The sequence below is a fragment of the Schistocerca gregaria genome, chromosome 5 (genome assembly GCF_023897955.1).
Source record: "Schistocerca gregaria isolate iqSchGreg1 chromosome 5, iqSchGreg1.2, whole genome shotgun sequence".
In the NCBI taxonomy this organism is placed as follows: Eukaryota; Metazoa; Arthropoda; class Insecta; order Orthoptera; family Acrididae; genus Schistocerca; species Schistocerca gregaria.
The window spans coordinates 330,471,219-330,615,397 of NC_064924.1; the positions used below are offsets into that span (position 1 = coordinate 330,471,219).

The 144,179-nt window shown below is 39.2% G+C and overlaps 2 protein-coding genes across 6 annotated transcripts in view; one reads left to right on the forward strand and one right to left on the reverse strand.

The window, feature by feature from the left end:
- The first annotated feature begins 63,913 nt into the window (after window positions 1–63,913).
- Window positions 63,914–101,024, forward strand: LOC126272014 (coiled-coil domain-containing protein 124). Of its 2 annotated transcripts, none has more exons than XM_049974504.1 (5): window positions 63,914–64,499; window positions 64,612–64,789; window positions 87,893–88,027; window positions 99,874–100,019; window positions 100,739–101,024. In XM_049974504.1, exons 2-5 carry the CDS (start codon window positions 64,631–64,633, stop codon window positions 100,929–100,931), a joined length of 633 nt encoding a protein of 210 aa, XP_049830461.1. In that variant the 5' UTR covers window positions 63,914–64,499; window positions 64,612–64,630; the 3' UTR covers window positions 100,932–101,024. The 2 variants fall into 2 exon arrangements, with proteins under 2 accessions (XP_049830461.1, XP_049830460.1); XM_049974503.1 differs by having other exon boundaries at window positions 64,033–64,295.
- A 17,413-nt stretch (window positions 101,025–118,437) lies between these two features.
- Window positions 118,438–144,179, reverse strand: part of LOC126272015 (uncharacterized) — a 103,323-nt gene continuing 77,581 nt past the window's right edge. For 2 of the 4 annotated variants that reach the window (XM_049974507.1, XM_049974505.1), the window contains exons 5-6: window positions 129,451–129,664; window positions 118,438–129,146 (exon numbers count right to left, since the gene is read on the reverse strand). In XM_049974507.1, coding sequence (XP_049830464.1) covers window positions 129,030–129,146; window positions 129,451–129,664 — 331 coding nt within the window. In that variant the 3' untranslated portion in view covers window positions 118,438–129,029. The remainder of the gene's footprint in view (window positions 129,147–129,450; window positions 129,665–144,179) is intronic. The other 2 variants (XM_049974508.1, XM_049974509.1) reach the window with 1 other exon arrangement.

The following is a 144,179-nucleotide window of genomic DNA, read 5'->3' on the forward strand; positions in this document are numbered from 1 at the left end:
CCCGGCTGGCTACAAAGAACATGTAGCTACCACAGTATAATAACGACATATTTGTTGCCCTTACCCTGTCATACCAGCAACTCATGGCCTCAACAAACAACTGTCGTGACGACGAGAATTGGAGTGAACGTGTGGTCCTGGTCCCACCAACCAATCACTTCTAAATGATGTCCGATTATGTCTGCTCCCAGCTCTACAAAACACCTGCACTGGCACCAACTCGAGACACACAACAAAGCACCGATGTTAGTACACCACTTTCTGCCTCACCAACTGGCTACCACGCCACTGGTGTTATCAGGCACATCCCTCCGTCTGTATGGCACACCATTGCAAAGTCTCTTCCACATGTCTTACTTCCATGCCATTTGATTGCACCCTGCTGTGGATCTTTAAAAAACAACATTGACACTACCAAGTACATTCACCTAGCTTCATGTTCGAATATCATACATCTACTACAGATTGACAATACTCTACAAGGCCACATTCAGGACACATTGGAGAAACCGAATGTAACACAATAATGGCTTTTCGATCATTTTCAATCACACAAATCACCTTCAACCGCCACTGGCAACTTCAGCTCCTCTACCCAAGACAAGTTCATCACAAAAATGCCAGACTCTGTTGATGGCATCTCTGTTTACATTAGTTTCCACTTTGATTCAAAACAGGTTGGTACCAAGTGTTGCTGCCCAGCCACAGCCTACATTCCACCACGGACAGCCCCTATGCTGACCACACCCATCGATGTTCAACCAGGCAAATAAATTACCAGCTCATTATCAACTGCATTCCTCCATTAACACTTGCTGACACTTTGATCAGTTCAAAATCTCTCTGGCATCTAGTGGCCTCCTAAAGCCAACATCCTCATCGTCAACACCCTTGTCTCTTGGTCATACCATCACCATACCATGTGGACACAAAAGACACTTTCTGCATCAGCTACAGCCATATCACCCATTCAGTACTCTTACCACACCCAACGCCAGTCATGGCACGACTTATCACGTGCATCTGCTCAGCAGCAGTTCAAGAAAATTCAGTTTTGTCTCTTGAATGTGCCAGCTACGGCATGACCATTAATTCACAGTAGTACCCACTGCTGTAGCAGTCACTGAGCCCACTCTCATCTTCCCTTCAACGCTATGCATTATGGTGGGAGCTCTGTGGGGTTATCCACTACAATGTACATAGCTGACATACAGTAAGTGGAATATCTGTGACTTGACTACAGACTTAAGTGCATTCTTGAATTCCAAGGAGAATAGACGTGTACCTTATACTGTGTAAATAGTCATGCAATAAAGCATTATTATCGTTCCATACCATATTGTACCTCAATTATATCATACACCGCATAATCGCTGTAGTGGTAAGCACTTTATACAAATGGCCACTTGGGGTAGCCGTGCGGTCTGAGACGTTGTGTCACGGTTCGCACGGCTCCTCCCTGTCGGAGGTTCAGGTCCTCCCTCTGGCATGGGTGTGTGTTTTGACCTCAGCGTAAGTTAGTTTAAGTTAGATTAAGCAATGTGTAAGCGTACGGACCGATGACCTCCGCAGTTTGGTCCCATAGTCCTTACCGCAAATTTCCAATTTATACAAATGGTGGATGGGAACATTGCAACTGAAATGTGTTATTGTGATTTGACGTTTTATTGCAGCGAAAATTGATTCATTTTTATGTCTTGTTCTTTGTCTTTTTATGCTCCACACAATTTTTATTTTTAAATATCTTCCACATTTTTACTCTCTTATAAGAAATAAAAGAATATAGGGGACTCTCTTATAACTTCTGATCGCACTCTGCATCTATTTAAAGCATAACATTGACTTGTACTTCAAGGATATGACACACTTTCTGGGGCAAGTGAGCTGAGAGTAAGGAACTGCCTATCCTTTATGGTTGAAATTTATGCCATATGTTAGCATCAAAAGAAAATAAATTCTAAAAAAATATTTTTTAAATGTTTCTTAATAAAAATTTTAACTGTGATTTATTGGTCATAATATGGCTGCTATCGAATTCAGTAGTCATTAGACAAAATAAGAGTGTGACATACACTAAAACAAATAACTTTTCCATGCAAATTATTGTTGTTATTATTATGTAATATTTAAATATTTTACATATTACACTGGCATTAAACAATTCATTATCCTCATTATATCACATTTTATTGGTTTTTATTGTCAGTATTACTAAGTATTCTGATGTCTGTGGTCTATTAGAAATGGTTGGTGGAAAGTCATATTTTGGAGAGTGGAATTCATAGACCTGTAACAAACAGTGACCATTCCACAGTACCAAACCTTGGAGTCCTGTTTCGTTCCCTTATAAGGGAAATAGATTTATTAATGGAACTGCAACACTGCATCTTGCTATAATATACTCTAATTCACATATGAATTCGTTAAATAGGATAAGGTTCAAGAATGGGACTATTGTATTTTACTACTGTATTTTTTACATCTACATCATCGACATATGTACTCCGCTAGCTGCCAAGAGGTGTGTGGCGGAGGGCACAATTTGCGCCAAAGTCATATTTCCCCCCTTTTGTTCCACTTGCAGATAGCACAAGGGAAAAACGACTGCCTGAACGCCTCACCAGCTCATTATCAACTGCATTGCTGCATCAACACATGCTGTCACTTCGAACAGTTCAAAGACTCTCTGGCATCTATTGGCCTCCTCAAGCCAACATCCTCACCACCAACACATAACAAATTGTTTAAAAAACATGGTTTGCTTGTGGCAGCAAAAAATTGTTGCAATATACTACTTGCCGATTTCATTAATCATGTCATTTTCATGTGAAAAAACTTGTAACAGAATGTGAATACAAGTCAAACAGTATTACTTGGCTCCATAGTCTGCCAATTTCAGCCTGACAGATACTGGCCTTTGGGTGAATCGTTTAGCAAGTAAACTGTGTCGCAACAAATGGCTGTGGGAAATATGAAGAAATGTGGGTACCTTCAATGCTTACCCCTCCAGCTGTCAGTTTTTCTGCTCCATAGTACAAAACATTGTTTGTGCATGTCATGTAAGATCAGTTAGTAATAATACAATTAATTTATATTATATTAGCTAATCAGAGTGTTGACAAGTTCAATATTGTGAATGTAAGTATAAACAGAATGTCATGTGGTAATATAAAGAACAATATTTGATGAGTTATACTTATTTATTATGACACTCCAAAAATTCAGAGACTGGTTAGAAGCAGTAGTAAAGTAAGAACAGTTTTAGTTCAAAATGTCCTAGCAATTTAAAGCTTGAAACTAGGACTCTTGCCTGTCAAGGGCAAGCGCTCTCCATGCTCTCTACCACCCCATCTACAGACAGCTTCAGCAGAAGTATAGCAGATAGATGTGAGGGCAGATTGTGAGTGGTTCTTGGAAAGACCAATTGATTAAGCATTTGCCTGCAAATGCTAAAGGTCCCATGTTAAAGTACTTTTGGCATACACTTTTAATTTGCCAGAAAATTTAAAATCAATGTCTACTTCACTAGAGAGTGAAAATTCATTCTGGAAACTATCCGCTAGGTTGTAGCTAAGCCTACAAGATGGCGCTCTTAGATCAGAGCAGTGGCTCAGTAGTTTTAGCTAAAAAGCAGTTTTATAGCAATGGTTCGTGTCAATAACGCGAAAAAGAGAGATAAAATGCATCCTGAGGGTAAAGAGCAGCTTCTGGAGTGCAAACATGAATCTGAAATTCGTAAGTGATGGTATTAGTTGCTAATGTCGAGACTGTGTTCGTGACAAACTTGAACGTCTTCTGTACATGATAAATGGAAAAGACGATATCATCATGTTATCAAATAGCGACATCAAACCTCTCAGAAAATAAATAATAATCTTGAAGTATGAAAACATGTTTCTCTTAAAAGAAAAAAAAGTTTATGGGTTTGTGTAAACAATGGCGGAAAATAGCCAAGAGACATTAGAATTAAAAGTGTTAAAAGTTGTATGCAAACCAAAAAAGTGATAATGATGAGAGTAGGTATAGAAAGAAATTTGGAATATGTTTAACATATAAACAAATATAAGTGTATTGCAATAAAGTACAAAAACAAAAGGAAGGAAGTATCAAGAAAATGACAAACAGAGTACCAGAAATGTCTTCTTAATAACTGGCGATTCAATAAGTAAAAACTTTACAGAAGGAATATTGAAACAAACGTTAGGCTCAACTACATTCAGCGGTCTGTACAGTGATATTTGTAAGATCATACTTAATGAGGGAAACTAGCCTGTAGAAATGGTGGTGTAAAATTAATAACAGAGTTGAAACGCAAATACATTAAGAGCCGACTGCACCAACGCCGATTAAAAGTTAACCGCAGTCGAGTCAGCATTTAACACTGATTAACTCGATATTTGGCTGCACCAACCTCGATCAAAGTTAATCAAGGGATACGATAGCTATTAAAGTCAACCAGGCTCGAAGGCTCCATTATCTGGAATTTATTGCGGTTAACCTATTGTAAACAAGTAACATGGCAGCGCGTTTCGATGTTCTAGATGGTATAGAAGACGAAGAAATGCTATATCCTCAACATATAAATCGCCGCAACCATGTTGGTATACTTGTGGAAAGGGGAAATCCTTTCGAATATCAAGGTGACCAGAAATTTCAAGAGTGGTTTCGTCTTTGAAAAGGAACAGTGTGGTAGTTATTGGACCAAATTCGCGATAGGTTAGAATTTCCAACTTACTGAAATAATCTGGTCTTGCCCTTGAACAGACTTCTGATGACATTAAGGGCATACGTAACTGGACCATTTAATATAGTAATTGGTGACAGTGCTAATGTACATTCTACAATGGCACAAAGAGTTATAAGTGAAATGGTGGGAATCATAGCAACAATGTCTCGTCAATACATAAAGTTTCCTTCTCAAGCAGAAATACGCTCTGTGATGGATGGTTTCAACACACTGGCTGGATTTCCCAGAGTCTTTGGTAAAGTGGATTGCACTCACATAAGGATTCATTCACCTGGAGAACAGAATGCAGAACTTTTCTGCAATAGGTAATCATATTTCTCCTTTAATTGTAAACAATCAGCGACCACAATATAATTATACAGAATATTGTGGCTTGGTAACCTGGCACTGTGCAAGATAGTACAATATTTACTAATTGCTCCCGAAGGGCACATTTTGAATATGGTGAAATACCAGTCGGTCACTTACTAGGAGATATTGGCTGTGTGTGCACACCTTACTTATTGACATCCACTGAGTGCTGCTGAACACCGATATAATAGGTCTCACATTACAACAAGGAACACTGTGGAGAGACAATATGGTTTGTGGAGGAGGAGATTCTCCATTTTATCTATGGGAGTGAGGTGCAATCCACAAAAGACAATGGCAGTTACAGTGAGTACGCCTGTCTGGCAAAAATTGCAAGGAACACGAGCAAGGAAGAGACACAGAAGATACAGAAATTATGCAGGTACTGAGGCTATTACATAGTGAGAGGGGCCTGATATTGACGATAATGAGCCAATGCCTCCTGGCCAACAAATGTATCATGATGACACGTTACCAGGATGCGCAGTTCGTCGCACTATAATTGATCAACATTTTCACTGAGGTAAACTGTTATTTAATAGATGTGAAATATATAATTATTTTTATTTGAAATTATTATAGTGCACAAATAACAAAATTTTTTCTAAACATTTACATTACATTCAGTAGAATTCTTTTGCTTCCAATATTTTAATTTTTCTTTTAGTGCCAAATTTTTTACATGTTTTATTCTCATTTCTTTCATATGTTATCTCTCCATCATTTCCAGCTGATGCTGGAGTACTTCCACCCTCTTCTGCATCACACTGTCCAGTGCAGAGGAGGATGTTGGTTTAGGTCTCGGTGGCATCCTTCTCTGATTACATGTTTCTTATGTTCCTGCACTTGAATGTTTGGAGAAGGGTTGCTGAACATTCTCCATAACAACTTGTGCTGGAATCAGGCTTTCGCCAGCTTTAGCAGCAATTACAGTTCCTTTACCATCTGTGGCACTGCTGGCATCACCAACTGCTGAATCATCAACTACATCTACATTTAGATCCATTATTACACAGTACTGTGCATCCGAATCAAAGGTATTTTCCAGTGGCTTCAATGATGAGTCAACTATTTCCAGTAGTTTTGCCTCATGTGGACTCTTCTTAGGTACTGGTATTGCCTTCCCTCCTCGTGTTTTATATACTTGGACCTTCTCTTCAGCCAAATGCTTCTGCATCCTCCTCTTAAAATTCTCGTAACATGTTTTAAGCCTTTCAGGCCTTCTTTTTGTTACACTTGAAATGGATATATTTTCTATTAGCTGATATCATTTTTGTTGTGTATATCTTGAATTGTTATTCAATATTAGCCTAAGCACTATGAAAAATAGTGTTTTAATTTACATTAGTAACAGATATTTATTGATATATGATTCAAATAAAATTTACTCTTACCTGGAATTGAATTAAATTGTCTTACTATATTTTCCCATTCACCCAACCAGCCGTCGTGGCCAAGCGGTTCTATGTGCTGTAGTCTGGAACCGAGTGACTGTTACAGTCATGTTCGAATCATGCCTTGGGCATGGATGTGTGTGATATCCTTAGGTTAATTAGGTTTAGGTGGTTATAAGTTCTAGGGGACTGATGTCCTCAGATGTTAAGTCCTATAGTGCTCAGAGACATTTGAACTATTTTGACCCCACACATCCATTTTTTCCCTAACTCTGCGACCATCCGCTTTTTCACATTCTAATACACCTGAATTGGAGGCAACCAACTCCAAAAGTATGTCTACTTCGAATTTGGAAAAATTCGGCGTCTTTTTATTGTTCTCCATAGTGCAGTAACAACGCTCACGTTACAGCAACAACATGAAAAGCCCATAAGTGCCACAGAACAAGACGGTTACAACACCCTTGCCACAGAGAGACAGTGAATATCATTATCTTTGCGTGTATATGGGCGCTTTCCTTTGTAACACGCGGAGTTAACCGCAGTCAAACTTCTGGTTAGCTTACCACGTTTTGGGTAATTGGCGCTTAACATTGGTGCAGCACAGAGACGACTTAATTGCGATTAAGTTTTAACTGTGATCATGAGACCCTCGGTTATCTAGCTTTTTAATCGGCGCAGGTGCAGTTAGTCATAAGTATCTTCCAAAGTAGATGAACTAAGGATATTCAAAAAAGTAAAAATACTTTAGTAATGCATTTTAAGGTAAATGGATTAAGATCAAACTATGCTGACGACAGAGAATCAAAACTTAATGAATTGTAAATCATTTTGTCAGAGAGAGCAAATTCCAAAGTGGTTTGCACGGATTAACAAATTAACATTAGCTTACAAAGGTCAATATCAAAATCTTGAGCACAGAAACTTACAAGTTGCTTGTAGCTTTTGTAGGAGTAATGTAACATGAGGAGGACCCTGCATACTTGTGGAAAGGTCAATGGGATATAAAGGAAAATATGATTTTGATTCATTTCATAAAGAAAGTGTATCTGAACCCTACTGCATGGAGTTAGGCCAAAATATTGTAATTTTATCTGTGTGTGGGATTCCAGCAGCAGAAATAACGAAACTCTTTTTATCAAGATTGCCATGCCTATTGCAGAAACGTAAAAACAAACCAACAAAGATTCATTTTAGCTGCTAATTTTAACATAGAGTAAGCTAGTGAATCCAACAGCTCGACAAAATACCTTGAAATGGTTCAAAAATCGGGTTTCAGTGCTAATTTTATTGGTTTTGCTCGAATAAACGTCTAGTCACCAGCATGTGTAGATACTATTTTAACCAATTATAGTTATAATGAGGCAAATAAGTTTTATTTGGATTTATGACTTTCTTCCATTGTGTCCTGTTTAAGGAGCTGCCAAATACGATACAAGCTTGCTCCAAAAACACGAACACCAAATGACAATTAAGCACAGAAAATATGGACTTATTCCACCATAGATTACATAATGTGGTGTGGACTATAGAACATAGTACTTAATGTAGAGGAAATTTTTCTGACTTTTTGGGAAACTTACCACACAAAATCAAATGGCTCTGAGCACTATGAGACTTAACATCTGAGTTCATCAGTCCCCTAGAACTTAGAACTAGTTAAACCTAACTAACCTAAGGACATCACACACATGCCCGAGGCACACCGACCGTCACTTACCACACAGTTTAATGAAATGTATACTGTAAAATAATGGCAAATAAAGCAAAGTGCATTAATGAAGGAATAAAAGTATCTAGTGTAAGAAAAAGACAGCTACACTGTGAACCAAAATGGAAAAAGTCCTCATTTTATTAACTATGTAAAAAAAGACTTGTAAAGGCAGAGAAAGGACTGTCAAAAACAGATTCCTTTTAGATAGTGAAAAATAATCAAAGGTACTATGGTCAGTGTAGAAAGATGAAACAAGCACTGCAGCTAGAGACCATGATATTTCCGAAAACAAGATGGAGGAAAAATGTATTGTAAATATTGCTCAGATTTCAGAACTGTTTGATGAATTCTGTGTAAGTATAACTGAATGAAGCATGAATATACAAAATTACATAGATAAGGTAAATTTCATTGCAACTGAGGAATATGAATATGAACTTTTCAATACATTCAGCAGAACTACTGCCAAAGATATGGAAAATACTATATTATAAGTAAAAAGAAAAACATCAGGAGGATGGACTGGTGCTCCAACCAAAGTTTTGATGGTAGTCTCTAAAATAACTACACAGCCACTGCCCTCAATAGTTCATCAGTCCTTTGAAGGAGGCTGTTTTTTACATAGTCTGAAGTATGCTGTAGTTAAACATCAATTCAAAAATGGCGCAAAAGAACATATGGGGAACCATTGCCCAATCTCCCTTCTTCCATCACTATCAAAAACATTTGAGAAGGTTATGAGAACAGAGATTCAAACTTTCATACAAAAGTTTAATATAATTTCAGAGAATCAGTATGAGTTTCAGAACGACAAAGGCACATTACCTGTTGTCAACCAGATTGTAGACAGAATTCGCTCCTCTCTACTCAACTTCGTATATGTCACAGGATTTTTTGTGAGCTATCAAACGCCATAGAAAGTGTGAACGACTGCTCACTACTCTCTAAAGTGAAAAAAAACCATGGAATTATGTGCACTGTATTGGAATGATTTAGGTTCTACCTAGCCAGCCAAAGACAAAGAGTAACTATAACATCATGCATCAGAATTGAAAACGACGTCACATGAAGTAACTCAAGGTTGAGTTCTAGGTCCTATTCCATTTCTGTTTTACATAAATGACTTACTGCATAAGGTTGTCACTTAGTTTCATTTGCAGATGACATCTCTGTAATCATTGAAAGTAAAAGTATTGACCAAATTCTTCAAACTCTCATAAATAATTTACAAAAATTAGATACTTGGTTTAATTTAAAAGGATTAAAATTTAAAATGGAGAAAAATCAGTTAGTGTAGGTTAAAACACAGCACGTGAAGCCAAATGAAGTTCAGATACATCACTAAAACCATGACTTTCTGTCGAAATTCCTGGGAATGTAGTTAGATAAAAATGTATCATGGTGCTTACATATGCAGTATCTTGTAAGCAAATTAATTAACCTAGCATGGGCAAAGATTACATTATACAATGCTACCATTACAACCACAAGGAAAGTAATATGTCATAGCTACTTTGAATTAGTAATAAAGTACGGAATTATATTTTGGGATAGTACAAACCATATGTCTTGAATATTAAAGCTTCAAAAAAACTATCATTAGAAATATACACAACCTAAAATAAAGAAAACCATGTTGGCTACTGCTTAAAAATATAAGTATATTAAGTGTTCCCTCGTTGTTCATCAATGAACTGGTTGTCTTGGTCACATTAACCCACGATATTTTAGTGTATTAATTTCAAAATGATTAGAACACTAGGAATCAAAATAATTTTAATACTGCACACTTACCATTTAAAACTTTATGTTGAAACTCTGCAGTACATGTAAAACGAAAAGGATTGTTCATTATTCATTAATAATAGGGACTGAAAAAAATCTTATATGTCAAACTCATGATGGACGATCTGAAAATCTAATAGGAGAGAACACGTACTTATGATGTTATAGTTGGTAATTTTTAAAAAATAAATCACAAGTTGTGTGTCAATTATGTATTCAGTACAGTATGTTACAATTAATGATATTTTTAGAAATACTGTAAGCAAATTCTTGGGTTTCGACGAATCTCCTGTGGATTAAGTCAATGAATTGAAATAGTATATTATGAGACAACAGACTTCGATTCTGTCCTACTCTATTCTATTGTCACCACAATATCCTTTCTTCCAGGAGTACTAGCCTCTGCAAGGTAAGCAGACGAATGTCTGTGAAGTCTCGAAGATACAGTATGGAGCACTGCTGGAAATGAAGCTGTGATGACAGATCGTGAGTTATCCTTTGATGGCTCAGTTGGTAGAACACTGACAAAGATTCCAGAGTCAGTTCCCAGTCTGCCACACAGTTTTAATCGGTCAGAATGTTTCAGCTCACCACACTCTCCACTGTAGATGAAAATTAATTCTCTTTCAGTTCCCTTTACACATATTTAAGATCAGTATGTATTTTGTGTAAGAATAAAGTAGTTGTACTCTTCTTTCTTTTAGTGTTCAACCCTGTGTTGGTTTGCAGTAGAGCACCATTCCTCTCTCCTGTCTGCCTTCCTCTTCATTTCCACGTATATGTGTTACATCCAATGTCAACCATAATCTGTTGCATGTTGATATCCTTGGTCGCCCCCACCGATTCCTTCCCTCAATAGCTCAGTCTGCTACTGTTCCAGTGATGTTGTTATGTGCCTTACAAGTTTGTCTCTTCTTGTTGGGATGTGCCTCCACAGAGATCTGGTTTCCTGTACTCTTCTAAGTACCTCTTCATTTGTTACTTTGTCTCTCCAGCTGATCTTCATCATCCTTCTATAGCACCACATCTCTAGGGCCTCTAGCCATCTTCTCTCTTCTCTTCCAATTGCCTAAGTTTCATATCCATATAGGGCCACACTCCAAAAGAAACCTTTCATTATACTTTTCCTTGTTTTCAGACTGATGTTGTTACTGGTGAGTAAGTTCCTTCTCCAACTGCATTTATGCAATTTTGGCCTTTGTATTCCGCTCGCAATTTCTGTCCGTCTTCTAGTTGTATAATAATTCGAATATGATACACTAGTCGTTTTCATATGTTTGTACATACTATGTACATATGCAGAATAATTTTCCCAGGTACCACCGAAGGATTGTGCAGCATCTTAGAAATAAACTCAGTGTATTTTCAGTGTTTGTAAAAGAGCACTTGTCACATTTGTTAATATCAATTGAAAGTAGTCTAAACTGTAATGAAATTAATTACGACAAACTAATAAATTTATGTATTGGCAAACAGCTATTGAGAAAAGCAGCTTCAGGGCAGTGATGTGGCAATATTTTTTAGTGAACATATCGAGATTGAGAAACTTGTACTTATTTAGCGACATAGTGAATAAGTAACACTAGAAGTAGCGGTATTGCAGTTCATCTAAAAGAGCATGGAATCAATGCAGTAAAACAGTAAAAGGAATATATAGACCACCTTCCGGAGATGTAACCCATTTTCTCAACTGTTTCAGTTCCATAATCAGGCCCACCAGTCACAAATGATTTTGCAGTACTAGAAGACCTTAACAATGATGCGATCTTAGAAACATGGCTAACATGGAATTAAAAGATATATTAAGTTCATACAGTCTTTGAAATACAGTTTCCATGGACACTAGGGTCACAACTTCTAATTCTAAATGGACAGATTACACAATAATTTAATATTACTGAAGGCTCTGTTGAATATAGTAACACAGATTTTCATTATTCAAACTACCTTGCCCAACAGATAGAATACAGACACTCGTCTTCTAATAAAAACTTCTGAAAAGAAACTGGCCATAAACAAAACAATCTCCAAAAATAAATTAGCTAAGAAGAGATGGAATAACTCTACGCTTACATCTACAACGTACTCCGCAAGGCACTGAAAGGTGTGTGTTGGATGGACTTCTGGTACTGATCCTCCCTCTTGTTCCCCTCATGAAGCGGAATGAAGTGGAACGGAACATGTGGGGATTGTGGCAGATAAGGCGAATGTTCGACTTCGTTTTTTTTTTTTTTTGGAAGAGTTCTAGGAAAGTCTGCCCAGGGGACTGGGTTTTTGTGTTGTTCTCATCATTTCATCACCATCATTATCATTCGTGACAGTGGCTATATTGGATTGTGAAAAAACTTGGATTGTGTAAAAACTGGAACTTTGTATGGGCGCTGGCGACTGCACAGTTGAGTGCACCACAAATCCAACATCATCAGCAGTTCTAGGAAGTGTGGTTCATCTGCAAAGGAAATCACGTATAGGATGCTATTGGGTCCTGTTCTTGAGCACTGCTGAAGTGTTTGGGACCCACATCAAGTCACACTAAAGAAAGCATCGATGCAATTCGGAGGGCGGCTGGTAGATTTGTTACTGGTAGGTTCGAACAACCTGCAAGTGTTATGCAGATGCTTCAGGAAATCAAATGGGAATCACTGGATGGGATTTTTTGGAAGTATTCTAGGAAGGTCTGCCTGGGAACTGGGTTTTTGTGTTGTCCTCATGATTTCATCACAATCATCATCATTCATGACAGTGGTTTTCATGAAGCATGATTTGACTGTTTGCTGAATCGTTAGGTCCTCTAGACTCAACTGTTCTCAAATAAGATCTATTCCATGGGTCGTGATGGGAACTATTTTTGCCATGAACACGATATTGCCTTGATGTCGAAAATGGCTTCTGTGGCAGCTGCTCTTCGAGATTTTACTTGTTTGCACCAACAAGAATCAAGAAATCCGACACCTGCTGAACTCAATAGCAGTGCATGGATACCACCACAAAACAGGCAAGAACAAGAGTTTCCACGATCCCAGGATCAACTGAGATGTGAGTTGTGCGACCAACCCTGCAACCACTACAATGTGACCAGCTGTAAAAACGAGTGAAATCACTGGTAGCGTACTGTAAATAATAAACAAGGTGAACACTGAAATGTGACGAACAAGGTACGATATCACAAAACCTTGTAACTTATGTAACTTACAAACAACTTGTGTGTATTTATTCTAATAATAAGTACTGAATATAAGAAAAACGAGGCACCAGTTTTTTCCTTTGCTACGACAAATTTCATTCAGAATTACTAAAAGGAACATTGTGTTATGGGCTGCTATCACATTCCATGAAAAATTGGTTTGTTTAAGGCTAAATTCAGTTGCCAGTCCAGTGCAATTTTTTTTGCAGTAGTCATATCTCCCTCAATACCTTTTCCTACAAGTTTTATAGGTTCTCTTTAGACCTTTTATACGTCTTGTAACAGGAGAAAGGACTTATTTGTACTGGGGTACGCCAGTGAAACCACATAAATATTGAGCACTGATACTTGTCAAACTGTTTCACACAGAATCTAGTGAGCTACTTAAAAATAAATAACCCTGCTACAATCACTTATTTAAATAAAAATTCTAATACATTGTTTGATATATACTTTACAAAAGAGCTGTTTGTCACTATTGCAGTGTCTCAAAGTTTCAGTCCCATTTTTTTTGAAACTTTGCAAATGCCTGGCAACATACAACTAGATACCACTTACTGATGAATCTGGTTCTACCCTCAGTACTTCTTTCAGTTCAAGTTGCAGCCATTTTGCAATCCATTTCACTGTAAAATATTAAATACAGTACTGGTATGTATAAAAATCTACTATTTAAAGAGGTAGATCGCAAGTAATTTAGTAGTCTCATGCTGTACCATTCAGGCTGCTGCCTCACTGCTTCAATTAATGTTTCATAATTTATTAGGAATTCATAATTTTTAAGAAAAGAAGTAATGAAGTGTAATAATGTATGACAAACAAAAACGAACAGCAGCAGTGGTCTCATGCTAATAAGTTAACACTGAATTTAAACAAAACAAATTACATACAGTGCTGTAAAGCAAATAATTATGGAAAGTACAGTCTACAAAATTTTTGGACAACGACATTGATTATGAGTTGAGCAGGAAATAATATGTCATTCACATAACTGAAAAATTCAATTCTGCATGTTTTGCTTTAAGAGTAATTTCTATAGTTTGTAGCTCAGAATATGGAAGATTAGTGTATATTGCTTATTTCCATTCCATTGTATCTTAAGGAATAACGTTCTTGGGTGTAGTAAAATCTCTCTTGACAGACATTTTTAAATTACAGAAAAGAGCTATTAGGATTATTACACGCAAAGTTCTACAAATATACAGCAACCCTTTATTCATGCAGCTAAAAATACTTGCTGAACCGTCTCTGTACGTATTCCAAAAGTATATCATATACAGGAACATACCTGACTAATTTATATATAAAACTACAATACATATATCAGAAAGGTATCTGCATGTAGAACAGCTTGAAAAATGGGAACTGAAAAACATGTGAGCCATTGTGGAAAAAAGCTGTATAATGCTCTGCCAGTGTGCAAGTCAGAATTAAAAAATAACTGTGAAGTAAATATTTTTATAATGTAGATGAATATTTTGGGTTCCTGAATGACCAACAAACATGTGTATTTTCTTCATTGTCTTTCATCCATTCCATTGTCATTGTAAATTTTATACTCCTTCAACTGCAAATGATGTTATAAAGGAGTTTCTTAAAGTGTACTACATGTATGTCAAATCATCAGATAGCATGTATAAGTCCAAACATTAGTTAATTGGGAATATTTTAAATCCATTGCAAAATATCAATTTTATATTTATTGTATTAATATGTAAATTTATTCTGTGCATATACTGCATGGTATTATGACAATCTCTGTATCATGTAAGTGATGCAAAGGATGCTCACAAACCAAGCTAAACTAAACTGATATAAAAAAATGAGTACTCTATCAAAATGAAATATGGAGATGTGCACTTGGCTGTGTATCAGGAGGGAATGAGATTGGGGGTTGTGTGATCAAAAACAGATGAATGATGTTAATGCTCAGAACTTTATTCCTGAGAAATGTTTACAGTGCTATGACAGGACTTGAGGGCTAGTGTCCATGTCACCATTTGAAAAGAATTGCATAACATATTGTCAGAGTGGGATGTGAGGTAAGATGATGGCCAATGTGAATTAGCCTTAACATACTTCTGTTATGGTATACACTATCAAACAGTTGTCAGAATATCTGGAATATCATCAGGCAACATGAAACGTTGTTGTGGTTTCTGTGTGGCAGTAAAAATTTAATTATATCGAACAACCACAAATTTCTATTTTAATAATTTTCTGATCAACCTAATAGGCAGTTATACCACTATTTGTTAAAGTAATATTTTTTGACAGGTAGTAACACAAGCATTTTGTAAAGTAAATTTATTTGTGCATACAACTGAGTGGAGCAAACTGTTACAAAGTGAATCATACATAATTTCTCAGCTAATAATGTAACTGGTTGATTATTGTGGTATCCAGCAGAAACTGAAATACTTCATTCAGTATAGAAATCCACATGTCACTGGATGGATATATTTGTCTGCTGTTCTGTTCTGATCAGGGGTACACAAACAAGGCAGTTGGCTTTCTAACTTCCCCAGTCGTTGATAACCAGCACCAGTGTTGCCAACCATCTGATGTGGATCATACATGTATGATAATTTAAGATGATGCATGAACATATCATCCATCCTTCAGATTGCACATCTAGTGTACGATTTTTTGAAACGCTTACTGTTATTAAGACTTCATCTTTTTATTATTTTAACTTTTATTGTTTATTTAATTTTTGGCAGTTTATTACAAAAATAAGATTTTGAGCAGCCTACATGCCAGTCTGTACAGCGATGGGATTCCCCAATTTCATTAAAACTTCAGCTGCATAAGTCATTCTCAGAGTTGAATCCCATGGGGAATTCACCTTAGCGACCGTTTTGCATCCTGCACAGTGCTCATATATAGGTGGAAAAATTACAGTTCACTTGTTGGCTCAGAAGAGGACAGTGAGCGATTTGTAAGGTATTAAGTAGTGGAAATGTGTGTCAGTGGAAACGGCAGTCAGTGATAGTTCTTCTAGTACTCCTAAGAAATGTACAGATGGCGTGTTTAAATGTGAGAGGTGGAAACAAAAGTATAGAAAAGTGTGGGAAACTAACTCTGAATTTAAAGGCTGGTTGTCCACGATTGAATCAAACTCTGAAAGGTCTGGAAGTATAATCTGTAATGTATCTTTTGTGTCTGAATTGAGATGTGTTAAAAACATTCTGAAAGTGGAAATCACGTCAGAAAAGTGAAAATAGTATCAGCTGAATGCCACACAGTTTTGGGTACTTTTATGAAATCAGCTGCAAATGATGCATCTAGATGTGCTACAACACAATCTTCTTTTCAGTGTTGTAGATCACTGGGGGTCGTTGTTGCGAGGTGCTATCCTTCTTCTAAAATTGTCAATGCTATACATGTGCGTCGCAGTAAAGGTTTCGAGATCGTAAAAAAGGTGGTAGGTGAGAGCCATAACAACAAACTTGCAGAGATAGTGAGACATTCAGTGTTCTTACTGATGAGTCAACAGACAGAGAATCTATTGAAACATCATATGTCATGGTCAGATATTTTGATTAAGACAGAAATAAAATTGAAAGTAAATTTTGGAATCAGTGGAATTTGATAAGGGAAAACAAAGGTTCAATAAGTAAAAACCTTCGTTCTAATGTAATGCTTCCGTTTTCTGAGTATATGTTTTTTAAAACATATAGGATTTGCTTCTAATGGTTGTAAATCTGTAATGGGGTCAGGAAAATAGCCTGGACTAACTATTGTCAAATATATACAACACTCACTCACACCTGTGGCGGTGAAATTTGTAAATCTCTTACTGGACGTTGTGAAGACACAGCTAGGAATATTCATAGCCTTAGATATCAAAACTCGTCAATTGTTGCATCCAACACAGATAATATGCTTATCCTTGTGGGCTCCTGTTGCAAGAGCTTTAGAACAGTGAAATGATTACCATCTCTATTTCCATTCGAAAAAAGTAGTATATATATATGTGATTTCAAGCCCAAAAATTATATTTTTTAAATTCTCAGATTTAAAACCAAGATTTTTGTTTTGCAAATCCTCCATTTATAAATTTTCACATAACTTTGAACGAAATTATTAATTATTTAAATACTAAGTATCTAATTAATTTCTTTCTTTAGAAATTAGTTCACTAAGATTCTCTTCATCTACATCTGTGAACGAAACATTCATTTATTTCTAAATTAAAGATCTAAAAATATTTCTTTTTATAAAAAAACTGTGTCAAACCTCATCTGTCTATGTCATCGATTGAAGTTTTAATTAAAATACTCAGTACAATTCAATCTAAAAGATTTCATTTTAAAAAAAGTGAAATTATTTTGTATAAAAAATAAAATCGAAACAAAGGTACTGCAAAGGTGACCTATTTCAAAACTGAGAAATAACTGGAAAGAAAAAGATGATTCAAATGTAGCTAGACGTCATCTAGAGGAATATATTGATTATTTTAATACAAAGAAATGTATGAGAGAGAACTATTCAAAAACTTCTAGTAGATAATAATCGAAAATTAAAAAAAAAATATATCTGAAAAATGTTTCAAGCTTCTGCATTTAAATCGAGAATAATAACTGATGAAATTAATAATGTTGATAATATTGTAGAACCTCAATATATTTTAATGAAATTAAAGAAGCAGCAATAAATACATTTAAAAATATTTTAATAGAATGAATGATTAAAACTAACTTGAAATTGTATGGTAATTTTAAAAGATAAGATTAAATACAAGACTTTAAAGTTTAAAACAAGTAACAGAGTTTAATTAAGAACGTCTGATTTTGAGTCTTGCCATCAAAAACAACAAATAAAGTGTTATCTGAAATGCAAAGAAAATAATATGGACAGTCTTTATTTTATGTAAATAATTTAGAATAAATGCTAATAGACCCTTTCGTTTTTCTTATATCGATTTACCACAAGAATTTATAGATAAAAAGATTTAATTAACATAAATAACATAGATCAAATATTATTTCATTATTCAATGAAATCGGCTTTGTGTCCAGTAAATTGTAATAGAGTAAATTAATTTTAAAATGTTGGAAAAGAATTAGAAGAAATTACTGAAAAACAGAAAATTAATTTTCCTGTTCAATTAAGACATATTCCAAAATTTGAAATGAAGACAAGTAAATCAATTGATGTTTATGCTTGTGATGAAAAATAAATTGAATATCCTCTTTACTATACAAAAAAGTCTTAGTCTGCTTTTAACTCTTGATAAAAATAATTCATTTTAATGTTGGGTAAAAGATGTATTTAGATTAGTTAAATCCCACATAACTAATCAGGAATTGAAAATTTATCCTTTTAATAGATATTTAAGATACTTTTATTCACAAGAACAATTAGACAATAAAAAAGAACAGTTGCAAAGAACATAAAGAGGTAAAAAAATCATGTTACGTATACTGATATAGACGCAACAAAAAATTGCATGAAATGTTAAATCAACAGTCTCGAGATAGTAAAGAAATATATGATCAAAATATGCCAATGATAATGACAAATGAAGATATAACTAATTTTAAAAATTCAAAAAATTGTTGTATTTGGGGAAAAATATTTATAGCTGATGAAAAATATGAGAGATCATTGACATTTAACGGTCACATCGACGAAATGTCCACGAAAATTGTAATTTCATTTATCAAAATCCTAAATTTATTGCAGTTTACATACATAATTTAGCAAATTAAAATGTTCATTTATTAATAAAAGAATTAGCTACAGAAAAACAAGATATTAATGCTATTCCAAATAGTGAAGAAAAAATATTTTTGTCTATACATTAACAACAAATTTTTTAGATACATGTAAATTTATGGCTTTCAGTATTGATAAATTATCTTCTAATCTTACAAAAGACCAATCTAGAGAAAACGAAAAATATATTGGAGGGGGACCGTAAGATTTAATGATTAACAAAGAAGTTTTTACTTATGTTTATAAGAATTATGAAGAATAATTAAAACATAGATATTTATATAGATATTTTTATTTTAGGTGTGATAAAAAAAGATTTATCTTGAAGATCATACTCATACAAAACTAGTTTGGGCATAATCCAATATTAAAAATTTGGGAGACTATCTCAATTACATAATAAGTCAAATGTTTTAATTCTAAGAGTTATTTTTAAAAATTTTTTAAAATACTTTTATTGAAACGATCTTGGCATTGTAAAGCACCTAGTTTATCTTGGGATTCTTTGTTAAAATTGGCAAAAGATGAATTAGATTCATTAAACAAATTAGATATGATTTTATTTCTTGGAAAAGCAATTGAAGGTGTAATTTCACCAGGTATTAAAAGGAATGCTAAATCAATTAATAAACTTATGAAATTTCTACCCAGAGAAACAGTCAAATTGAGTGGCTTATTTAGATGCAGAAGATATATACAGTTGAGCAATGTCTCATTTTATGCTGTTTCAAATTTTCGATTGATTAGATTAAAAATGATCCCATTCTGAAAAAATAATTAGAAAGTCACATGATAATAAATATGATTATATTTTAGAAGTCGATTTAGAACATCGAAAAAATTACATGATTTACACAAAGATTTATCATTACTGCAAGAGGAGGAAATAAATGACTAACAAAATTCAATAATAAAGAAAACGATTTGCATTATAGATATCTTAAACAATACTTAAATCATAGGTTATCGAAAATTCACTGAATTTTATCATTTGTACAACCAGTATATTTAAAAAATATATTGATTTTGGTACACACATGAGAAAACATGCACCTAACGAATTTGATACATATTTCTACAAACATAATGAACAATACAAGTTATGAAAATCGATGGGAATATTAGAAATAGGCAGCAAATAAAAATAGTGACAGATCAAGAAAAGTATACGAAATGTACTTCCGAACCAAATAACGAACATACTACTATATTTCCAGTAAACCTAGTTTCCAAGCACATGGAAGAAAGAATAGTAAAATCCATCAAAGCATTTAAACTGGAATGAGTTTTCTTTATACCTCAAAATAAAATAGTATGATTTTTATGACAATGTAATTAATGGAAGATGTGGAGAAAATACTGATTTATGTTACATGGGTATAAAGTGTTCTAAGTACGATATAAGAAATGAAGGTTTTTGATCTAGATATGAAATTGATGATAAACGATTTTCATGTAAAAAGGTTAGTCAAAAGATAACATTTATGAAATTTCAAAAATAAATAAGAAACTTTTAGGTAAAATGACACATGAAAATCATGAAAGAAATATGCTACAGCATGTTAGTATAAGATCGAAATGCGGCTTATAAAGTATAACACAAAAAATAAATATTCAAAGAGATTAAATTCCTATTATAACCATGTAATTATTTTTGATGACTAAAAAACTGTTTAGATGACAATATAAAACAAATGAAATATGATTTTAATTTAATCATTCAAACACGAGGTGAATACAGTTGAATGTAAAATACTGAAAAAAGTAAATGTAATTTGTTGCAAGATGGAATTTATACATTACTATGTGTTCATTATATATTAAAATCAAATAAATTAATAGGTGATAACCATTATTTCTTACTTGAAATGACCTGTTCCATAGAAGAAAATCCGAAAGACAAATAATAAAATTTGATAGTTTTTATGGTATGTCAGTTTTTATCTGCTTTCAGATATACTTAACGGACGAATATCTCCACATAACATTAAACTTTTTGTAATATTTATATTTATGTTTCTGATTATAGTTACAACTATAAATATATGTAGGAGAGCTTTCAATTTCCTTTTTACAATTTTTACAAGTAATTGTTTTTTATTCCAGTTGTTAATAAAATCTAATATATGTTGGTATTTATTTTCTCTTAAATCTTTTTGTCCCTTTTGTATACGATCAATACAATCCACTTTTGAAGGTGTGTTTGTTATATATAGTTTTATGAATTTCTCTTTCTTGTTTCGAGAATGGACAAAACATTTTATTTTCACTTCCAGTGTATTTATAGCTATTAAATATATTTCATTATATATGAATGGTGTTGTTTTAGATATATAAAATAACATACTTAATTATAATTATCTATTGAGGAATATAATAATCCATGGCTTTATGTAAATTAGCTTCCTCAGACCTTAGTATATAAAAGTTCTCGAAATGCTGTCAAATAACGCATTAAAAGAAAAATATTATAAATCATGACTATTTAAATCGAGATAAAATGCCATATGCTTAAAATTTCAAGATCAGATTTATGAAGCATTTTACTAACAGTTCTAAGACATGATTATAAAATGTAGACGAATGTTAAATAGCTCTAAAATGCCCAAACAATCATTTCAAAGATAAAAATAAGATAAAAAATAGTTAATTGAAGAAACCAGACGAAATATATGATAGAACAACAGTAATTATTCATGAAAGAAATTCACAAATTAATATTTTATTATCACATGTTGTTCCTTGAAGAGTAAATGTTCACATGATAATAATTTGAATTAAGGACATTATGTTATTCGAAAACAATTTTAAAAACGTGAAAATCAAAACATTATTAGAAATAAACTTCCAAATGGTGAAGGATTGTTAAGAATCGGTTATGTTAATGAATTCATTAAATTTATTTCTAAAAATTCTACAAATGTTAATTATTATTTGTCGCTAATATTTTTACAATATTTTGAAAATTGCATGAGGATGTATTTATCTTATTAATTTTCCCTAGAAAATCTCCAGCTATTTTTTTCGTGATCAGATTTTACATAATACTCATAATAATATACATATAATTAAGAATACTTATTATAACCGGTTGATTACATTACTTCAGTTTTAAAATTCTAGACAAATCTGACATTATGTGATTTTTGTGGACCACTATATAAGTATCAAAAATTCTTTATTTTTTCAATAGGACAACGCGTATAATGAATTATATACTCGATACCAATATTTTAATATGTTTAATAACCAATTCCACTTATATATAAAACTTCTTTGTAACATTTTAAAAAAAATGCATTACTCTTATTTACTAAACTATTGTGTGAATTTTAAAAACCTAAGGATTCAATATGTATTTCATTACCTTATATGTTTATACCTTTTTCAACAACATAAACATCTATAAAATTCTTACTTACTCGACAGTATTTTGTTTAACGTTAGTGTGTAACTAATTTGTTACATAAACAATTTTCAATAAGATTTTTTTCATTTTCTTGTTTTACATTTAATTATAAATTTAGAAAATGTCACTTCCACGTTATTGTTGACTGGATAACATGAGGTGATTGTAAAGTTAATTAAATCTCTCTTCAAAAAGCTTCGAAATTGTTAAATCTGTTTATATTTTGCTCAAATCTGACTTTCTTAAGAGTAAAATCATAATCATTGAAATTGTGGGTTTCCATATTCCTTCAGTTATTAAAGTAAATTCAATTTTTTGTTTATCACATAAATTACCTATAAGATTACTACTTACCTCATTTAAATGTGGAAAAAATTTTGTTTTTGTCAAATAAAGTGAAAATGTCAAACTAGATTTATTTTGTTAAATTGATTAAAATCCGTTTCACTCACATAATTATTATTTTGCGTTAATAACGACTATATTCAACTTTTGCATAAAAATAGCTATTTCTGTTTCAAAATAATTTTTGTTAATTTTAACTTGAGCATTAATTGGATTATTTATGTTTACTGATTTTCTATTTTTAATACCAATACGACTTTTACTAAATAAAAAATGTGTAGAAAATTTTGCTTACAGTTGTTTGTTCAAATTACTTAAATGAATTTTTTTGATTTTTGATTCAAATACTTTTGTTTTTCATTTATTTTTTTGTGTTAATGGAATATGAATATCTCTGATTTTTCATTTAATATCTTCCATTTTGGAGTTAGATTTTTAGCAATAATTGAAAACCTTAAGTTTTTCCTAAATCGCTATTGAGTTTAACATAAAATTTAATTCCAATTGTTTCCATTTATGAACTTTAAAATATCATTATTCATACAAAATTGTTTTTAAACAAGTGAACATAAATTATCAAATATAAATAAGTCAAGAAATTGAATCTTTTCGTTGTTAAAGTATCATTATTCATACAAAATTGTTTCTAAACAAGTGAACACAAATTATCACATATAAATTAGTTAAAAAATTGAATCTTTTCGTTCTTAAAATATATAAATGATTTACTTGTTGATTCGGTATAGTACCTGCAACTGAATCATAAGCAATTTTTATATCTTTATTCTTTTAATAAAAAATCCAGTGTGTACCAATATATTCAATGTATCTAAATGTGTTATTCCACATACTACATACAATCATAAAAATCCCATGAAACATTTAATTTTTAATTGCTTAAATACTTCTTCTATGTCAACATTAGTTAACATAGTATTAAAGTTTTTGATTATTTCTTTAATTTCTTTTACTTTTTAAAATACCTTTTCCTTTATGTTCTCTAGCTGAAGTATGTCTTTTCTGTTATCCTAGTTCTTTATGAGCTTTCTTCTCTATCATAACTGCATTTGCAATAGATGCTGATACCGAAGCAGCGCCAAATGAAAATGGAAAACGTGACAATAGTTATTCTAACATTTCACCAATTTTTTTTGTTTCTTATTTTCTTTAAATATTCACTGATTTTTTCACAACATGAATAACAAATCTAAAAAGCAAATTCCATAATTTTGTATCTTTTTTCTTTTATCATTCAGCTATCAAAATATATCTCTTTTATTTAATAGCTCATTATTGAACTTAACTTCAATTGATTTTTGTTATATCACCATTTGGAAGCTTAGTATGATCACTGTTTAAGTTATTGATAATATAGATTCAGAATTAATTGAGAATTTTTTTAATCCTCATTTTCATCGACATTTAATCCAAATGTTTCGTTTTCTGTACATTATTTCTCTGACTGCAGTTGCATCTAATTTATCACTATTTGAAGTATTTGAAGCACGCGTTCTTACTTTAGCGGCTAACTGAGGTTTTCTATCATGTCTACACCCTACATCTAATTATTTATTATCTCTATATAAATTATCATGTTCTTTACATACTTCATCTAGTGGCTTAATTCCTTTATCTCCATATGCTAATCTTTCATTTACTTTAGTCCCAATGCCAGTAAATGCATTTGAAATGGTAATTTAATAATTTCCCCATTCTATAAGCTATTTCCATATTAACTTACCGCCAATGTATGTGGAAAATTATTCAAAATCCTAATAAAATATGGAATCCCTTTTGAATTATTAATTATAAAAATCAATAAATTTATTTGTTAACATGTTGTTATTGCCCCTTTTTCAATAAAACAATTTTCATTTTCAGCAAATCCTTCTCCATGGATTACGGTTAATCTATCAATTATTTGACTGACATCTTTCATGCAAATATATTCTACCCGTTTCTTTCTATCAAAAAAATTAAATAAGATAGGACATATTCTTAAAAATGATCAAATTAAAAACAAACTAAATGAACTACTGTACCGATTATTTTTTTGTGGGTTTTAAATAACTAATTTGGCAAGAAGAGTTAGCTGTAGTTTTTACTTGGAGTTCTACAAAAGATCAAGAAGCTTCTATTCTTCAATGGACAACTAATAATGTTTATAGTACACTAACAAAAGAAGGTAAAATTGTTGTAAAATATATGAAAATTGTCTTCCTGTTGTTAAATATAAAGCAGAATATTCACTTGAAGTAGAACAAGAAAGAGTGAAAAATCCAAAAATTCCAGTTTCTTTCTCTGAACTACAAACAACTGAATTTGCAAGATTGACTAGAAAAGAAATATTAAACTAGATACTTCTAACTACAGTAATTCTTCTGAATTTAATATGCCTTTCGTTGTTTTCCAAATTAAACGAAAAAATATACAGTTAAATGATTCTTCTTTATTTTATCATGTTAAATTACAAAATATTAATGTAAAAATGAAGTTCATCCTCAAGAGTTATGGAATCTTGGTGCCCATTAACGTTTTAAAAGCTCATGCTGCTCTTAGAGGTTTTAAAAGAATAGCACAATTCAGTAATGATGTAAACATAAAACTATTCTATTTTATTCAAAACAATCCTATCTGTCATATATATAACTAGATGGATGAATGTTTTAACCACTCAGAAATCAAGTATGAAATTATGTACATTTTTTAATGAAAATGTAAGCAATAGGGCAATTGGATGTATCAATATGTATGGTAAAAAGGAATTCAACTTATGATTCACAACACAGAATTTTAACTGAAATTTTTAAGTACCACAAATTGGGGCTACATTGCTCCTTTTGGGGTTGCTTTGCTCCAGAAGTGACGGAAGTTTCAAAGCCATCTTGAGGGGAAATCTTCAACTTAAACCAAAAGCTTTCAGCTGTAAATCACAGACAGCATCATAGTCTTTCTTTGAGTGCTTTTTTTATCTGCCATTTTGCGTTTAGTTGTTGAGTTGAAGCCATTGAGTTGAAGTGTTATTTATTAAAGTGAAATTAGCGTTTCGAAAGTTGTCTCTACAGAACAGTCTTTATTACTGAAATGGTAAGTATATAACCATTTATTGTAGAATTTAATACTGAATTAAAATTCACTTCACCTGATAATGTGGTTGCATTTGTTTTTTTCTTATTCAAAAATGAATAAGTGAGCTTACATTTTCAACAATTGTGGTTCTACCCCTTTTAAAATGGAACAAAGTAACAGTGCTCATTTCTACTAATTGTATTTTAGTTATATTTCTGTATTAATTCTAATCGATATGGTTTGTGAATATAAAAGAAAACCAGGATCACATAAATCGATTATTCACGCCAACAGTTGGAACAATACCTGAAAAGTATCAGGAAAGATACATTTTCCCACAGAAAGGCTGTAGATCATTTAAAAATCCCAAGACATATGATTTTAAACCACTGATAAGTGTCCACTTCTGACACCACTTGTAATAGGATGATTGGAGCGGGTGACATGGTGGTGGTTACAGGGCGTGGCTGATTAGAATAAGGTGGCTGTTTTTAGCAATGTTCCTCTTTATTGTTGGTTCTTTCAATACATTTTCCGGTAGCTCAGGCTCATCGGTTGTGTCAGGGTGGAGACGTGCTGATGCGCTCAGTCCGGGGAAACACGACGCTGTGCTCGGTCAGCGGCCGTGGAGGTGGTAGGAGGTTAGCAGCACGAGGCCTGGCCTAGCTCGCCTCCTACAGACGCTGCGGCTCGTGACGACGCCGGGAGTCGCTGGTGCAGCAGCGGACAACGCCCTCCGCCGACCGGTCCTCGGGGACAGCGTCACTGATGACGACGTAACAGCAACCGACGCCCACCTCTAATGCCTTTAAATAGTGCAGACCACTGCTGAATCCGCCGGTTACACAGCACCATGTTTATTTGAATGTTCTCGATGAGTTGGCTAACGCAACTGCGCCACAAGCGTCCTGCATCTGCATAATTCTGCTAATGCTGCGTTCTGTGTCTTGATGGCTGCCACGCACGTACACACATACCGACGCTGATTGCAAAACTGTGTCACCTGCATAACACCCCGGCCAGCATTCGTCCGCCGTCTGCCGTGAGGCTGGCGCATCATGCACTGAAACACACTAAATCACAATTTCGCACCATATTTCCTAAAAATAACCCCTTGTTCTCTACACTAGAAATGATCTGTAACTTTTCTAAATCTAGTTGCTCCATTACGATATGTGGCAGTGCAGCAGGAGAACTTTTGCCATCCTACAAGTCTGAGCAGCTGTGGAACACATAGATGGAGAGAGGTCCAAACTGATGCAGGTAAATCATTCTAGTTCAGGATAGTTTACTGCAGTGACCTATAGTGACTGGTTTGAGACCATACTGCGGCTCAAGCAGAAGAAACTGGAAGGAAAAAAGGTTGTGATTGCTGACAATCTCTCTACACAATTATATATCCAAATTTTCCAGAATTGTGGTAAAAAACACATTCATTTCATTTGTTTCCTCCAAACTCGACTCATCTCACTCAACCTTCAGACGTTGTCTTCTTTCATCCCATGAAAGTTGCTTGGTGGCAAGTGTGATTGGTAGCAAACACACTATAAGGAATAAAGTGTTCTGTTCTTGCTGAACACCAGTTCCCTGCACTGCTGAAAAGAACTTAAAGTGTAATGCCACGTGCAAGTGATTGCCATTTGTAATTTTTTTCTCTGGCACAGTCTCTGACTTATGTAACCTCATTTATTTTTATGCTGTTCTGTTGTTTAATTTTCTATTAACGGAGTCTTATGTGTTACGGTGTGTTTCTTATGTTGCAAATAAGTAAATACAACTAGTGCCGCAATATTGGTGATCCAAACGTGATGTTCGACGGTCACTAACGTGAAATTCGACGATCACTAAACGCTCCATATCGTGCGCGTCGCGTTAAATACGAACATTCGTGTCAGCCGCGTCGCGCATCTTCCTTTTTCCATTTCGATGTAACTCACGATGGCAGACACACCACTAACTGCAGAAGTGTTGACTGGCGAAGTAATTAATCGCGTGACAGTAAAACCGCCACCGTTTTGGCAACAGAATTCCATGCTCTGGTTTGCTCAAGTAGAAAGTCAATTTGTACTAGTGCACATAACCGCAGACGAAACGAAGTACACACATGGAGTTGCTGCACTCAATGCAAATATGGTCACAGAAGTACAAGATATTCTGGCGTCACCTCCGAGTACTGATCGTTACACAACATTCAAGAAGGCTCTGATTACCAGGATCTCACAGTCCGAGGCGAAGAGTTTGGAGAAACTACTCCGCACAGAGGAGTTAGGCGATTCCACGCCATCGCATCTACTACGCAGACTGCGTATATTAGCGAGCTATGCGGTCAGTGACGATATTTTGCGTAATATTTGGCTATTGCGCCTGCCACCCGACTCACAGAAAATATTGACAGTGTGTTCCGTCGATCTGAATGCACTCGCGCAAACCGCAGATCAAATAGCGGAAATGTATCCATCCGCATGCGTCGCGACAGTTTTCTCACAACCTCTGGCAGATAACACTCTCGCCGAGCTACAAGCACAGGTTGCCGAGCTCACCGCTCAAGTAGCTGCATTACGGACCCAGACTATCAGCCGCCAATCTCGTCGCCACCGCTCACCAGGTAAGCGCAGCCATTCACATTCTTCAAGAAGAATCTGTTGGTATCACCAACGGTATGGTTCAGAGGCGTGCAAGTGTAAACTGCTGTGTGAACAGGGAATATCAGCAGGAAGTCAGTGATGACGGCCATTGCCTCTCCAGACGGCAGTCGTCGACTGTTTGTGGTGGAACATAGCACAAAGTTACAGTATTTGGTAGACACGGGTGCTGACGTGTCAGTCTATCCATCTGCCTGTCTGCCACGTAGCAAATGTGATGACTGCCACCTTTTTGTGGCCAATGGTTCCACAATAAAAACTTATGGTTGTGACACATTAGTTCTGAACTTGGGCCTGCGGCGCAAATTTGAACGGCAATTTGTCGTAGCACAAGTGATGCACCCCAAACTTGGAGCGGATTTTTTTATCATTTTATGGACTCTTGCCTGACCTCCGTCACCGACGTCTTCTTGACAGTACTACCAACCTAGCACGCTAAGGTCGAGTGCGTTGTGTGGAAGACACAGCAGTACAAGTGGTTACTGGTGATTCTGCATTTATAGAGCTCCTCAGGCAGTTCCCAGAGATCACATGACAGACTCCCACACTAGCACCTGTTCGACACTCGACAGTGCACTATATTTTGACTACATCTGGGCCACCACTTCATGCTCGACCGCACCACTTGACACCCCAGAAACTGAAAATAGTTAAGCAGGAATTATCGTACATGCTAACACAAGAAATCTGCCGCCGATCGCGCAGTAATTGGTCATCTCACTACATGTGGTACCAGAGAAGAACAACGGATGTCGTCCATGTGGCAAATACAGACAGCTCAATGCCAGAACCATTACAGATCGTTATCCAGTCCCTCATATCGAAGTTTTACTTTAATATCCACAGTAAGCGAATCTTTTCTATGTTTGACTTAGTTCGTGCGTTTTATCAGATACCTGTGGCATCTGACAAAGTTGCTAAGAGTGCTGTCTGCACTCCGTTTGGACTCTTTGAATTTACGCGAATGCCTTTTGGACTTTTCAATGCTGCCCAAAAGTTTCGACGGTTCATGGATGAAGTGGCACGTGAATTAGACTTCTGTTATGTGATATTGACGACGTTTTGGTCATGTAAAATTCAGAGGCAGAACACCTATCACACTTACGACACATCCTCACTCGTTTACGTGCACATGGCTTGCTCATCAACCAACCGAAGTGCATTTGTGGAGGAGCTGAAGTACAGTTCCTAGGCTACACTATCAACACTCAAGGCATACGGCCACCACAGGAGAAAGTAGACACTATATTGAATTTTCCCCAGCTTACGATGGTTAAAGAATTACGTAGATTTCTTGGCACAAGCAATTTTTACCGTCGATTCGTTCGCAATCATGCTTTCCTAGCTGCACCACTGAATAAGTTCTTGCATGGTTCACCGAAGCCGAAAGACAAACTACAGTGGGACAGTGAGGCCGAGTTGGCATTTAACAAGCTGAAGACTGCCTTCGCAGAAGCTACATTGTTAGCGCACCCAGTTCCGCAGGCGCCTCTCGCCCTGAAAGTCGACGCATCTGCAACTGCAATCGGTGCTGCACTGCAACAGCAAATAGACCGGCACTAGCAGCCCGTAGCCTTTTTCAGTAAAAAGCTATCGCCATCTCAAGAGAATTGATCTATATATGACCGCGAACTGTATGCTGCACTTGCTGATTTCGTCACTTGTTGGAGGAACAGCAGTTCACTCTCATCACAGACCATAAGCCACTAACATATACTTTCTGTCAGCGTCCTGAGAAGGCAACGCTACATCAGTTGTGACACCTTGACTATTTCGGACAGTTCACAAGCCAGTATTGCCCACGTTGAAGAAGAAGTAAATGTGCCACGTGATGCACTCTCCAGGATTGAAGCAATCAGTGAAGCAGTTGATTTTGAAGCTCTCGCCTTAGCACAACAATCTGATAGTGAGCTCCAAGATTTGTTGGCGCAACCATCGGGCCTACAACGCCGTCGTATTACACTTCCATTGTCAACTGTACTGCTGTATTGTGATGTCGCCACCAACAAATTGAGACCTTTTGTGACTATTGACATTCGCCAACAGGCAGTCTCCTCTTTACAGAACTTGTCGCGCTTTGGAATACGAGCCACTACCAATATGGTGAAGCGAGCTTTTGTCTGGCCACACATGGACAAAGATTGCAAGCAACACGTGTGACAGTCTGTGGCCTGTCAACGGAATAAAGTTAGCCGGCACGTTAGGTCACCTCTTGGCACATTTCTTCCTCCAAATCAGAGATTTGATCATGTCCACCTAGACCTAGAAGGACCTCTCCCACCATCGGAAGGATACACCTACTGCCTTACAGCCATCGATCGTTTTACACGCTGGCCTGAAGTGTTCCCGATCACCGACATCACCGAGGAAACTGTCGTTACTGCTTTCCTCAGGGGATGGATCGCCCATTTCGGAGTGCCGTTACGAATCACAACAGACCAAGGAAGACAGTTTGAGTCGTGTTTGTTCAAAGCACTCTCTATCCTACTGGGTATAAGGTGCATTAGAACTACAGCTTACCACCCGTCTGCAAATGGTTTAATTGACAGCATGCTCTGCCAACTGAAAGCGTCGCTTCGATTTCACGACTCACAGCGGTGGACAGAGACGTTGCCCATTGTTCTCCTGGGTCTCCGTGCGTCGCTTGAAAGAAGACCTGAACGCCACGAGTGCAGAACTTGTTTATTGCCAGCCGATAAGACTGCTCATAAACTGGTCATGTGCCAGACAACGGCATTGACACTTCAGATTTTGTACAAAAGCTGGGTACACAAATCTGGCAACTAGGCCCTGTTGCTCCAAGGGATCGGCAGACCAGTCGCCCATTTGTGTTTGACGTGCTACAGGGATGCCAACATATCTTCTTACGACATGATGTAGTATGCAAGACACTGCAGCCACCCTACGAGGGACCTTATCGTGTCATCAGTAGGGAGGACAAGACAGTCAATGTCGATGTGATGGGTACACCAACAACGGTCTCTGTCGACAGGCTCAAAGCAGCTTTCCGCGCTCCCTACACTGATACGGACGCATCTACACACACTAAGGACATGACCAAAGCTCCATCCACTCCACTGCTCGTCACAGGTCAGCCTCAACGGACGTCTGTTATCTAATGCACTATCAGCAGCCTGTGCACGACCCATTGTAACCCGGTCTGGACAACATGGCCGTTTCAAGAGAAAGTACCATTGGCACTAAGGGGGGAGTGGTGAAGTGCAGTGTTACTTGCAGTGTAATGCTGTGTGCAAGTGATTGCCATTTGTAATTATTGTCTCTGATGGAGTCTCTGACTTCTGTTTCCTCTTTTGTTTTTATGCTGTTCTGTTGTTTAATTTTCTAGTAAAGGAGTGTGTTTTTATGTTGCAATTAAGTAAATGCAACTAGACCCGCAACAGACTCTTGGTGGGATAAAGCCAAATTTAAAAAGTAACCTTGAAAGTCGCTTTAGAAAGTGTGGGATATTTCTGTGTAATGTTGAACCATTGCTTGAACTCATCAAACACAGAGAGGTGCAACCAGATGATCTGAATAATTCATTTCTGCTCATTCTTCAAAGGAAAGACACTATCAACATTCTTGGGGATAAAGGCACACAAAAAAAGGAGGATTGCAGTCTCACCTGGAAAAACTGTCTCTCATGCAGCTAGTACCAGTAGCAGAATGGTGAAGAAGGGTGTGTTGCAGCAGAAACCCCTTCACAAAGAACTGGAGGCCAACCAGGTGAAAGTAAAAGAAATCAAATTTGGCATTCTAAGAGAAGTGATCACTATTCACAAGACTCTTCTAATGAAGAATCCTGGGAGTCTTACAGGAAGAAATGTTTTCTGGAGTGGAGCAAAAAGACGAAGAGGAAAACTTACAGAATTCTCAAGGACCACAAATTAAATCTGTGAAGAGAGAAGTCAGTGCTTTTGTGATCTTTCATTACGAGCATCATCTGCATCCAGGTGTTATTCACCACTTTAATGAGACTGTGACAACAATAAGTGCTATGACTAAGACAAAAAAATCATGGAAATGGCCATCAAAACCAGATGAAATCTACTATGAATGGAAAGGTATTGTAGGAGGCATAGATCCACCAAAGAAGGTGAATAACACGGGCTTTTTCCAAATTCCTGAACTGATTAGTGTTGAGTGACAACGTTAAATTCTGTGGTAATTAGTTTATGGTACCAAGATAAATACAAACATATTGTATTTTTGGCGAATATGGTGAATATAGTTAAATGTAGTATTTACTTTTTATGAGAATAATATTGCAATATTGGAAAATTTAATACTGTATTTTTATATGTGCACTTTTTCCTGTTTAATAAACGTTAAACTTGAATTTTACTATGTATATAATGCTCCTCCATACAATTTTCCATTAGAATTAAATTGATTTTGAAAGTGGAGGAAAGAAATCCGTCTGTATGGGAAACTATGCCCCACTTTTAAAAATTGAATAATTCATTATAAAATAAAAATCCAAAGACCTCTTCACTCAGACATTATTCATTTGTGCTTTAGTTAACAGTGTGGAAATTATCAAATTTATATTTTTTAGCATTAACTTATGTATTTTTAAGAATTGGTGCAAAGTATCTAAAGTGTGGAGCAAAGTGGCCCCACTTTACAGTATACAAATGTATAAAAAAACTTAAAAAGTTGTAAAGGTGTTATCTTCTTTTTGAATTATTTTCAGAAAGATAGGGAAGATAAAAACTGCAAAAATTAGGATTTTCAAAAATTGAAACGTTTATCAAACGTTTTAATGTTTGAAAATCAATTTTTTTCTATATAAATAAAAGCAAAACAAAATGAACATGAATGATAGTGCTGAAAATCTAGTAAAAGAACGTCTGAACTTAACAGGTATAGTAATGATTGGGCAGAAATGTTCACTGAATTAACAGATATAAAAAAGTAAACCTTATAATATTTCAAAAGCAGAAATTTTGGAAACTAAACATGTCGAAAATATTTTATTAATTTTAAATGATAAATTTAAAATTACTCTTCCAGGTCGCTGCACTAATTTTTTTTCATAAGGTGAAGATATATTACAGAAATGTGTTAGATTAAATTTTATTAATCCAGGTAGAAAACAAAACAATAATTGTTCAGTTTATGCTACTGAATTTGAATAAATTTTAAAATTTTTGTAGTTTTTTGATTCAGATTTTTTAATATCAAATTTTAATTAAATAAATTTATTTTCTTAATTAAATAAAAATTTCATTCACTTCATATGAATATAATAGAGGGAAACATTCCACGTGGAAAAAATATATCTAAAAATAAAGACGATGTGACTTACCAAAGGGAAGTGCTGGAAGGTTGATAGACACACAAACAAACACAAACACACACACAAAATTCAAGCTTTTGCAACCAACGGTTGCTTCATCAGGAAAGAGCGAAGGAAAGGGGAAAACGAAAGGATATGGGTTTTAAGGGAGAGGGAAAGGAGTCATTCCAATCCCGGGAGTGGAAAGACGTATCTGAGGGGGGGAAAAAGACATGTATACACTCGCACACACACACATATCCATCCGCACAAACACAGACACAAGCAGACATTTGTAAAGGCAAAGAATTTGGGCAGAGATGTCAGTCGAGGCGAAAGTACAGAGACAAAGATGTTGTTGAAAGACATGTGAGGTATGAGCGGCGGCAACTTGAAATTAGCCGAGGTTGAGGCCTAGTGGGTAACAAGAAGAGAGGATATACTGAAGGGCAAGTTCCCATCTCCATAGTTTTGACAGGTTGATGTTAGTGGGAAGTATCCAGATAACCTGGACGGTGTAACACTGGCAAGATGTGCTGGCCGTGCACCAAGGCATGTTTAGCCACAGAGTGATCCTCATTACCAACAAACACTGTCTGCCTGTGTCAATTCATGCGAATGGACAGTTTTTTGCTGGTCATTCCCACATAGAATGTGTCACAGTGTAGGCAGGTCAGTTGGTAAATCACGTGGGTGCTTTCACACGTGGCTCTGCCTTTGATCGTGTGCACCTTCCGGATTATAGGACTGGAGTAGATGGTGGTGGGAGGGTGCATGGGACAGGTTTTACACTGGGGGCAGTTACAAGCGTAGGAGCCAGAGGGTAGGGAAGGTGGCTTGGGGATTTCAGGGATGAACCAAGAGGTTACGAAGGCTAGGTGGACGGCGGAAAGATGCTCTTGGTGGAGGGGGGAGGATTTCATGAAGGATGGATCTCATTTCAGGGCAGGATTCGAGGAAGTTGTATCCCTGCTGGAGAGCCACATTCAGAGTCTGATCCAGTCCTGGAAAGTATCCTGTCACAAGTGGGGCACTCTTGGGGTTCTTCTGTGGGCGGTTCTGGGTTTGAGGGGATGAGGAAGTGGCTCTGGTTATTTGCTTCTGTACCAGGTTGGGAGGGTAATTGTGGGATGCGAAAGCTGTTTTCAGGTTGTTGGTGTAATGGTTCAGGGATCCAGGACTGGAGCAAATTCGTTTGCCACGAAGACCTAGGCTGTAGGGAAGGGATCGTTTGATATGGAATCGGTGGCAGCTGTTATAATGGAGGTACTGTTGCTTGTTGGTGGGTTTGATGTGGACGGATGTGTGAAGCTGGCCATTGGACAGATGGAGGTCAACGAAAGTGGCATGGGATTTGGAGTAGGACCAGGTGAATCTGATGGAACCAAAGGAGTTGAGGTTGGAGAGGAAATTCTGGAGTTGTTCTTCACTGTGAGTCCAGATCATGAAGATGTCATCAATGAATCTGTACCAAACTTTGTGTTGGCAGGCCTGGGTAACCAAGAAGGTTTCCTCAAAGCGACACATGAAAAGGTTGGCGTACGAGGGGGCCATCCTGGTACCCATGGCTGTTCCCTTTAATTGTTGGTATGTCTGGACTTTAAAAGTGAAGAAGTTGTGGGTCAGGATGAAGCTGGCTAAGGTAATGAGCAAAGAGGTTTTTGGTAGGGTGGCAGGTAATCGGCGTGAAAGGAAGTGTTCCATCGCAGCGAGGCCCTGGACTTGCGGAATATTTGTGTATAAGGAAGTGGCATCAATGGTTACAAGAATGGTTTCCGGGAGTAACAGATTGAGTAAGGATTCCACGAGTTCGAGAAAGTGGTTGCTGTCTTTGATGAAGGATGGGAGACTGCATGTAATGGGTTGAAGGTGTTGATCTACATAGGCAGAAATACGTCCTGTGGGGGCTTGATAACCAGCTACAATGGGGCGCCCAGGATGATTGGTTTTGTGAATTTTAAGAAGAAGGTAGAAGGTAGGGAGCGGGGTCTCGGTGGAGTCAGGAGGTTGATGGAGTCAGGTGAAAGGTTTTGTAGGGGGCCTAAGGTTCTGAGGATTCCTTGAAGCTCCGCCTGGACATCAGGAATGGGATTACCTTGGCAAACATTGTACGTGGTGTTGTCTGAAAGCTGACGCAGTCCCTCAGCCACATACTCCCGAAGATCAAGCACCACGGTCGTGGAACCCTTGTCCGCCGGAAGAATTAGGATGGATCGGTCAGCCTTCAGATCACGGATAGCTTGGGCTTCAGCAGTGGTGATGTTGGGAGTACGATTAAGGTTTTTAAGAAGGATTGAGAGGCAAGGCTGGAAGTCAGGAATTCCTGGAAGGTTTGGAGAGGGTGATTTTGAGAAAGAAGAGGTGGGTCCCGCTGTGATGGAGAACGGAACTGTACCAGGTGGGGTTCATTTTGGAAAGTGTCTTGGGGAGTTGGATCATTAGGAGTAGGATCATTTTTCTTCGTGGCAAAGTGATATTTCCAGCACAGAGTACGTGTTTAGGACAGTAAACCTTTGACGAGGGCTGTTTGGTTGAATCTGGGAGTAGGGCTGAAGGTGAGGCCTTTGGATAGGACAGAGTTTTCGGATTGGGAGAGAGGTTTGGAGGAAAGGTTAACTACTGAATTAGGGTGTTGTGTTTATAGATTGTGTTGATTGGAATTTTGTGCTTTTGAAGGGATTGGAGCTGGAAGTGGGTAATTGAGTAGATGGGAGAGACTGGGTTTGTGTGCAATGAGAGGAGGTTGAGGTTTGCTGGAAAGGTTGTGAAGGGTGAGTGAGTTGCCTTTCCGGAGGTGGGAAACCAGGAGATTGGATACAGTTTTTTGAGGTGGAGGGTGGCATGCTGTTCTAATTTGCGGTTGGTCTGTAGGAAGATGCTCTGAATAGCCGGTGTGGATGTGGGAGAGGAGATGACGGGTGTGTTCATTTGCTGAGTTGTTATCTAATGCAGCATCAGCAGCCTGTGCACGACTGGTATAGGGACTGATGGAAAGAAGGGTTACAGCCAGAGATGGTAACTTTAAGTGTGAGGCCTTTGGGGGTAATGCCGAATGTCAGACAAGAATGAGTAAATAAAATATGGGACCGTAATCTGACTAGGGCGAAGGCATGTTTGTGGAGAGTGTAACATTATGTGATTGCCTTATCATTTTAAATCATTCACTAATCGAGCAGTCGCTCGGCAACAGCTGCAGTTAGCAAATAATTTTGTGAGAATGTAAAAGGTGAACGACCTGTGACGTAACTTGTTTATTGTCGAAGCGCCGTCAGAGATGCAGTGAGTAATTGACTTTGAAAACCGCGGCGCGAAAAACGGACAGAAGAAGAACACTTTTACACATTTCTTTTTTTTATGTACGAGATATTTTCGATGAACAGTTACTCATTCTTCTCTTGTCTCTTGTAACTTGTGTCGGACGCGCATGTCTTGCCGCCGTATTATTATCGTTAAAAATATTATTATTTTAGTATAAAGTAAAAGTGCAATACTGCATAGCAGTAAATTTATTGTGCGACGTGTAGGTGAAAACGTCAAAGGAATTATTGTATTTACGAGAAGAGAAGTGCAAGTCAAAACGGCATCCATGTTAAAATTCTTCATTGTAGTGTAAGTTCATCTATTAATTACCATAAATTCAGATTTAAATTTAATTGGTGTATGGACTATTTATTTAGTGTAGAATCTATGTCTCACTCCTTCATGAAGTTATTTAATTTTCTTTATGTTTCTGCCAAATAGACAGTTCACAGTCACGAATTCTTTCGTCGAAATAGGATGGAAATTGTATGCGGCGAAATATTTTCTCCGTGCCACATTGTACTGGTAAATGCATGATAAACTACAGTCCCTTAGGAAATTCATGTTGAGCTATCCAAAAGTAATTATATTTTGAATAGGCATTTACTCTCCTCTGCAATGCAACTTCCGACTGATCAGATGATCCAACAAGAGGCAGCCGCACACGGTCGGCGTTTGCAAATATATTTCCACCGCTGATTATAGCTATATGTTGCAGCATAAAAGAAACATATTGTTATAATTAGCGACTACGAACGGGGACGTTTATAACATATTTTTATGTATACACATTACGTAAACATATTGTTATAAGAGAATATGAATAAAACTTAATGGGGTCGTTGTGGCGGTGTTGTGAGGGTGAAATGGTATTAGAAGGTGGAAAGTGTAACATAAGGCTGAAATTATATATATATATATATATATATATATATATATATATATATATATATATATATATATCTGTGTGTGTGTGTGTGTGTGTGTGTGTGTGTGTGTGTGTGTGTGTGTGGATGAAGACACCAATTACTTTCTCGAACGCCTGGAATCCTTACCCAACCTGTTACCCCTGGAAACCATCCTTGTAGCCATTGTTGCCACTTCCTTATACACAAATATTCCGCACGTCCAGGGCCTCGCTGAACAGAACGAAACGAGTGAATTGTCGCATCGCTTACGGTCCCGCAGGGTAATAAGTAGGGCTAAGACACCAATCGAAACAATTGTAGAAAGTGAAGTGGGAAATCTTACGGACTCTGGTGCCTCACGCCATAATCTTACCTGTACTGAACTAGGTAATGCCAGCATTGTTTCTGCCACTAGTACTCGTAGCCATATACCTGTTACAAGGGAGGCAGGTGAAAGCAATTCAGGGGTAGTGACAGACGATATATTCAAACAGCTACTGAGTCAAATAAGTCAAATGATGCAGGACGGAAATCTCCAAATGAAAGAGGAAAATAGATAAATGTTAGCCTCGCTTGAAGATAAACTTTCTACAGTAAGTGAAGAAATAAAAACTGTTAGAGAAAACATAGCATGCTGTTTCTCAAATGCGAAGTGGAATAATTTTCGAACTAAATGACACTTTAGCTACCATGCAAAGCGAGACAGCTGACATCCGAAACGCAACCAAGAATCTTGACTCCACTGTAACCACGGTTAATCACAGATTAGACAGAGTAATTACACAGGTAGAACAAGTAACTGAGGGAATGTCAAACTTGACTCTGGAAACTGAAACGAAAGTAAAGGAGAGGCTAGATAGTCATGAGAGAAAATTTAGAGAAAAGTATGAGAACTGGATTACTGGAAAGGACAAATTTGTCGAAGATAAAATTAACAAAGACCTAGTAGAGACTGTGAAAGCAACCACTCTTGGTATCTTGTCAGCTCCTGGAAGCTCCGGAGATACAGTAATGTCTGAACTCCGTAGCATTAGGAGTACCCTTCAGCAAGAATTACCAAATTGGAAGCAAGAGCTAACGGAACGGCTAAATAACCTGAAGGCACAAGTGAGTAGTAGTTCCCGAATACAGAGACCGAATTATCCTAACTCGTTAGCCTCAGAGGAAGAAGATGAATTATTTCGGCAATTCCGAGTACTTCAGAGTACTTCACCACCACATATTCAAGTTAGTCACCGAAACCAAGAATCTGATTCAGTAGTAAAAATGATGAAGGAAGAAAGCATGATAAAGCATCGAGTTCTTCAAATCTTTAACCCGGAAAAACGAAATATCCACCCAATTGTTTTTCTTCGTGGATTCTCTGGCATTTTTCCAAATTCGTGGACTGATAGACAGAGTATCAAATTTGTTACCGGATATATAGGGGGCGAATCGGCAATATGGGGAAACGAAATGGTTGATAAGTGTCAAACGTATGAGGAATTTGAGAACTGTTTCCTCAGCAAATTTTGGAGTGAAGGTGTTCAGAAGCGCCTTCGTAAAGAAGTCTATAATGCAGAACAATTTGACCCCAGGAATAGTAGCCTGAAAAAGCACTTCCAAAAATATCTTGGCAAAATCAGGTATTGGGATAACCCTATCAATAGTAAATATGTAATTATGATTATCAAGTCTAAATTACCCATTTCGATTCGTGAAAAGCTGATAGCCATACCAGATGATGATCCAGATACCTTTCTGTCGACATTAGATTCTCAAGACCAGATTTATGAGGACATGAGAGCTAACAAACCGCGGATTCCTCCGCACAGTTCTTGGCCACAACATTATGAGAGTAACGGCTGTGAAAAGCCAGGGAACGGTTACAAAAATAGTAACGATTGGCAAAACGGAAATAAAGGCAATGGGTATCCGCACAAAAGGAATAGACATAATCAACACAACCGATTGAATCCCTTGTATAACATGACTGGTAACCAGTACGGCAATCAACCGTACAAGCAGAAGTTTGGAAATGGTTTCAGTCAAAAAGGTTGGCAACAGCAGAGCGGATCGCAATGGAATGCACCGTACTCGCGCAGCCAACACTCAAATTACGAGCAGCAACAAACAGCTGATAACGCCCACTCATTCCAATACAACTCCGCGCCTGGTAAAATTCAAGAGCAGGGAATGTACAGAAACACACAGTTTAACGGCAAACCACAGTGTGGAGGTGGATTTCACAGTAACAATTCCGGAAATAATAATAGTAATAAAAATCATCAGACCCCGCGAAGGCATTACAATCCCCCTGCATTTTTCGCAAACGCTGAAGACAGTAACATGTATTGGACACCAGAACAAACGCAGCAACATTTTGACACAAGGTTTGTGCATAACAGTAATTTTGTTCTTCAGTGTTCTCATAATGTCAGATTGGTCGAACTTTGTAATGATGAAGGCCAATCAAAACCACACAAGCAGGAAAACTAAGTTCAGCATCTGAAAGCTCCCTAAGTGATGCTGTGAGACAGAATGGGGGCGACCACTTCGACGGAGAGACTAACCACAACGTACTTGTACTGAGATACAATGACGGGATTGACATGAGACAAGAATTATTACAAGAGGAAGAGACGACTGACGGTGATGAACCGATAGATGACCAAATGCAAGCTATGACAAAACTTCCTATAGCCGGAATTTTGACGACTGTAATCCTAGATACAGGTGCAAATATTAATGCTATATCCTTATGTTTCTATAAGCAAATTAGTACATTAATCAAAATTCCAACATTACCCGTCCAAGGATGTTCAATAACAGGAGCCATCGGCTCCCAGACACAAAAGGTCAGTATACAAGCTTGGGTACCACTGGAGATTCAATCAATACCCATAAAATGTATTTTCCTCGTTGTCAAGAATTTGGCAGTGCCATGTCTCTTGGGAATGGATTTTCTACGACGATATAGAGCCCGAATAGATCTTTATATAGGCATTTGCACACTGTTATACAGCAAACAGAAGTTGCACTGGAGTTAGTGAAAGAAAGAGTAAAAAACTTTGGCACTTGTAATAGCATTAGATTACAAAGGATAGGCAGAAAACCTCCTTGTCGTAATCATTTCAATTTGTTTTATGGTAACTGTGATACATTTAATGATACAATAACAGTCAATGACTTACCCTCTCAGCAGAAAATAACCAATAAGACTACTGAATCAACAGAGTTATCCGAACCTCAGCGACAGGAATTATTCAGTTTGTTGCCACACTATATCAACGTGTTTTCAAAACGACCCGGTATTATAAAAGACTATGAATATACTATGGAAGTGGTGCCGCACCAAACTTTCTGTCGCACGACATATCCCATACCGTATGCAAGAAGGGAAGCAGTTCGTAATGAAATTGTAAGTAGGCTGTTAAGGTTTTTTTTATTGGTAACGCTGCCGCCACGTAGCGCTCTGTATGAAAATCACTGGCTGTGCCGTGTGCAGTCTGTGGCTGATTTGCATTGTTGTCTGCCATTGTAGTGTTGAGCAACGGCAGCTGGATGCTAACAGCGCCTAGCGTTGCGCACCTGGAGGTGAGCCGCCAGCAGTGGTGGACGTGGGGAGAGAGAGGGCGGAGTTTTGAAATTTGTAAGAATTGGTGTCATGAACTGATATATATATTATGACTATTAAGGTAAATACATTGTTTGTTCTGTATTAAAATCTTTCATTTGCTAACTATGCCTATCAGTAGTTAGTGCCTTCAGTAGTTTGAATCTTTTATTTAGCTGGCAGTAGTGGCGCGCGCTGTATTGCAGTAGCTTGAGTAACGAAGATTTTTGTGAGGTAAGTGATTTGTGAAACGTATAGGTTAATGTTAGTCAGGGCCATTCTTTCGTAGGGATTTTTGGAAGTCAGATTGCGTTGCGCCAAAAATATTGTGTTTCAGTTTAAGCACAGTCTTGTATAATTTTTCAAAGGGGACGTTTCTTATGTCGACCCTTAGCCGAGGATACCTCAATGGAATCTTCTGATTTTTTTCTTGTAGTTTGTGTAATTAGTGTAGATTTTGTTTATTGCTAGCGCGTAATTGTAGAGAGAATTTCCTCTGTAGTTGTAGTTTTTCATTGTGGTACAGTAAAACAGTTGTGGCATGCATGTAGATTTGCACAAAGTATTTCGCAGCTACACTTGAAATTAACTAGATATTATTTTCAGTGCTACGTTAATGTGTTCTCTTATTTTGCTTTTCAAATTGTGGTTTTCTGTGTTGTCGTGTGAAATATTGTGACAATAATGGCGTGTGAAAAACGTAGCTCTAGGCTCCAAAGTAAACTGAGAAATAATAGTGATGACGAGCGTAGCTTACCAGCACCACTGTGTAATGAATTAACAGACATTGTAAGTAGTAATTTGGTAACTATGCATAGGGAAATGGAGCGGGCGTCAAATAATGGTGTAGACTGTGAAACAGGTAGTGAACCGGGAAGCATTATCGATCGATCGGTCAGCAACAGCTCGCCTCAGGAATCGGGAATACAAATACTGCAAATACTGCAGATTCAGGGTTTGGGTCCTCGCCGTTTTCTAAAATAAGTCAAGACACATTTTCTTCTTGTCAAAATGTGAATGTTGCCGGTGCAACTTCACTGCCGAAAAGCACTGAGGAACATGTTTCAGACACCAGTGCATTGTTATTACAATTAATGCAACAAATGGGACAAAAGCTTCAAAAGTTAGACACAATGGGACAAAATCTTCAAAATTTAGACACAATGGAACAAAATCTTCAAAAGTTAGACACAATGGGACAAAAGCTTCAAAAGTTAGACACCACGCATGAACAAACACGTGAAGATTTAACTAATGAGTCACATAACATTGAATCGAAATGTCAAAAAGTCTGTAATGACGTAAAAACACAAATTTGTGAGCATTTTCAACCTATTTTTTCGCGGCATGAAAATGCATTACAGAATCACGAAGCAGCCATAAAAGAACTGAAAACTATTGTTCATGAAAATCATGAGACCTTGCAAGCCAAAATTGACTCAGTTGCATCTACCGATTCGGTTACGCAACTTGCAAAAACTCAGGAAAACATAAAGGACACAGTAGATACGATTTCTACACAAATGGACACTCTAAAATTTGGTTCAGAAAAACACACTGAGCAAATAAATACACTATCGGAGAAAGTAGCCGAACTTTCGGATCAGTTCATTAACTTATCTGCAAAGGTAGATGATGATCTGAATGACACAGAAGAGTGCGAACAAATTAGGAAATTCAAACAAAATCAGAATCAAATTAATACGCAACACTAAAGAGAAATCCGGGAAGTACAAGATCAGCTGACACAGGTAATACAAGAATTACGTATTTCAGAGGACACTCGCGCTCCAATACGGAAAGAGGGACATTGAAATACGGAACAGCCACAAAATAATAACACAAGGCACTTCGAAAATTATGAAAGAAATTGGCAAGGTACACCGAATTTTGAGATGGAACCGCCGAAACGTTGTAACAATGACCGACATGCGACTCGCCGACATGATGATTTTGACTATAAGCTGTTCACTACTACACGTAAATTCAAAACATTTAAGAATTCTGGCAACGACATCCACAAGCGTGGCTCCATCAATTCTCTCATTGTTTTCCTCCCAACTGGTCACTAGAGCACAGATTAGAATTTATGTGTGGCTACTTGGAGAATGAACCAGCTGTAAGAATGCGATCGGTCATTCACGATTGTCACAGTGAAGGAGAATGTTATCGTGCCTTCCTCTCAGCATATTGGTCTCAAGCTACTGAAGACCGAGTAAAATATAGCTTCATAATGATGAAACATTTCCAAAAATCTGAATCTTCCAGTCTTGTGAAATATTTTGAAGACATGTTGCACAAGAATCAGTACCTGTCAAACCCATACAGCCCCTCAGAACTCATCCGTATTTGCTTAATCAAATTACCTGAACATTTACGACAGATTATTTTGCCAAGCCGTTGCAAAGACGACATTGAAGCTTTTCAGGGACTGTTACAAGAATTAGAAATTGACACTGACAATCGCGGAACGCGAAAACAGGAACACAACAATTACAGGTCACATCCGTCGCAATTCCGCGATGAAAGAAATAATAACTGGACACGACAAGGCTATTCTCACAACACAAATCGTGACGAAAACAGACACCACCCATATGACAACCATTGGCAGAGTAATAATAATTACAGGGAAAGATCACCTCTCCGCAGTAGTGACTATCACAGAGACAATCAGAGAAACAGACAATATGGGAACCAAAATAATTATTGTCAATGGAGACAGAATAACTTTAGACGCAATGGTCCAGCGCGCAGTTACGATTCAGGGAGAAATTCTCCACCACGTGACCGACAAGAAAGAAACTATGGAATCTACCGACATGACGACAGACGATATAATCGTAACGACAGACCTGAAATGCATCAGAACTGGCGAGCTTCAAACAGGGCAGGGCCCTCTCGACAAGATGAATTTGTAGAAGTTAGGTCTCCTTATACCAATAACGGCGCGCGCCAACAAAGAGACTCGCACCGCAGGCAGCCGCGTGCGCCGGCTGGCTCTGAGAAAAATAACATAGACGCTAACCTTGAGAAAAATTCCAGTATTCTTTACCGACGTGTACCACATGATAATTGCGTTCAAGTTAACTCTGAGCACTAGGAAGAGTAAAAGATTGCACCACATTTCACATGTAAAACCGTTTATTGAAATATAATCTGCTTTTTAACTTTGTCTTTGCCATAAAACATTTCACTTCACATTTCTAGTATGCTTTGTCACACTGAGAAGCTGTTAACATGCAACAATGTTTTGAAGTTAACTATCCAGTCTAGAACCAAGGGAACATTTTTAAACAGAAATTACAAATGCATTGTTATAGTGAACAGACGACACATTCTTGTTATTTGTACATTCTTGCTTGTTAGTTGCACGATTACGTAACGACTATAAGGCTTACATACTTAGAACATATACTGTTAATGAGATTTTAATGCAACATTTTGGTTTAGTTGAAAAGACATTCTGGATTTAAAGTACTTTCTGTGAGATACCAGATGACACAGTGGTTAGTAGATGTGACAGCTACATGATTATATCACGACGCTACTAATGAGTGACAATTTACAATGTTGCTTTCGCGGTGTATCTGTTTTACATCTGCACAGTTTTTCTGAATTCTTCTGGAAAGTAAAACATGTTTTAGTAGTAACTTTTGTGGTATAGCTACAATGAGACAGCCTTTTCCGTAGCACAACAATACGTTGCAGCACAGTACTTTCTTCATCACGGCAATAAGCGTAATAACTAAGATATCTATACGCAAACCATTTCACTTTTGTTTATCATGAGGTAAGTACACTGACTTTTGCAGAAATTACCTTTCGGAGGACGATAACAACGACACTTCCACAGAGATTATCTTACAACAAGACGCACAGTTTAGCTCTACAGTACACGTATTTGAGTGATTAATTTTGTACTTAAAACAATTATTTTTAAAGATATTTGAAGTACAATGATACAAAGGTTTTCTGTGATACATTTCATTCCATTGCTGTAATCTGTAAACACCTGAGGATATAATTACATTAATCCTCAGGGGGTACACCCCTACTTTGTGTACCATGTGTCTGGCAAGCACAAGGAGCCCTAGCTAATATGGTATTTGCTTATACAACTTTACACATCGGTACCATATTTCTCTAACACATAAATTACACAGCTATCTGATCATTTAACTGAGAGACAAACATTTTTTTTATTACATCAGTGACACATGTTTACGCAATTACACAGTTGGATAATTTCACACTTATGAAATTCTATTTTGTCTGTACTTTGTGAAATGTTCATATTTTTTCGGAACCATTGTGATACTATGAGAGGTTTGAATGATGTATTTGGTATGGGATCATGATTTTTAAAGTACGTTTGAGGTAGATGACACTTTTGACATCAACAGAGAATTTTTTTAGGTTTTGAAATTATTGGAAGAAGCTATGACGATTTTGAGATTTGGCTGAGTTTTTATGATGTTATGATGACGATGTGTATTACGCTGTTGCGGTATGTTTATCATCAATAAGCTGATGCTATATGACTTATTTGATTATGCTACGTATCTGTTGTGATGAAATATTGAAGATGTGTCGACAAATAAGGTAAGGAATAATGAGTAGTGGTTAGGGACTCTGGTTTGTGAAAAAGGTGGTTGGAAACCAAGAATCGTACTTTAAGAGTTATGAAATGTATGTAAATGTGTGAATGTATTACAATAGGATTTTTTTCTACAGATGTGTAACGCAAATTCTTGACCTGTGAAATTTTTTATATGAGACTGCCACTGTAGCGGAAACTGGTGTCGTAAATATTTTGGTAAGACAGTTAAGTGACCACTTGCACGTAATCCGTCGTGGTCACCCAGCTGCGTGACAACCACCTGACAAAAGAAAGCCATTAGTGTGTGCCTGTCAGAGGCACAGGTGGAGAGAAAAAAAAAGAGGCCATTATCCTCGCTATTGACATTCCTTTGTAGAAAGCATCGTAAATACGACGCCCTCAAACTTGAAAACATGATTACACTGTAGAGTTCTTAATTTATGATATTTACTGAAATGAAATGATGAGAAACATTTTATATCTATTGTCTTTCTAGCTGAGAGATTGCTCATTTTGTTTAATATCCAGTTTCTATCTGCACTGCAGCAATGGTTACAATAAAATTTAATAGATGTACTAATATCACTATTTTCTGTATACAGACCCAATAAAGAATCATTTTATGATGTACTTTCTTGGAAAAGAGAGCACAAATAGACATTTCCCTTCATAGGAATTGCAAAAATAATTTTTTTTAACGATTTGGTAACTTATCTGCTAGCGTATGTTCTCGTGATGCATCACTCTAGTGTTAAGATGTGACATAGGTATTAACCATTTTTACTGTAATAGTTTTTTCTGCATCAGCTTTGTCATGTTTAGATATATGTTATTACATTTATTGCTGCTTGCTTTGCTTACTTGCATTTTTTGTCATTGCTGTTTGTATTAATTGTTTTGTGCTGCTGCATTGCCTCGTCCCTTAGTTAAGCATCCGAGCTCAGTAGATTTAAGTTAGCTTAAGATGTGGTAGGCTGTACAAGAGAACGAGTTACGATGAATTGGAAGAAATGCATTGAGAAGCTATAAGAAAATGGTTTGGCCAAAAAAAGTATTTTGAAAGAGGATAAGAATAATAATAAGTAGGGTTTAGGGACGACAGTTTTAGGTAGGATTTTCTTGAAAATAAATGATGAGGTAAGATAATGGAAAATAAATAATGAGGTAAGAAATATGTGAACATATAAATGCAGAAAGCATGCTTGGAGAGAATTGTTTTGCTGGAAACAACTGTTGAAATATGACGAAAGATCTATGGAATGAAGTTTTGGGTTGGACTGCAGTACCAAATGTTACACTGAAAACAAACCCTGTCCTTTCCTCTTGTGTTATTCTTCTATGTGTTTATGTACCCTTCTGTATTTGTCTTTTTCCTGTCTATATGTGTTTAGTTAATAAGATTTATGTTTTAGAATTTTTCAAATACTATGTTATTTTCTTTGTAAATATGCTTAGACATTATTTATTCTGTTTTGTTTTAATGCTCATGTGTGAAGTTGATGTTTCAAAAGTTATTCTGATCTTTTATGTATTTACTTATGTCATAATTCCTGTAACAATGATGTATATGTTTATTTCTATTCTTTTGTAAAGCCCGTTTTACTACAAATGTTATCTGTATTTTTATGTTCTTAAATGATGTATTTTGTGCCTTTGTAATTGTATTTTTATGTTGTAAATTTATAATTGTATAGACACCAGTTCTTCAAATTAAGTATCATTCCACTGCACACGTTTCTGTTGGTCATAGTATATGGACAATATGTGAGAAGTAGGGACTGTTAGTGTTTGGACATGTGTTGATAATTCAGCAAGGTTAACAGCATTGCTGGTTCTAAGGACAATTCCAAAAACTTTGTGCGTGCACAAGTGGTGGTTGATGGACTTGCTATATTCTCCGCAAGACTCTTTGTGGGTGATTGTGCACCTGCACAGTCGCAACAGATGGCTGTTGGCCATGTCTACAAGGACTGAAGTGGGTCTGCACCTTCACACCAATACCATTATTTCTACATGGACTGCAGTGGGTACCTCTGGTGGCCCACCACTACCATAATCTCTACCAGGACTACAATGAGTCTGCTCTGTGATGACCAACCTACCAATATTCTGCAAAACTTCGACTGACTCTGCTGTGGGTTTGCTCTGTTGTGGCCCATTACGTGTCAGCATGTCAAGAGTCACCACTGTCTTTCCATTGGAAGGACAACACTACTTCTTCAAGACTGCTTAGAAATCCACTACTTCCAAGTGCAATTTCTTTTATTGCTCAGACTTTGAGAAATACACTGCAATTTTACTGTGATGAACGATCAGGACTGCCTTAATGGACTGTGAGAAAATTTTAGCTTTTGACCAACATTGTATCAATAAGTGTGTGCATTTGATATCTTTGTTATTGTAATTATGAAAAATTTTATCAAATCATTATTGGCCAGCACCCAAAACAATTTGTAAAATTTTTTGTGGGGAGCATGGGGGCTATGTAAGTGGCTGTTTAGGTTTTTTTATTGGTAACACTGCTGCCACATAGCGCTCTGTATGAAAATCACTGGCTGTGCCGTGTGCAGTCAGTGGCTGATTTGCATTGTTGTCTGCCATTGTAGTGTTGGGCAGCGGCAGCTGGATGCTAACAGTGCGTAGCGTTGCGCAGTTGGAGGTGAGCCGCCAGCAGTGGTGGACGTGGGGAAAGAGATGGCGGAGTTTTGAAATTTGTAAGAATTGGTGTCATGAACTGATATATATATTATGACTATTAAGGTAAATACATTGTTTGTTCTGTATTAAAATCTTTCATTTGCTAACTATGCCTATCAGTAGTTAGTGCCTTCAGTAGTTTGAATCTTTTATTTAGCTGGCAGTAGTGGCGCTCGCTGTATTTCAGTAGCTTGAGTAACGAAGATTTTTGTGAGGTAAGTGATTTGTGAAACGTATAGGTTAATGTTAGTCAGGGCCATTCTTTCGTAGGGATTTTTGGAAGTCAGATTGCGTTGCGCCAAAAATATTGTGTTTCAGTTTAAGCACAGTCTTGTATAATTTTTCAAAGGGGACGTTTCAAAATTAAGAAAATGCTGAACTGGAAAGTCATAGAGTATTCTAATTCGCCATCTAGTAGCCCCTTGTTGACGATTTTGAAACAGGATAACACCGTACGACTCGTACTTGACGCACGAAACATAAATAAAATTGTTGTGCCAGTCGAACGAGACCTGAAGCGATTGAGGAACACCTTCAGAGATTTTATGGAATTAAATATTTGAGTAGCATAGATTTGAAAATGTCATTTTGGCAAGTGAGACTAAATCCTAATTCACGAAAGCATACGGCATTTATCTTCGCCGGCAGATCCTATCAATTTCTGGTCATGCCTTTTGGATTGAATGTTAGTTCTGGAGTATTCATCTCTGCCTTAGATCATGTTCTTGGTCCAGATCTTATTGATGAAGTCACTCTCTACGTTTATGATTTTTTAATTGCCACTAAAACCTGGGAAGGCCACGTTGAACTAATACAGAAAGTGTTTCAGTAATTCCTGGAATACGGAGTCACTGCCAACTTGCAAAAATTCTTAGGACATGTCATTTCATCTGACGGAATCCGTCCTGATCCGGCTAAGCTAAGTGCAATTAAAAATTTTCCTATCCCATCTTCAAAACGACAACTTAAAGGTTATCTTGGACTCGCTTCATTCTTCAGAAGATTTTTACCAAAGCAAGTAATGAACAACCCTGATTTATTGAAATTGTTAAAGAAAAATACTCAGTGGAATTGGACTAACGACTGACAGAAGGCATTCCACGATATCAAGGAAGCTTTGTTAAATAGCAACATTCTTTATCATGCAGATAGGGAAAAGGAATTTTGTGTGTCATCTGACGCAAGTTTTCAGGGATTAGGTGCATGTCTCTTCCAGATCCATGAAACCAATGGAAAACCAGACATCAGAGTAATTAGTTTTGCTAGTAGGGTTCTTACAGAAACTGAACTATCCTATTCTGTTACTGAGTTGGAAGCTCTTGCAGTAGTTTGGGCTTTCAAGAGATTCAACTACTACATCAATGGCAAGAAAATCAAAGTCTATTCTGATCATCCGGCTCTTAGTTTTCTTTTGACGTGTAAACTCCTACATCCTCGCTTAACGAGGTGGTGTCTTTTCTTACAGGAATATGACTTCGAAATAATCAACATAAAAGGCAAAGATAACGTTATTGTGGATGCTCTATCTCGCATGCGTGAAGGCTCTTCGGACAGTACTGAACTTTTGGAACAAATGTCAAATTACATAATTCTTTTGATGAAGGATCCAATACATCGGAAATATTTTCTTGATCTTTGTAACCAGATCGTACAATTGCAGGAAACTGATCCAAAATGGAGAGGTGTGAAACAGATCCTTGAAACTAATCCTACTCATTGCATGTGCAAATATTACAAATTGCATAATCAAGTTCTTTTCCACCGAACATCACTGTCATCAGAAAATTGGCTAGTATGCATTCCGCAGGAATATAAAGAACGCTTACTCTAGTATACACATACTTCGTGGGGACACTTTGGTCCAGAAAAGTGTAAGCGTAAAATAGCAAAGTACTGTTAAATCCCTAACCTTCATAGCAGAATTCACAAACTCTTGAAACACTGTATCATTTGTCAAAAAGCAAAACCTTTTAATCTTTCGAATATACTGCCTTTGAATCCTATTATCACAGAGAAACCTAGACAAATAGTAGGCATAGATTTGGCAGGACCCCTCCCACGAGGTCGTGGAGGACTAAGGTACCTTGTAGCTTTCATTGATTTATTTACCAAACATTTGAGATTGTGCGCTATGAGATCTGCAAACACTCAACTAATCATCAGTCGTTTAGAACGTGACTACTTTCCTCGATTCGGAAAACCTGAATCAATCCTCTCAGACAATGGGTGTAACTTTGTCTGCAAAAGATGGAGACTTTTCCTTGCTAGTCATCAAATTAGGCAAATCCTTGTCTCCAAGTTTAGACCGCAGTCGAACCCGACGGAGCGGGTGTTCAAGGAGTTTAATCGTTTTATTCGTACTTATATACCAAATCAGCAGACTCGCTGCGTTGACTTTGTGTCACCTTTCGAGGAAATTGTGAATAATCTACCACACCTGTCTACTGGTTTCACCCCGAGTGAGTTGATGTCTTCTGACCAAGAGAAAAATGAATGGGTCAATTCAATTCCTAAATGTAACAACACAAGCGCTAGTTTAGACGCCAGAATAAGACAAGCTCTAACAACGTTGACCACCCAAGCCAATTTACGCAAGAAGGCGTATGACAAACATATTAATAAGGTGTTAACTTATAAAGTAGGCGAAAAGGTCTTGCTAAAAACACACTTTAAACCATCGTTGCTCTTACGCAAAAATCTAAAATGGCAAAGTCTTTTTGAGGGACCTTACGAGATCCTTCGTACACTGCACACAGGTTGTTATCTGATGATAAATTCTTCTTGGGTTGACAGCCGAGTCAATGCGTTGTTCTCCAGCAACATTTCAGCTTCGCCTGAAGATAGCAAGTCAGAAACTTGCTGAAACGTTGCTGGAGAACAACGCATTGACTCGGCTGTCAACCCGAGAAGAATTTATCATCAAGATTCGTCGAGAAAGCCTGCAGTCTCATATAGGTTGTTATCTGATTTCTGATCCCGCAAATGGAAAAATAAAAGGGTTATATCATCACTCTGATCTTAAAAAATATCATGCTACAGAATAAGTCAAAAGGAAAGCTTTATAATGGCAAGAGAAGGTTAGCCGCTAGTGACTAAGTGACAACTGATCTGACTTCGTAAAAAAAAATGCTTAGAATAAATTACATGACAGTGAGTTTATCTTGCTATACAGCAGAGAATTTAAAATATGTTATCTTGAGCCATAATTTAAGTACAGGCAAGCTGATAAATAATAAAAAAATTCTTGTTTAACAAAGAAAGTGATCAACTCTAAGAACTCTAGTTTTTAAGATTTAGTTTTAAGGAGATAATATTTAAGAGAGAGAAAAATGAAATATAAAGTGAAGGATGTGCCTAACAAGCCAGCTTCTGCGATATGAAATGCTAAAGAAGTGAAAATAAAATATAGTATGTAAGAAATTTTTTCAAGTTCAAGGAGCAATGATCGAGAAATGAAATTTGTTTTCGTCAAGGACAAGGGTCACTTGACAATCATTGGTTCCTGATCCCACTAAAAAGGAAAACAAGTAACTAGTTTCTAAGTCAGCTATGTCTAGATTAAGTTCTAATGTACATAGAAATCTGGAACAGGTTCATCTCTGCATTAAAATAACGTAATGTTTACGAAGCATGTGAGTTACTTGTAAGAACCAACATGACCACGAAAGCGCTATCCTTCAGCTAGATAAACAAAGTAGCATTAATTGTAATTGCAATACGCAGGTCAGATACATTCAAAGGCATAAGTGAAATAAATACCAAGTATAAGAGCATAAGTGACAAGGCCAAAGCAATGATGACTTAAGGTCATATATAGAGGTCAACGCAGTGTAGCGCAAGCAGGCGTCAACGCGAGAATAAGACCGCCGGCAAAACAAGGCAACTAGTTCTTAAATGCAGCGTGTATGCAGACGTACGGCGCAAAGGAAAATTAATTTCTAAGTCATAAGGAACAAGGAGTTGTTTCCTAGATTTCTTCTTCTATGTACTATTATACCTATGCCTTTCTTCTGAATTTGTGTAAATACCCTAACCCACCTAAACCCGTCCCATAGACTTGACGTCACAGATTAAGAAATGCGTGGAAGGCTGGTTTGGCATACGATTTTCAAAAGGAAACGCGTGAACGAAATCGGGAAAAGGTAGTTTTGAAACGTCTTTATTTTTCTTTGAAGACGCAAACCGAGATCGCGATAAGGAATTTTAATATTTTCTTGAATGGTGTTCTGTTCTTATGTGAGAGGGCGATCAACTGTGACTGATTGATCCTCACATCTAGTAAAAAGAGAATTTTTGTTGAAATGACAGTGATAACTTTAATAAATCTAATGAATAGAAAGAGCGATTCAAATGAATTAAAATAACAATAATAATAATTGCTAACAGATCGGAGAAACTAATGTAGTGTGACTGTGAACTAAGAGCATAATTAGTCTTAGAGAAAGATGATGAACAATGTAAAGCGAAATGTTATAGATAGTTAAAAACAAAGTAACAGAAATTGAAATGGACATGATAATCAAAGCTTTCAACTAGCAAGCTTCAAAGTGAGACAAACTATTTGATTATAAACTGTAAAAAAAATTGTGTACATACTAGTGTATAAGTGAAGGCTTAAATGCTGTGGAAGTCTGCCACAGAGACGAAGCAATGCATCGTTGTTATAAGTAAGTGATAATTTCATTCACGATGAAGATAAAAAGTGTTAAACGTGCAGATAGGCCGACGGACAATGACAGGCCGGTTGTGTAACCGAAGGCGGTTATGTGATTACGTGCAGTGCATCGGAAACCAAGTGTGTTAGCTGCTTTGCAAAGTGCGAGCGCTAGCCTACCTTAAAAGCTTCAAAATCGGCTGGAAAATGTGGAGGCAGGGATGGTTTCGATGGAGTCTCTCTCCCTGGTAATCCTCGTCCCTCCGCACCAGTTCAGCAAACCACAAAATACCACAACGTCATCGACACAACGTGTTCACTGAACCGTGCACGGAAAAGCTGAAATACCGCCAGGAGGCTAGTGAGCACCTCGAGTTGCGATTCAGCTCTAACAATCAGCCAGTGCCAAGGTCTATCCACTCAACAAAGGCGTTAAATTTAAAGTGATGTACTAGCACAACACTTCCGCTGCAGTTCTACGAAACGGACTTTCGATGAAAGCCGCTCCAGAAATAAAAGACTCTTATATGAGTTCACAACATATCACATACTATGCTAATGTTATATCCTGTGAATGAAATGTGAACAGCCAAACCACAAGCGAATAGTGACAAAGCCAAATTCCTATGAATCCCAAGTCCTAAAATTAGATTTAAGCTTAGTTCTTAGACTAATATGTATTTATATTTTTTGTTACATGTAACGTGTGTACGTAATGTGCGAGTGAGACTCGCCCGCCAGAGCTGATGAAAAGTTTTCTACTCGGAGAACGCAAAGTAGTTATCCAACTCCTCAAGGGATAAGCTTCACCTGGAGAAGAATCAAATTTTAACTTACCTGTCAAATACACAAACAGTGAAAGCATAAAAATCATGACAACTAGTGAGCAATGGTAAATGGACATGTGTGAGAAATTCCATGTGTGAGAATTATATATGTATAAAAATGGACACGTGTGAGAAATTCCATGTGTGAGAATGATATGTGTATAAAAATGGACATGTGTGAGAAATTCCATGTGTGAGAATTGTGTGTGTATTAAAAGATGAATCCTATGTGTTTTCTTTCAGGAACAAAGAGCCTATGAGCTCTGGACAATGACTTGAGGCCACAAAGATGGTCGTTATGAACTCTGTAAAAAAAAGACTGTAATGAGCATAACATATAAACTTCATTTTAAACTTTGTAGATTTACTGTCTTAGTTTTTAAACTTTTTTGTTTATCTTTACCTTAAGAATTGTCTTAGTCTATGAATGAGAGATCACCATATTTGTGTAATCCTAATAATCAAATGACAGCAATACTGTGTTTGATCAATGTAAATCTGTAAAGTACTCAATCCCATAATGTTAACGGCGACATGTGAATCTTGGTAATCTCCTTGATTTCCAAGATTCCCATGGAAGGCAATGCAACATTATGTGATTGCCTTATCACTTTAAATCATTCACTAATCAAGCAGTAGCTCGGCAACAGCTACAGTTAGCAAATAATTTTGCGACAATGTAAAAGGTGAACGACCTGTGAGGTAACTTGTTTATTGTCGAAGCGCCGTCAGAGATGCAGTGAGTTATTGACTTTGAAAACCGCGGCGCGAAAAACCGACAGAAGAAGAACACTTTTACACATTTCTTTTTTTTATGTACGAGATATTCTCGATGAACAGTTACTCATTCTTCTCTTGTCTCTTGTAACTTGTGTCGGACGCGCATGTCTTGCCGCCGTATTATTATCGTTAAAAATAATATTATTTTAGTATAAAGTAAAAGTGCAATACTGCATAGCAGTAAATTTATTGTGCGACGTGTAGGTGAAAACGTCAAAGGAATTATTGTCATTACGAGAAGAGAAGTGCCAGTCAAAACGGCATCCATATTAAAATTCTTCATTGTAGTGTAAGTTCATCTATTAATTGCCATAAATTCAGATTTAAATTTAATTGGTGTATGGACTATTTATTTAGTGTAGAATCTATGTCTCACTCCTTCATGAAGTTATTTAATTTTCTTTATGTTTCTGCCAAATAGACAGTTCACAGTCACGAATTCTTTCGTCGAAATCGGACGGAAATTGTATGCGGCGAAATATTTTCTCCGCGCCACATTCTACTGGTAAATGCATGATAAACTACGGTCCCTTAGGAAACTCATGTTGAGCTATCCAAAAGTAATTATATTTTGAATAGGCATTTACTCTCCTCTGAAATGCAACTTCCGACTGATCAGATGATCCAACAAGAGGCAGCCGCACACGGTCAGCGTTTGCAAATATATTTCCACCGCTGATTATAGCTATATGTTGCAGCATAAAAGAAACATATTGTTATAATTAGTGACTACGAACGGGGACGTTTATAACGTATGTTTATGTGTACACATTACGTAACCATATCGTTATAAGAGAGTATGAATAAAACTTAATGGGGTCGTTGTGGCGGTGTTGTGAGGGTGAAATGGTATTAGAAGGTGGAAAGTGTAACATGAGGCTGAAATGAAAATGAAAATATATATATATATATATATATATATATATATATATATATATATATGTGTGTGTGTGTGTGTGTGGAGAGATAAAGGTGAACTAGAAAGCAACTGGATATCTGGTGTGAAAAAGGCGAAAAAGTTACGAGAAGAGAAGTGCCAGTCAAAACGGCATCCATGTTAAAATGCTTCATAGTAGTGTAAGTTCATCAATTAATTGCCATAAATTCAGCAATGTAACATTGTGTGATTGCCTTATCACTTTAAATCATTCACTAATCGAGCAGTCGTTCGGCAACAGCTACAGTTGATCCTGTGGTGAAGTTGGGTTGGTAGACAACGATGTGCATATAGGTTAGGTGGTTGTGTTGCCGCCAAAACACGTTAAAGGGTGGAGAAACTCGGGAAAATTTCGAAAAAATCTATGTGTAAATGTATTAAGGCTGACCGATTCATCGTCATTCTTCCGGCGGACAAGGGTTCCACGACCTTCAACCCATTACATGCAGTCTCCCATCCTTCATCAAAGACACCAATTACTTTCTCGAACGCCTGGAATCCTTACCCAACCTGTTACCCCTGGAAACCATCCTTGTAGACATTGATGCCACTTCCTTATACACAAATATTCCGCACGTCCATGTATATATATATATATATATATATATATATATATATATATATATATATATATATATATATATATATATATATATTTGGGTCATAGAAGAGATACTGAATTTAATTGATGAAAGGATCAAATACAGAAATGCCAGTAAATGAAGCAGGCAAAAAGGAATACAAACGTCTCAAAAGTGAGATTGACAGGAAGTGCAAAATGGGTAAGCAGGGATGGCTAGAGGACAAATGTAAGGATCTAGAGGCTTATCTCATGAGGGGTAAGATAGATACTGCCTATAGGAAAATTAAAGAGACCTTTGGAGAAAAGAGAACCACTTGCATGAATATCAAGAGCTCATATGGAAGCCCAGTTCTAAGCAAAGAAGGGAAAGCAGAAAGGTGGAAGGAGTATATAGAGGGTCTATACAGGGGCGATGTTCTTGAGGACAATGTTATGGAATTGGAAGAGGATGTAGATGAAGATGAAATGGGAGATATAATACTCCGTGAAGAGTTTGACACAGCACTGAAATACCTAAGTTGAAACAAGGCCCTGGGAGTAGACAACACTCCATTAGAACTACTGACAGCCTTGGGAGAGACAGTCCTGACAAAACTCTACCATCTGGTGAGCAAGATGTATGAGACAGGCGAAATTCCCCCAGACTTCAAGAACAATATAATAATTCCAATCCCAAAGAAAGCAGGTGTTGACAGATGTGAAAATTACCGAACTTTCAGTTTAATAAGTCAAGGCTGGGCTGCAAAATACTAATGCGAATTCTTCATTGATGAATGGAAAAACTGGTACAAGCTGACCTCAGGGAAGATCAGTTGGGATTCCATAGACATATTGAAACACGTGGGCAATACTGACCCTACGACTTATCTTAGAAGAAAGATTAATGAAAGGCAAAACAACGTTTCCAGCATTTGTAGACTTAGAGAAAGCTTTTGACAATGTTGACTGGAATACTCTTTCAAATTCTAAAGCTGGCAGGGGTAAAATACAGGGAGCAAAAAGCTATTTACAATTTGTACAGAAACCAGATGGCAGTTATAAGAGTTGAAGGACATGAAAGGGAAGCAGTGGTTGGGAAGGGAGCGAGACAGGGTTGTAACCTCTCCCCGATGCTATTCAATCTGTATATAGAGCAAGCAGTAAAGGAAACAAAAGAAAAGTTCGCTGTAGGTATTAAAATCCAGGGAGAAGAAATAAAAACTTTGAGGTTCGCCGATGACATTATTATTCTGTCAGAGACAGCAAAGGACTTGGAAGAGCAGTTGAACGGAATGGACAGTGACTTGAAAGGTGGGTATGAGATGAACATCAACAAAGGCAAAACGAGAATAATGGAATGTAGTCGAATTAAGTCAGGTGATGTTGAGGGAATTAGATTAGGAAATGAGACACTTAAAGTAGGAAAGGAGTTTTGCTATTTGGGGAGCAAAATAACTGATGATGGTCGAAGTAGTGAGGATATAAAATGTAGACTGGCAATGGCAAGGAAAGCGTTTCTGAAGAAGAGAAATTTGTTAATATTGAGTATTGATTTAACTGTCAGGAAGTCGTTTCTGAAAGAATTTGTATGGAATGTAGCCATGTATGGAAGTGACACATGGACGATAAATAGTTTAGACAAGAAGAGAATAGAAGCCTTTGAACTGTGATGCTATAGAAGAATGTTGAAGATTGGATGGGTAGATCACATAACTAATGAGGAGGTATTGAAAAGAATTGGGGAGGATTTTGTGGCACGAATTGACTAGAAGAAGGGATCGATTGGTAGGATATGTTCTGAGCCATCAAGGGCTCATCAGTTTAGTACTGGAGGGCGGCGTATATGGTAAAAATCGTAGAGGGAGACCAATAGATGAATACACAAAGCAAATTCAGAAGGATGTAGGGTGCAGTAGGTACTGGGAGATGAAGGGGCTTGCACAGGATAGAGTAGCATGGAGGACTGCATCAAACCAGTCTCAGGACTGAAGACCACAACAACAATATGTATGGTTTCTGGGGTTTCCCCCATTTATATATATAATCTAAGAGAATATATATATATATATATATATATGGGAGAAAAGATAAGACTAAAATATTGTTTTTAAATCTGAGAATTTGGAAAAAAGTATGCTCTTTGCCCCAGAAACCATATAACTATACTACTTAAATACCTAGAAGAGAGCCTGGTTACAACAGAAGAAATTCACCGATCCCTCAAAGACAATTTTTTTTTTAAATTAGTGAATTTACTTTTGGTATATACACTCCTGGAAATTGAAATAAGAACACCGTGAATTCATTGTCCCAGGAAGGGGAAACTTTATTGACACATTCCTGGGGTCAGATACATCACATGATCACACTGACAGAACCACAGGCACATAGACACAGGCAACAGAGCATGCACAATGTCGGCACTAGTACAGTGTATATCCACCTTTCGCAGCAATGCAGGCTGCTATTCTCCCATGAAGACGATCGTAGAGATGATGGATGTAGTCCTGTGGAACGGCTTGCCATGCCATTTCCACCTGTCGCCTCAGTTGGATCAGCGTTCGTGCTGGACGTGCAGAACGCGTGAGACGACGCTTCATCCAGTCCCAAACATGCTCAATGGGGGACAGATCCGGAGATCTTGCTGGCCAGGGTAGTTGACTTACACCTTCTAGAGCACGTTGGATGGCACAGGATACATGCGGACGTGCATTGTCCTGTTGGAACAGCAAGTTCCCTTGCCGGTCTAGGAATGGTAGAACGATGGGTTCGATGACGGTTTTGATGTACCGTGCACTATTCAGTGTCCCCTCGACGATCACCAGAGGTGTACGGCCAGTGTAGGAGATCGCTCCCCACACCATGATGCCGGGTGTTGGCCTTGTGTGCCTCGGTCGTATGCAGTCCTGATTGTGGCGCTCACCTGCACGCCGCCAAACACGCATACGACCATCATTGGCACCAAGGCAGAAGCGACTCTCATCGCTGAAGACGACACGTCTCCATTCGTCCCTCCATTCAGGCCTGTCGCGACACCACTGGAGGCGGGCTGCACGATGTTGGGGCGTGAGCGGAAGACGGCCTAACGGTGTGCGGGACCGTAGCCCAGCTTCATGGAGACGGTTGCGAATGGTCCTCGCCAATACCCCAGGAGCAACAGTGTCCCTAATTTGCTGGGAACTGTCCCCTACGGCACTGCGTAGGATCCTACGGTCTTGGCGTGTATCCGTGCGTCGCTGCGGTCCGGTCCCAGGTCGACGGGCACGTGCACCTTCCGCCGACCACTGGCGACAACATCGATGTACTGTGGAGACCTCACGCTCCACGTGTTGAGCAATTCGGCGGTACGTCCACCCGGCCTCCCGCATGCCCACTATACGCCCTCGCTCAAAGTCCGTCAACTGCACATACGGTTCACGTCCACGCTGTCGCGGCATGCTACCAGTGTTAAAGACTGCGATGGAGCTCCGTATGCCACGGCAAACTGGCTGACACTGACGGCGGCGGTGCACAAATGCTGCGCAGCTAGCGCCATTCCACGGCCATCACCGCGGTTCCTGGTGTGTCCGCTGTGCCGTGCGTGTGATCATTGCTTGTACAGCCCTCTCGCAGTGTCCGGAGCAAGTATGGTGGGTCTGACACACCGGTGTCAATGTGTTCTTTTTTCCATTTCCAGGAGTGTATTTTACCGAAATTCACTGATTCACATATATATTTCCAGAGTGGTAAAGTTGTCATTATTGACTTACACGAAAAGATGGTAGAACGGAATAGGAAATGTTGCTTTGCTATAAGGACCAGTATTACGGCATAACCAATAAATTTATTGACACTAACACAAACAACACAAAAAAATGGTTCAAATGGCTCTGAGCACTATGGGACTCAACTACTGTGGTCATCAGTCCCCTAGAACTTAGAACTACTTAAACCTAACTAACCTAAGGACATCACACACATCCATGCCTGAGGCAGGATTCGAACCTGTGAACGTAGCGGTCGCGCGGTTCCAGACTGTAGCACCTAGAACCACTCGGCCACTCTGCCGGCCAAACAACACATCCAAGTTTATCCCTAAGGCTAAATATATTTAGGAATTGAAGTTCTGAAGGCAATTCAGAAACCAGATATATATATATATATATATATATATATATATATATATATATATATATATATATATATATACTCCTGGAAATGGAAAAAAGAACACATTGACACCGGTGTGTCATACCCACCAAACTTGTTCCGGACACTGCGAGAGGGCTGTACAAGCAATGATCACACGCACGGCACAGCGGACACACCAGGAACCGCGGTGTTGGCCGTCGAATGGCGCTAGCTGCGCAGCATTTGTGCACCGCCGCCGTCAGTGTCAGCCAGTTTGCCGTGGCATACGGAGCTCCATCGCAGTCTTTAACACTGGTAGCATGCCGCGACAGCGTGGACGTGAACCGTATGTGCAGTTGACGGACTTTGAGCGAGGGCGTATAGTGGGCATGCGGGAGGCCGGGTGGACGTACCGCCGAATTGCTCAACACGTGGGGCGTGAGGTCTCCACAGTACATCGATGTTGTCGCCAGTGGTCGGCGGAAGGTGCACTTGCCCGTCGACCTGGGACCGGACCGCAGCGACGCACGGATGCACGCCAAGACCGTAGGATCCTACGCAGTGCCGTAGGGGACCGCACCGCCACTTCCCAGCAAATTAGGGACACTGTTGCTCCTGGGGTATTGGCGAGGACCATTCGCAACCGTCTCCATGAAGCTGGGCTACGGTCCCGCACACCGTTAGGCCGTCTTCCGCTCACGCCCCAACATCGTGCAGCCCGCCTGCAGTGGTGTCGCGACAGGCCTGAATGGAGGGACGAATGGAGACGTGTCGTCTTCAGCGATGAGAGTCGCTTCTGCCTTGGTGCCAATGATGGTCGTATGCGTGTTTGGCGGCGTGCAGGTGAGCGCCACAATCAGGACTGCATACGACCGAGGCACACAAGGCCAACACCCGGCATTAAGGGTTGGGAGCGATCTCCTACACTGGCCGTACACCTCTGGTGATCGTCGAGGGGACACTGAATAGTGCACGGTACATCCAAACCGTCATCGAACCCATCGTTCTACCATTCCTAGACCGGCAAGGGAACTTGCTGTTCCAACAGGACAATGCACGTCCGCATGTATCCCGTGCCACCCAACGTGCTCTAGAAGGTGTAAGTCAACTACCCTGGCCAGCAAGATCTCCGGATCTGTACCGCATTGAGCATGTTTGGGACTGGATGAAGCGTCGTCTCACGCAGTCTGCACGTCCAACACGAACGCTGGTCCAACTGAGGCGCCAGGTGGAAATGACATGGCAAGCCATTCCACAGGACTACATCCAGCATCTCTACGATCATCTCCGTGGGAGAATAGCAGCCTGCATTGCTGCAAAAGGTGGATATACACTGTACTAGTGCCGACATTGTGCATGCTCTCTTGCCCGTGTCTATGTGCCTGTGGTTCTGTCAGTGTGATCATGTGATTTATCTGACTCCGGGAATGTGTCAATAAAGTTTCCCCTTCCTGGGACAATGAATTCACGGTGTTCTTATTTCAATTTCCAGGAGTGTATATATATATATATATATATATATATATATATATATATATATATATATATATATATATATAATGAACAGGATGCTGTAAAAGACTTTCACTGCAAATGTAGGAATTTTATGCAGACAGGATCTTCAGAACCAAAAGAGGGATATAACTTTAATGATGATGATTTATTGCCACGGCTTGAAGTTTTGATGCCTAACAGGTTTCTTTCAAGTAAAGAAAGGGAAGAAACTCCCTCTCATATACCTCTTACAGCAAAATTGCGAAGGAAAGTTTCTCTAGATGATGATAAGCAACTACAAGAAATCAACGATGACTGGAGGAAACTTTCTGTCTTAAAAATAGACGAAAATATTAAGAACCACTTAGAAGTGGAAGTATTTTGGTGGAACATACTCAATATAAAAACTATATTTGATGGAAGGTATTTCCCAGACATACCACAGTTTGCACTCTCATGTTAATACTCCCCACATTAAAATATTGACTGTGAATGTGTTTTTAGTAAGATGAATCTCATAAAAGTAAAAAATAGGAATAGGCTCCTTGCTTCCACAATAAATAGGGATTGGCTTGTCTGCCAAAGTGTGAGGAGCAGCAGTCTACCTAAAAATGTCCCTATGAAAATAAGCTCAGTAGCATGAAGTAAAGGCAGTTACATTCCAGGCCTTCCACTTCATGTTCTTCTGTTACTGACCCTCCAGAGGAGGAAGATGATGGCGCATTCCATTTTTTAGTCTTCTTTCAAGATAAGCTAATAATGAAGTAATTTTTTAAATATAATTTTTTGAGCCATATTCAATTTTTATAATTTTTTCCTGATAAGAAAGTTAAAAATCTATAGCATTAAAATATGAAGAAGTTAACGTGAAATAATCGGATACTCCTATTTTTACATGGTATAAATCCCTAGCTGTGGCCGACCACGAGTTCGTCCCAATGCACTACAAAAATCATATTAGCGCTCTAATTCCGTTATTCTTCACGATAAGCGTGTAAGTGAGAGAACCTTTGGAAAAAGGGTTGAAACTGTGCTTAGTTTGTTGGAAGTTGCTAAGTGCTTTCTTTATAAAATACTGGATGATTATAGGATAGGTAATTTGCTCTCTATTTTAAGCAGAAGCGTGTTTTTGACGGATCTCATTACTTCTAACGTTATATCTCCTGAATTATTTGCTGTACATTAATATCATGTTGCAGGTGCATTCAGTGATACATGTAGATACCGCATGTAAAATGTGTAGCGAATAGTAAAAAAGTAATAAATTAAAACGCCATGTTTGATGTTGAAGTTTTTATGCACGCCAATGTAAGCAGAAGCTAGTTTTTTACACGTCTAAGTGTCTTATCACGCCATAACCCCTGAACTATGTGCCGCAGAGTGATATGATTTTGCATGTGCTTTCAGTGATACATGTAGATACTGTCTGCAATGTGTTTTGAGAAAAGCGTTAGTAGTAAAGGAGTAAGAAATTAAAACGTCATGGCATATGCTGAATTTTGACCACATGAACAGAGAAAAAGTAGTAAGCGATAAACTTCTTTCCTTCCATGATTTTGTGAGGGCTGTCAGTGAGTAAAAGTTCCGTAAAGGTTTGAAGCTATATGTTTGTTGGAAGTATTATCATTTTCGAGTAATAGTTGAACAAATTTCTAATATTTGAGCGCCATTAGCTTCACAACAAATAGTTTATAATTTTAATTCTTATTTTATAGTGTTAATCTTAGCTTACTCGTAGTGAGTAAATTACGACAGCACGTCATTTTTTTTAAAAATCCGGCCAATAATTACGCGAAATATTGAAAATGAACTCTTTGTTGCCCTTGGAAGTTGGTAGATATCCATCTGCAAACAAAAGTAGAGGCCAGAGAACCTAAAAACGGATTTTGTCTTGTAGGTCATAAATATATATGATAATTTCGCTGCAATTATGCGATCCAGTAACGTTGAAAGGTTGGCGACTCTGACTAGTGCAACTATTTTTGTCTGTTGCGTACGAGGAAGTTTGGTTGCATTGCACTTGTTTGAGATCAGCTGTCATTGCGTTTGATGCATAGTATAATTTCGCAATAAATTTTCTGTTTTTTACAACAGTGTTGTAGGCGGTGACAGGAAGGAAACTTTGCAAAGTTAGTGTTCCTGCACGATTGTGAATGTGAAGTTTCTTTCAACTGTAAAATCGTGTAGGTATTGTCGTTTCAGAAGTGTTTACAAATAAGCTTCTCATCCCAATAAAAACTATCTTGTGCGTGACTTTGGAGGAAACGAGTAGACCTCCTGATGTTAGATTTTTCTTTGTAATTCGTGACCAGTATGAGTCGTAGAAACAATACTTGTAATATCATTTGATCAAGAACAGCTGTGGCATTCAGACAGAATACCCATAGGTTAATATTATTTCCTAATTTTGCCATAGAAAAGAAGTGTTTAGTTGAGAGTGTAACGTGTAACTGACAATTTTAATGCATACTTCATATTTTACGGTCTATTTTGTTTCAGTATTCGTCAATTAGATCTAATGCCCAAGAAATTTGTGGGAGAAAACAGTAAAGCTGCTGCTGCAAGAGCTCGCAAAACTGCAGCAAAGGAAGAAGAAAATGCAAGGCGGCAACAACAGCTAGAGGATGAATTGTGGAAAGATGACGATAAACACATTATTAGGAAGCAGCAGAGGAAGGTAGTTAGTTCGGAACTGCTAAGAAATAATGTAAAGTGAAGGATTACACTCAGCCAATTGTAATTTACAAATGCTAAAGTCTATGAAAAGTATCATTTGACAGTGGGATCATTCCATGGTGATTAACGTAAAATATATATTGTCGTGACAGGCATAACCCCCTCCCTTTTGGGTACAATAATTGCTTTTTCACGTCCTTTATACTACGCATGGTAGGTTGACTTCCAGGATTCTTTGAGAGTTTCACATGTTGCCTATTAATCCAATACCCTATTTATAGAAATATTTTTTTAAAAATTGTGACAAACATAACATTTGTGTGACCCTATGAAAACCATCTGAAGTTGCCATGATTTTTGTCAGGTGCCAGCACTGTTCATTGTCACTATATGCTTTTGTCTTCTTACCTTCTGCTGATTGCTGTGTGGCACATTAAGTGAAGGTGACAGGGTTGTATTCAGTATGACGGTTTAACAAACATAACACAGTGGTCATTACTGTATCTCAAAATAGCTACATGTAAATGTAAAACATTCAGTACTGGATAAATCTCATATATCCTCCCTGAGCTTGAAATGACAACTATGATTCATTGGACTTCCTGGCAGATTAAAACTGTGTGCCGGACCAAGACTCGAACTCAGGACCTTTGCCTTTTGCGGGCAAGTGCTCTACTAACTGAGCTGCCCAAGCACGACTCACACCCCGTCCTCACAGCTTTACATCTGCCAGTACCTCGTCTCCCAAACTTTTACAGAAGCTCTCCTTTCATATCAGCGCACATTCCGCTGTAGAGTGAAAATTTCATTCTATGATTCATTGGGATTGGTGGTGAGTGCAGATTCTTCACTGTGTCACTCTGATCCTTTTTTTCAGATAAAAATAGTTCCATAGTATGTAACAAATCTTCGGTTGCACCAAAAGATAATACAATGTGGATGTTTTCACCTCTGCTTTGGGGAAAGCCACTGTAGGTATCATTGTTGCAATGTTTATGGGTGGTATTGCTAAATCTATTTTATCAGAAATGGCAATCATTTTCTGTGTTTTCATATAACAGAACCTGCAGATTTTCTACTTGTCTCACACAGGGTGCTCTCTTGAGCCAGTCGTGGTGGCCGAACGGTTCTAGGCGCTTCAGTCCGGAATCCCGCGACTGGTCGCAGGTTCGAATCCTGTGTCTGGCAAGGATGTGTGTGATGTCCTTAGGTTAGTTCGGTTTAAGTAGTTCTAAGTTCTGTGGGACTGATGACCTCAGATGTTAAGTCCCATAGTGCTCAGAGCCATTTTTTGCTGTCTTGATGCCTTGGAGAGGTGGTGCAAATTTGAAAAAAATTACTTAAGTTTATGTTTTTGTTCTTGCATGTGACTCTGTGACAAACAGGATTTGCATATTCAAATGACCAGCAACAGGCACATCATAGAACTCTTTGGCATTAGTAACATACTCATCACCTTGGAGGATGTGCCTTCAAACATATCCTTTTGCAACAAAACCCTCACCATTGTGTGTGCCCTTACTATGATGGATTAAAAAAATTTCCAAGCAAAGCATTTTGGGCTCACTTACATAGCTGCCACGGAATAAGAATTTTTGAAATGACTGGCTCTGCCATCACTCCAAGCTGTAACTTTTTTCAGTAGTTTCAAAATGGTCTTCAAAATGTGTGATTGTTTTGTTGAAGTTTTGTACTTCTGCAGATGTGCCGAGTCCAATCTGAAACCGCAGCATAACATTGATGCCTTACATTCTTGGCAGAATCCTGATGACGTATGACTGCAGGACTGCAGTATATATTTTCTGGGTACAGTCATTGTTCTAGTGGGCGGCATTACCTCACTCCGCTGTGTTACACAATAGTTTTCAGCAAAACCTCTTTACAGTATCACACATCCTGTTGCAGAGTGTCTTTCTGTTTCTGCAATTCCAATGCTTATCAATATGTTATATACCTTAGGTGTAATTTTACTTTGAGTTGAGATGTTAGTTAAGCTCTTGCTTCAAGAAGATTCCACTCTTTCTTCACAATTGTTCTCCTTCCATCCCACTGAGTGGTGTAGATCTTGCAATTTTGCCTCGAGTTTATTGTTTCACATAAAACTCAAAGGTGTCTACAAATTGTTTGACTGGTAAGTACAAATGGCACATTCCAGTCATACAGTTTTTATTGCACTTTGTGTAAGAGGATCTGAAGAAGGAGGAATCTGAAGTTTTCACAGTATAAACAACAGCTCACTTCTAGTCTGTCAAACAAGTCAACATGTGGTGCATGCAGTTTGCAAAACATTGACAACTGTGTTTTCATCTTAGGATACTTCTCTGTAAACAAGAAGTGGATATCCTTCACTCTGAGCATCAGCCTATTTTGCTTGCTTGTTTTTGTCTTCAAGTGTGTATCTTGGACAGCTTTTACATCTTTCCTATCAGGTGCCTGGCATGAAATTGTATCACTGCAACAGAAATCTCACACAATTTCTTTCGTTTCTTCAGTGATTATGGTTAACCTGTCTTGACAGTGTGTCAGATGAAGGGGTGCTACATAAATTTTTTGAGAAGTTTTGTTATGAAGTTTGTTTCTTTTTCAGGATGCTGGCTAAAGCTTCATTCACTTTCCTGACAGCTGGTTGCAAAGCCTTTTATGTGGTTATATTTCAGAACAACTACTGGGCATTATTGCTGTTTCCTCAGAAGCCTGTTTTTGGCTTTCTTTCCTCCTATTAGGGATCCTAGACACTTCCCTCTCCTTTTGTTGAATGTTATTGCCACCTTTCAAACTTTCTCGAAGCTTCATATTTTCTCGTGCCTTTTGTCTTTACATTGCTATTTTTTGTGCATCTTGCTTAGATTGACGACTTCTTTCCCATTCTGCTGGTGTCATGGGAGCCATAGTGGCCAATGATTTGCGTTTCAACAATTTCCTATAAAAAATCTATTAATTGTCATAAACATTGTGTACATTGTTTGTGATGCACAGTAATATCACAGCTTTTAAACGAAATTGTAAAATTAAACTGGGGTTTCAAGTGAGGCAGATAACAAACTGTCATTACAGCCTGTGACTAATGTAACAATTAATGGAGGTTACATGAATTCCAAACTACCTTTTACAGTTGTGACACTGTTTATTACAATGTGTGTAGAAGCATATTATGCCTCCTGTTTCTCAGTGTGCTGTATTGGATGTGTGTCCTTATGTTTATGGATGCAATAGCCCAAAAACATTGCAACGACAGCACTAAAAAAGGCCTGTTTGGTGACTAACATAAAATTCACATTGAAGCTACTGTATTACCTGCCCACATGTGAATAATCAATATGATGTGAAAACCTGCATTAAATAGCAGAAATGAACACCATATAGCGTGCTACATGTAAAACATGTTTAATATGAAGTAAATACATTTTAATTCACTGCCAATAATGGCAGTTAAACGAGGCAATGTTGCTGTTTGCATACGTGCTTCTCTTGCATAGCTCCCACAAGATTTATTGTAGTGTTGCTCAATTTAGAAACTACACATTTAGAGCTTTAATATGACATGCTACATGAGTGACAGACAATTTTAATTATGACAAATGTCATATTTCCGTGGAATTACCCAGTGGGTCTTTTGAGCCAAGTGGACGAGCAATAATTTCATGATCTGTAGTTTTAATTCATTTTTACCTTAGAGTTCCCTTTAGAATGAAACTGTACAGTGCAAAATTTGATCTCAAAATGTAAAAAACGTTAAGGTTTTAGAGGGCTTTTTGTTGGGAAGGGAGGAGGGTGTTAGGTAATGTTGTGGTAGTATCATGTGAGCTGTACGACAGGTTAAGTCAGATATAATACCATTTAAAACTAAGACTTGTTGTAATGTAATGGCTATTTCCAGAATAAAAGCAACCTAAAATATAGCTCCATGCAATCATTCCACAAAGGCACAAAGGTAGTCCTTTTGAACAAACACCTTTCTGTGTCAGTTACACACAATACCAACCTCCATTCACTATTTTGCCCTTTCTTCAAGAAATAAAAGAAAATACAGGAACATAAATCTGTTGAACACCTACATATTGTTAATACGATGCGCAGTTATGCGAAAGTTACAGCCATCCCACTCACTACCTCAATTTTTTTGAAACTGCTACTCCTAGTGAACTTCTCTTGCAGCACCATCTTCAGGAACCACTTCCCACACCCAGCTAGAGGAGCTGCTTCCTTCTACAGATGGCACGGCTTCCTCTCGGGATCCATTTCCACAGAAACCTGTACATCAGAAGCTAAAGCCAGCCAATAGCTGAAGGACCAGCGACATGAAGGCCCCAGGGCTGCTTGCTCTTCATCCATCTCCACGCCTGTCACAGCTAGGCCTTGAACTAATCCTGACCTCCAAAGGCTATGAAGGATAATAAGGTGACGAATCAGAACAAGGCTACTCCAGTGATCTCAAGAGGCAACAGAACCCCCACTCCCCACTGTTGGATTCTGAACCAATGCTCATTGATGTGGTTCCATCACCATCGGTAACAGGCAGTGGTCCTGGGGTGTGAACAGTCCTGGACCCTACACATTTGACCTGGATACCAGTAATGTGATTATTCAGTGGAACTGTAATGCATATTAAAAAGTCACCGCCAGGTCTACACCACTTATTTCCTCCACTTCTGCTATTTCTGTTGCTGTACAAGAAATGCACTCCACTGATGACCATTCCGCAGTGCTCTGTGGGTAAAGTGTGTTCTGTTGGAACTGTGTTGGTCCTAAGAGGGCATCTGGAATGGTCTGTACATTGGTTTACGTAAGTGTGGTCAGGGAGTAGATTCAGAGTTGCCACAAGTTCTACAAATAATGGAATTTCAAACATATCAGGGAAATTTTTAAGAAAATTGGAAAAAAATCTCATTTTTGTCTCTGTAGATGAAAGGGTTTGTTTACTGAGATGTCGTGCATCGTCACTGGCTGGGTGCAGCGGAGTATGTGTGCCACTTCCCTACTCCCTCATTATTACTGCTTCTCCCCTTCCTACGTCTCTCCTCAGCTTGCAGACAGTGCTGCCACCACTTCTTGCCACTGGTAGCAACTGCCAATGGGAGGCAGGCGGAGTGGTTTGTTTGAATCTGATTCTCAGAGACTGTTGATGCAGCAACCATAGATGGCAGACATGTATGCATGAGTTGTGTTGGGGGACTGTGTGAATGTGTGTATGCTCTTGTTTTCTGACAAAGGCTATGACTGAAAATTTAGTTGTGAGAGTGTGATTGTCTTTTCTACATACCTGTCTGAACTTAGCGATCATCTTTACGGTGAGTTGCTACCTATTCTCATTAGAACTGATTCTCAGAGTATTTGTGCAAGTTAACTGTTGCATGGATTGATCAATGCGATCTCATTTCAACAACATGGTGTCTGTGACATGTAAATAGCTGGCCACACAAGTGGGCTTCCATGACAGGTCAAAACCGCGAGCCATTTCTGTGGGTATCTCTAACGGATTGGGCGTGCCGATCTTAAACCTGTCATTTTTCACTAATGTGCAAGCCCTGCCCATCGGATATAGTCTCACCAATCTGCTTGCAGTCCGGCTCTCTCTCTCTCTCTCTCTCTCTGTCTCTCTCTCTCTCTCTCTGTCTCTCTCTCTCTCTCTCTCTCTCTCTGTGTGTGTGTGTGTGTGTGTGTGTGTGTGTGTGTGTCTCTTTTCATGGTTTATCAAAAGACCCAGGACTGCAGTGCTTTTCAGCAGGCCCACTTTGAAAACAATTTATATATTAGAAAGTATGGACAAAAAGGAAATTGCCGTAGTCCCTGGCAGTTTGTACACTATGTACTCGTATATTTCTCGAAAGAAAAATCACACAATACCTGTACAATAATAGACATAACACAGTGACTAATAACCAGCAATAAGAACATAGTAGAACCAACATTTTACTGGTCCAGAGTCAGTCAGAGGAAATGGTTAATGTCTTTTATATAGGAGGGCAGTTGTTATAGTAATAGGCCAAAGACGTTGGTCTACAAGGGCGACCCCCTGCGGGTTCGGGGGTTAGAATAGGCCCGCGGTATTCCTGCCTGTCGTAAGAGGCGACTAAAAGGAGTCTCAAACTTTTCGGCCTTATATGATGGTCCCCTGTTGGGTTTGACCTCCATCTCTCAAAATTTTCCGAAGAGCGAGCCGATTGGGGAAGGGCGCCTTACTTGGTGCATTGTGTCCATCTTGCGATCAGACCTTTCGCCAGCTTATACACCGTTGAACGGCAGTCCTGTCCACTCTCCATCTCTTGGGCATGACTCTTTTTCTGCGTGCAGATAACACCTTGCACTGTGCAGTGCCTCTTTCTGCACCGACGGCGACCATGGACCACATGTTACCTAACATCCAGCACGGTAGCCAGTCCGTTGTGGTGGGGGCCGCCATGTACCCTGTTGGTTGTAGCCCCCTGACAACACAGGGATCGCTCTACTGATGCCTGCGCCGTTAACTCCCTACGTATGCCAAGGAGTAGATGCCTATCCTCATGGGGTATCGAGACTCCAGGCAACAGCCATCCTGCCAGGTGGCTCTTGCCATGGCTGGGTGGCGCCCGTGGGGAGGGCCCTTGGTCGGAGTAGGTGGCATCAGGGCGGATGACCCACAATGAAGCATGGTACATCGTCTCTCGCTGGTGGCCAGCCCCCAGCAGTCTCTAAGCGTTCTCGGGCTCAGTTTAATGCTCAGAAGTATGATCCGAAAACGTTCCCCTCCCTGGCCACACAGTGGGAGGAACGTAAGTTTCAGGATGGCAGTAGCAGTTATTCGCCCCGCTTCTTAGTTCGTACGAGGGTTGATGGGGAGTCTTTTCTCTCCACAAAGCCTCAGTTCTTCGTCGAGCATTTAGAGGACAAGTTTGGGGAGGTGGAGGGCTTGTCAAAAATGCGCTCTGGGTCAGTCCTGATACAAACGGCATCCTCTGCCCAGTCACGACGGTTACTCGCTTGTGACAAGTTGGGGGATGTTGCCGTTACGATCACACCCCATAAGAGTTTAAATATGGTCCAGGGAGTTATTTACCATAGGGATCTTCTTTTGCAGTCTGATGAAGAGCTGCCCGCCAATTTAGAGCACCGAGGTGTACATTTCGTCTGGCGCATTCATCGGGGTCCAAAGGAAAATCAGATTGCTACCGGTGCCTTCATCTTGGCCTTCAAAGGGGATACATTACCGGAAAAAGTCAAGGTGATGGTCTACCGATGTGACGTTAAGCCCTATATCCCTCCCTCCGATGCGTGCTTTAAGTGCTGGAAGTTCGGCCATATGTCTTCTCGCTGCACTTCCAGCCTCACATGTCGAGATTGCGGACGCCCATCACATCCCAATACTCCATGTGCCCCGCCTCCCATCTGTGTCAACTGCGGGGAGCACCATTCAACTTGCTCGCCAGACTGCCGAATTTTCCAGAAAGAGCGTAAAATCGTGGAATAAAAGACCCTGGACTGACTAACCTATACTGAGGCCAAGAGGAAATACGACCGACTCCACCCTGTGAGAATGACATCTTCCTAAGCTGCTGCTACAACACCTGTGCTAGCCCCGTCTGTTTCTCCAATTGTGGCCGGATCGACGAGTAGTAAAACTCCTCCTGCTCCCTCGCCAGTGGGGGGGCTCTACCCACCAGGTTGCTCCTGCGCCACCTACCTCAGGAGCAACACCATCCCACCCATCGGGGACATCCGTCCCCACTTCTAAGCCGGAGAAGTGTCCAACTTCTTCGGCTTCTCACGCTCGCAAGGGGTCCCTTGGGTCCCTCCCTTCCCAGGTTTCCGCCAGCGAGAAGCCTGACGACCGACAATGGCGTAAGTGCCCGCAATCAGCTGATCGTAGGGCTTCACGATCCTCCTCCGTTCCGGAGACTGAATCGGTGAAGCCCTCCCAGCCGGTGCGACCCAAGGAACGGCGTGAGAAACGCCAGAAGAGCTCTCAGCCCAAGGAACTCGCGGTGGCAGCCATCCCACCGCAACCTTCCAGCTCTGCGTCTGAGGATGCGGTGGAGATTCTGGCCGGTCCATCAGACGCCATGGAAAGTACTATCACAGGTGCTAAATCAGAGGCAGCAGGTGACCCAGCAGCGTAATCTCCCTTCCCAGTCCCGTCAATCCTTTCTCAGCCATGCAACACCATCCTCCAGTGGAACTGCAGCGGTTTCTTCCACCATCTAGCTGAGCTCTGCCAACTTATCAGCCTTCACCCTTTCCTCTGCATTGCTCTGCAGGAAACATGGTTACCGGCAATGCGAACCCCCGCCCTCCATGGCTATCGGGGTTATTATAAGAACCGGGCAGCTTATGAAAGGGTGTCTGGTGGCGTCTGCATCTATGTCCTGGACTCTCTTCACAGCGAGTCTGCACCTCTCCACACACCTTTAGATGCTGTCGCTGTTCGGGTGTGGACGCCACAGGCTGTTACCGTCTTCAGTCTTTACCTTCCACCGGATGGTGATGTCGCGCAGCATGTCCTGGCTGCTCTGATAGCTCAATTGCCTCCACCTTTCCTGTTACTGGGTGACTTTAACGCCCATAACCATCCATGGGGTGAGTCAGTGGCAACAGGTCGAGGCGCCATCGTTGAGCATTTATTGGCGCAGCTCGATCTCTCGATCTTAAATGATGGTGCCTTCACACACTTCAGTCTGGCGCATGGCACATACTCCGCCATTGACCTTTCCATCTGTAGCCCTAGCCTCTTACCGTCTGTCCAATGGAGAGTGCATGACGACCTGTGTGGTAGTGATAACTTTTCGGTCTTTCTGTCACTGCCACAGCGTCAGTCTTCTGGGCGCCCTAGCAGATTGGCTATGAATCAGGCTGACTGGGACTTGTTTTCCTCCACTGCCGCTATTGAGCCTCTCTCTAACGATGCCATTGATGCAGTGGTTGAATCGGTCACCACCGGCATCGTTACTGTCGCCGACTCTGCCATTGCCCGTTCTTCTGGGTCCCTTCGGCGGTGGACTGTGCCTTGGTGGTCGCCTGAGATCGCTTAAAGCTCGCCGGCGGGCGCTCCAGCGTCACAAGCGACATCCCTCAATCGACCACCTTATTGCCTTCAAACGGCTGCGTGCGCGAGCCCGCTGCAGTATCCGCCAACGCAAGCAGGAGTGCTGGGAGCTTCCACTCCATAAAGGAGCGGATAGAACGTCGGAGTCTTTCTTTTCGCACTCACCATCCTGAATTGTACAATGTTCCATTCAGTGAGTGGGAATTTCGAAGTGCCCTCGCCGCTTGTCCTGATACTGCTCCTGGGCCAGATAGCATCCACTCTCAGATGCTGAAACACCTTTCAGTGGACTGCCAACGACGCCTCCTCCATCTTTACAACCGCATTTGGGTCGAGGGTGAGTTTCCGTCGCAATGGCGGGAAAGTCTTGTTGTCCCCATTCTGAAACCAGGGAAGAACCCTTTGGAGGTGGATAGCTACCGTCCCATTAGCCTCACCAACGTTCTTTCCAAGTTGCTTGAACAGATGGTGAGCCGGCGCTTGAATTGGGTACTGGAGTCTCGAGGCCTTCTGGCTCCGTCTCAGGGTGGGTTCCGTAAAGGCCACTCCACCGCCGACAATCTGGTGAGCTTGGAGTTGGCCATCCGTACTGCCTTTGCCCGCCGTCAGCATCTGGTTGCTGTCTTTTTCGACATATGGAAGGCGTGTGATACGACATGGCGTCATCACATCCTTTCTACGCTTCATGGACGGGGCCTTCGGGGCCCTCTGCCGATCTATATCCGCAATTTTCTGTTGTATCGTACCTTCCGCGTGCACGTCGCGGCCTCATATAGTACCTCCCAAGTCCAGGAGAACGGTGTGCCACAGGGTTCTGTTCTCAGTGTGTGTCTGTTTTTAATAGCTGTTAACGGGCTCGCTGCGGCCGTGGGAAATACTGTCTCCGCTTCCCTGTATGCTGACGACTTCTGCCTTTACTACAGCTCTATTGGCATTGCAGCTGCTGAACGTCAGCTACAGGGCGCAATCCGCAAGGCGCAGTCTTGGGCTGTTGCGCATGGATTTCAGTTTTCCACAGCCAAGACGTGCATTATGCATTTCTGCCGGCGACGCACTGTTCACCCGGAGCCGCGGCTTTATCTTGACGGCAAGCTTCTTAAAGTGGTGGAGTCACATAGGTTTTTGGGGATGGTTTTTGATGCCCGGTTGACTTGGTTGCCTCATATTCGGCAGCTTAAACAGGCGTGTTGGCGGCATCTAAATGCTATGCGATGCCTGAGCCACACCAGGTGGGGCGCCGACCGATCTACTCTCCTACGGCTTTACCAGGCGTCAATCCAGTCCCGTCTGGACTACGGGAGTCTGGCTTACGGCTTAGCATCCCCATCTGCGTTGTGGGTGCTGGACCCAATCCTCCACAGCGGGATACGCCTTGCCACTGGTGCCTTCCGAACCAGCCCTGTGGACAGCATACTTGTGGAGGCAGGTGTCCCTCCACTGCAGTTGCGACGCCAACAATTACTGGCTGCTTATGCTGCCCATGTTTTTAGCTAGCCCGGGCATCCAAATTATCGTGTCCTCTTCCCACAGTCAGTCGTTCATCTGCCAGAACGTCGGCCCCGGTTGTGTTGTCCGATTGCCGTATGTGTCAAACAGCTTCTTTCCTGGCTTGGGTGTTTCCCTATTCCACCTCCTTTCTGGGCCCCTCTGCGTACACCCCCATGGTTTGTGCCTCGCCCTTGCCTTCGGCTCGACTTGGCACATGGCTCGAAGGACTCAGTCCCTCCGGAGGCCTTCCGACGCCGCTTTTATTCCATCCTGGCCACGTATCGGGGCTCTGGCATTGTCTACACCGACGGTTCGATGGTTGCTGGTCTAGTCGGTTATGCACTAACTCTAGGGGACCATTCTGAACAACGTTCGTTGCCGGCTGGCTGCAGTGTTTACACTGCTGAGCTGGTCGCCATCTTTTGTGCCCTAGAGTGTATCCGCTCCTGCTCAGGTGAGTCCTTCGTTATCTGTAGCGATTCCCTGAGCGGTTTACGAGCTCTCGACCAGTGTTTCCCTTGTTCTCGTCTGGTGATGGCTATCCAGGAGTCCCTGCATACTCTCGCCCGTAGCGGCAGGTCTGTGGTCTTTGTTTGGACCCCAGGCCATGTTGGTATACCCGGCAATGAAACTGTTGACCGCCTGGCGAAAGAGGCCACCAGTGCGCCATCTCTGGAGATTGGCCTCCTGGCGGCTGATTTGCGGGCTGTCTTACGCCGCAACGTTATCTCGTTTTGGGATGCTGAATGGCGCGGTCTGACCACCCCTAACAAACTCCGTGTCGTCAAGGACACGATGACTGTGTGGCGGTCATCCATGCTAGCCAACCGCAGGGACTCAGTCGTCCTTTGTCGGCTCCGCATTGGCCACACCCGACTCACGCACAATTATTTACTGTGTCGTGAGGATCCCCCTCTTTGTCGTTGTGGGGCGTCCTTGACGGTGGTCCATATTCTGTCGGAGTGCGCCCTTTTAACCATGCTCAGGCAGGCTTTTGCAATGCCTGACGCGCTCTCTGCTCTTTTATCAGATGACTCTGCCATGGTGGACTTGGTTTTGTGTTTTATTCGGGCAGGGGGTTTTTATCCTTTAATCTGAGTTTTTTTAGTGTTGATTCTGGCTTTAAGCCTCTGATTTTAAACTGAGTTTTTAAAGTGTTCTTGGTGGTTGGCTTTTCCTCTTTTTCTCTACGGTCGGCCAACCACCGTCACACTGTGTGTTTTAATTTGTTTTGTCTGGTCTCTGTCAGAGTATTTCATGTCCTGTTTCGTCTGCTGTCTTTCCTGTTGTTCGTTTTTTATTCTCTTTGGGTGGTTTTAGTTTTTATGGAACAAGGGACCGATGACCATAGTAGTCTAGTCCCTTTAATTCCACAAACCAACCAACTCTACAAGGGCGGAGATATTTTCTGTGGAGTGCAGTATCCAGTGACAGTGGTGTGTCTGGAGTGGTTAGGTTTATGTATTTTAGTAAGCATGTAGAAGGTAAAAGTGTAACGAATATTGGGGTTTAGGAGAGAGAATAGATTCAGATGAGAGGTTCTGGAATGGATCTAGAGATTTAAGGGACCAACAAGCTATTAAAAAGAGAGTGTGTCTATATACTACAGACAGACAACACCAGGTATTAAAAGTAATCAGAATGAGTTGCTAATGCATGTTGACTTTTCAGATAATTATACAAAGATCAAGCTCAGGTGATAAAATGTCACAGGGCAACTAAGACTCTGACAGTGTACACTGTAGTGACGCATATCATCATACAGTTAAGAGTGCAGATTTGTCTTCATTATTATTGTCTGACTGAAACATAAAAGCTATGTCACTGTTGCATTTACAAAAGAATAAGAGATGATATTAGATAAAATAACATTATAAAAAATTCAATATTGGCTAGATGGAGCAGCTCCGCAGTTCTGATATTAAGTTTTTGTTTATCAATCTTTCTTATCATCAAAAGGATTTTGGGTTCCTGGCTAAACAGAATTTTTTTTTTTAGTAACTGCTGTTGGAGAGAGGAATTGAAGAAAGCATAAAGCATTTTTAGCCAATTATGTTTCATTGTTTGCGTGCTAAGGCTGGTCAACCAACACTCTGAATTCAGTGGTGCATTCTGGCTCGATAGTACTTGGAAATCTTAACATTGCCTCACCCATTAGCATATAGTGTGGTGGTCCACTCCTACTATGAGTGGCTGCCCAGGAGTGTTCAGGAGTTGACCAATTGTGACCAAGCTATTTGGGTACATACTTCTATCTTACAGATCTGGATATATCGGATCTCCAAATATGCACTCAGGGATGGAACAAATTGCTGCCTCGGTGTCTTCAGAGGCCCAAAGTGAATTTAAACTTGAGGCAGTACAATAAAACTTGTACTGCAGAGTACTTCCCACAAATCTGTTTACTTCATTGTTAAGTACATAATATGGTTTTATTGTTGTATGTGTGGGTGGCTCCCAGCAAGGAATACACACGGTTGTTCATCTGTTGTCCCGAATAGGGATTTACAACTACATCTTCCAGAACTGTTTACGAATTATGATGCAGAGTTACATGGGGTTATGATGGCACTGCAGTGGATTCAAAGGCATTACAGGACGAAGTTTCTCATCAGCTCTGACTCACTTAATACATTGCAAGTGGTCCACCTCAAATATTCAGTAGACTACTCGATTCAGATCATCCATGACACTTTACACTGGATCCAACACTGACACAAAGAGGTATTCTTTTGATGGACACCGGACACTTTAAGAGACAGGGTAATGCTGACAAAACAGCCAAAGGAACAGGTAGGGGTAGGGATGGTGGTGTGCATCAATGTGCTGTTCCCTTGCGCACCATAGTCTCATTGCGTGACAGTGGGAAATAAAGTGGGTGTAAGTGGTAAACAACAAATTGTAGTCTCTCAATGCAACAGTGCAAACTTGGTGGACTTTGTGCCAACTACATTGATGGAAGGAAGTACTACTCACTAGATTGTGCATAGGACACATGTTTTTTTTTTCCCCCTCTGAGGGGTGGACAACCACTGTGAAGTTTTTGGTTCAGCATGTTACGGTCACATGTGTTTTATATATTGTTATAAGGGCAAACTTCAGTTTGGCCTGAGATCAGCACACAATGCTCACTGACAGACACAAGTGTACACAGGTTTTGAAATTTTGTGAACTGGTGGACCTCATCCCTAAGGTACTGGGAAGGGGAGGTCAGCATGCTGTGAGTGGGTAGCTTTCCCAGGCGGTTTGCGTTTCTGTGAATTGGTTTTCAGTTTTGTCGTCAAGTGTGTCATGATGGAGATTTTTTATAATTGATAGGTCGACTTCCATGTATTATAAGCAACTCCGCCATGGGGAGAGACTTCATCCCCCCCTCCCCCCTCCCTCCTTCCCTTCCCTCCATATGAATGGCACTCTGCCACTTCATAATAGCACCGATGAACATGTTGAGCCTCTTTCACCGATCATCATCATCATAATCACGACCGTAATCATCTCCTGGACAACAGGGTATCCACGTGCGACCATCGACCTAGTGTTACAAGAAACTTGATTCAACTGACCAGAAGGCATGTTTCCACTGATCCATGATCTAATCTTGATTATTCTCTGCCCATTGCAATCATAACTGAGGATATCATTGAATCGCCTTGGGAAAACTAATGCATCTAAAGCAGAGCCCCATGTTTAGCAGTGTGTGCTGAAGGTTGACCACCTTCACCATTTCTGAGATGTTCGTTCGCAGACCTCAGATCATAACAATCTGCTCTTTGTCAAAGTTACCCCATTTGTGGTACATATCTTTGCTGGAATGAGTCCCAACTCAATTCTGTCCCACTTGTGGTGTTTTTTTTCTTTTTTTTCTTAAGCCGTTCTTGCACAGACTGCACATTAGAACATTAACACTGGGCAGGCAGAGTTTCTGATGTCATAGCATGGAATCAGCACATTATGGCGTGTGTCTGATCATGCAGAGCAGTATCAATTATGTCAGAAAATCTGAGTTCGTATTTGAACATAGACCAATGAGACAGAAAAACGCCACCTATGTCACATGCTGGCCATCTCTCTTTTCAGTACACTCAGGAGATGCAATATTGGATTTTGTCATTTTTACTTGCAGTCGATATTAGTGGATTTTGTAATATAACATATGTCACATGAATAAATCCCATTTCAAAGCTCCATCACATTGAGGCTTCTCCAAAACTCATTGTTATGAGTACAGTTGGTTGCAGTAAAATGACAGGAAATGTCAGTTAGATCTTTAAAGATTTTTTAATTCTGACTTGGGTGTTTTGAGACAGTGGCACATTGAAGATCGTCAAGAACACACTGTTTTTTGAATGGTCTGTCATAATTAAATGTCAGTTAATATCATGTAGATGATTAAAGCCTTCAGGAAATGGTAACACAAAATATGCTCATAAGCTGTGGAAGTTTAGTTTAATGTGATGAACAGAGACAGGAAGTTGTGAAGTGATGTGTAACTGGTTCATGACTCTCTGAATATAAATACTTTTTCTAAAAGAATCCTGATTTCCTTCTAAATTTAATAGATGTATATTCTGGAATATTCAGTTTTATATAAATACAAGTCCACCTGTGTCTCAGGAATGAGTTTGTCCACTGGCTGTATCTAAAAGAGAACTCGCACTACTTCCATTAAGATATTTTTTGCTTTCTTGTTTCAAGTCTTGTATTTCACGTGTTCCAAATATTGTGCTATTGAATACAAAAGGTGATCAAGTAAGAATGACCTTAGGGTATTACTAAAAAATGATAATGATGAAATAATTTTTATCTTATGTGGAATACTATACTAAATTTGTATCGCACTAGTTGTGTGGAATTTTTATAAGCCAGTGTTCTTACTGACTAAATATGGAACCTTGCTTTTTGCATTAACATGTTTGTGAATGATAAAGTTTATATTTATGTATCCTGCAGAGAGAGCATCATTAGCATGTAGACAAGGGATGAAATGTGCATTTTAATAGACCTAACACAAGAATTTTATGCCCATCAATTTCATGTGATTTGCGAGCCAGAGATAACCAACAACTGCCAGTGGAGAGAGTTGTAGTCATAAATCACCAAGGCATGTCAACAAATCACATCAACCAGCGCATCTAATGTGATTTAGGCACTGTGTCTTCTGCAGTTGGTTTTAGCATCCCCATACACATTTTCATTGGCTGCCTAATCCTGTGTGAGGACAGCTTCAAGCTATTGTAGCTAGTTTACATTTTGAGAACTTTTGTGTACTGTGTAGTTCACCCACATTACTTGTAGCTCCAAATTGCTGCTGGAGCACGCTGTAGTTGTGTATAAGATGTTGATGCACATGTACCGTCCGCACAAACTGTAAAATTCCTGAATGTTCAGCAGCAAGGCAGAGATAAAGTCAGTGTGTAGCATGTTGAATACCATGGCCTGTGTGATAACAGCTTTGCTGCATCATGTGCTCTCAGTGGCAGCCGAGTAGCACACAACAGGTGATTTTTTTTTTTTTTGTACAATCGTCAAATGACTTGGACACCTTAATTTTCTGTGCACAGTTAGGTTTTGCAGAGGAACGTTGAAAGAAATTAACATATCACTCTTGGAAATAAGATACCTTAGCCGAGTACTTCTCAGTCCTCTTATCATGGCACCTAACACATGCTCATTTCATATTTAATTAACAGTGTTTTGTACTTACAGTTTCACAGATATGTTTCTTAGTTAGTTAGGCATTTTAGTTAACAGGAACACTGAATCATTATGTATACAGAGAAGTCATTTTTGGTACCGTAATGCACTCATTCTCCTAGTGTCTTCAAAGAGCATTTCTTGCCAGGGCACAATTGGCTGATATCATCCCTGTGCTGAAACTCCTGGACTGATGTTCTTATTTCAGTGGTGTGTGCCATGAATCCACATTTGCCGGAAACTACTGTGCATAATTTTGTAGAAGAGCTACCCTGTAAAATATATCTGTCACAGTGTAAGGTGGGACTGCGGTTGTACATGATTAGCAGCTACAAATAAAATAGATCTGGTAGCAAGGATGGTTTCGTAGCTTTATTACATGGGATGTGAATTTGAGATGGTATTTGTAACAAAGTTCATGGACTCATTGCTCTTCATGAGTCATCATGTTAAAATTATTGTGGGTACTGGGAGCTGGGTGAAACCTTTAATAGAAAGCTCTGAAATATTTAGCGAGGTACAAGAATGTGTATTGAGAAGATATATTAGAAATCAAAGGAGGGGGAGTGTTCATTTCTGTCGAAAAAAGAAAAAATATGTCTGTTGAAGTTGAAACTAGGTTAACTCATATTAATTATCAATATAATAGAGGGAAACATTCCACATGGGAAAAATGTATCAAAAAAGAAAGATGATGTAACTTACCAAACGAAAGCGTTGATATGTTGATAGACAAACAGACACAAACACACATGCAAAATTCAAGCTTTCGCAACCCACGGTTGCTTTGTCAGGAAAGAGGGAAGGAGAGGGAAAGACGAAAGATTGTGGGTTTTAAGGGAGAGGGTAAGGAATCATTCCAATCCTGGGAGCAGAAAGACTTACGTTAGGGGGGGGGGGGGGGGAGGGGAGAAAGGACAGGTATACACTCGCGCGCGCTCGCGCGCGCCGCGCGCGCGCGCACACACACACACACACACACACACACACACACACACACACACACACACACACACACACACACACACAGATATATATATATATATATATATATATATATATATATATATATATATATCTCCAGATAACCCGGACAGTGTAACACTGTGCCAAGATGTGCTGGCCATGCACCAAGGCATGTTTAGCCACATGGTGATCCTGATTACCAACAAACACTGTCTGCCTGTGTCCATTCATGCGAATGGACAGTTTTTTGCTGGTCATTCCCACATAGAATGTGTCACAGTGTAGGCAGGTCAGTTGGTAAATCACGTGGGTGCTTTCACACGTGGCTCTGCCTTTGATCGTGTGCACCTTCCGGATTATAGGACTGGAGTAGATGGTGGTGGGAGGGTGCATGGGACAGGTTTTACACTGGGGGCAGTTACAAGGGTAGGAGCCAGAGGGTAGGGAAGGTGGCTTGGGGATTTCAGGGATGAACCAAGAGGTTACGAAGGCTAGGTGGACGGCGGAAAGATGCTCTTGGTGGAGGGGGGAGGGTTTCATGAAGGATGGATCTCATTTTAGGGCAGGATTTGAGGAAGTTGTATCCCTGCTGGAGAGCCACATTCAGAGTCTGATCCAGTCCTGGAAAGTATCCTGTCACAAGTGGGGCACTCTTGGGGTTCTTCTGTGGGCGGTTCTGGGTTTGAGGGGATGAGGAAGTGGCTCTGGTTATTTGCTTCTGTACCAGGTTGGGAGGGTAATTGTGGGATGCGAAAGCTGTTTTCAGGTTGTTGGTGTAATGGTTCAGGGATTCAGGACTGGAGCAAATTCGTTTGCCACGAAGACCTAGGCTGTAGGGAAGGGATCGTTTGATATGGAATCGGTGGCAGCTGTTATAATGGAGGTACTGTTGCTTGTTGGTGGGTTTGATGTGGACGGATGTGTGAAGCTGGCCATTGGACAGATGGAGGTCAACGAAAGTGGCATGGGATTTGGAGTAGGACCAGGTGAATCTGATGGAACCAAAGGAGTTGAGGTTGGAGAGGAAATTCTGGAGTTCTTCTTCACTGTGAGTCCAGATCATGAATATGTCATCAATAAATCTGTACCAAACTTTGGGTTGGCAGGCTTGGGTAACTAAGAAGGCTTCCTCTAAGCGACCCATGAATAGGTTGGTGTACGAGGGGGGGCCATCCTGGTACCCATGGCTGTTCCCTTTAATTGTTGGTATGTCTGGCCTTCAAAAGTGAAGAAGTTGTGGGTCAGGATGAAGCTGGCTAAGGTAATGAGGGAAGAGGTTTTTGGTAGGGTGGCAGGTGATCGGCGTGAAAGTAAGTGCTCCATCGCAGCGAGGCCCTGGACGTGCGGAATATTTGTGTATAAGAAAGTGTTGTAGAAAGTAATTGGTGTCTTTGATGAAGGATGGGAGACTGCATGTAACGGGTTGAAGGTGTTGATCTACGTAGGCAGAGATACGCTCTGTGGGGGCTTGGTAACCAGCTACAATGGGGTGATTGGGTTTGTGAATTTTAGGAAGTAGGTAGAAGGTAGGGGTGCGGAGTGTCGGTGGGGTCAGGAAGTGGATGGAGTCAGGTGAAAGGTTTTGTATGGGGCCTAAGGTTCTGAGGATTCCTAGAAGGAATGGGATTACCTTGGCAAACTTTGTATGAAGTGTCGTCTGAAAGCTGACGCAGTCCCTCAGCATCATACTCCCAACTATGAAGTAAGACTGTCGTGGAACCCTTGTCTGCCGGAAGAATGACGATGGATCGGTCAGCCTTCAGATCAGGGATAGCCTGGGCTTCACCTGTAGTGATGTTCGGAGTAGGATTAAGGTTTTTCAAGAAGGATTGAGAAGCAAGGCTGGAAGTGAGAAATTCCTGGAAGGTTTAGAGAGGGTGATTTTGAGGAAGAGTAGGTGGGTCCCGCTGCGACGGAGGACGGAACTGTTCCAGGCAGGGCTCAATTTGGATAGTGTCTTGGGTAGTTGGATCATTGGGAGTAGGATAAGAATTATTTTTCTTCATGGCAAAGTGATATTTCCAGCAGAGAGTACGAGTGTAGGACAGTAAGTCTTTGACCAGGGCTGCTTGGTTGAATCTGGGAGTAATGCTGAAGGTGAGGCCTTTGGATAGGACAGAGTTTTCGGATTGGGAGAGAGGTTTGGAGGAAAGGTTAACTACTGAATTAGGGTGTTGTGGTTCCAGATTGTGTTGATTAGATTTTTGAGGTTTTGGGGGGAGTGGAGCTGGAATTGAGAGAGTCAGTATATGGGAGAGACTGGGTCTGTGTGCAATGAGAGGAGGTTGAGGTTTTGCTGGAAAGGTTGTGGAGGGTGAGTGAGTTGCCTTTCCGGAGATGGGAAACCAGGAGATTGGATAGTTTTTTGAGGTGGAGAGTGGTATGCTGTTCTAATTTGCCGTTGGTCTGTAGGAGGATGCTCTGAACAGCCGGTGTGGATGTGTGAGAGAAAAGATTCAGGACTTTTATTAGGGATAGGAGTTGATGGGTGTGTTCATTGGCTGAGTTGATGTGTAGGTGTAGGATTAGGTGGGTGAGGGCGATGGATTGTTCAGTTTGGAACTGGTATAGGGACTGATGGAAAGAAGGGTTACAGCCAGATATTGGAACTTCAAGTGTGAGGCCTTTGGGGGTAATGCCAAATGTCAGACAAGCCTGAGTAAATAAAATATGGGAGCGTAATCTGGCTAGGGCAAAGGCATGTTTGCAGAGGGAATGTAAATAAAACTTAATGGGGTCATTGTGGGAGTGTTGTGAGGGTGACATGGTATTAGAAGGTGGAAAGTGTAATATGAGGCTGAAATGAAAATGAAAATAAAAATATATGGGGAGAGATAAAGGTGAACTAGAAAGCAACTGGAGATCTGGTGTGAAAAAAGTCGAAAAAGTGTTCGTTAAAGCTATGTTGATCCTGTGGTGAACTTGGGTTGGTAAACAACGATGTGCACAAAGGTTAGGTGGTTGTGTTGCCGCCAAAACACGTTCAAGGGTGGGGAAATTTGGGAAAAAAAACTACGTGTAAATGTATTAAAAGGACAGATGTTTTTGCTGGCCACTCGATTCCACTGTAACAGATGTAGAATCATTGAGAAAAGGTCTATGCTCCATTGTGTGGACATACCCAGTTCATGCAAAGTTAGTTGGAGGCAACTTTAATCTACAGAGTATAGTCCGGAAAACTGCGTGGGGTATGGAAAAATAGTCTTGTGAAGCACTTTTCAACACACTTTCCAAGAACTGCGTTGAACAACTAGTTAGATAACTCGCTCACAACGGAAATAGTTTAGACCTTGTAGCTGCAAACAGACCTGACCGTATTGACAATGGCAGTTTAGAGAGAAAGTTAATAAATCCACCAGGATGACTAGGAGAGTGTTTATGTGTGAGGAAAAACCTGAAGTGAACACAACTGTTGTCACAGTGGAAGACAGGAGAGTCCACAGCATACTCATTAACAAGCTGTAGAAGAAAAGGCAACATCTCCTAAAGATGTTGAAATAAACTCCCTGATTTATGTTCACAGTAACCTGAGTGAGTGAGCGCAAGTCATGGTACAAAAACAAGAAATACATAGAACCACCTCTGGCCTGAACCTACCCATTTCCCCCCCCCCCCCCCCCCCCCTCTCTCTCTCTCTCTCTCTCTCTCTCTCTCTCTCTCTCTCTCTCTCTCTCTCTCTCTCACACACACACACACACACACACACACACACACACACACACACACACACTAATTCAGTGCCATGACTTGTATCATTGGTATATCACTCCAAAGTGACCACTGTACTGTGTTGAGTCGGTATTTGTAGGGCTCAGAAATTGAATGATCGCAAAGTCTCCAGTAACAAAGATGACAGGCTATGGTTTATTGGCAAGATATTGGAAAAGTTCAGTCAGTCAGCAATATTGCTGAAGATTGTATGTGTTTTTTGTACAAAATAGGACTAGTGTAGCATGTTTAACATATGCAAAGAATGGTGGCAAAAATGGTCCAGGCTTGTTTCATTAATTGGAGAGCTTCAAGGAAACAGTGTGAGAACCTGAACTGGCAAGTACTTGTAGGTAGATCCCAGCCATCCTGCCAAAGCCTACTTCTAAATCTTCAAGAGCTAGTATTGTGTGAAAAATCTAGGAATAGGCTATAGCCAGTACATATTTCTCCTGTTCAGAGTATTAGAGTAATTGCAGTGCATGTGCCCCCCCCCCCCTCCCCCTTAAACAGTGATTCTTCCCATGCTGCTTATGTGAATGGAAGGGGAAGTTCCACACTTTAGAAATAGTAAATCTGTCTGACATGTGAAGTTACACTTTCGTGTGCTGCACTAGTATGAAAATGTTAAAATGCAGTTTTGGGGAACATTATTGACTTGGAACTTGTAACGTGTGCGCCTCTCATCATTTGTTGGCAGCTCTGCTTAAGGGTTTTGAATGGTTTCAGTTTTTATTTCTATCAGTGGAAAGAGAAATTGTTCTCATTTAAATATACAAAATGTAGTTCAACGAAATGAGTGGTTTTTAATCATCAGGATGTTTCTTAGGCTCTGAATTGAATTGTGTTCTAAATCATTATTTCCTCATCTTGTGAATTGCAGCAGTGTCATACACCTTTTATAACTAGGGATTGACACATGGGTGCATGCACACACGTGCACTGATGAGCCTAAACATTAAGATCAGCTGATTAATAGCTTTTCAGTCTGTCTTTAGAACAAAATACATCACTGATTCTGCGTATCAGGGTTCTGACAGTTTGTTGGTATGTTCGTGGACATTTGTGGTCATGCACAGGTCACGCTCTTGTAAATAACAAGTTGCTGATTTACGTACACGCTGATGGTGCCTGATTTCAACCCAGATGGGTTCCAAGGATTTACATAAGGTGAATTTGGTCACTGAGACAACAACGTGAGTTCACTATAAAGCTCCTCAAACCACTGTAACATGGTTCTGGCTCAGAAACACAGACGATTATACTGATGAAAGATATTGCCTTCAGGGAAGACATTAAGCATGAAAGGATGCAGATATACAGGTGGTTTGCAACTGTCAGTGTCTTCGATTACTACCACATGTCCCATGCAATTGCAGGAGAATGTCTCCCATAGCATAATACTGTTCCATCAGTCTGCTTCTGTGGCATGCTGCACACCGTTCACCTTGATGGCATTTGTGGATATGACCATTGACCTAGTATATCAAAAATGTGGTTCACCCGAAGAGCCAACAGAATGTCATTGAATGACGGTCAAATCCCAATGGTCCTGTGCCCACTGCATTCATAATTGATCGCGTCATTGGGTCAGCATGTGAACACATAGGGATAGTCTACTGCGTAGCTCAGTGTTCAATAATGTACAATGAACAGTGTGCTCTGAAACACTTTCGTACACCAGCATTGTGCTCTTTTGGTACAGATGCCACAAATCACTATGTATCCTACCTTACAGAACAGACAAGCCTCCAAGCCCCACATTCTGTGATGACTCATGAACGTCCAACCATTTAGCGCCTAGCAGTAGTTTGTGTCCTTCTTCTTTCCATAGATGCTCACGGCAGTAACACATGAACATTCAACCATCTTTGCCATGTTCAAGGTACTCGTTCACAGGCTCTGCATGATAATAATCTGCTTTCTGTCAGATTCGTTTATCTGAATGGTTTTCCCTATTTCCAGCCCATCTCTTTGCTAGGGTGATCCCCTGTCTGTGTCTACTCTGCATACGTACTTTTGTTACTGCGTTATGTGCCTGCGGTGCCACCAGGTGGCATCCAGTGTCGCAGTTTGTAATGTCACAGTTCTTAGTGGTTGTAATGTTTTAGCTTAGCAGTGTTAAGATTGTATCTGAAAACCCTAGGTTATCATTTATTTGTACATTTCTGAAACTGTAAGTAGACTTTAGTTTGTTTAAATGTTAATAATTATTTCATTTTTTGATTCAAGGAAGAACAGCTACGGAAGAAACAAGCAGTTTTAGAAAAAAAGGCTGAATCCAAAGCACTCCTTGAACAGGAGCTGAAAACCATTCAGACTACAAATAAGCAGCCAGCTGCCAAAATAACTCAGGCACAGATTCAGGTATTTTTTTAATTTGTAGACCAGCATCTGTCATTTTTATAAATTGTAAATCTTAATTCTTCTGAAATAAAGAATCTATTTTTAGAGAGAGTGCTTTCAGCTTAAGCATATTTAAACTCTACTGTGGCATAATACTGGAACACTTCACTTATTTATACAATAGAGCTACTACAGGTTGTAGTTTTGGAATACTCAGAGTAATATTTTTGTTGTGTACAGCTGTCTCCTCCTAGCTCCTCCTGCCACCCATGAGAAACTTATATATAACACCGAGTCTCATATTCTAGTGCTGTGCAGACCATTGGTTTTAAGCACCCTTTCGTCATATTCAGTAGGTATAGTGGTCCGACTAGAATAGGTAGCAACAAGTGGGTGAGTGTTGTGAAATAGCAACGTAGAGTATGGTTTCACATGGGACGAACTGAGTGACAAGCTCTTTGCCTACAGTGCTACTTGTGGCAATATGAGGGCAGCTCTTAGGATTTATCAGGAACATTATTCACATTACAGTCTGCCTCAAAAAATACTTTTGTGTCATTTGAAAGATGTATGAAAGAGACAGGATCATTGTTGGCTAATTCTTATGTAATCCTCGTTATGTACCATCTCAAATTATATCTCTTCAGAATTGAATCATTGTGAGTAGTTTAATTCCAAAGCTGATATGAAATAAGTGAAATCATTCAGCTGGTCCTGATCCTAGAACTGTTGCTCTGATTGACCTTTTCATCAATAGATTTGGGATTACACTACTTACAATAATTCAGTGATGACGAGATGTAGTTCAAGAAGGTCTGTACCAAGCATTGCCTACATGATTTATTTAAAATTATATTATGTCGAGGAACAATTCTATTCATTGCATCTGAGGTTTTATTCTTTTATCATTCCTTTGAGTTTTCTTTAGTAGAAGACTAGCACCTACTATTGACTTAGAAATATTATGACCAGCAATAGAAATTAAACCTTTCATCCTTACAAAAATTCCGTTACTTAATACAGCTATTCTTGAATCAGGAGTAAATGTAACATGAGCCCATCATTGACTTATAGAATCTAATTTCACATGTGCAGTACAAGGCCTATTCACCAGAATGTTACTAATTTTACTATATGACAAGCAATATTGATGGTGATCATTTATGGCGGAGGGTGCTAAACAGCTAGGTCATCAGCGAGCAATATTGAGAGGCACCCTTAACCATTACTGATGCAGTTTATATATCAACATTCTTTGTTGCTAAGGGATTCCATGGACTTCACATTATTATTGGAAAAATGTTCCTAACAACATGCTTGCTTTGACACTCAATAAATCAGTTATCGCAAAGATACCGCTTTGGACTTAAAGCTGCTGCATGATATTGACATTTTGTAGATGTAGTTTGAGTATTCTTACACATTTCAGTTTACTGATTAAGTAGATAATCGTTTTTCTAGTACAAATAATACAGTTGACTACCAGTCAGAAAGCTTGATTATTAATCAAGGAAAACAATTCTAGTTTTATCTAAAAGAGCTTTAATTATGTTTAATATACCAGTAATTGTTATAATACTTGCAACAACTATATACAAAAATAATTAATGACCAAGGAAAAGGTCACCATTTGAATGTGGATTTGACCCAAAAAGATCAGCACAAGTACCATTCTTCTTTCAGTTTTGTTTAATTGCCATAATTTTGTTAGTTTTGTTTTATTTCAGATAATACTAATTTGTGATGGTGTTAGTCAAATTAATGAGGCAACTAATAGTAGTCCTAAGACATTCCAGTTCATTTTAATGATAAATTGAAATGTTAGTTGATGGATCAAATACTGAGAATATGTTTGTTACCATTTTCAGGTTAAGTTCTTTCTTTCTCTTTTAATAGTTTTGTTTAAATAATAATAGGTTAGTTGAGGAAACAAAATCAGAATAGTAGAAAATATAGTAAACAGAGAAAGTCACACAAGTGGTGGTATTTGAGGAATTCAGATTAATGCTTCCCAACCAGATGTGGCATTAATTTACTGTTTTTAGAGAGAGAGAGAGAGAGAGAGAGAGAGAGAGAGAGAGAGAGAGAGAGAGAGACTTTTACTTGCTTACCATCTGATGATTGAGGTGCACTACATTTTTTGTGATTTTACGTTGACACTCTAATTGTATATTTTAGCTAACTCCTGAGACTATTTTAGATAATCACTTAATAGATTTACTGAAGGCCTTTCAGTTACAACTGGTATAAACCTGTGATTGCTCCACAAATTTCTAAACATTGACCAAAGAATAATCCAGGTCAGTTAACTGTAAATGTTCCCCAATTTAATTGTGCAGGTGTAGCATCAGTCTTAATTCCTTGTGTGGGTATTGCTCATGAATCTAGGAAGTTTGATGCTGAAGTTAGAGCTTCAACTTCTGTATCTATAAGTAAAATTGTTTGGTTATCTGTGTCTAATAGTCGAAGTCACTAAATTTCTAGATATTGTTCTGGTATCATGTAAGTATGGACTTCAACATCTAAAAAGTCCAAACATTCATGAATTCAGTATCATTGTCATCCAGTTGCTTTAATTTTAATCATTGTATCTACTGAATCATGAAATATAGTAGTCATAGTGAAGGTAATGCTATGAAAATTTAGATTATAGCAGGTAAAGCTGTTCGCTAGTTTCAATTAAATGCCTGTGAAGTATATTTATATTTGTATAAGCAGTCATTAATATATAACTGAGGGCATAACGTGCAATTACTGTAAATAATGATAGTGCAGCTGTATTATGGCTATGGAAAAATGACAAATGCTCCATTAATAGTGAAGCTTAATCTAGTAGTTATAAATCTGATCATGTTGCCATTAAAAGTTTTTATTAAAATGCCAAACCTTTATTTGTAAAGCTTACATCATTGCTCTAATCTGCCATATTAGAATGTAGAAATTAGTGGTAACTTTGAGTAACTGTTTCCTGCTGGATTATTATTTTGCAATCATTCTGCTGATCTGGTTATGTTAGCTTTAAATATGATTGCTCAGTTTGCAGTTATTCTTGCTCACATGATTAAAAGTCTTTATACTGAGAGTAGAAAGCAGTTTCAGCAATGCAATGAGGGTATTCGGTGCCACTGACCTCACTTTCTGTTCTCCTACCATTATAAATACTGCTCAGTGGGAGGTGGTAAATTACTAGCATTCAAGTTACCACTTCCTTATCTCCATCCATGTCCCAGATGGAGCGATATCTGAACGGAAGCTGCCACAATGGATGCTCATGAGGGCAAATAGGCACTGTACTACCAACCAGCTGACTGTTTTGAACACCTATATAGCATCGAGAACTGGATCAGTCACATTACAAGCATAAGCCATCATGCTTCTGACACACATGTCCGAGAGTCCTTCAGGAGCAACAAGTCCCATGGTAGAACCTTTTGCAGGGAGGTAATTTCAGTACCCTGTCTGAAACCAGGGAAGGGTCACATGGTGTGCAGTAGTCATTGTAGTGGAGCCCACACTAGCTGCACAGCAAAAATGGTAGAATGTATGGTCAACTAGTGTCTGACCGGGTCCTAAGAGCGCAGGACTACTTAATCGCTTCCAGTGTTGGTTAGAAAGTATTGTTCAACCTTTGACAAATTTACCCTGCTGAAAGGAGAAATACAACAATCTTCCCTAAGCAGACAGTACTTTATAAATACACTAATGTTTGTGGAAATTGCAACACCAAGAAGGAAGCACATGAATCAATTAATTTAATACCACAGGTTATGTACATGACAAGTAAGAAATGATTACCTTTTCAAATCTGTACATGTCCTTTGAGCGCTACCAGTCAGTATGTCGTACAGCCACCATGCACTGCAATTAGAGCTGCTTTACGCCATGGCATTGAATCAATAAGGTTCTGAATATGTTCCGGAGGGATTTCCCTTCACACACTTTTTATTAGAGCCCAGAAATCTGTGACACCAGTTACTGGAGGACTGTGACGCACCAGGTGCCAATCAACCATATCCCAGACATGTTGAAATTTGGTGTGTGGAGATGTCTGAAGCAGGGGGAGTACCTCAGGCTCCACAACCTCCGTTGGGTACCAGTTGCTGTTCAAAGTGCCCACAATATGTATGAGATGAGATCGGTTGTTGTAACCAATGGTGCCCCAAACCGTCACACTTGGTGTTTATCCGCTATGCTGCTCCACAGTGCAGCCCTCCAGCTTGTGCTCACCATGGTACCACCAGACACATATGCAGCTATCACTGTAGTACATGCTGAAGTAGACTCATCCAAAAAGATCACACATTGCCACTCGTCACCCCAGTGAAGGTGTTCACGTGCCCATTGCAGTCGGAGGAGCTTGTGGTTTCTGGATAATGGAAGTTGACATAATTGCATGCGTGCAACCAGTCAAGCCTTCAGCAGACGGTGATGAACTGTCGATACAGACAAGTTCACACCTGTTTCAGTGCTCCAGTGATGAGCCAACACTGTGGATGACACTGTATGGCCCGTAATGGCCATGCGGACAAGATGACGGTCATACCGTGCTGTGGTCATATTCCATGGTCCAGTTTCTGCTCGTCACTGCGTACGATCTTCCTCTATCCACTGCTTCCACACACACATCACTATCATAGCGGCAACCCTGTGCAAGCTGAAATATCATGGTATGACAATCTCGTTTCCCAGACACCAATCATTCTGCCTCGTTTGAACTCGCTCACATGCCGATGTGGCTCCCTTTAACTTCAGTGAGGCATACTGGCCTTCACTGTATTGTTTCCACCATGTGTGACAGCTCAGCACTGACTACACTAGGTGCAACACTGACCCTGTCGAACTGACACGAGGGCTCTGCTCGGCTTACATGTTCCCCATCTCGCTGCAAAATGTATCACATATTGCTTGCACACTTGTCGCCACTTACACAAAGTGTGGTGCTCTTCAGGTAATTCCTTCTCAGTGTTGCACTTTTCACAAATGGCAGTGTATCTTCTTTGATCTTGAGAGGGCCTATGACACTATTTTGAAGCTTAATATTCTCAGACAACTCCACAAACAAGCCTTCCCAGGGCGTTTATCCATATTTATATGGTCCTTCCATTCCAGACAATTTTTTACGTCAGTGATGCTATTTCAGAGGAATATGGGCAAGAGAATGGCTCCTCAGGGAAGTGTTTTATGTGTGACTTGGCTTGATATACTCTCATGCTCATAAATTAAGTATAATTGCAGAATGTGGTGCCACACAATGTGGCATTACACAAAACTGGCGCTAATAGCAAAGGCACATAGGGAACACACATGACACAGATCTGTAAGTCCAAAGTATTGGTGATAAGTTGAGAATACCATCCCGAAACACACGTGCTACAAACTGCCACTGTTTCCTGTGCATGTCTCCAACATCAGTATGGGATATGATCACCATGCACATGTACACAGGCTGCACAATCTGTTGGCACACTCTGGATTAGGTGGTCGAGCAGCTGCTGGGGTATAGCCTCCCATTCTTGCACCAGTGCCTGTCGGAGCTCCTGAAGTGTCGTAGGGGTTTGAAGATATGAAGCGATACTTCAACAGAGAGCATCCCAAACGTGCTCAATGGGGGTTTAGGTCTGGAGAGCAAGCAGGCCACTCCATTCGCCTGATATATTCCATTTCGAGATACTCCTCCACAACGGCAGCTTGGTGGGGTCATGCGTTATAATCCATCAGGAGGAAGGTGGGACCCACTGCACCCCTGAAAAGCGGACATACTGGTGCAAAATGACGTCCAGATACACTTGACCTGTTACAGTTTCTTTGTCAAAGACGTGCAGGGGTGTACATGCACCAATCATAATCCCGCCCCACACCATCAAACCACGACCTCCATACAGGTTCGGGTAAGGTCCCGAGAGCAAGGCTACCTGCAATACTCCATGGCCGTCTACAGGCACTGATGGTGAGATATTGTTCGTCTTGTGGTGTTTTGCACTGTGGACGTCCTGTACTGTAGCACCTGGACATGTTTCCTGTCTGCTGGAATCATTGCCATAATGTTGAGATCACACTTTGTGGCACACAGAGGGCCCATTCTACGACCTGCTGTGTTTGATCAGCCTCCAGTCGCCCTAGTACTCTACCCCTCATAACGTCATCAATGTATGTTCTTTGAGCCTTTCAACACACTGTCACCATTAGCATGTCTGAAAATGTCTGCACTGTACTCTGACATGCACTAACACACCTCTGCATAAGGGAACTGCTGCCAGCGCCACCTTGCGATGATCGCAGGTCAAATGCACTGCATGGTCATACCCCGAGGTGATTTAAACCAGCAAACCGCCCACCAGAGCATTTTTTCACCATGTATCGGCATTATCCTTAAGTTATGACCATGAGTGCAGCAATCAACAATATTATGTCCGCAGTTAAATTTCCCATTTTATGTTCACTGCTTGTGGGTGTTTTTACCATGTTCTGCTGCTCCTTCAGTTTTGCAATGACCACTTGGCAGCTGCACCTAATGATAAAACAGTTGGAGTGAACAGATAGCATAGCTTCTAAATTTTCTTTGGGAAAAATGTGCTGGTATTAATTTTAATTGTTCCTGTTGCCTTTGTAACCTACCTGTTCTTATAATGAGGAACACTGGTCTCAATTTTAAAAATACAGTGAGGAGATGAGAGGCTGACTTGGTTGCCACACTGAAGAATATAAACGCCAAAGCTCTAAAGACAATGAATATGTTAAAATACCTCAGCCACACCTCATGGGGAGCAGATAGAACACTGCTTTAGTTTTACAGGGCTTTTATGTGGTCCTGTCTTGACTATGCACGCGTGACCTGTGGCTCAGGTTGGTCGTCATATCTTAAAATCATCAGTACTGTTTACTATGAGATTAGGTTGGCAACAGGCCCATCTAATGAGGGAATGGTGCAGTTAGATGGGTCAAAACCCACTCTGATAATTTTCACACAGGAAGACTGCGGCAAAACAAATGCACTGTCAAAATTTTAGCTGCTAAGGCATCCTACAAGTGTGTGTATAAAAACAAAGATGATGTGACTTACCAACCAAGGGAAGGAGAGGGAAAGACGAAAGGATGTGCATCTTTCCCTCTCCTTCCCTCTTTTCTGACAAAGCAACCATTGGTTGCGAAAGCTTGAATTTTGTGTGTATGTTTGTGTGTCTATCGATCTGCCAGCGCTTTCGTTTGGTAAGTCACATTATCTTTGTTATATTAAAGCTACTCATCTTTGGTGCACAAAGATCCATTTATTACGGCAGTTTGTACAGCCCTTCCTGTCTAGTGTACAATTGGTGAACAAGAGGATACAGCCATCACATGAGAACATAGCACTGCGTAGCGCGTGAAGTCCAATGTGTGACACACAAAAATTTTAAGCACTGACACCATACCTAACATGTCTCAAATGATTAATTTTTTGAATAACTTGCAATTCATTTCTCAGCTAAACTGTTGCGGAGGTATTTGCTATACCAGTGAGTAGCAGAGGAAAGAAAATAAAGGCAATGTGTGATGTTGAATTACAGATTACTTCCATCAGTCAGGGCTTTACTTTATTGATGTTGAGTATTTTATAACAATTCTTGTAGCAAAGTTAGTATGAAATTTTTAATAATGTATCTCAAAAATGCGAAGTGTCTATTGAATGATGAAATGAAAGATTTTCTTTACACCAGGCACACCTGACAAAATATTAATGCATTCAGACACTTCACAGTAATTAACTAGTTTTAATTATAGAGAACTGGAATGAAGTAAGAAATTGTTGTGACCGTTGCTCCGCATATTGTGCTGTGTACCAGGCGTACTTGATCAAATTTGAAGAATGTGGTGATACAAATTGACACTGCAGAAATGACTGATGTTTAACAATACTGTTCCACTGATAAACCTGAAATGACAAAGAGCTGTTGGAAATTATACTGTATGATGATTTTCTGAAAAATTCTTTACAGTGTAAAGAAAATTGTATGTAAAGTAACAATATTATGAAAAGGAAAGAAAGTGAGCTTTCGGCCACCAAGGCCTTCAATGGACACCTTATATACACACATACATACACACACACACACACACACACACACACACACACACACACACAGTCTCTGGCTACTGGGCTACTGAAAGGGCCACACACAGTTGAAAAATTTTTTATCTAGAGGCTGAATCACACTAATTAGATGTGGATGGAATCCAAATTATATTGACCGTCTTTTCGTTAACCTCCTGAGGACAGAGGTGTTTCTATGTCCAACTAAGAGTACAATAAAAGCAATGTATTATTCTCTGCAAGTGGTAACAAGACATTTCAGGTACAACATTGTAGGTAAACAGTCATTATTTTAAAATTTTTGTCCTAATTTTCCTTGATATTTCTGACAACAGATATGATGTTGCATGAGTAGTAATCCACTGATACTTATCACTGGTATAAACAGTTATAATAAAACAAGAGGCTTCGTTTTCACGTCAGCTGTGAATTTTTCTATAGTATTATATATTAATAACGTCTTCTGTACCCATTTACTTGGAGTAATTTCAGTAATCTGTTTAACCATCCTGGAAATCAGTAATGTTCCTCTCACTTGTCTTTCAGAGTGCCCAGTCTCATAGATCCTCCTTGATAACAGTGCACTGCCTCTCATGAGCAGTTCTAAACCTTTTGAAAAGTTTTTGTTTTATGGTTTTGTGACTTTTATGTTGATGCATATTTTGTACATCATGTAAATCTTTTCTCCCTTTATATAATTCATGTTCAGGATTGTACAAAAAAAAAAAAAAAAAAAAAAAAAAAAAAAAAAAAAAATTGCCACGCTCACCACTTAAATTTGACTGATTTGTCCTCCTTCTGTTCGACTAAAAAAAAATGTTCTATCATTTCTTTGTCACTGAAAGCTGTTGCTGCTGCACATTTTCTTTGGGCTTGGAAGGTAGTCTATTTGTGTTCTGGAGTTTAATTAGCACAACGATCATCTTTCAAGCCACACTTAATGAAATTGTACAAGTTATATCGTGTTCCTTCAAATACTTATCATTTCCCAATTCTAATGAAATGTTGAAATCATTCGAATTAATGTCAAACAAATTAATTAATACATAACACATATTATGTAGATCTTCAGGAGAAGTAGGTGATTTCGATTGCACATCACATCACATCACATTCTTCATATTTCATATTTGCAAGGTTGAAAATGTTAATTGGATTCCAGATTACTGTAAAATCCTGGAAGCTGCACAAATACAGATGTTACTCGCAACCACTGCTAATTATTATGAACATTAACTGAGTTACAAATTTGAGTGAATAGTAACTTGAACAATGTGTCACAGAAATTACTAACGGAAACTGAAATTCGCTTTACAAATTATGACAGTGTTATTTTTATTGATGTGCCATCAACCAGAGATATGTGCTTGCCACGTTGTGCATTGAGTGTCTGCTACTGCTATGGCAGTGAGCTGGTGAGCCACAGATTTGGCAGTGTTCAGCTCTTTTTTTTTTAATACTTGCATTGTTTATCAGCTACAATTGAGGTCACTAGAGGAAAAATATATTAAGAAGGAAAAAAAAAAAAAAGACAGAACACCTAAAGCCCACCGACATTCAAATCATCATTTCTCAGTTGCAAAGAGGAGGGATTTGATCGCAGAGCGTACTTTACCCATTGAACTGGTGAAAAAGTTATGTACGTTTTTATCTGGCAGTTGATGATGGTACCGCCAGGACAGGTTCAAGAACGTTTTTCTCATACAAGCAATATTTCATTTATTTCCCATTCCTCCATTTTTCTAAATGAGCAACATATTTAGTGCCTCCCTCCTTCACTCCCTCACACACTAGTTGATATTCCTGGGGCTCATGCTAAGACCTTCAAAATAAATTTAAATCTAATGAGCTTGGAAATGGATTCTTTATTATGATACATCCTGTGTACAAATTTTGCACTATGTGCACCTCTCACATCCCTCTCCGTTTGGCACCCCAAGTGACTGATTGCTTGGGTCTTAAACTGATCATGGCCATGGAAAAGATAAGACTTCATTACTAGTCCAAAACTGCACATGTAGTTGCAGGTAGAAGTGTTATGAAGAAAAGTATAAGGCATTATCAAGGAAGATCACACATTACATGGATTCAGCCCTTTCCATACTGAGGTTGTATATATCGTGAGTGCTGTAACCCTTTAGTGAAGGTGCATCAGATAGTTTGAAATGTGCTCCTTGTAAACACAGGTGCAATGTGCTTCAGTGGGCAAGCCTGTAAAGATTTAACTTTCAACTGAAAGCTAAGTCTTAAATCTCTTCATTGTGCCTGTCTGCAACTCAGCATGTCACCTTTACTATAAGTAGTAATCTGTCCTTTTCCTTATATTGTTGATATTTCGACCTGGACTTTCCATTGCTCATTATGCAGCATAAAAGCAGGAATGGGTGAAAATGGAGAATGTGCCTATTTTTTGTGTGTGCATATTGATGGAAATTTTAATTGCAAAAACAGTGCTGGGGCATCTTTAACATTAAGTTTTTCTTTTTGTGTGATTGCTAGTTTCAAAACTTACAGGGCTATTCATAAGTGCCTCTGGGGTCTCAGAAACCTACCATGCACAAACTGCAAGGTGTGCAGAAAATTGGCATATATCAGTGGATTGAGCATGCCTTGCAAGTTTTGATTTGTAATACACACTGTGGCGTTGTTGCATTTGTCACTAATAGGGGTCAAGTATGTTATAACATGGCATATAATGCAGCAATGCATGCATTGTGTGACCTCAAATTCACTAAATGTGAGTCAGCAGTGATGCTTCAGAGAGGATTTTGTACGGAATCTCGGGTAAAAGCTCCAAGAGACTAAACAATCCATGGGTAGTGGAACACATTCCATGAGATTTGATGTTTATCTGGTGGGTGGGGGAACAGGCTGGCTGAGATAGTTAGAAGAGAATGGTGAAGTGTGTGTGAGAATGATTCACTAGGTACCTGAAGAAATCACTGAAATCACTGTGCAAACAGAAAACTAGTAATCTGTGTGGCCCATTCTATGCAAATTCTGCATGTAAAACCATACTGAACGCATTTGTTACTTGTGTTGACTATTCAGGACAGTGAACTTTGTTCTGACTTTTTCAGTGACTTGCACCAAGTAATGGAGGGAGACAGACAGTTCAATTTGTAACTGCTAGTTGCAATAAGTTGGAGGTCTGCTGTAGTTAAAGTGCAAGGTCCCTGCTTCTTCCATTAATGAATCATCATAGTTAAGAAACTTTGTGTAGAATAATAACAAAAGAGGAAGGATAAATTGCTGCTCACCACATAGAGGTGGTGTTAAGACCTGGACAGACAATGAAAAAGAATACTAGAAATTTCTTCTTGTTCCATTGTGGACTTTCCATATTTAGAAATTTGTCTTGGTGTAAATATGCTAATTATATTTCAGTGATTCAGCATAGAAGATGAAATGTGGCACCTCTAATCAGTGGAGAATACCTGTGATGTCAATATCAAAATAAATTGTAGAATTCAGTCTTAGTCACATTTTAATTCAGTAGATAACTTAAAATGAGACCAAGACTGGGAGTTCTACAGTTTATTTAGTCCAGGAGGAGGAGCCATTTCAATTATTGAAGTTTTTGTGACTAACAGAAATAATTGTAATGCTACTATTTCAACTCTGTAGTGTGTGTAGAATTATGGTACTTTATAAGGTTTTAGGAGATAAGCCAAATTTCTTGTTTTTACTACTTGTTCTCCAATTTGTATTAAAGGTATAAAGATGTTAACCATGCATTAATTATAACACTTGTTACCAGTGGCATGGCCATAATTATTTATTTGTTTGTATTTTTCAGGCTGAGACAGAACGCAGACGTTTAGCTGCTCTGAAGATTAAAGAACCAGAGACACACTTGCAAGTGCCTTTGGAGGAAAACATAAATAGAGTGGTTGTTGAAGGAGATGAGGCACGGAACATTGATGAAGCCATTGCTGTTCTCAGGTAAATCTCTCTCTCTCTCTCTCTCTCTCTCTCTCTCTCTCTCTCTCTCTCTCTCTCTCTCTCTCTCTCTCTCTCTCATATATATATAATAGAAAGAAACTTCCACATGGGAAAAAATATATTAAAAACAAAGATTCCAAGACTTACCAAGTGGGAAAGCGCCGGTAGACAGGCACAATAAAATTGTGTGTGTTTGTGTGTTATTTTATTGTGCCTGTCTACCGGCGCTTTCCCGCTTGGTATAATGTGTGCATGCTTGTGTGCACACATGTGTGAATGTGTGGGATTCCATTTCCAAACTGAATCCTCAGCCTGGCTGGACACTAAAAAAATTACACCTTCTGTCAGTCACAATGCTGGTTGATGATTCTGTGATTTGCTAACTTCCATAGTTTCCTGTTCCATCTTAACTTATCTCCTCACCGTCATGCTCTCACCCACATAAAATGTGTTTTGCTCCATCATGCAACTTTATTATCTCTGTATCTTGTACTCTAGTATGGCTTATCAGCTGTCTCTATGATCCCTTTACATTCACTCGTTAAGTCAGTCAGGGTAAGTGTGGTTCTAATAATCCCTTACACTCTCCTTTTTCCTTAAGTTCATAATTTTTGATTAAACAGACTGAAATTTTCATTTTGTTCTCAGATTCATAATTCAGTTTTCTTTGTTTAAGTTTGTACTTAATCAAGCATTGTGATTTTTTTCCTTTGTTGCAGTGACAAAACTTCAGTAGTTGACAAACATCCAGAGAAACGATTAAAAGCTGCATACACAGAATTTGAAGAAGCTAACCTTCCCCGTATAAAAATGGAAAATCCTACACTTAGACTGTCACAGCTTAAACAGATATTGCGAAAGGAGTGGATGAAATCACCACAGAATCCCCTCAACCAGCGTCTGATGTCATAGTTAATGTATAATTATAGTTTTGTGGTTAACTGATGTGTGGACTTGTTTTCATTATTGTGTAAATGAGGCATTAAATCTCTGAGTGCAGTTTAATGTGTTATTTTCGATGTTGTGTAAAATAGCATGTAATTGCAGCTTCTCACCATTTTACTGTTTTTCATTAAGTTTCACTGTTTTGTTTTCTGCAGGTTTATAAGCAATCGGTGTGCTAAGTGTTATAAGCTTTCGTCCTCCTTAGTTTTAAGTGAACTGATCTTGTTCTTAAGTATTCACTATTGGACCTTTGAGGGAGACACTTGCAACAGTCAGTGATTTCATAGAAAGTTAGACTGTAGTCTGTGCAAGTCTGTACTACAAAATTAATGACAAAAGAAGGTAAGTCTTATTGAATAAAAGATGACATTCTTTAAAATAGTTTACTTAACTTTCAAGAATATACACACATACAACCATAACACACTCCATCGCTGTCGGGAAATTGACAAATTCTATAAATCATTCACTCTGAAAAAGGCACGAAAAGAGTCGACATTCCTATTTCAATGCCTACAAAACACTTTCTATCTTAACTTTGCATGTTCCTGTCCCTTATCTCTTTCATCAATGTTCATTCAAGTCCATTAATTTTCACTCAAGTGATTGTCCCCACCACTGACCTCAGCATTCTCTGTTACTGACATTGTTGGCATTTTATGACAGTGCCCTATCTGTTGGAAAAGCCATGATACTACAGAAAGCTGGCATCTGCTGCTAGGTAGCTGGCTGGTAAGGAAATCGATCACACTATCTTTAGAGTATGTAGGGAGTGGGCAGCATAATATGTATATCACATGAAATGTCTGACCATTTCCATCTGGTTGGTTCCTATTTTCAATTGCCTTATATGGAGAAAATTTTCTGATTCTGGACAATGTATTCCCCTAAACAAATGTATACTGAGTTTGGAGGATCATCCAGAAGAGGGTATGGGGCATTCACACTTGTGTGCAGTTGATGCATCACATAATATGCTTTGTCAAACAATGAGAAGTCTAGGTTGAAATATCAACAGTTGTGAAAAGGACAGATTGATACGTGCCATAAAGATGGCATGGAAATTGTAAACAGGCACAATGAAAAGGCTGTTACACACTGAGCTTCTGATCAAAGCCTTCTTCAAAAAAGAAAAGAAAAGAAAAAACTACATATATGTATTTGCAGAAGCAGTCACACCTCATACACACTTGAACACTATCTCTGGCCGCTCTGATCAGACTGCAGCTATTTGGAGTGGGGCAGGGAAAGGGAGGATAGCAGAGAAAAAATTTGGGGGGAGGGGGGGGGGGAGGGGAGAACACTATCTGGTGGAGCATACAGGGAGTAGAAGGTGTCAGGAAAAGGCTGCCAGGTGCAGTGTTGGGAGGCTGTGAAGGAGGAATGGAGAATGCAAAAGGGGAGGAACAGAGAGGGGAAAAGACTTCTGTCCATGGGCAGTGTGTGGTGCACAGTGGGGGTAAGGAGACATGAATTGGGGGGGGAGGTGATTGGACAGGGAGATGGAAACTTTTGAGTGAAGCGTGTGGGGACCATAGGTTTCATGTCGCCTCATCGTGTGCCACACTCTGCAAATGCACCCATCTGAGTTTTCCATTTTGTCCCCCCCCCCCCCCTTTTCCGCCACCCCACCCCCTTCCAGCCACCCTACAATATGCCTGGCAGCATTGTCCGGCGACCTTCTACTCCCCGAACGCTTACCAGACAGCGTTCTTCTCCACCCCACGTGTATCCTGTTTCCCTCCCCCTTCCCTTCTTCACTCTGGATTGCTGCTTTTGTGCAGCACAACAGTTGCAGTTGGCTAGAGATAACGGTCGTGTGTGTGTGTGTGTGTGTGTGTGTGTGTGTGTGTGTGTGTGTGTGTGTGTGTGAGAGAGAGAGAGGGGGGGGGGGGTGCCTGCTTTGGCGAATATTATATATTTTCTGAAGAAGGCTTTGGCCAAAAGCTTGATGTGTAAAAGTCTTTTTGTTGTGCCTGTCTGCAACTCAGTATGTCATCTTTATGGCGAGTAGCAAATCATATGCTGTATGGCAGGCATGTATCTGAATGTTTTTGCTAAGAGCCTACAGGCACATGTAATTGGTAGAAACATTCTCTGATCAAAGTAGTATTTGCTCTGTCCCAGTGGAAATGTTTTCAGTTGGCCTCTTTCTAAGGTAAGAGATTGCAAAAGACTGAGATGAAGAGTAAATATAGTTGTTGTTAAACAAAACAGTTCAACAGAACATGGGGATGGAAAAACACTCACTGACATTGCTCCACAAAAACATAAGAAGCTTTATACAAAGTTTAAATTCCTATCATTACAGGAAAATTATCAGACGAATGGTTAGATGTTTTATGTTTATCAGAATGTGCTCTTGAAATTGTCACTCAGCATAATGCAAAGGTAGGGGTAGTGTCTGTATAGATCATAACTTAGCAATACCAGTGGGAAATATTTTCAACCACATCAAGCAGTTAATCAGAGGTGGTAAACTGATTTACCTGGATAATTGTACAGATTTAAATATGAATTCTTTATTATAGTTTTTTTTATTTTCTCTTACATTAAATAAAGGTAGAACAGCATTTTTAACACAAAGTGCCCCATAGTCCAGCAATGACTTTGTGATCTTGCATTGCATCCTGAGAAAAGAGCTTCCAGAACAAGATAACAGAAGTGAACATGTAGAATGGTGATTGGTACTGATATTAACTGTTAGCAGTATTTGAACATTGAGTCAGTTTCCAGAATTGGGTGGTCACATCACTGTAGTACTTCACAGAACTGCTAAATAAAATAGCCCCTTTTATAACCTATTAGAACCTTAAGTACAACTTGTCCCTTGTCTGTTAACATGTTCTTGCATGCAGTTGGCAATTAGTAAATAGCATTGCAGAGGTTGACTTGTGTCTTTCTAAAGACTATCTCACAATCTATTTGATAGTGAGTGCTTATGCAAATCATACCAATGAGGAAGGTAAAAAAAAAAGTTAAAGTTAACACCTAAGTCACAGTAAATTAAGGAGGTGAATTAGAAGGTCTCTGATCTATGACGTGTGGCATTTTGAATACTTGGCATTCTTCCTATGGTGCTGAATGAGCTAGCTTAGAAATTGACAGTGTAATTCAGTGTCATGAGCACAGCAAATCAGAATCCTCTAATCCCTTCTTGATAAATGATAACAGACAACTGAAAGTGGATGAAAGATTAGATTAGATTAATACTTGTTCCATAGATCATGAATACGACACTTCGTAATGATGTGGAACGTGTCAGGTTAATGAAAGATGTCTGTACAAGATATTACTTTACACAAAATATTGCATGACACTAATGCTTAAGTTAGTTTTTTCCCTCCCTTAATTTATATCTAAAAATTCAGCCAATGAGTAGAAGGAGTTGTCATCTAGAAATTCTTTTAATTTATTTTTAAATGTTGGTTGACTATCTGTCAGGCTTTTGATGCTGTTTGGTAGGTGACCAAAGACTTTTGTGGCAGCATAATTTACCCCCTTCTGTGCCAAAGTCAGATTTAACCCTGCATAGTGAAGATCATCCTTTCTCCTGGTGTTATAGCTATGCACACTGCTATTACTTTTAAACTGGGCTGGATTATTAACAACAAATTTCATAAGTGAATATATATATATATATATATATATTAAAAACAAAGATTCCAAGACTTACCAAGCGGGAAAGCGCCGGCAGACAGGCACATGAACAAAACACACAAACACACACACAGAATTAGAGCTTTCGCAACTGGCAGTTGCTTCGTCAGGAAGGAAGGAAGGAGAGGGAAAAATGAAAGGATGTGGGTTTTAAGGGAGAGGGTAAGGAGTCATTCCAATCCCGGGAGCGGAAAGACTTCCCTTAGGGGGGGGGGGAAAAAAAAAGACAGGTGTACACTCGCGCGCGCACACACACACACACACACACACACACACACACACACACACACACACACACACACACATCCATCCGCACATACACAGACACAAGCTGCTTGTGTCTGTGTATGTGCGGATGGATAAGTGTGCGTGTGTGTGCGCGCGCGCGCGCGCGAGTGTACACCTGTCCCTTTTTTTTTTTTTTTTTTTTTTTTTTTTTTTTCCCCCCCCCCCCCTAAGGGAAGTCTTTCCGCTCCCGGGATTGGAATGACTCCTTACCCTCTCCCTTAAAACCCACATCCTTTCATTTTTCCCTCTCCTTCCTTCCTTCCTTCCTGATGAAGCAACTGCCAGTTGCGAAAGCTCTAATTCTGTGTGTGTGTGTTTGTGTGTTTTGTTCATGTGCCTGTCTGCCGGCGCTTTCCCGCTTGGTAAGTCTTGGAATCTTTGTTTTTAATGTATTTTTCCCATGTGGAAGTTTCTTTCTGTTATATATATATATATATATATATATATATATATATATATATATATATATATATATATATATATTACTGTGAGGTTACTGTGAGGATCCCTAGATCCTTAAATAGATGTCTGCAAGATGACCGTGGGTGGGCTCCAGCAATTATTCTGATTACACGTTTTTGAGCAATGAATACTTTTCTACTCAACGATGAATTACCCCAGAATATGATACCATACGAAAGCAGTGAATGAAAGTAGGCATAAATTTACTGAGATTCTTACCACCAAAATTTGCAATAACACAAATAGCATACATAGCCGAACTCAGACGTTTCAGCAGACCATCAATGTGTTGCTTCCAGTTTAACCTCTCATCAATGGACACACCTAACAATTTTGAAAATTCTACCTTAGCTACAGACATGTTCAAAGTCTATATTTATTACTGGAGTTGTGCCATTTACTGTACGGAACTGTATATACTGTGTTTTATCAAAATTTAAAGAGAGTCCGTTTGCTGAGAACCACTTAATAATTTTGTGAAAAACATCATTTACAATTACATCACTTAGTTCTTGGTTTTTGGATGTTATTACTATACTTGTATCATCAGTAAAAAGAACTAACTTTGCATCTTCATCAATATGGAATGGTAAGTCATTAATGTATATCAAGAACAGTAAAGGACCTAAGACGGAACCCTGTGGGACTCCGTGCTTGATAGCCCCCCAGTTTGAGGAATCAGCTGTTGTATTAACATTACATGAACCACTTATTTCAACTTTCTGCATTCTTCCAGTTAAGCATGAATTAACCATTTGTGCACTGCCGCCCTCAAACCATAATGATTTAGCTTATCTAAAAGAATTCCATGATTTACACAGTCAAAGGCCTTTGAGAGATCACAAAAAAATACCAATTGGTGATGTCCGGTTATTCAGAGCATTTAATATTTGATCAGTGAAAGCGTATATAGCATTTTCTGTTGAAAAGCCTTCCTGAAAACCAAACTGACATTTTGTTAGTATTTTATTTTTACAAATATGGGAGGCTACTCTTGAATACATTACTTTTTCAAAAATTTTTAATAGAGCTGTCAGAAGAGAGATTGGGCGATAGTTGTTGACATCCGACGTATCCCCCTTTTTATGCAATGGTTTTACAATGGCATATTTCAGTCTATCAGGGAAAACACCCTGCTCCAAAGAGCTATTACATACGTGGCTGAGAATCCTACTTATCTGTGGGGAACAAGCTTTAAGTATCTTGCTGGAAATGCCATCAATTCTGTAAGAGCTTTTACTTTTCAGTGAGTTTATTATTTTACTGATTTCAGAGGGAGAGGTTCGTGGAAATACAGTTGTTTCAAACTGCACAGGTATGGCCTCTTCTATTAGAAGCCTTGCCTCTTCTAGTGAAGATCTAGATCCTATTTTCTCCACAACATTTAAAAAATGATTATTGAAAATATTTCCAATTTCAGATTGTTTGTTAGTACACTTGTCATTCAGTTTTATGGCACTAAAGTCTTCCTGTGCTACTGGTTGCCCTGTTTCCCTTTCAATGATATTTATGGCTGTGCTTTGACCTGGCAACAATGAAATCTCCCATGTTGGAGCAGGAAGGAGCTGTAAATATGGTACATGCTATAGCTTCATTTGTGGATGTTACACAATATGGCATGTGAAATGCCTTCAGTCAAAATAAATATTGCTGCTATTATTTAGTAAGAAATAGTGAAATGGTTGAAATAGACGAAGGAGTAGCTATTTTGAAAAGGATGTTATGGAACCGTACCAACTATCTGAACAGGACACTTGAATGAATGAACAAATCTTATGTCAGTTGTGTAGCTAGCAAACATCGTAAGTCAGTTCCAGTTGTAATTGGAAAACCTGAGATATGAGCTTGCTACTACCAAGTATTTAAATATGTAATGAGATTCCTTTCAGCTTAATATAAGACTTTTACCAATCATATGCCAAATTCATCTTATACAAAAGCAGTAATACACAAAAATTGTAACTTAGCTGCCAGATTAATAGGTGCAATGAGTTATGATACAGTGCACAAGCAGAGGTCACAACTACTTCCAATTACGTTAATAACTGACACAACACATTTTTACACTGAATTTTAAACTTTTGATGTATTTTTACTTGTTACTATTAGCATTCCAGCACCAAACAAAACAAGATTGCGTGGCGTTTATTACAAGGTTCTTAGAAATATTAAAAGTATCATATTCTGATGTCGTACAACTCTTTATTGTTATAACCATTATGAGCGGAGAAAATGCTGTTCACTAATGTCTAACAATACAAGTCAGCAAGACTACGTGGGATACAAAAGAACAAAGCTTTAGTCAATGATCTGTTTCCTTACCCTGTGCATTGGCTTATTGTGACAATATTCTACAAAATTTACATTATTATTCCAATTTCATTCATTTCTTTCCTAATTAACAAACTTGAAGCTTCTTTCACTCCCTTCATGGACCCTATTACTTCTTCATTTTCACCTTTGACAGCATTTGAGAATATATTTAATTCATGTGTATCCATTGTTTGATTCTCTCCTTGCATGTTGAACCTACTTTTCATTTCATTTTGCTGTACCTCTGCAACTCGTCATTGTAATCACAAAATTACATAACTACACTTCGTGTTCTAATAATACCGCAATAAAATTGGTCTGCCTAATTCAACATTTGCGAACCAGTGGATTCAGTTACTGAGAACCACTGTAACTTGCATCACATCAGTCCAATGCTTCTAATTGGATACAACTGTGTACCAACTCACAACAGCTAATAACTCACAGGTAACCAACATGGCCTGTGGTTGTCTCTCTCTCTCTCTCTCTCTCTCTCTCTCTCTCTCTCTCTCTCTGTTTCAAATAAAATTGAATGAAGTACTGAGTCATATCAACAATGCAGTCAATCAGTTTCATAAATTTGTATTATCTGATACAAATATCTGAAAATAAATGATGGATCCCTTCTAAGCAATTGTAACTGATTGAGATATCACAGTGGCATATGGGATTTAATTTTTTATATAAAATGATTACACATTATACAAACTTTCAAACCTATGGCTACAATGTTCATGAGTGATTGCTAGAGAAGATATGTGGAGGAGGAGCAGCAGGGTGGTGGTGGTGGTGGTGGTGGTGGTGGTGGTGGTGGTGGTGGTGGTGGTGGGATGGTTGGGGCAACTGGAAGCTGAGAAAATAGGTATCTCTCACACTCACACAGTGAGAGTGAGAGGGAGGAGGGGGGGGGGGGGAGGGGGAGAGAGAGAGAGAGAGAGAGAGAGAGAGAGAGAGAGAGAGAGAGAGAGAGAGATAATTCAGCAGAAAGACTGCTAAGCAGTTCTCATTCTTTTCTTCTGTTCCATGATTAGTGATATGTTTTCAGTTACACCTTGAATCACATCTCTGGTTCACATACATTAATGATACCAGTGACATCTGGGACTGTGGCAAGCATAGCCTTTGTCGTTTCATCTTAAACCTCTAACACCGGTTCTGCAATCCACTTCATCTGTTTGCATTCCGCTCAATGAGGTACATTTGTGGATATTTGTCACTTCTCTGATTGCTTAATGAGAACCTCTTTCCATATGAAACAGGTAAGCACCAATAATAACTTAATTTTTACAGCTGTTAACGTTAGACACAAAAAGGTGCCTCCCCTGCAGTCTTAGCTCTTATGGACACCGCATCTGCCGTGGGAAACTTGAAGTAGCCTAACATCATGATAATCTTCAGAAAGCCTTTAGAGATGTAAAATATTCAAAAACAGATTTCTGTATCATTTATTCCTAGACCAAAAGACTTGTTACCATTGTGAATTGGTCACAGACTGACACTCCCCTAAAGAGATCAATTACATCCTTTGCCATGGCTTCTGTCCTGAAAAGATACCATATCCCAAAGTGGTGTCCCATCTGGCTATATTTTAAATATTGTTTCTTCATTTTTAATTAATATTGTAAACAACCAGCTGAAAAATGCTCCTGTGAGAGCACGGAAATGGTGAATGTGCTCCTCTTTAAAAGACGTTGACAGAAAAGTGGGGAACTAGCTGCCTCAATCCTCATTCTGCCTTCCTCACCAAAAATTTTGGCATGTGAACATATTTGTGCCCTTTTAACATAGAATATTCTAAATCCTTTTCCCACTCTCTCTTGGTAGTGAAGCCTCCATACTCAGCCATCTCACTATCACTGTCTACATATGTCTGTGTCCCGCTATCACTGTCTTCATCCCTCTCTCTCACTATTCCTCACCAATGTCTTCGTCTCTGCTACTGTCAATGTCTCTCTGTCCCACTGCTATTGTCTTTCTCATTCTTTCTCTCTTCTGTGCCATTGTCTCATCCTTTTGCACTCACAGCCTGCTACCTTTCTCTTCAACCACCATTGTCTCCTCTTCACATACGTCCTTGAGGATGGTTTGCTCTGGTTTTTGACCCTCTAGATTAGGAAACTGTGGGTATAGGAGATGGAGGAAGTGGGCACATTCTTTCACCGCTCTGAGGTAGTTCAGAACACCCAAGTCTCTTTTTATTTCCACAGTCTCCTTTCTATTTTGCTCCAACTGCTACTATCTTCATTCATCTCTCTTTTTCTTTTATTGCCACAATCTCCCACTGACCATTGCTCTCTCTTCCATCTTTGGCTCTCTCTGATTATTGTCTTCATCCATCTCTCTTTCATTTCCATTCTCTCTCTCTCTTCCATCCTCACTGGTTCCCTGCTACTCTCTTTCAGCAGAAAAAAAGCATGAACATGTTTGCACCCTAAAATTTTTGTTAGGGAGGCAAAATGAGGATTGAGGCAGTTTGTTCCCCATTTTTCTGTAAGTGTCTTTTAAAGACGCATATTCACGTCTTCTGTGCTGACAGGGGCATATTTCAGCTAGTTTCCTCCCCCCCCCCCCCCCCCCTTTTACAGCAGGATGTGCTGCTTATATAAAATGAATTCTGGCAGTTCGTGTTTCAACACATCATATACTTTGCCACATATAACAACAAGCATAAAGTGTGCATGATACGAAGTTAACACAGTATCGCATGTCATCCTACATAGGTTCCCAACATTTTTAGATTTTTAGGCTACACATGCGTTTACCAAAACATTTTTTTGCAAATACAAAAAATTTCATGTGGCAAAATAATTTTTTTCACAGTGCCACCAGGTGGCACCATCGAATAATTTTCAGGTCGAGACGGCCTCTACAGGTGTGAAGTGCCCAATATACAGAGACAGTGCATCATAACATTTTATTGGTGAAAAAATGGTGGTTAAAAGCCTCGGAATCCTTGCCATTTGTTCACTACATTAATTAAATCTACATTTATTCCTCAAACTGGATTTTACTTGCATAAGTAGGGTAACTTTGAACCTCTTTATCTCAGCAATGGATAATGATATCAGAAAAGTTGTGAAGTTCTCAGAAAATATAATCTTTAGAACAGTTTTGATGATCTACCGTGAAAGAATTTGTAGAAGTGACCATCGCCACAACTGGTACTTTTCATATCCAAAAATCGTGTTTTTTTGGGGTTTTTCTCAGGAACTACCTGTTAACATATGGTGCTTTTATAAGCTGCCTAAGATCCACCCTAGACCACAACAAATGCAAAAAAACCAAACAATTTGCTGAGGCTGGAGGAAGTGTGTAATGTTTAAATTTTGAGCTGTCTTCTAGGACAACTACAGTAAACTTGTTATTCCAATAGGTGTACAAATGGTCAGCAGACAAAGGGCTATTCAAAACACTTGACCCCTTATTCCTGTGATCAAGATAAATTAAGATATGACCCCCCCCCTGTAAAATGGCATTTTTGTGCACAGCTTTTTGGAACATTGGTATCGAGCACTGTCGTGCATGGTCCAATATAATATCAGTTGATTCACAAATGTTGGTCTTTGTGATTAATTGTTTATAAAGGCTGGAAGAGTGGGCAGGGACTAAAAGATTTAGTTTTTAGTATGATTCTACTCTGGCCAAGTGAAACTACTACTTCTTCTTCCACGAGAGGATAGTTATTTTCTCTTTCTAGTAATCTAAACTCTAATTGAAAGGTTTTAATCCTTTCTCATCGATTACTTGCTCCGTACATAATTGCCATGACAAAGGTGACCGTGAAGATCCAGAGTACTTAAAAAATGATGTATCAGAAACTGGGATGCACAGTAATTGCTGCAGGCACAACTTGACTGTAAATAACAAAGTAAAGAAAAGAGCAAAGTAAACAAGTAATTGTATTTTACGACAGTGGTAATAATTATTATGCCAAAAGGGACATTTCCAGGAAGACTTTCGATAACATTTATCATCCCTGAGAATTTACAGTATTGAACAGCACTAATTATTTGATAATACTACAATGATAAAGCAGTGCTTTCATGTGAGTTTTGGGACAGAAAAATTATGAATTGTTTCATTAAATAATTATTTCGTGTTGGCCACATTCTGACGTAACAAACTGCTGTAGCCACTAAATCATTTAAATTATGTCCCACATCTGACAGTATTGTAGATCTCAGTATAGTGTTTCCTATACAGGAAAAAGCAAAGGTAATTCTAATATTTGTTTACTTCCAGAAGGGGAGTCCTCGCTAAAAAGTTGCTGCAGGGATGCAGTCGGGGTGTAGATGGCTGATGACCATATGAAGGGTGCCCTTGGTCTGTTTTTTGTTATCTCTTTTTGTTCCTGTTTTTTTCACAAAGTTCTCTTATTTAGATTGACAGATGACTAGAATTTGAGATATCCAGCAATACAATATTCTGTTTAAGAACTTCAGTGAAGGAGTGCAGAAGCAGAGTGCCAAGGCTGATGTCTTAAACACTAAAAACTTTGATCACCCCTTCCCTCATTCCTAATCAGGAATTTTCTCATTTAATTTATAAGTAGTTGGCTTCTCATACAAATCTGTCATGACTACACAAGTCATTTATAGATGCTTGGTCATTTAACAGCTTGTGCTTCATGAAGTTTCACCTTAGGGAAGCTGCACAGCATCAGCTGTGTAAATAAACATCATTCTACCAACAGTGTAGCCATTGTGTACACATTACATAAAATTTTAAAAACAATTGGACTTTCCATGTACCACAGGTCGCAGGCATATTTCATATTTACAAACGTAGCAATTTGTCCTTTCTTCAAAACCATTCTCAGGATATTGAACTAAATTCAACATTAGCATCTAATGGGGCTTCCCACATCCAAAACCATTTTCTTCTGGGTTGGGGTTTTTATTGATAGTTGCTGAGATTCTGTTCAAAAACATTGATTTTATAAGTTTAAATAACTGATGGTAGAGAAAATGTGTGGAAGTTGTCTACTTGCTTGATGTACATTCCTTGCTTCACTGGTGGGTTTGTCATTGTTGGTTTGTCACTATTGAAACTCTGGTTTAGGTGGAATGTTGACAGTTTGGTGTCAACCAAATCAGTTTTAAAGGTGCACAATCTTGTGGTTGGAAATGAAACTGTTATTAAATGGTTGGTATAGGCTGTAGACAACAACTCCAGTGAAGAGCAGAGGTGGTGAGTGTGTGTTTTGTTCACAGGGCTATATGGATCTTCTCCAAGAACATTGAAAATTATCCCCCCCCCCCCCTTCCCTTCCTTCCTTCCTTCCTTCCTTCCTTCCTTCCTCTCTCCCTCCCTCCCTCCCTCTCTCCCTCCCTCCCTGACCACTAATTGAAAGGGGTCAGTTGAAGCAAATACTAAACCAAAATAGCATATCTGCAGTTATTGCATGTTTTATGTTTGGGAAAATTCGAAGGCAGTAACATAATTATGAAAAAGAAAACAGTCTACCGGCCAGAGTGGCAGAGTGGTTCTAGGCCCTACAGTACAGTCACAGGTTCAAATCCTGCCTCGGGCATGGATGTGTGTGATGTCCTTAGGTTCGTTAGGTTTAAGTAGTTCTAAGTTCTAGGGAACTGATGACCTCAGATGTTAAGTCCCATAGTTCTCAGAGCCATTTGAAAACAGTCTGTACAGCAGACTGCACTTTGTAGCTACGTGTTTGGAACTACTCGTTCATGCTGCTCATTCATAAACACACTAATTAACATGAACATACAAACTGTTATTAAATCGAGGGTTAGCACATTCAACATCTACTTAGTTGTGCCAACTTCTTCAGCGGTGTGCCAAAGAGGAAGACTAGCATGAGTTTACAACAGTTAAAATTGCAAAAGTGTGGAGCACCAAAAAAAGTCTGTTTTCTGCCTGTTTTCCTTCAAGCAATCCCTTCAGTTAGTGTTAGATTGTTTAATTTCTCATATACCTTGAAGTTTCACCTTTTTTTACTGGCTGGATAATATTTCCAACTGGTGATCAATTACGTACCCCAGGAAAATCAGAAGACCACAGTCGAGGTGGCGTAAGACACTCTCCGATAGTTGTAGTGCATTGGGTGCAGCAGCTTCACGTGACAACTCAGTCAACTGTGTAGTGTGATTTTTGTCAATGTTTCCACAGTACAACCTCATTGTTGCCACAGCTATATAGATGACTGTTGTTCTCACCTGCAGCCATTAGTGCTTCGCAGCTGAAAGCTGGCAATAGGACTACTAGCTATTAGGGATCTTTTTACGCCAAATCAAGTACAGTAATAAAACTTTTTGGTTCTTCTCATGCCTTCAAGATCCCCACAAAGAATAAGTAATTGCATTTTCTGTTGCTGGCAGATTTTAGAAATGATACTGAGGGTTGTGTTGCTCTCTTCTGTTTCCAATATCTATGAAAATACACATAGCAGGAACAATTGCCCTCTTTTTCAATGTTCTCTCTTTTTTTTCACCGAATGATCTTGGAAATTTAATGTTTGGGGGAACTGATAGTGCCTAGAAGATACAGTTGCTTTTACCAATTTTTCACCTAACTTTTAAGATATTCTAGCTCACTCAAATGTTTACTCTTTAGTGCTTTATCCTGAAAGCAATAGACTGCCACACAAGTCAAATTGTGCCATTTCTTGAGTGTCGGTGACTACTGTAGCAGCTCACAATCAGCCTGCAATGTGGTCAACAGCTGTAGAGATTCTGTGATATATTTTGTTTATCATTTCGTTACACTGGAGCAAGGTTCTACATCTATACTCTGCAAACCATTGTTAAGTGAATGGCAAAGAATATCTCCCACTGTACCACTTTGAGGGTTTCTTCAAATTTGATTTGTGTGGAGTGTGGGAATCTTGTTTTTGCAGTCCGTACGTTAGTGATACATAGGTAACTGTTTCTAGATTCCTCACTCTTGACACTTATTTCAGTTAGGCTTTCACAGTATAGTTGGACCATCTTCAGGAATCTACCAAATCAGTTTCTTTTTTTTTTTTTTTTTTTTTTTTCTTTTTTTTTTTTTTTTTTTTTGCAACTCTGACACTCTTGGGTCAAACCAACCTTTGACTATATGATGCCCTTCTTTGTATATGTTCAGCATCTGCTGCTAGTCTGCAGCAGATGGATCAAACACACCTGAGGAATATTCCAGGAGTTGTCACCCAGTGTTTTGTAATAAATCTCCTTTGTAGACTAACTGCATTTTCCCAGTAACCTACCAATAACTCAAAGTCTGGTACCTTGACTGAGCCTATGTGCTGATTCCATTTCTTATCCCTACAAATCGTTATACCCTGGTATTTGTCTGAGCTTACTGATTTTAATTGCAACTAATTAATATTGTAATCACAGGATACTACATTATTTCATCTTGTGAAACAGTTTTACAAAGTCATTAATACACAACATGAGTAGCAAGGATACAAACACACTTTCCTGGGATATTCCTGGATTTATTACCTGTATCGATGAATTTCCATCAGAGATGATAAAAGACTGTGTCCTCCCTAGAAACAGTCGGAAATTTCATTTGATATGGTTGTCTTTCATTAATAAGCATTGGTGTGGCAGTGACACAAATGCTTTGTGGAAGTCAAGAAATATGGCAGCTGCTTGATCTGTGGCTTTCAGGTTGTCGTGAGAAAAGTGCAAGTTGAGTTTCACACACCCGAGTTGCCAGAATCCACACTAGTGGGTATGGAAGTGGTTAGTCTGATCGAGACACTTCATTGTGTTTGAGTTCAGAGTGTGTAATGTGTTTTTTTTTTTCTTTTTTTTTCAGTTTTAGCAAAACTTTTTTGTTCTACAGATCTTCAGAGTATTGAGGTTAAAAGTGGGCTAACCGAACTGAAAATCATGTATTGAATTTGACTGTAGCACTGCTGGTGCACTGTCACTAGCCCCTTCTTTATTCTAAACCTGACAGGGAGTTTTCATTGTACCGTATATATATATATAAAACAGAAAGAAACTTCCACATGGGAAAAATATATTAAAAACAAAGATTCCAAGACTTACCAAGCGGGAAAGCGCCGGCAGACAGGCACATGAACAAAACACACAAACACACACACAGAATTACAAGCTTTCGCAACTGGCAGTTGCTTCGTCAGGAAAGAGGGAAGGAGAGGGAAAAATGAAAGGATGTGGGTTTTAAGGGAGAGGGTAAGGAGTCATTCCAATCCCGGGAGCGGAAAGACTTCCCTTAGGGGAAAAAAAAGGACAGGTGTACACACACACACACACACACACACACACACACACACACACACACACACACACACATATATCCATCCGCACATACACAGACACAAGCAGACGTATTTAAAGGCAAAGAGTAAGGGCAGAGATGTCAGTCGAGGCGGAAGTACAGAGGCAAAGAAGTTGTTGAAAGACAGGTGAGGTATGAGCGGCGGCAACTTGAAATTAGCGGAGGTTGAGGCCTGGCGGATATCGAGAAGAGAGGATATACTGAAGGGCGAGTTCCCATCTCCGGAGTTTGGATAGGTTGGTGTTGGTGGGAAGTATCCAAATAACTCGGATGGTGTAACACTGTGCCAAGATGTGCTGGCCGTGCATCAAGGCATGTTTAGCCACAGGGTGATCCTCATTACCAACAAACACTGTCTGCCTGTGTCCATTCATGCGAATGGACAGTTTGTTGCTGGTCACTCCCACATAGAAAGCATCACAGTGCAGGCAGGTCAGTTGGTAAATCACGTGGGTGCTTTCACATGTGGCTCTCCCTTTGATCGTGTACACCTTCCGGGTTACAGGACTGGAGTAGGTGGTGGTGGGAGGGTGCATAGGACAGGTTTTACACCGGGGGCGGTTGCAAGGGTAGGAGCCAGAGGGTAGGGGAGGTGGTTTGGGGATTTCATAGGGATGAACCAAGAGGTTACGAAGGTTAGGTGGACGGCGGAAAGGGGAGGATTTCATGAAGGATGGATCTCATTTCGGGGCAGGATTTTAGGAAGTCGTATCCCTGCTGGAGAGCCACATTCAAGGTTTGATCCAGTCCCGGGAAGTATTCTGTCACAAGTGGGGCACTTTTGGGGTTCTTCTGTGAGAGGTTCTGGGTTTGAGGGGATGAGGAAGTGGCTCTGGTTATCTGCTTCTGTACCAGGTTGGGAGGGTAGTTGCGGGATGCGAAAGCTGTTTTCAGGTTGTTGGTGTAATGGTCGAGGGATTCAGGACTGGAGCAGATTCGTTTGCCACGAAGGCCTAGGCTGTAGGGAAGGGACCGTCTGATATGGAATGGGTGGCAGCTGTCATAATGGAGGTACTGTTGCTTGTTGGTGGGTTTGATGTGGACGGATGTGTGCAGCTGGCCATTGGACAGATGGAGGTCAACGTCTAGGAAAGTGGCATGGGATTTGGAGTAGGACCAGGTGAATCTGATGGAACCAAAGGAGTTGAGGTTGGGGAGGAAATTCTGGAGTTCTTCTTCACTGCGAGTCCAGATCATGAAGATGTCATCAATAAATCTGTACCAAACTTTGGGTTGGCAGGCTTGGGTAACCAAGAAGGCTTCCTCTAAGCGACCCATAAATAGGTTGGCATACGAGGGGGCCATCCTGGTACCCATGGCTGTTCCTTTTAATTGTTGGTATGTCTGGCCTTCAAAAGTGAAGAAGTTGTGGGTCAGGATGATGCTGACTAAGGTGACGAGGAAAGAGGTTTTAGGTAGGGTGGCAGGTGATCGGCGTGAAAGGAAGTGCTCCATTGCAGCGAGGCCCTGGACATGCGGGATATTTGTGTATAGGGAAGTGGCATCAATGGTTACAAGGATGGTTTCCGGGGGTAACAGACTGGGTACGGATTCCAGGCGTTTGAGAAAGTGGTTGGTGTCTTTGATGAAGGATGGGAGACTGCATGTAATGGGTTGAAGGTGTTGATCTACGTAGGCAGAGATACGTTCTGTGGCGGCTTGGTAACCAGCTACAATGGGGCGGCCAGGATGTTTGGGTTTGTGAATTTTTAGGAAGTAGGTAGAAGGTAGGAGTGCGAGGTGTCGGTGGGGTGAGGAGTTTGATGGAGTCAGGTGAAAGGTTTTGTAGGGGGCCTAAGGTTCTGAGGATTCCTTGAAGCTCCGCCTGGACATCAGGAATGGGATTACCTCGGCAAACTTTGTATGTAGAGTTGTCTGAAAGCTGACGCAGTCCCTCAGCCACATACTCCCGACGATCAAGTACCATGGTCGTGGAACCCTTGTCAGCCGGAAGAAAACCTTCCAGGAATTTCTCACTTCCAGCCTTGCCTCTCAGTCTTTCTTGAAAAACCTTAATCCTACTCCCAACATCACCACAGCCGAATCCCAGGCTATCCGTGATCTGAAAGCTGACCGATCCATCATCATTCTTCCGGAAACAAAATTTGGACGTAACTGTCCTACAATCAAGTCAAACCTGTTAAAAGTATCGCTTGATATGATTAATCAGTTTGAACTGAGTCTTTTATTGTTGTGACAAAAAAGTGTACTATGTAACAACCTCCTCTTCATACTTACACCTTGCTGTAAACAGTGCACATTCAAATCACTGACTAGACATCCTAATTTAAGTTTTCCATCGTTTTCCTAAATCACCTCAGGAAAATGTTCTCAATTAGGCCACTGCTGGAAATCCCCATTCCCTTCAAATTCCAATATTTGTAAAATTAATGTCCAATTGTAGTAATTCTGATGCTGAAAGGAGGGGAGGATTTTAGGGAAGAGGGTGAAGGAAAATATGTGTAACAACAGGACAAAATCCACAATGGATAAAAAGATTTTATTCCTTCTCTGTAATGTACAAAAGGATTAGTTTTGAATTAACAACGGTACTTATATTCACTTTTATTTTGTATCTATCTTTGGCTTTAACACACAATTAAAAAATACAATCATTAGTAGTTTTTCTTTCACCTACAGAAATTACTTATGGCAAACATTATTATTACAGATAAAGGAGTGTCTGAAACCTTGACTACTGTAGTGTACTGAGCACTGAGAGGGCAACTCTGTAAGCCTATTACTTCATGGATCTCAATTACTCTTCTGTTTTGTAGTTCTAAATTACTAATACCAAATTTTTTGCGATACTTGCTCATGTTCCTGTGATTTGTAGCACCATATGAAACAACAGGAGAGTATTTGTTTTCACTGAAATAATACAACAGTACAGTTTCCTAAATGCTTCACTGACAACTGAATTGTGAGAAATATGATGCTGTACTGCATGTTTTCTTTAGTGATGTGGCAAAGATTTATAGAAATTTAATGTTTAAGTTCTAGCACTGTTCTAAACAGAATAAACATCTGATTTGTAATTTTGAAGATGGATTTCAAGCCACAATACAACTGACGTAGTAGAGAACTAACTTATCATTGAAAAATCATCTTGTTGAATTTCTACATATGTATAGTTTTTGTGTTACATAATAAGGAAACCATTGAGGGTTATTCTCGGGCCATTAGTAAGCAGAACATGATATTTACTAAAAATTCATTTAAGTGCACAAGAAAAAAAATTACAAATCTCTAAGAAAGTTTTAAAAGTTCGATATGTATTTCTGTAAAAGAGTTATGGAGAAATTTTAAGCCAGATCTTATGACTTAGTATAATGCAATCATTGATTATAAAAAAACAGATGTAGGTGAAAGCAGACTTTGACAACCATGCACTTCTATCCATTAAGAACCCAGTAATGAACCACAAAATTAAATAAATAAAACTTACTTCCAGTCTGAAAAAAGAAAATAAGAAGCAAACTAATGAATATTAGCACAGTGTGAGCTAATAGCACACGCCAAGATGTAAATCATAAAGCTTTTGAATTTAGCTATAGAATGAAGCAGTGCAATATGGCTTTCTGCCACAAAAGGGGAAACTACAACACAGTATTGACAATGAGGTTGGATGGAAGGTAAGATTTAAACCATTATATCCAAACTGTATACATTTCTATACAAGGGAGTACACTGCTTTGACTGCTGTAATACTATTTCTCATTATTGGTATTTGTGGAGTAATGAGTCATCTTGCCTCTGATTCCTGGAAACATGGCCAGTGACTGCTGTATTTGAAGACTGAGTCAGTAGGAAAAAAAGCATGCATGGCTAAAGGAGAAAATTATTAGATCTCATTATTTATAAATTTTACACTACCCAGTGCCCTCTTTTCAAACTTATTTAACATGTTGACTGCCATAGGGCTGGCAGTAACCACAGCAGAGCTGTATATTTGATGCCATGGCATGGTATGGTGGTGAAACATCCATCACTATGTGTGCGGTAGTCAAAGTGTTAAATGAACAACATAATTAGAGGCAATTCGAGAGAGTAACAACTGTTGTTAACTCATGTAGCTGCTTAAAACAAGCATCCATTGTGGTGGTTGCTTGAATGTTAATAGATACTATGATCCGCTTCATAGGCATGACTATGACTGGAAATGCCACAAGGCAAGCACTATAACAAGCGATTTGAAATCACAAACATCAGTAGCATGGTTCAATTTTTTTTTTTTTTTTTAAATTGCAAGTCAAGGGACATATGGGCATTCTAAAACAATATGAGAGGAACACTACGTAATATGGAACTGGGAAGAAGGACACCACATGCATAGAAGGGAAAAAATGACAGTATAATACAGCCAAGTGATAAATGGAAATAAAGTACTGAGATTACTGTACAAAAAGAACCCTCAGATCTACCGGAACAATTCCTGTGGGGACATGATAAGTAATAGAATGTAAATTTGCAGCAGAATAAAGTGCAGTAAATGTCCTACTTATTATTGAAATACAACTTAATTTTTTGAATACACTGAAAATTTTTAAAGAATAAGGCAGATTAACAATGAATGCTACACATTTATTTACTTGTTTGAAGATGGGATTCAAACATCTCATTCAGTCTTGTATGTCACATATTTACCATAACTAACAGATATATGCAAGAGAAAAAATCTTGATTGGAAGACAAATTCAGTAAAAATACATCACCATTCACGGTATAAATGGTGTTAAACTTGTCTACTTGTGGGTGAACATATCTGCTTATATGAAACAACATATCGAGTTTAAATAAAAGCCATACTGAGATCTGGCGACATTGTCCACAAGGTGAGATCTCTCTACTGCTGGCATTTCCATGCAGTTCACAGAAGAAAGTGCTAAGCCACAAGAGTATATTTTGAGTTGTCGTATGCTATAGGGTTGGTTGAATTCAAATACAAAACCAGAACTACAATAAAACAATTTATGTAAAAAGATAGTGGTTTTTCATGTTACTTGTGGAACTGTTACCAGCATGTGATGTGTGCGAATATATAGCAGATAACATAATTAGAATAATCTTTATTAAATCCAGGGTTAGCACTTTCTTCGATCGACCCCTTCATTTGTATCTAGTACTAAGCATTTCAGATAACAACCTATTATAACTGACAGCTATGTTGAAATGTCAGACTAAATACTGTTCAAGCTCTCCTATATCTATACATAAATACAACCTTATACTATTCCTACTTTCCCCATTTTCAGAAAGCTTAGTTTGATCACAGCTAACAGATGATTACAACATAACAGAGATATAACTCGACAAGAGAATGTCATTAGAGTTATAAATGTGAAATATCATTTCCATAATACATTTCTCTCATGATCCCAAATATGGGGTCCTTTTCAATGAATGAAAGTCTTATTTTTTTTCTTTCCTTTTATCCTCCTGATGAATCAATCAATCAATGTTCAGCATTTCATTTACAGTATTCTTGTAACAATGATATAAGACTACAATGCTCCATTATTAAATATTCGAGGTACATTTCACGCAAGATGAAAGAAAATTTTAACCTAAAGTTGCTTCAAAGAAGAAAGAAACTCTACACAGATTTTAATTAAGAGTGGTTTTTTAAAAATTATATTATGCTTATAGCATACCAACTGTTTATGAAAAATATGGTGACAGCACCAGTTTAATATATTTTGGCACTCTTCTCCAATGTGTGCAAACTACACAAATTAAAATATTTGTAAATCAAATAATGAAATTAATAACTGATCATATTTTTGACATGCAACATACAGAATTCAGAGGGAGAACAATTATTCCAGTGAAAACAGTTAGGGCACGAGTGCCACCTGAGCACCATAAAAGACCATGCTTATTTTTTAGCATTTAGTAATGCTTTCGCCATGAGGCAAGCTCCATCTCCGAGAGATAAAGTATGTCTCTCTCTCTCTCTCTCTCTCTCTCTCTCTCTCACACACACACACACACACACACAACGAGCTTTGCCTTCTTGCACACTGGGCAATTTACTGAGATGCATTCCATTCAAAACAAATAGCAATGAGAAAGTCCCCTCTAACAGTAAAAAAGGACTTGATTACTATCATACCACAAAATGTCACAGTGCACTTGTTCGCCCACTGCTTGAATACTGCTCACCGATGTGGGATCTGTACCAGATAGGGTTGATCGAAGAGATAGAGAAGATCCAAAGGAGAGCAGCACGCTTTGTTACGGGATCATTTAGTAATCGCGGAAGCGTTACGGAGATGATTGATAGACTCCAGTGGAAGACTCTGCAAGAGAAACGCTCAGTAGCTTGGTACGAGCTTTTGTTTAAATTTCGAGAACATACGTTCACCGAGAAGTCGAGCAGAGAGCGGAGAGACCATGAGGATAAAATCAGAGATATTAGAGCCCACACAGAGGCATACCAACAATCTTTCTTTCCACAAACAATACAGACTGAAATAGAAGGGAGAACTGATAAGAGGTACTCAAGGTACCCTCTGCCACACACCGTCAGGTGGCTTGTGGAGTGTAGGTATAGATGTAGATGTAACAGATTAACGGTCTGCAAATGTAACATCTTATGTTGGATAAAGAGGTTCACTTTGACAAGCAATGTCGTTTTCACAAATCACATCCCTACTTGAAAATTTTTGTTAATTTCCATGACTAGGACAGTTAATTGTGGACAAGTTCTACAGCAGTCCAATGTTCTTTCACTATCCCCATTCCATTTCACTTTTTTTCTGGCTTCCTTGCAGTGTTCTGATTCCTATAACATATCTTTCTGTTTTCATGCATTACCTATTTCTGATCTTCAGTGTACATGCTGAGCTATTCTAAAGAAAAAACTTTCTTAATAGTTTTGCTGCTATTGCAGATGAGCAATTTAGTACATCTTTCTTTATATCCTGCCACTGTCTTCCACATATAGTCTTGATGTAAATACAGCCAAGAAATAACTGTAGTTGAGTGATCAAGCTCAGAAGAAATGGCAGACTTTTACCTGTACAGTTCACTTACTTTCTTATATTAGAAGGGCCTGTTTTGCAGTTCCCACAAATGTCCTACAGCTAGTCAGAATATCTTTAACAAACTGTTATTATGATGACATGGCACATGAGGTAATTTGACCAGATAAAACTACAACAATCACATCTGTTGGAGATAATGCTTCAGACTTCCCAATTGGGGGGAAGTTTTGCCTCTCTGAATGCAACAGGACTGAATCGAATTAGGAGAAAAAGGAGGTGACGGAGAATGCTGTGCTTTGCAAACATATAATCGATGGCAACAGCGAACTGACAGAATGACTCCAAATTGTGTGTGAAAGTTAAAGTCCACAAGTTACTGTGTTTCATCTTAATCATGGTCTACATCACCTAACCCCTTTTTATAAATATGTAACTTTCATATGTCCAAAAGACAAAGTGATGCAAGATTTTACTGATAATTAATCTAATACACTTATAAATATGTATGTGAAACGGGTTTGTTTTCTTCAAAGCACCATAGAATGGAAGGCAAGTCTTTTCTGTTACACATGTCAAGCACTAGTATGCATGGTTCAACAACTAAATGCAGCACCTGACACTTTTTTCTAATTTATGACATCATAATACTGTGAGGGAAAAAACAGAAGATAAATCTGTTTTAAATACATATTTGTGCTAATGAAGTACTAGCAATAGCATTTAGGACTTGTTAGATATCACAAATACAAAGATATAGTAAATGTAATTCATAATAATACTAAGTTTAAAAATATATAATACATGATTCTAAACATGTCCAAAAATTATAATCATCAGTAACATCAATGAAGTCAGTCTCTCATACATTTGTCATTAACAATACTCATTCCATAGTCTTTCATGAATTCAAACAACAAATTTCATAGGTGTGAAACCAAACATTTCACAAATATGCAAGTAATATATCTAGAGATTCTTTTATATAAAAATATGTCTTGTTCATATTTTGGCTGCTACAGAGAATACTGCTTTTAGTTTAATATTATTTAACTTACACATTAATAAAACAAAAAGATTACACACAGAAAAGCTGGTGGGAAAATGACAAGTGAGTGTAAATAGCAGCAATAATAAATATGTGCTGTAAGTAAAATGACAAAGTAAAAACGAAGCACACCAATGCTGTGTCTTTCACAGAGCTTTGATTTTGAGGTATATATCTATGGCTATAACTGTGTTCACAAAAAATCTGTTACTACTGCAGCTGTTGATAGTCTATGAGTATTGAGAATCACTAATTCTTTACATAAACTACTGTACTAACCTATCACATACTATCAACAGTCTTACTGGGTTGTACGAGTTGCATGTGCCTGATTAAATATAATACACATTTATCTAACACACTGATGTGTGAGTGTAGATCATCATGACATCAGTCTATTAGAGAGAGTGTACAAATATTAACTAATTTGTCGCTACAAAAGACAGAGCTGAAGTGAAGCATACAATCTACCAAAAATATAGCATCTTTCTCATCATTAAATATGTGCTTTATGAGTATGCACACAGTTACAAAGGGCAAATAATGGTTGTAGCTGCAAACACCACAGATAAAATATAGAAAGAAGAACAGCCTTGTCCTGATACGTCAAGTTTATGTCAACTGAATTTTGAATGTTGTAACTGCCTTTTTTCTGTATCTGGCAATTTGTTTTGCATTTAGTAGGGCACAAGGTGAAAGTGGTGTTGCATTAGCACACCAATGAATCTCAAAGTAATTGCGTTAGGAATGTAAATGCAAAACAATGTGTTACAAAATTCATAATAAAAGACAGCTACAACGTTAAAAATTCAGCTAGCGTAATTATTATGAGGATACAAGGGTACTATGCCAATTGAAGATGAGGTGAAGGCCTGAAATATGTCTTGGCATGAATAAGGTAGTACAGAAAGCACATTCTAACTTAACAGTCACAACACTCCATCTCGTTTTTGTTACCCTGTGTGATAGCAGTGCCCCAGGTGTCCAGCAAACAATATTTCTGTATACAATATCAGATAAATGCAAATACTAATATTTATATTTATTTGTAACATAGTTTTTTCAATAGGGAGCATATGGAGTGCCATAAAAATTGATAATAACCAAAAAATGACCCCCCTTTTTGTCACACTTTAGTTTTCTAAGGATGTGGTATGTATGAAATGGTGCATTACACAGGACATGTTATTTACGAGTCTTTTGTAATGTACAGAAATTTATTGAATACTGTTGTTTTCCTTTAATAACGAAGAATTGGCAGTAAACACCTGAAGATCTGATCCGTTGCAGAACGTATATCTGTCCAACAAAGCAGAGTTTCTTTGCCTACACTTTCAGCCAAGTCAATGAATGTGGAATGTAGGAAGCCTATATGGAATGTAATACCTGCATTATTTATAACACCAAATAAGGCACCTTGCCTGTAGCTTAACATGTTCGCTGCGGCTGACACTTATAAGCTTTTCCACGATCAACACTCCAGTGTGGTTGACACTTATAAGCGTTTCTGCGATCAATACGTCAGTGCAGGTAATGCTTATAAGCGGAGCATTTGCTAGCTGAGTACTCAGTTTGGTTTGTTTGGCTTGCACTTGTGTTAGTACAAGCAACCAACAAAATATCACATAATGTTTTTCTGTCTGCAGTTGTGTGTTTTTGTCTTTAGTCGTCTGTGTTGTGCATTGTTTGCAATGGCGGCAAATCAACCGACACCAGGGCCTTCTAACTGACCATGAGTTACTGAGCGTGTTAGAAGATAGTGATGTTGAGTTCAGAGGGGACGGACCAGAGGCGGGTGGTTGGAATTCGGAGACTGCAGAAACATACCATAGTGATGACAGTGTGGAAGCAGAACTGTCGAATATGATTCGCAACAGTTCGGAATCGGATGATACAGATGACAATGATGGAGAAATCGCTGACGATAAAGAACCTGCGCTCGCCGAAGTAAGCCAACGAGGTGCGACTTGGCATGAAGAACCACATGGGATGCAGTATCATCCATTTAAAAAAGAAGAATGTTTGCAGATAAATCCTGCTGGCAATACGCCAATGGGTTTCTTTACGCATGCAATATATTTGCGAGCGAAAATGTGAAAGAGGGCTATACAATTAGTAATTGGAAACCGGTAAGTACAGGAAAAATACTAGTCTTCCTGGGTATTTCATTACATATGGGTAATGCCAATTATGCCCTATTACAGACTACTGGAAGGAAGACCCGCCGTTTTAATATAGAGGAATAGTGATGAGTACGGGCAGAGACAGATATTTGCTCATCTTACACTCACTGTATTTTGCGAACTATCCAGTCAGGAGAACTGAAACCAGATGACTGACTATATAAGGTACGCCCTATATTGAATTATTTTAACAACAGAATGTGTCAGGTGTATTATCCAGGTAAGAATCTACCTGTAGATGAATCAATGATTCTTTAGGGGACGATTGTCATTTAGACAATATATAAAGAACGAAAGGAATAAATATGGCATCAAATTCTACAGGCTACACAATCCAGACAGTCTCGTAAATAAATGTGCTGTGTACACGAGGATGTGTGGTGGTATGAGGGGGAAAGGGCATGCTGAAACGATAGTATTACATTTGTTGGAAGAGAAGCTGATGCTGGCCATCATGTTTTCAGAGACAATTTTTACAACAGCTTTGCTTTAGCTAAAACCCTGTTGAATGTTAAAACACATTGTATCGGGACACTAAGGGTAAATAGAAGAAATACCCCTAAAGACGTGGTATGCACAAAACTGGGGAAAGGAGACACATTGCACAATATTCGGATGGCATAATGATTGGCAAATGGAAGGATAGACGAGAGGTCTCCTATATTTCGAGAGAATATCCTACTACAATGAGACATGCGCCAAATGCATGCCAGGAAATAGTCTCAAAAGCACTGCCAAGTATCAAATATAATAGCTGTATGTTGGGACCGATAGGCAGGACCAGGTATTGTCGTATTATTTACGTGAAAGAAAGACTGTCCGCTGGCCAAAGAAACTATTCTTCCATGTAGTTGATATGCTAATGTTCAATTCACATTACCTATATAATAAATACTCAGGGCATAAAATGACGTATGGTTATAGAATACAAATAATAAAGGGAGTATTTCCACAAATGGATGTTACAAAAGGTGTGCGTAACAAATATTGTAAAGACACACACACACTGCGCAAAAGTGGGATGCAACTGAAGGGAAGAACCAAGTTATGAGGAAGCAATGTACAATGTGTGTGGAATGGGGCAAGTGTACGGACATGCCCTACATGTGCGTAACGTGTCCAAACAAACCTGGATCCTGTTTGAACTGTTGCACAATTGCACTCCATAATGTAATGGGATGTCATATCTTCAGAGGAAGATCTTTTATGTTTGATTTGTGAAGTGTTTGCATTTGTTTTATTTGATAGCCAAGTAAAATGATGTTAGATTGATTGCTCAGAACATGAGGCTTCTGTACAGTATGTGGACTTATTTGTGGTTTGCTATAAAAACATCACCTCCACACCTTGCAAACTCATTTGTTATATGGGATTGGGTTTCCATAGCACCACACTGCAGATGAGTCCTGTCTCTTTTTCTCCGTTTCATAAATCTTGTGGTGTTTTCTGACTAATTCTTTATCAATGGAGCAGATTTATTGGTTGTTTGAATTGCATTTTCTTTTCAGTTTGGAATAAAATCAATAAATGAGAGGCACTGTTGGAATTGCTTGCAATAGATGGATACGACACTTATAAGTGTCAGACAGCATGCAGCATTTCACACATGATCGGCATGCTCCTAAAGCGTACTTGTATTTCTGTATCTAGCACCACCTCTTGTGGAGACATTATATTTGCTGTCAACATTACGTACATGCACAACATGAACTTACAGGTTTTGCAGGGGTATGATTTCAACTCTCAGCTCACGTCCAATTACAAGCGTCCGCCTACAGCATTAGCGGCCCGCACTCGTGACCGCAGCGAACATGTTAAGGGAAAACAGTACAGATGTGATAATACATTGTCAAATGCAATAAAACTGTTTCCCAACACAGAAGAAACAGATTTCACAATTGTTGCTTTACCTGAGCCACAAAAGGCAAGAATCTTCAACACATTCACTTTTGAGGCAAAAGTAATTAGATTTACAAAAATATTTGTGCATTAGGAAATCAAGTGAAGTGTAAGAATGGGTGAATCACTCAATTACATAAAAAATATAAGTATCATGGAAAGTGCCAATGATAATGACAACAGACAACAACAGAAATATATACTTCTCATGGATGGAGTGTGTGTTTATATTCATTTGCTTTCAGCAGAGTAACCTGCAAATATAGCATATTAGAAAGTATTTCTTCATGAGTAAGCTGTAGCTTATGTCACTGAATCAGTGTGATTTGGCTGCTTTTACACTTACTTCATGACAATTCATGTCTCTTGGTAATATAGTAATGCATGGAATGAAGGAAAAAACCAATTTTGTTAATTAAGTATAAGGTAAGTTATTCTCAGGATGGATGCGACTATCTGCTTTCTCATCACTTTGAGTGCTAGTGTTACTCCAGCTGTCAAACAGGTAACAACTTTCACACCAGAGAGTCGTGACTGTAAGTATTACTCTGTGATATAAAGTGGAAACAAAGTAAGTAAAACACTTAAGGTCTAATTTCCAAAACCTACTAAGATCTTTCTTAACAGAAACCACTGTTTTGATACTTAATTAAGTTATAACATAAACAACATTGAGGACGGCAAATAAACACACACACACACACACACACACACACACACACACACACACACACACACACACACACACACAGCTTCTGTAAATACAACAGCCTTACTAATACTGCTTTTGAACAAAATAAAACTAAAATGTTACTTCAATATGTGACTGATGCGAGAAACACTTTCTAATCTCTGAATTCAAGCACTAACATGTAACATTCATTAATAAGGAATGTATGAACAGTTGTAATATATATGAGCAATGCTTCTGCATTCATAATCCCAGAAATTTCAAAATTAATTATGTGTTCCACCAATCAATGAAGCATCGAATCATGTGGATAAGCTTTTCAGGAGTTTCCAACATAGCAAAGTGGCCAGCATTTGGTATTACTTCAAGGAAAGAACGTGGAATGGTCTGGAAAAAAAAAAGGAATATATATACATATGTTACTACTTTCAAAAAATAATGTGAACTTAAATTAATCCTCTTGGTTATAAGGTAATATAAACTGAAGTGAAATGATGATGATTTTGTGTGTGTGTGTGGGGGGGGGGAGGGGATGAAGAAACACATAGTCACTTATATATAGAAATCATATTTTTTTAGATCTGCTCTGGTTTAGATACACTCAAATTACTTACGCACCTTTCGCATGTACAGCTCCTTTGGTGAATTGTTACATTACTAGTTTCTAAAAGCGAGTCATTAACATACTTACCCTTTCCATCTCACACTCGTGGACAAGAGGAACAAGAGGATCTTGCATGCCATGAACTAAGAGAGTGGGAATAGTGATACGCCTATGAAATGCTGCATCTCCTTCAGGCCAGTCCTGTCCTTGTGCCAAGTAGTCCAATACATACTGTGGTACACCACTGCCAGCAACATCACATGACACCATATGCTTCCCATATGTAGAATACAATACATTCCTGTGAGTGTGAGACAAAAAATTCCTGCAGGTATTGATACAAAATGATAAAGGAATATATATATATATATATATATATATATATATATATATATATATATATAACAGTCACATCAGTCAAATTTGACCTGGTCAAAAAATTCATTATGGCTACATTATTAGAATTTCTGCAGAGAGAGAGAGAGAGAGAGAGAGAGAGAGAGAGAGAGAGAGTGTGTGTGTGTGTGTGTGTGTGTGTGTGTGTGTGTGTGTGTGTGTGTGTGTGTACAAACTTGGATGATGTGTGTCAATGAATTCTGTTTGTAAAATTACATATATTTCATGTAATAAATCACAGCACAAGGTCTTGGATGGACATGAAACAGAAACAAGGAAAACAAATATATCAAAACAAGTTTTAAACCAGTGATGTTTAACATCCCTTCATGTTTTATGTTTTCAGATGTTTAAATAAGTCGACACAGTACTTGTTAAACACTGAAACTTTGTGCTGGACTGAAACTCATACTCAAATCCCTGCCTTTCACATTCAACTAATATTCACAAGATAGTGGTTAAGTATATCTTTCTGAAGTGTTCTAACTCACAGAGGTGTCAAGTCGAGCAACATAGCAAAGGAACCCTGGTGGAGTTTGGAAGCCATGTAGGGAAACAGGAGGCAAATGATGATGATCTGGGTGCTCAGCACAGTTGTTGATTGCAATTTTTTGCAATATATTTACACAATCAACTCAGTCAACATCTTCGGGTGCTATTTTGCCTGGACTCCAACCACACTTCATGCAGTGAGTATTCATATTAACAGGGTTCACAGCACCTGAAGATGACTGTGTTGATTGTCTAAATATCATATAGAAACATGGAATTAACAACTCATCTGAACACTCAATATCACACCACTGATCAATCATGCCAAGCAAACCTGAGAGATAATAGTAAGTGACAAGCTGAAATTTGGTGTTGATCTGTGAGATGTGCAGGGATAGTATAACTTGCAGTACACTGCCTGGGGAGGGCAAGTATCTGTGTTCGAGTTCCGGCCAGGCGTACAATTTTAACTCGAGACAAATTTTCTTCACAGCATGTACTCAAACTGTAAAATACAGCAACTCAGTGGCAGCTATGGTTGTCATCTGAAAATGAGATGCTGGGCAACAATTCCACCAATTATAAAAGACAGGGTGCACTAGCAAAGGAGCATCACTATTGCAAACTTTGTGTTGACTATTTTCATCTGCTGTGTGTAAGCATTCCAACAGAGCATGCCAGAACAAACTGAAAGCTACTGCCAGTTGAACACAAATAAATATAAATACCAGAGCACTGACTCTAATCAAAGAATGTATTTTTTGAAACTTGTTGGAAACAGAAGGATGTGTTAGGATGTTATGTGAATGCAGTGATATTTACATTACATGAAAGAATACATACGAATAGCAGGGAGGCAGATATTTGGGCCTCTTTGAACTTTAACAGTAATTCAGTGGCACTATAATTACAAGGATGTGCTGAAAAGTAATGCTTCTGAATTTTTTATATGATAACTCTGAAAGCTTTTTTGAATAAAACAAAGTCAAGATTCTCCAGTTTTTCCTGGCATATTTCTTGCTCGAACAGTCCACACGTGTACTGCTGGTCCATAATGTCCAACAGGCACAATATTTCGGATATCAGACATTAACATTCTTCATATCTACATATTTATTTCTCAACATAGTCACCCTGGCAAAATGACAGACCAGTTACTTGATACCACTCTGTAGAATGTTTGACTTTGCTGATGGAGCCTCAACCTCACCTCTGCTTGCACCACATCATCAATATTAAAGTTAAGTTCTCGAAGGCATTCTTTAAGTTCTGGAAACAGATTATTATGGGATTGGGCCACGATTTGGATGGTATGCAGGATGATTGATCCCAGTGAAACTAGGACGTCGGATTGTTGCAGATGTCGCAATGCCCGTGTGTAGTCGGGCATTGTTCTGCTAAAGGAGAACGTGCTCCATGTGCGCACAAACACTTCAAATTCGAACCTCTAATACACCATGCAGTTTCTCAAACATCGTCACCGGAGTAAGAAATCAATCAAGGACTTTCAACCCTTGTAAAGTTGCTCAAGCCAACTGCTAGTGGTGTGATTGTAAAGTGGAAATGCGTAGGAACAACCACAGCTAAACCGAGACCAGCAAGATTTTCTGTACTAATGGACATAGACTGTAAAGCATTGCAGAGGGTGGTTATAACAAAATCTCATGAAATCAGTGGAAGGAATAACTCTTAAGTTCCGAAGTGCTACCTGCAGTCCAGATTAGCACAATGACTGCACATAGGGAGTTAAAAAGAAATGGGTACAACAGTCAAGCAGTTCCTCATAAGCCACAAATTTCTGCAGTCTGTGCTAAGAAACACTTGATGTGGTGTACTGAGTGACACTGTTTGACTGTGGATGACTGGAAATGAGTGTTTTAGAGTGATGAGTCGTGCACACCCTGTAGCAATCTGATGGAAGGGTTTAGGTTTGGCAAATGCCTGGAGAACATTTTCTGACATTACGTGTAGTGTCAAGTCAAATACACAGAGGGTGGTGTTATTGTATGGTGGTGCTTTTTGTGGTTACATTTTGCTCCTCTTATTGCACTTAAGAAAATACTATATGAGGAAGGTACCAACACTTTTTACAGCGTTGTGTACTATGTACGGTAGAGGAACAATTCTGAGATGATGATTGATTCTGTCAGCATGACAATGAACCCTGACAAACCAGTATCTGTTAGGCAATGGTCTGCAGACAATAACACTTCTGAAATGGACTGGACTGCCCAGAGTCTCAACATGAACCCAACAGAACACATTTGGGATGAGTTAGAATGACAACTTCTCTTCCGACACAATCGTCCAACATCACTACCTTCTCTGGTTTCTGCCTTTGAGGAAGAATGGTGTGGCACATACCTCCTCCATACACTTGCTGGGAAGTGTTTCCAGCAGAGTTCCAGCTGTTGTACAGGCAAACGGTGGAAACATTCCACATTAATGTCCACAAACAGTTGTCCTGATTCTTTTGATCAGGGTTGCCGGGGCCAGAGACAGTGGTCGCGTGTGTGTGTGTGTGTGTGTGTGTGTGTGTGTGTGTGTGTGTGTGTGTGTGTGGGGGGGGGGGGGGGGGGAGGGAGGGGGGATGTCTATTTCAGAAGAAGCAGTCCTTCTGGCTGAAAGCTTACATGTTTAGTAGTCTTTCTATTGTATCTGGCGTATCTCCTCTATATGGTGAGTAGCAGTCTATCCTTTTTATAATATTGTCATTATTTCATCCTGCATTTTCCACTGTTTAATAAAGAACATTGAATAGTAATGAGCTCACCTTCTAGCACTTAAGGTTAATTTTTCTTTTCTTCTTCATAAAACTTACAATGAGACGCATAGACTTATTAGAAATACATCCAATGAATGTGAATATCTAGGTATCTGCTATGTCAAGTATAGATGTTCTATCTATAAGCGACATATGAAAATTTGTGCAGGATCGGGTCTCAAACACGGATTTCCCACTTATCACAAGTGGTCGTTTTGACTACTATGAGTTACCCATGCGTGCCTCCTGAACTGATCCGAACTTCCACATGTCTCACTGTTTACAATCCTATACCAGAGTCTCCTACATTCATCAGTTAGTGCTCACAACTTAAGTCTGCATTCCCACATCAGTGAGAGCGAGAGTGTGAGGAACTAAGACTCTGATATCACTGTCCTGTCTTTGCACGTAATATTTACTTGCATGCTTGAACGAACAGACTGAAGTAATAAATGAAAATTCATAGAAAGGCCAGGATTAGAACCCTGGTCTCTTACTCACTAGGCAGATGCACTAACCATTATGCCATCCTGGTACAGAGGCTTTGCACAAGTGCATGGTCTACCCTAGCATGTCTCCCCCCACAATCCAAATTCCCATTCACACCTCAGCTCACTTGGTATTCCCCCTAAACTGTACTGGAATACCATCACAGCATTAAACGAAACAGGGGAGTCTACCTGAAACCCAGGCATAGGTGCTTTAATCAAATGAAACAATATGGTGCCAGAGACCTTTTCAAGTCACAAACATCTATGATGTATATGTGCAGACTGAAGCGACGAATGAAAATTTGGCCATGGTACAAATTTTCATTTGTCACTTCAGTCTGCATACAAACATCACAGATGTCTGTTTGAACAGACATTAATGATCAAACTTCCTGGCAGATTTAAACTGTATGCCGAGTCTTGATCTGCTACACAGTTTTAATCTGCCAGGAAGTTTCGTATCAGCATGCACACTGCTGGAGAGTGAAAATTTCATTCTGGAGAGATTAACGATGATTCACAGCTGTCTGAAATTAATTTGAAATAAATTCGCTGAATGCGGATGTATTGGCATCAGCTGTGTTAGGTATAGGTGTACTGCCTATTAGTGATATGCGAAAATTTATGGCAGACTGGGATAGCCCCAGTGGGTAAGGTGACAGCTCACAATAAACAGGAAATCCAGGTTTGAGTTCTGGTCCGGCACAAATTTCCACATCACTAGAGGTGGCACATCTATACTGAATACAACTGGTGCCAAGATATTCGCATTTCTGAAATTTAATTTGTACTCGTTTTTTGACAATCAATCTTCATTAATGTCTGTCCCTACAGATATGCAAGTAAATATTACATGGCAACGTGAACACAAGACAATACTATCATGGCCCTCGATTATTTATAATCCCAATCTCACAGGTGAGAGAATACCAAGTAAATCTGTGTGATGAATGTAGGGGACTATGGTATAGGGATGTATACAGTGTGACATACGGAAGTATGTGTTAGTCCAGGAGGCGCGCACTGACAGTCCAAGTGGTTAAGGTGACCACCTGTGATATGCGGAAATCCAGGTTCGAGCTCTGTTCAACACGAATCTTCATGTCGCTATTAAGTAGCACATCTACACCAGACACAGGTAATGCGAAGAGATTTGCATCCAGTGAATTTATTTCAAATTATTTTCAGACAGCTGTCAATCATCATTAATGTCTGTTCATCCAGACATGCAAGTAAACATAGGTTAATGTTTGAAATTTAAACTTTGTGAGTGGGTTGCTGCCACAATGAATCCCTCAAAAATCATGTAACTGTTAAATGCAGAATGACATAGTAGTAAAAAGTAGAGTCCAGTACTGTATGATGTATCTGAAGGTAGCATATACAAATTAAAGATTGCCACGTCCAGCAGCACATAGGGAAGGCAATCTTTCTATTTAAGTGTCCAAATTTTCAGGAATTGGAGAATGAAACTGTCAGCGTCCAAGGTTACACATATCTCTGGCTGCATTGCAGATCAGTCTATAACTGTAACCAAGACACCACTTTCACATTCGTTAGTTTTGTCAGTTCACAGACAAATAATTGACTTCAATCGTACACCTTGGGCTGCAGTACAGATCTATCATTAAAACCAATATTTAACATTTAAATTCTTTGGCTATACCAACTGCGGTGCTGGGACATGTAGCTCACCAATATTACAGGCCAACGAGATGGGTTGACAAAGTGTGGTCCTACAGGAGCAATGACACTGCGTACCAGAAACAAACAGTTGTGAAGGACAACAATAAAACATCTGGTTGACATGGGAATCTCTGACAGCCACTGCTACAACCAGAGGTGCCTCACCAACAGACAGCGTCAACATCGCCATTAGGAGGTGTGGCTATCGCAACCCTACTTGCGTCCACCATGTCACTAGACTGCAAGTAGTCTGTGCCTGATCCATCTGCCAAGGCTGTACTTAAAATACCACCAAAACACAGCCAGGCAGTTGAAGCTGATGCAACATCCTGGACACCTCTGCCTTCAAAGCCCTCTATGATCTGCCAGCAGTCTAGAACAAGCAATGCTCAAAAAGTTTGGCTTGTACAGACTCAGGTGGCAGGACCTGCTATCCAATGGTATTACACTTTTCTTGTGATTGTGAATTCCTTACAGCTGTCAACCAGCGATCCATCTGGACATAGAATTTATAATGTCAGTTTCACAGTGATATTGCTTCACTATGAACCTTCAATTCCCTCTTGTAAGTGATTATCTAGTTATCAAACAGTTTGACATTCCCAACTGTTCCAGGTAGTTTTGTTGTGTTTCTTAGAATGATTTAGCTGTAGCCCTTGTGGTTTAATTACAAGTGTGTCTTTCATGGTATTGTTAATAAAGGGTTTATTGCTGTATGTCTGCCTGGGAGCTTGTTCTTGCTTAGTCAGTCCTTGTCACATCACTTTAGTCAATGGTAACAAGGTATTAAGTGCATTTCACCCAGAATTCTTCAAAATATCACCCAGACTAGACAGTGGTTGTAAGACAGTATTTCGCATATATTGTGTACTAACATTCAATTCTCATTTAAGTACATCTGCTGTCAACACGGATGTGACCATCCAAGAGCTACTCCTGCAAAATATGCAGCAAGTTAAAGAAGTCATGTTGGAAAAGATAGCCACAATCACCGCATTACCAGAGATTTTCAATACTGGCCATAAACACACTCCACGATCAAAGGCTTCCGAGTTGTGCTGCCATCATTTCCTGCATTTGACAAAACGGAATCGTCAGCCACCTATATCGCCTACCTGGAACAGCATTATATCACACATGGAACCTCAGGTGATACCTATCAATGAACTTTCTTATTAGCATAATTGGATGCTGATGTGTATTGCCTTTTTCAACAGTTGAATACTGAGACTGAACCACATGACTTGTCTTACGAACAGCTTAAAATAAACTAATGCAGTATATCAATTCTCAAATCCATGTGGTAGCTGCCCATCATTACAAAAAGTATGGGAATGCATTGTGCAGTTACAGTGTCTTTCTCAAAACCATCATTTCCAGTGCACCAATTCCAAGTGTAAGCAATTATATGCTCATTCTTTGGTGAGAGATATGGTATTGGTCCAAGCACCTGATGAGGGTCTCTGAAATGATCTGGAACTCAACAACCCCTCATTTTTGGCATGCCTTTCACTCATTCAAGAATTTCAACAGATGCCGAGTTCTTCAGTGACTGTTCACTATCCGATAACCGCACGTGTCCTGGGCCCAACCTCACCAGTCATGATTCGCATCCCTGCCAGGTACAGCATCCCACTCCTCTCTGACTTTAGGCAACCATGCTTCCCAAAGTTCCAATATGCTATTTGTGAAAAGGAAAGTGCACATTTTGTGGTAAATCAGGTCACAAGGAGAAAGTATGCAATGCTGCACATAAAATTAACATGGATGACACATGCCTTGGCAGCACAAACTCGGATTCAGAAGCTGATGAAGCGCACTCAGGTCCAGATGTGCTATATGTGCAAGTTGTGTTATCTAGTTTACTGTGCCTGGCTGCACTAACAACAGCATTATTATTATGAGACAGTTTTGTTCTGCAATCAAATATCTTGAATATTCTTGGACAGTTCAAGTACTGGTCACCACCACCATCTGGATTACTAAAATTTCAGATTTGGACCTTCTAAACACACTAGACTTCGAAGTGCACAATTTTGCATCTCCTGGTGGCACCTCTGTTAGCAGTGGCAGCACAGTAATTTTCCCATGTCAACAGGCTGTTGTTATCAAAACTGTTTTTGGTTCACAATACTGTGGCTCCTACAGGGTCATACTTCGGTCACACATTTCACTGGCCTGTTAAGCTGGTGGATTACATGTCCCACCACAGCATCCAATCGTACCTTCATTTTCAAGCCAAGATCTCACAAAGTCTTTATACAATTGGAGCATATAATTCAGCCAGGACTTCAAAACTTGTGACTAATGCATATCAAAATATTTAAGGCCATGGCATAAAACTTAATTTCGGGTCTCTGAAGTGTAGCAGCTGTGATAGCGTTTCATCAAAGTTCAGACCCAGAATTTCCACCTTTTCCTTAAAACTGAGACAGATATCCCACATCTTTTAAACACGTATCTGATGAAATGAAAATGATTAGAAGGAACACAAACAGTTTTATGGAAGAGAACTTAAACCTTGTGATTTTCATTTAGTCTCCCAGCCTCCTGATCAAGTGGTTATTGCAAGACTGGATGATGAAAAAAAGATGAAGTCATCAATGAATAAGCAGCATTGTACAGGGATCCTTACTGCGGATGTAATATTATTTATTGCAATGGCGTCTACTATTACACTTAAAATACTCCCTTGAAGGATACTGTTGCTCTACTTAAAATGTTTGGACAGGACATTCTAGACTCAGTATTTAAAATATCTTTCTAATAGAAAGGATTTATGGAAAAAGTGAGATATCCATGGTAACTCCATTGGTGGAGGTGCAGCAGTATATTATGCTTTCAGGCAGTATTGTTAGAATCATCCACATTGAAGAATACACCTATGAGGCATTGCCTGCTTAGAAATGCCTGTTGAACTGTCACTTTCAGATGTACTAGATTCCAGAGTGTGGAGTAATTCCACCTGATGTCACAAATCAAGCAACTAGGTAGTGACCGGTTTCCAGAGCCCACACTATACTATGGCTGACAACGAGCACCGAGGTCTTTCTTCAGCTAGTGAGATTGGTGCTGAGAACTACTGGGGCAAATAGCTAGTGAGATTGGTGCCATGAGAACTACTGGGGCATATATGGTCTTATTTGTTTTAAAATTGAGAGTAAAATGGCTACTGTCCAGGAGTTGGGAAATATGCTTCTCAGCCAAATTTCAAATGTAATGAAAAATGTAACATGACGGATAAGGATGGGAATATGATGGTTGAACCACGCAAAATTTTATCAAGAAGCAAGGAATATTTTGACAATCTACTGGCCTGTTCTGACCCGGAATTACAATTACAAATTCCAGCAATGGCCCTAATAATGCACAAATGCCAGAACTGACGTATGAAGAGGTGGTGGGAAATATAAAACATCTAAAAAATTGCAAGGCAAATGAAAGTGACAAACACAGCTGTGGTACTAAAATGTGAAGCACTGCACAGATGTTTGTTTTACCAGATACAGGTAATATGGGAAACTGAGACCATACCAACAGAATGAAAAGAATCATTAATAGTACTGCTACACAAAAAAGGAGACTTGGAAGACTTATCAAAATGGCTTTCATAGGAATAGATCTACAACTGCAATATAGTTGTAATCAGAAGAATAAATGAACAAGTATGGCAATGAAGAAAAAAACGCATTACTTGAATATTAATTTTATGAAAGCTTATGACTCCATTCAAGTCAAAGCCAGAGGAACGCAATGGCAGACTTGAGATGTCCAATTAAACCCATAGCTTTGTAAAATGAGTTAGGATGATGATAAGGGTTTTGATAAACAGAATAAAATCTGACCATTTTAAAAATAAAACTGGACTAGACAGGGAAATGACCTGCCCCTCTTCCCTTCCGCACAGCCTTGGAGAGTGTTGTGAGGAAACTACTAGCAAATGCAGATGATATAGTGCACAATGGCAAAACTGAAATAGTGATTTGATAGTCACTTGTGGAGCTCACAGAAGAAGCACCCAAACTTGACCTAAAAGTAAATGATCATAAAACAAAACACATGACAGTTCCAAGATGATGAGATGAACATGATCACCAGTCACATCTAATAATTAGCAAACACACATTTGAATGCACTGAACTGTTCAAATTTCTGAGTGCAATGATAGACAAATAAAACCAGAAACAAAAGAGCAGTGAAAATGACACAGCAAAATTAAAATAGGGCCTACTACTTCACACAAAAACTTCTAGGGCTTACACTATGGACAAGATAAACAAAGGTAGCCATGTAATACAATGATCAGACCAGTCCTAACCTATGCAGCAGAAACATGCAGTTTAACTAAAATGATGAAGTTTATAGGAAAATCTTTGGTCTAACAATAATAAGCATAGTAAATTCCATCCAGTGGATGGATCATCTGAAGAGAATAAAAGAGTACAAATGGTTTCAAGAATATTCATGGGGAAGTCACATGGTAAGAGACCAAGAGGGAGAACCAAGTTTACTTGGGTAAATGAAATTAAAGCAATAAGCAACAAGTTGGGCATAACTAATTGGGGGGAAGCAGCACAAGACAGAATCATTTGGAGGCACCTTGTGAGGTTGGCATGGGAACTAGGCGAAGAAGAAGAAGAAGAAGAAGAAGAAGAAGAAGCCAAATTCCACTATGAAGCTGAAAGAGGATTTCCTTTGGTTATTGATTAAGCTGTATTTAGTATATGATGTGTAATTAAGCAGAGTTACAAAGCACAGAAAATGCGGAACCTATTTCCCACAAGGAGAAGGGGAGAAGGTCGTATTCCTTAATATTACTTAAGCACAAATCACAAATGTCCCTCTCTTGTGTCACCAGATAGCGATGGTAAGCAGGGTCCTGGATGTAGTTGCAGAATTATTCTTATTAACTGTCCCAGAAATGTGACCCCCCAGGTATTATTAGGAGACACCCTGATACTGTACATCTGCTGTGATGTGATCCACTCAGTTCTGGACACTTGCACAGTTCAAAAACTGTCAAATGGCTGTTAAGTGTCCAGTAAGACTTTCTGAACATCAGTCTCCCAAGATCTGCTCCATCTGATAGATGAATTCAGATGTGAAACCCAACTCGCACTTTTCTCCCATGACATACTGAAAGCTTTGGATCATGGCAACCTGGTAGATGCAGTATTTCTTGGTTTCTGAAAAGCATTTGATTCAGTACTGCATCTAGGCTTATTGTCAAAGTACAATCATATGGGGTATCATGTAAGGTTTGTGACTGGATTGAGAACATTTTGGTAGGGAGGAGACAGCATGTTATCTTGGATGGAGAGTCGTCATCAGATGCAGGAGTAACTTCAGGCTCACCCCAAGGAAGTGTGTTGGGACCCTTGCTGTACATGTTGTATATTAATGATCTTGCAGACAATATTGATAATGAAGTACTATCTGACAAAATAAATATCCAGTCAGATCTTGATAAGATTTCAACATGGTGCAGAGACTGGCAACTTGCTCTAAATGTTCAGAAATGTAAAATTTTGCACTTCACAAAACAAAACAAAAAAAAGTCGCATCCTATAACTATAATATCAATGAGTCTCCGTTGGAATCAGCCAACTCAAACAAATATCTGGGTGTAACACTTTGTAGAGATATGAAGTGGAATGATAACACAGGTTCAAAAAATACAGGCAAAGTGAAAACCAGTCCACAAAAGAGATTGGTTACTAATCAGTCGTGCAACCTATACCACAATATTGCTCAAGTGTGTGAGACTCGTACCAGATAGGACTAACAGGGGATACTGAATGTAGACTAACAGGGGATACTGAACGTATACAGAGATGGGCAGCACAAATGGTGACAGATTTGTTTAATTGATGGAAGAGTGTCACAGAGATACTGCAGGAACTTAGCTGGCAGACTCTTGAAGATGGATGTAAACTTCCCTGAGAAAGTATACTAATAAAATTTCAAGAACCGGCTTCAAATGATTACTCTAGGGGTATACCACAACCCCGTATGTATCGCTCAAACAGGAATTGTGAGGATGAGATTAGAATAATTATTGCATGCACAGAGGCATTCAAACAATTATTCTTCCCATTTACCAAAAGTGACTGGAGCAGGAAGGAACCCTAATAACTGGTACAATGGTATGTACGCTCTGCCATGCACCTTATGGTGGTTTGCTGAGTGTATCCGAAGATGGGGAAATAGTCATTTGCACATAAGCCATTAAAGGTTTCCTACCAGGCAAGGTCTGGAAGAACATGCAAAACTAAATGAGATATCTACAGCTGATATGACGATGTTGTCGTGAAATGGGTAACAAGACGCACATACCCTTAATTACTTGATCCCAAAGGGAGGCAGTGGTAGAGCCCCAGTCTATCAGTCCTACATTTGTTTAAATATTCAAAAAGCAAAAATGGATGGAGTATTTCAGCAATAAATCATTTGAGGGTATAACTGACAATTGCACACATCCTCAATTAATATCATCATTGTTTCACCAAGTCACCAGTAAAGATATTTTTTCTGTGGAGGCTAGACACTCCAAGTACAGGAGTTTCAGTATTTGTAAAATGTCTCTCTTGAAGACACAGAGAAAGAGATCCTTCTTGTATGATAAGTCTCAATTCCAACATTCAGAAAAATGCACTGCTCCATAGGGGAAGTCAGTGATTTTTTCAACACACACACACACACACACACACACACACACACACACAGCACACCTCAGAGGCTTGAAGGCATGTAATAATGACCGTTTGTGTGTGTGTTTGTGCGCGTTTGTTTTTCAATTTCATTAAGGACTTTGCCTGACAGCTTATAACATTTAGAAGTTTATTTTTAACCCTTCATGTACAAGTGTTTTCTGCCTGAAAAAATACCATTTCAAAGCAACAGTTGGCACGAAGATTGCGCTACTTTATTGTAGGAGATTGTAACATGCGTCTTTGTTTAAATAAAATAATGGCAGAGCTTTGACAGTGCAAGGATGTATATATACAGTCACTGTATCATAAATTTTCTTTTGTACTATTACTTTTACAGATGGTTTCGAAATGAAAACACTAGGACAATATGTAGTTTTCAAACAAAATATATCGAATTTTAGGTACATTTTTGCTTGTTATCTAGAACCATAACTTGTTTTAGGCATTACGAGTTCATCTGTGTTTAGAGATGTGGAACTGTATCTAGGAAAAATGTGAATTTGCTTTCAAGTATATCACAACATGATGCGGTAGTTGTAAACTATATGCCCTAGGGGTTTGAAAGTGAAACCATCTCCTTAAAACAATTGATTGTTTACTCTTTGCCAATTTATTCTCATATTTGTTGCTTACTAAGATAATACAGGTTAATTTTGTGAAAAATTTTAAAATTATGTTTCAAAGTGAAACAATGTTCTTAAAATTACTTTTTGCCAGTTTCTTCTTATATTCATTGCTTACTATGCTAATGAAGTTTACTACAGTGAAAAATTTTAAAATTATACACTGAAGAGCCAAAGAAACTGGCACACCCGCATAATATCGTGTAGGGCCCGTGTGAGCATGCGGAAGTGCCACAGCATGATGTGGCATGGACTCGACTAATGTCTGAAGTAGTGCTGGAGGGAATTGACACCATGAATCCTGCAGGGCAGTCCATAAATCTGTAAGAGTACAAGTTTGGTGGAGATGTCTTCTGAACAGCATGTTGCAAGGCAGCTGTGTTCAATAATGTTCATGGCTGGGGTGTTCGGTGGCCAGCAGAAGTGTTTAAACTCGGAACAGTGTTCCTGGAGCCACTCGTAGCAATTCAGGATGTGTGGGGAGTCGCATTGTCCTGCTGGAATTGCCCAAGTCTGTTGGAATGCACAATGGACATGAACGGACGCAGGTGATCAGACAAGATGCTTACATACATGTCACCTGTCAGAGTCATATCTAGACATATCAGAAGCCCATATCATTCCAACTACACACGCCCACACCATTACAGAGCCAGCTTGAACAGTTCCCTGCTGACATGAAGGGTTCATGGATTCACGAGGTTGTCTCCATACCCGTACATGAGCACCTGCTCGATACAATTTGAAACGAGACTTGTATGACCAGGCAAAATATTTCCAGTCATCAACAGTCCAATGTCAGTGTTCATGGGCTCAGACGAGGTGTAAAGTTTTGTGCTGTACAGTCATCAAGGGTACACGAGTGAGCCTTCAGCTCCGAAAGCCCATATCGATGATGTTTCATTGAATGGTTCACAGGCTGACAATTGCTGATGGCCCAGCATTGAAATCTGTAGCAATTTGTGGAAGGGTTGTACTTCTGTCACGCTGAACAAATCTCTTCAGTCGTCATTGGTCCTGTTCTTGCAGGATCTTTTTCAGGCCACAGTGATGTTGTAGATTTGATGTTTTACTGGATTCCTGATATTCATGGTACACTCATGAAATGATACATGAAAATCCCTACTTTCTCGCTACCTCGGAGGGGCTATGTCTCGTGCGCCGATTGTAACACCACGTTCAATCTCACTTAAATCTTGATAACCTGCCATTGTAGTGCAGTAACCGATCTAACAAATGTGCCAGACACTTGTTGTCTTATATATGCTTTGCAAACTATAGTACCATCTTCTGCCTGTTTACATATCTCTGTATTTGAATCTGCATGCCTATACCAGTTTCTCTGGCACTTCTGTGTATTTGTTTTTGTACTGTTGGGAATCAAAAGGGTTAAATGGGCTTGTCTGCTCCTCAATGCTTCCTTCTAAGTGTTAAGAGGCAATCTATCCTAATTCAAACTACTGGTAGGCTCCTTTGCCAAGGAAGTGTGTGAGGTAGCAAAGACTAAAAGTTGCACCACCTTAATTCTTTCTTGGCTTCTGCGTAGATCAGTTTTTTTCACTTTTGTTATCCGAAATTTTTTTTTCCCTCCGCAGTGAATACGGAATTCTTGTCTCCGCACACGGTGGCTCCCATAACAGTCGATGCACAC

Excerpts from the sequence above, each read along its gene's own strand:
- LOC126272014 (XM_049974504.1), top strand. The coding sequence starts at position 64,631 with ATGCCCAAGAAATTTGTGGGAGAAAACAGTAAAGCTGCTGCTGCAAGA. Across the intron at positions 64,790-87,892 it reads TTAGGAAGCAGCAGAGGAAG|GAAGAACAGCTACGGAAGAA; the intron begins GTAGTTAGTTCG and ends TTTTGATTCAAG. Across the intron at positions 88,028-99,873 it reads TAACTCAGGCACAGATTCAG|GCTGAGACAGAACGCAGACG; the intron begins GTATTTTTTTAA and ends TGTATTTTTCAG.